Here is a 121,896-nt window from a genome sequence, read left to right on the forward strand (position 1 = left end):
GATTGGATTCTGGAACAGTAGATGAACATTAATGGGGAAACTGGTGAAGTGCAAATAAATTCTGTAGTAGTGCTATGGTACCAATGTTTTAGATTTGATCATTGTATATCATCAAGCAAAATGCTGACAGAGGAAGCTGGGTGAAAATGATATGAAGACCCTCTGTACTGCTCTTAGAACTTTCCTAAAGTCCAAAATTATTTCACAAAGTGATGGAAAAGAGATCAGGAAAAAAAAAAAAAAAAGCGTATCCCATTGCATCAAATTCAAATCAACTATATAGGCTTAGAGGAAAGAGAGAGAGAGAGTGAGAAAGAGAGACAGATAGAGGGGCGGGGAGCGTTGGAGAGAATATGAACGCATACCTAGCAGGTACATGAGATGAGAAGTGAATTTACAAGACAAACCATCAGCTCCCCCAAATGCACATATAGTATGAACATCCCACTGTGCTAAATGTGGTTTGACTCTTGAGAGAATGTGATGCCTAATTGCAAGTCAGTTACTTTATCTGGCACTCAACTGAAGAAACAGTGGTCTGTTCCAGCACTACAGGAAAAAAATGATTGTGCTAATTTATTGGATGTGGCAGAGAAGCCCTCACAATTTCCATCTGCCCTTTCTTCTTTAGCAATAGAAACCCTAGTTTTCAGATTAGAACATTGTCACCCTGCAAAAAGAAATTTCAATATTTCTCTATGTGTCTGGAAAAGAGTATAATGTAATAATAAAATGCAGAACTTTGGTGTCCATCATTTAGAACAGAATCAAATCTAGCTGTGTGATTTCAAGAAGCTAAGTCTTGAGACTTAGTCACCTTGTCTGTAAAACAGAGGTAATGACAAACTTGCTTTATAAAGTTGCTTTGAAGATTAAACTTTTTAACCTACGCTTTACATTTATCACAGTAATCTGGCACAGGACACATGGCCTTTATATATTAGTTATTATTATCTAAAGATGTAAACAAAAAGTCTAACGTTTGTAGCAGTGGAATGCTAAGAGTAAGACATTCAAGTACAGCTGTTGGCTTCTAGTTCTTCGGATACGGAGTTGATGTGTGTTCCAGTAATCCAGTAATCAATAGTTTTGAAATTGTGAGCTGGCACTCAGCTTTCTTTTTTCATTGTAGACTTTACTTCTTTGCTCACTCTTACATTCTATCCACCAAATCATCTAATCACTCTAGTTTCCTAAAATGAAGAATCTGTCCTTCTGATCTAGTGCCCAGAGAAGGGAAACTATGAAGGAAAGATGAATATCTTTGTCTGAGTGCCAATGCCAGCCCTCTCCCAGTCTAGAGACATCTTTACCTGATGGACTTTTCATCTTTCATTTTCTCTCTCTTTTCTTCCTTCTGCCTATATATAATTGATATCCCTATCAAATAGTTTAATTACTAAAATTAGGTAGATATATGTGTGTGGGGGGTGGGCAGGCTGTCACTCTGTCACCCAGGCTGGAGTGCAGTGGTATGATCTCAGCTCTCTGCAACCTCCAGCTACCAGGTTCAAGCGATTCTCCTGCCTCAGCCTCCCTAGTAGCTGGGATTACAGATGAGCACCGCCACGCCTGGCTAATTTTTGAATTTTTAGTAGAGATGGGATTTCACCAAGTTGGCCAAACTGGTCTTGAACTCCCGACCTCAAGTGATCTACTCACCTCAGCCTCCCAAAGTGCTGGGATTACAGGCGTGAACCACTGCACTCGACCTAGACAGACACACTTTTTTTTTTTTTTTTTTTTGAGACAAGAGTCTTGCTCTGTCACAGGCTGGAGTGCAGTAGCACGATCTCAGCACACTGCAACCTCCTCCTCCTGGGTTCAAGTGTCTTTTCTTCGAAAACATTATCTGGATTTTTGCTTTAATCTCTTCCCTTTGCTATTATTGTCTAGCCTAAACCTTTATCATGCCATTTCAGGATTCTTTAAACAATTTTCTCATCTGGTCTTCCTGATGACAGTTCATCTCCTGGCTCTTGTCTAATGAATCATTCTATAATACTACTTTCATCATAGGACTCTAGTGCTTTAGAATCTAAAAAACAATCTCCATTGCTTAGTGATTTATCCAAACTTTTGGTCTGACCTGTAAAGTTCCTAATAGTTTTATACCACCTGAATTATTGAATATGATTTCTCCTGCTTCTTCACATGGTTTATAATCAGACAGGTCTTTGCTTACCTTTCCTCCTTGCTCATATTGTTATTCTTCCACTACACCAAAGATGGTTGTATTTTGCTGTCCAGAATCAGTTTTACCTTTTGGTAATATTACTCAGAATTTTGGGGGGAACCATCAGACCCTTACTTAGAGTCCATAAATTTGGAAATGGCTGACTCCGCAGCCAGCTCTAGGGTACCATGTGACCCAAACCCGGCCAATCATAGCACCTCAGCCCTTGGTTATAGCACTTGAGTCAGTGAAGGGCATAAGATCCAACTTGGTCCAATCTGGCCCTACCTAGAGCTTCTGTTAGAATTTTTAGAAAAGAATAGTGTTTGGGAAAGCCAAGAAATAGCAAGGGACAAGTTCCTGATGATGATATAATTTGAGCCTCTAGATCTACCTATGCCTGATCTTTTTAGTTACAAACAATAAATCCTTTTGCCTTTTGGCTTAAACCAACTTGAATTGGTTTGCAAGGAGTACTCCTACCTCTTTGCTTCTTTGAGTTAAGTTCACTCTTCAAGATCTAGCTGTCACACCACTTTCAAACTGTTCTTTCCTTTCTTTAATTCCCATTACATCCTGCTTAACCCATACTGTTTTAACACTAAATTGTCTCAACTGTTTAACATTTTCCAGTTTTGCTTTCCCAATGGGCCATAAGTTTACTGAGGGCTTGGACCATGAATTACATTTCTCTTAGTTCTCAACACTTAAGAATGTTTCATACTTGAGATGCAGATTGATAAATTCTTAAGATAAGTTATTTTCTTTAAGAAATTAGCAGTAAGAATCTCAAAAACAAATGAAAACTGGGCAAATTATTGCTAATCAGGACCTAGATAATTAGGTAATTCTGTTCCATCTTCCTGATTTCAAAAGACACATCGGGAGTGAAGGGAAAAATGATACCTGTTGGGCCTTTGGTGGGGCCCAGTAACAACGGCTTGTTTTAAAATGTAGATGCTATTATTTAGGTATGGTGAGGCCAGCAGACAATGAGATGACTGCCACTGAAGAGATGGCTTGTGACTCACAGTTCCCAAGAGGGAGGGGGCACAACATGCCACACAGGGCCACACGGGGAAGCACCAGTGTTGGTCAGGAGGCAGAAGCAGCAAGAGGAAACCATGGGCATGAGCCTTTATCATCATTTCTACATGACAGAGAAGGGGAGGGGAGGGCAAGGGAGGAGAGGGAAGGGGAGGGGAGGGCAAGGGAGGAGAGGGAAGGGAAGGGGAAGGGAGGGAAGAGGAAGGGAAGGGAGGGAAGAGGAGGGAAAGGGAGGGGAAGGGAGGGGAGGAGAGGGGAGGAGAGGGGAGGGGAGGGGCAAGGCAAGGAAGGAGCAAGGCAAGAAAAAAGGCAAGGCAGATGTAGGATTGGTTAGTTTTAATAATTTCAGCTGTCTCTGGGGTGCAGGGACTATCCAGAGTTGTGTGGTACCTGGCCCTAGGTTGATTAGGGCAGGGGAAAGTTGGCTTGTATATAAGAGTTCAATAAAGGAGGTGGTTGGGAGATATGAGTTCTGCACTGTTCAGTTTGCAAATGAAAGGCACAGAGGAGTTTTGACTATCTCTAGGAACTAGCTAGTCCTGGGAGAGTCAATCTCTCCCTGGGCAGTGAGGCTGCAGATGCCAGGATATCAAGAATACCGAATATAAGAAGGTATCTTTATACACTCCCCTCTTTCCCACTGGGCTCAGAAGAGATTAAACAATAAGAACAAACTGATGGTGGCCAAAATGTCTGCTTAATCATAGACAATAAAGCTAAGCTGGAAGAAATATGTTAATGTGAGAGTAAAAGGAGCCTCCTAACTCTATCCAGAAATAGTCAGACTTACATCATAATAGGCAGCACTAAATGAGGACAAGTAGGAAGAATTTTATGGAATGAGTAACAGAGAAGAAATTGCGCTTGATGTAAGCAAATGTAATCCTAGGAGGAAAAAATAAGGTCAGGGGCTGAGCCAAGCAAGCCCAGTTTATTCTTTCCAGATGTACCAATCAGACGACTTGCTCTACGTTTCCCAAACAGGATGAGTAAAGAATAGAAGACAAGGACAGTTGCTTGATTGAACTCCCTTTCTGTGGATAGAAACCTCAAACATGAGAAAGAAATATCACTCCCCCCAACACACACACACCACGAAAGATTGACTTTTCTAGAGATTCTAGGAAGATAAAATTCTGACACATTCCTAGTTATGATTCCAGCTTCAATGTTTTACATTTTAAATCCAGACTTTTAGCTAATTGATGTTCAGAAGAAGAGAAATGATTCAACCCACATAGGGGTCCATAGGTGGGTTCCTACACTATAAAATTTAGGGTGAACTTTCAGACTCTCTAGTATGTGGGGAATATCCTGCTATGGCTGTTGGTTTTATACTTTCCCTATTTAGACTTTTTTTTAAAGAGCCAGGGGAAGGGCCAATAGACCCAGACACTGGGGAAGTATCATCTGGCAGATATGTTAGTAATGAATGACCCAGACAGGATGCTTGAGGCCTAGAAAGGCCTCCAGGTGATATGGGAAAACAGGAGAAAGTCATTTACAGTAGCATTCATGTTTACTGTCAACATTTATTCATCTGTGTTAGGGTCAGCAAATTATGTCCTATTGGTCAAATCTGTTTTGTTTTGTTTTTTAAGTTCTATTGGCTGGGCACTATGGCTCATGCCTGTAATTCCAGCACTTTGGGAGGCAAAGGCGAGCAGATCACTGAGTCCAGGAGTTCAAGACCAGCTTTGGCAACCTGGCAAAACCCCGTCTTTATAAAAAATACGCAAAATTAGCTGGGCATGGTGGTGTATGCCTGTGGTCCCTGCTACTCAGGAGGCTGAGTGGGAGGATTGCCTGGGCCTGGGAGATTGAGGCTGCAGTAAGCCTGTATCACGCCATTGTACTCCAGCCTGGGTGACACAGTGAGACCCTATCAAAAAAAAAAAAAAAAAAAGTTTTGTTGAAACGCAGTCACATCACTCCTTTTTGTGTTCTCTGTGATTGTCTGCATGCTATAACAGCAGAGTTGAGTATTTGTAAGAGGTCTCATGGCCTGCAAAATTGAAAATGTTTATGCACTGATTCTCTGTAGAACAGTGGTCACCAAGTTTTTGGCATCAGGGACTCGTTTCATGAAAGACAATTTTTCCCACAGACCCCGGGTTGCAGGGGGATGGTTTTGGGATGATTCAAGTGCATTACATTTATTGTGCACTTTATTTCTATTATTATTACATTGTAATATATAATGAAATAATTATACAGCTCACCATAATGCAGAATCAATGGGACCGCTGAGCTTGTTTTCCTGCAACTAGACAGCCCCATCTGGGGGTGATGGGAGACAGTGGCAGATCATCAGGCATTAGATTCTCATAAGGAGCACACAACCTAGATCCCTCGCATGCGCAGTACATAATAGGGTCCGTTCTTCTATGAGAATGTAATGCCAAAGCTGATCTGAGAGGAGGTGGAGCTCAGGAGGCAATGTGAACGATGAGAAGTGGCTGTAAATTCAGATGAAGCTTCACTTGCTTGCCTGCCACTCACCTCCTGTGTGGCCTGTTTCCTAACAGGTCACCGAATGATATTGGTCCGTGGCCTGGGGTTTGGGGACCCCTGCTATAGAAGTTTGTCAATGCCTGCTCCATATATGTTCATTGTATGTTTACAGATTGCCCTCACTGTGCAAGGCACAGTGCTATGAACAAGGACAACCTATGCCTTAAATGAGTTCACATTCTACTGGGGAACCAGATATTTTAGCAGTGTGAGAAACTTAGTAACTGAGGAGTGACTCTTTGGGGGATGATAAGGTAAGGGGTTGAGAGGGAAGTCATGGGATTGACTGGAAAGATGGCCCGTGGCCCACATGGGAAGGACATTATATGTTATGTCAGGAAACTTAAGGCTCTGCCCAATAAACAGTGGAACACCATGGAGGGATTTGAATCAGAAGAGTAACATAATCAATTCACATTGGACAAAAAAGTTATTTATTGAAAAAAGAATAATCTGGAGTCACTCTATATCTAGTGGCACTGGAGGAAAATCGGGAGGCTGGCAGATTAGTTAATAAGTGTTGGCCCAATGACTGGACTATACCAAGCCCTGACCCAAATAATTTTTATGTAATGTATTGATTAGCAAGTAAAGCACACACCATCATTTCATTGGGCATAGAGCATAGAACACAAAAAAGTAAACCAGGCCGGGCGCTGTGGCTCAAACCTGTAATCCCAGCACTTTGGGAGGCCGAGATTGGCAGATCACAAGGTCAAGAGATCGAGACCATCCTGGCTAACAAGGTGAAACCCCGTCTCTACTAAAAAAAATACAAAAAAACTAGCCGGGCGAGGTGGCGGGCGCCTGTAGTCCCAGCTAATCGGGAGGCTGAGGCAGGAGAATGGCGTAAACCCGGGAGGTGGAGCTTGCAGTGAGCTGAGATCGCGTCACTGCACTGCAGCCTGGGTGACAGAGCGAGACTCCGTCTCAAAAAAAAAAAAAAAAAAGTAAACCAAAGCCAAACATTAATTAAATATACATATTTAGTTAATTATGCTTATAGTGTGGGTATATATTAAATCAGAGAGAATTCATTCCTTGAAGATTTAGTTGAGTTTTTTTTCTGTTTAAACACGAAGATAAAGTTATTTTCACTTGTCTTCTTAGAAGCAAACTCTCCCATCTCTACCCCACTGTTCACCTTTCTTCTTTCATGTTTTAATTTTTTATTAAAGACAGGGTCTCTCTCTGTTGCCCAGGTTGGAGTGCAGTGGTACAATCATAGCTCACTGCACCCTTGAACTCTTGGGCTCAGGTAATCCTCCTGCCTCAAGCCTCCCGAGTAGTTAGGGCTAATTTTTCAATTTCTTGCATGTTGCCCAGGCTGGTCTCAAACTGTTGACCCCAAGCAATCCTCCCACCTCAGACTTCCAAAGTGCTAGGATTACAGGTGTGAGACACTGTGTCCAACCCACCCTTCTTCTTGATAAGAGATGAGAGAGATTTGATTGGATTAGGTATCAAGTATTATGTGTTTCAGATCCATGGAGATGATATTTAGTCTAAGCCAGATAAGGTAATTCTATATTTTTTGTTTATTATTTAGAATGTGATACACTTCTGGGAAATCTGCTGGGGGCCTTCCAAGAAAAGTATCCCTACAGAAGAAGAGACATATGGAGGAGGAAACACACCTTTTTCTTTGCTGGATTTGCTGTATCTGGGTGTGATGCCTGGAACTGTGGCAACCATGTTTTGATCATGGGGGACTAAACTAATATGCTAAAAATACCAGAGCAAAAGCCTGAGAAAAACTGGGTCCTTGATGGTACTGATGACCCAGCCTAGGGTTATTAGAGCTTGAAACTTCATTTTATTTTACATAGTAAATGTCTATATTGTTTAAGCTGGTTTTAGTTGGGTGTTCCGTTCATATTGTTTAGAGCATCCTGACATAGGTTCTCAGCGAAAACAATACATATGAGGGTTCTTTTTTGTTTGTTTGTTTTTGACAAAGTCTCACTCTATTGGCCAAGTTGTAGTGCAGTGGTGCAATCTTGGCTCACTGCAACCTCCACCTCCAGGGTTCAAGCGATTCTCCTGCCTCAGCCTCCCAAGTGGCTGGGATTACAGGCCAGCGCCACCATGCCTGGCTAATTTTTGTATTTTTAGTAGAGACAATGTTTCACTATGTTGGCCAGGCTGGTCTTGAACTTCTGACCTCAGGTGATCTGCCTGCCTTGGCCTCCCAAAATGCTGGGATTACAGGCATGAGCCACCATGCCTGGCCATATATGAGGTTTTAATCTATCAGTAAAAGGACTGAGATGTATATGTTCTGCTGGAGCAGTGCTTTTCAAAACTTTAACGTGCCTGTGAATCACCTCGGGATTTTGTTTAAATGCCGAGTCAGATTCAGTAGGGGAGGTCTGAGATACTGTATTGCTAAGAGTATCCCAGGAGATATAAATGAGCTGGTGCAGGGTTCATACTTTGAAGTAGCAAAGGTGGACTGCAGGTATCACTCATTAAGCGTTGGGTAGAGGGGAACCTTCCAGAGACTGAAAGGATTTTAAATAGAGAGATAGGAGTCATGATAGGGTGTTAGAGTGATTCTGCTAATTCAAATAGGATAGCCCACTCTTACCTTTTATTAATAATTTCAGAAAAGGTCAGGTCCAGATGATAAAACCAGGCCAAGATCTTGGAGACTGGCTTTGCAGTGAAGAAGGAAGTAGAAAGTGCCTTTCTTACTTGTATGAGGGCCTCAGACAAAACACAAATCTGTGCTTCTGGCAGAGCTTTCAGATGAATTTTATAGGGCTTTTGCCCTGGACATCCTGTGGTACATCTTTGCCACTAAAAGTAATTTTAAAAAACAAAAATAATCTGTAAGCTAAATATAAGGAAGTCCAACCAAATTCTGATATTTTCCCCCATGATTATTATTTTGATGCTTCTTGGGGAAGTAAATACATAATTCAGCCGAGCACAGTGGCTCACACCTTTAATCTCAGCATTTTAGGAGGCTAAGGTAGGAGGTTCGCTTGAGTCCGGGAATTGGAGACCAGCCTGGGCAACATAGTGAGACCTTGCCTCTACAAAAAATTAACAAAATTAGCAGGGCATCGTGTTGCATGCCTGTGGTCCCAGCTACTTGAGAGGCTGAGGATGGAGGATGGCTTGAACAAAGGAGGTCAAGGGTGCAGTGAGCCATATTCATGCCACTGCACTCCAGGCTGGGCAACAGAGCAAGACCTGGTCTCAAATACATGCATACATACATACATACCTGCTCAAAATGTTTTATTTGGGTGCAGTTGCTTGGCTAATACCCTAAGCATGCACGGGAAAGCATTGAATAATGTCAGTTCAGAGTATTCTTTTAACTTGAAATGTTCCCCAACAACAAAAAGATGTAAAGGTTATGGGATGTAAAGATATCTTTGTAGGGACCACTGTAGGACCCCTAGAGAGACTTATTCCTGGCAGTACATACCCTATGAGGTTTCTCTGTGAACTAACTTAGCACTAATCAGTTACATAAGATCCATATCACTTCACTTTTTAACCATCCCCTCGAAAATTAACAACAATAATAGAATTTTCATTCCAAGTTTGAGAATAACCACTGAGCGCATTAAAACTACGTGCATACAAAAACTGCAACTGGATTCTGGTTCCTGTGATTAAGAAAGAATATAAAAATTCACTAAAGGTGTTCTATGAGTCACCAAGAGTAATAAGACAAAAAACAACTTAATTATTGTATAAAATATTTAAATGGAAAAACTCACTAAAGGCACAAGGTGACTATTTACAGGAGCTCCATAGTGGAGAGCATTCTTATTATTTTAAGAGCAAATTATAATATCCTTCGTGTGGATCCAGGGACAAGAACAAAGAATACAAAGGCAAAACTAGCTAGTTCTCAAAGATAGTTTTGCATAAAGAACAGAATTAATAGAGGAATCCCAGGAGTAAAAATAATAAATCCTAGAATGATGATGAGAATTGTAAGGGAGCCCTTGTATTAAGTGAAAAAAGCCCCTACTTGCCTTTGCCTTTTTCCTTGAGGTTCTAGATCAACAGCAGTATGAGTTATTGTTGATATATAAACTAGATTTTTAACATAAAGCGTAAGAAATTGTTTATTTTCTCTATAAACAGATTCCGTGGGCAATCTAGTCTTTCAGTTTTGGTCAGCAAAATATGCATTTTCTTACCCGACTAAAATGCTAAATCACTACAAACAACAATTATTTACAAATTAATAAGATTTCCAGAAGTAAAACAACTTAATGAAACTTATTTAAAGATAGACAGGACCAACTTTAGCAGAGGCAGTAGATCCAGTAATCATTTCTTGGGCTTGCTTTCAAATTGAGGCTTTGCTTATTAATAGCCATATGACTTTGAGCAAGGTACTTAATTATAGTGTGCTCACTGGTTTTTTAAAAAGTGTGTGTCGGGGGCTCCCAGCTATTCCAACCCAGGCAACACAACAAGTCCCGGTTTAAAAACAAACAAACAAACAAAAAAACCAAAAAAGATGATACCATTGTATTAAGTTATATGCAATGATACATTACAGGGTTTAGTGCAGCGTCTGGCACTTGTAAATTCATTTATTCATTTCAAAAAGTGGTTATAGAAAAATCTCACTTTACTAGATTCTGGAGATACAAGCACGAACAAAACAGATGTGCCTCCTGCCCTCAGACATACAGTCTACAAGGCAAGGCAGTTAAAAGGTCAGCTAAAACCAACATAATACATATTACAAACTTTCAATGAGGCATTTAACTGGGAAATGTGAGGCTAATAAAAATACATTTAGTAGCTGCTAAACGTTGACGTTTAAAAATATGTATATATACTTAAGATTAATAGATGAGTAGACTTGCACATTTCAAAACCCTTACTTACAAACATTTATTGATTATGAACCATCCTTGAAAATAACGATGGAGTACCTTCATTGGTATGACTGGGAAAACAAGTTGAGTCTTCCTGGTTCAGACAATAGAGCATGGAGTTTAGTGAGTTAACATTGATATAATTAGTGGACCTTATTTGAATTCACCAGATGGATGAATTTGTGTGTGGTGTTCATTTGTGTGTGAGTTGGTGTGTATATTAATTTTAAAATTTTATTTTATATTTTGTGGGGCGGTCTCCTGAGCCAAAGTGGGCTGAGAGAAACGCCTTCATTTTTATGCAATTGTATCTTGTGTATAGATTTCTGTGACCACTGCTGTAGCCAAGATACAGGACAGTTCTACTACAAGTTTCCTTTGAGCTACCATTTCATAAACACAGACACTGCCCTTACTCCCCACCACCCCCAACCCCCAGTGACTAATCATGTTTTTCATCTCTATAATTTTGTCATTTTGAAAATGCTATATAAATGTAATCATATTACTTGAAGCCAGGAGTTCAAAACAAGCCTGGGCAACCAAGCAAGGCTCCATCTCACAAAAGAAAAAAAAATCAGCCAGGTGTGGTGGCACACATCCGTAGTCCCAGCTAGTCACAGAGGCTGAGGCAGGAATATCGCTTGAGCCATGAGCTCAAGACTGCACTGGGCCACTGTCACACCACTGCATTCCAGCCTGGGTGAAAGAGTGAGACCCTATATCTAAAAAAACAAAAATAAAATAAAATAAATGCAATCATACAGTATGTAACCTTTTGAGACTGCTTTTTTTTTTTTCCCATTCAGCATCATCCCTTTGAGATTCTTCCAAGTTATTACATATATCAAGAGTTCATTACTTTTTATTGCTGAGTAGTATTCCATGGTACGGATATGCTACAGTTTGTTTAACCATTCATCTGCTGAAGGACACTTGGGTTGTTTACAATTTCTGGCTTTTACAAATAAAGCCGCTATGAACTTTTATGTACAGGTTTTTGTGGGTACATGTCTTCATTTCTCTGAGATAAATCTCTAAGAGTGCAATTGCTGGGTTGTATAGTAAGTGTATGTTCAGTTTTGCAAAAAAAATCACTATACTCTTTGCATGACAGTTCCCAGCGGACTTGGACTGATCGAATTCTCCCCAGTTTCTCACTTGTATTAATAGTTCTCAAGAATAACCGTAGAATGTGCTAGGAATGCAATATCCTGAGGTGAGGGACTGGTTAAAACATCCCAGGCTCTGTTCCAGTCCCTCCTAGAAACAGGATGTCCTTCATCATTTTAGTCCAGCATGTCATGTTGCCTCCAGAATGTAAAATCCAAGATGGTCTGCTTTCCAGGGTCACTCAGCTGTGGTGCAAATGGGGTACATACTAATGAGAGTCCATCCTCCTGGGGCAGCTTTCATGAGTCTTGGGAGATTGGCCCACAATGAATCCTATGCTTCTGTTGTCCCTTGTTGCCTAGCTGTAAATAATAAATTCACTTCGTGTAACTTGTACACATGGGTGTTCTGTCTCACCAGACTCAGCTGGTAACCAATGCACAGCAAACCTGCTTCGCACTCTTTTCCAGAGTGGCTGCACCATGTTACGTTCCTAGCAGCAGCGTACAAATGCATGTAAGCAGTTTAAGTGCTTAGCCAACAGTTCTTCAGAATAACTAACAAAAGTATAATGATGCTTTTTACTTATTAATTCCTGCAGATTAATTAGTCTCCTCCTGATAAAAAACATTCCAAATCTTGCAGCTCAAATCACTCTTCAGTTTGGGAAGATATTAATGGAAGAAACTCACTGCAAAGAACTTAGGTCAAGGAAGTCCTAAGAAAAGTGTTTTAAAACAAGGCTAAAACTTTATTCTAAAGACAACTGAGAGCAGGGAAGGTAACTAACATTTATTGAGCCTATACCAGGCATTTTTCGGTCTTTATCTCATTTATTCCTCCCAATGACCCTGTAAAAAGGGTAATATGTCTATTTTATAAATTTTACAATTGGTAGGCTTGGTGGCCCATACCTGTAATCCTAGTACTTTGGAGGCCAAGGCAGAAATATTGCTTGAGCTCAGGAGTTCAAGACCAGCCTGGGCAAAATAATGAAACCTCATCTCTATTAACAATTTAAAAAAACATTAGCCAGGAGTGGTTACGCATGCCTGTTGTCCCAGATACTCAACAGGCTGAGGTGGGGGGATCACCTGAGGCCAGGAGATCGAGGCTTCAGTAAGCCATGATCACATCACTGCCCTCCAGCCTGGGTGACAGAGCCAGACTCTGTCCTCCCCCCTCCCCCCCCAAACAAATAAACACAAAAAAGAAAGAAAAGAAAAAGAAATATAAGAAACATTGCAATTGAGGCTTTACATAATGTTTCATACAGGTCATGGAGTTACGAGGTGGCGAAGTGAGAATGAGAGGCCCATACTTCTATCTTCTGCTGCCTTCAGCTCTGGGCAAAGAAACACAGAGGGCAATCAATACATTTGTCGAAGAAAAGAAAAAAGAATAAATGAATGAGTGAGTTAACTTCAGCTCTGCTATTTATGTGTCCCTGGGCAGGAAAATTAATTTCTTTGAGTCGATTTCTTCATTTCTTATAGCAAGATAATAATGACATCTAGTTCACAGAGCTAAGGGACAAATAAGGTGATAAACTGGGAAAACAATTTGAAAAACATTAGATAAACGAATGTTAGCTAGCATAATATTTAAAAAGTACAATCACAGTCCTAAACAAATACTGATAAAATATAGGTATGAGACATGGGTGGTGTATGAAGATCACTTAATATCTCTGATTCCCTGGTTTCGTCACCTGTAAGATCACAATTGAGTTTAAAGTTGAGCACCTTCATGACACAGACTGTAAGACTTAACAAGTTAGGAAACAGAGTCAAGCAAGTCTCTGCACATGACATTAATTTGAAAATGTTTATTGTACCTCCGAGGATATTGCAAAGTATGGAGCTGAGTATCTTTATCCATGACATTCCGGCCTTCATCAATTAGGTCATTGAGACCTATATCAATACATGTAACGCATTACATGTATAACTTGTGTGCATGTGTCTATGAGAACAGTATTAGAAACAGTTACTACTATGAGAGTTTATACATAACTTCCAAACAATTAGTGTTTGGAAAAACAGACATTAGATAGAAAATCTGGAAGAATTGACAAAGAATTGGTATATTGTGTCTGGAGAGGAACATAGTTGGCTAGGGACGAGGTAAAGCAATTATTCACATTTGGCCGAGTGTGGTGGCTCATGCCTGTAATCCCAGCACTTTGGGAAGCCCAGGTAGGTGGATTGCCTGAGTTCAGGGAGAGCAGCCTGGGCAACATGGTGAAACCCCATCTCTACTTTAGTATTTTTTTTTTTTTTTTTTTTTTTTTTTTTGAGACAGAGTCTAACTGTGTCGCCCAGGCTGGAGTGCAGTGACGCGATCTCGGCTCACTGCAAGCTCCGCCTCCCGGGTTCAGGCCATTCTCCTGCCTCAGTCTCTCGAGTAGCTGGGACTACAGGCGCCCGCCACGACACCCGGCTAATTTTTTGTATTTTTTAGTAGAGACAGGGGTTTCACTGTGTTAGCCAGGATGGTCTCGATCTCCTGCCCTCGTGATCTGCCCGCCTCGGCCTCCCAAAGTGCTGGGATTACAGGCGTGAGCCACCGCGCCCGGCCAGTACAAAAATTAGCCAGGTGTGGTGGCGCATTCCTGTAATACCAGCTACTCGGGATGCTGAGGCAGGAGAATCGCTTGAGACTGGAAGTCAGGGAGGTTGCAGTGAGCTGAGATGGTGCCACTGCACTCCAGCCTGGGCGACAGAGCGAGATTGTCTCCAATTCATATTTGTAATCCTTTGCACTTTCTTTTTGAATTTTGAAACATGTATTACTGCATTACTATTAATAGACTCACATTTTAGAAAACTTTTATATAAAAATGTTAATATAAGTCATTTTGAGGGTTACTTTTATTTCAACTATTAATTTAAATTATGAAAATATGAAGCCACTTCACTTTCAATATGACTGTAACTTTTTAACAAACTTTGTGGTCACTGGGCATATTTAACCTTTTGAATAAAGCGATCTTTCCCTTTTATCATTATTTTGTAAGACTCATTTGCCAGGTGGTGGATTAACTTGAATAGAATAAGTTATTTCTTAAGAATAACTTAGTTATTTCCCAAGAGCCACCCTTAGATGCTGGTAGGTGTCACGGTCTTCCCAAGACCAGCTGCTGGATAGAAAGTCCTCGCATTTTCCTCATCTGCTGCCATCCTCAGTAAGGGAGGAATTAGGACTGCCGCAAGCCCCTAAAGACAGGAAAGATGGGACGGGCGCGATGGCTCACGTCTGTAATCCTAGCGATTTGGGAGGCCAAGTGGGGTGGATCACCTGAGGCCAGGAGTTCCAGACCAGCCTGGCCAACATGGTGAAACCCCATCTCTACTAAAATTACAAAAATTAGCCGGGCGTGTTGGCGCGCGCCTGTAATCCCAACCACTCGGGAGGCTGAGGCAGGAGAATCGCTTGAACCCAGGAAGCAGAGAGGTTGCAGGGAGCCGAGACGGCACCACTCACTGCACTCTAGCCTGGGCGGCAGAGTGGGGGAAAAAAAAAAAAAAGAAAAAAGAGTGAAAAGATGGCGCTCACTCCCCACCCCCTTAATTAAAAATAGGAATTTATTTAGGAAGCGAATTAAAACTTAAATTAGGATGGATACAAGACGTTCCTTCTAGACTTTCTGAAATAAAAATTCCTAATAAATTCATCAAAGCCAAACTTTTCCTTTTTGCCTTGCCCTTCTTTGCTATTGCCTGGGCCTGCGTTCAGCTTCCCGCTCCGCAATCCGGCACTCGCAGGCTCTTAAGTCCCACCCACGCGGCCGCGCACAGGTAACTGCGGCGCTAGCCCCACCCCACCTACGAGCTCCTCCTCCGTCCACCTCCCTAGGGCCTCGGCCCCGCCCTTGGAAGCGTGATCATGACGTCAGCACGCTGTCTCCGAAGCCCGGCAGCAAATGAGCGCAGACCGCACGGGCCCTCCGCGTACCGCGGCACACGCATGCGCGTTGGTTCTGGGAGCCCTGAAGACCTGGCGGAGCCCAGCGCGGATGGAGGCCTGAGGGTGGCGGGGGCGGAGCGCGCCGCGAGCTGGGGGCATGTCCGCGGCGGGCGCCGTCTAGAGGAAGGCCAAGCAGCCGCCACCACGCTGTCGGTCGCGGCGAGACGCAAGCGAGCCAGGCCGAGGGCCGCGGCGGCGATGCAGCGACGGCGGCGCCCTCCGCCACCCACCTCCCGGCTGCCCGAGGGCTGCGGGGGAGGCGGCGGTGGGAGCGAGGAGGTGGAAGTGCAGTTTTCCGCTGGGCGTTGGGGCTCGGCCGCGGCGGTTTCGGCGGCGGCGGCGGCGGCCACGCGCAGCACCGAGGAGGAGGAGGAGAGGCTTGAGCGTGAGCACTTCTGGAAGATCATTAATGCCTTCCGCTACTACGGGTAAGGAGCCCGTGGCGGACCCCGGCCCAGACCGTCGGGGCGCCCACTGGTGGCGGCAGACCCGCCGAAACGGGGGCGCTCGCCGTCCCGCCGCCACGCCTCCGAGGCGTCGGGACCCGGCTGCTGCAGCTGACCTCCGGGCCCCGAGTCACCTCGCACCACCCCAGCCCCTCCCGGCCCTGCACACCCGCGTGTCCGCCGCGCCGTCTGCTGCACAGCCTCGTGTCTTCTGACCTCAGGATCAGATTAGCTCTCCTGCCTCCGTCCTCTTAAAGGTTTGGCTTTGAGGCCGGTGGGGGTGACCGGAGAAGCGCTGTAACAATTTCAGATAGAAGACGATGGTGGTAGAATCGTCCACTGCTGGGCTGATTGGTGTGTGTGGTCGATGTCCTTCAAACTGAACACATGGAGAGCCCAAGTTCACCTACGCGTGGGATGCTGTAGGACGTATTTTCCCAAACTGTTACCAGTGCTTGTAAGAGCAGTTTAAGATTTCCACCCACCCCTTCTTTGGCGCTATGAACGCACTTGCACACTTGTGTGAGCGATTGAATGATGCTGCTCAGTATCTTTAACTGGTGGGTGATTAAGGGCGGAAGTGGTCCTGATATTCTAAAATTTGCTAATTATTAGGAGAGAAATGAGAGAAGTCACAATAAGAGCTGCCTTTACGTTCTTTTTTCCTGCAAAAATGTGTCTAATTTTCCCTGCTGTGCTAGGCACTGTGGTAGGACCTTTTTAAGTACACTCCTCATTCATAAAACCAGCTCCCTAACTTCCACGTTTCTTCTAGATAGATGTAAAAGTAGTTTAATCACAGAATTATAATTCCAAGAGCTGAAAGGGACTTAACTGGATTTTCAGGTGAAGATAACACTTTTATTCACGTAAGAGATATGAGTCCACCGGTGACTATGTTCTGAGTCTGCAATTGGAATCAGACAGACATGACCTCCTACGCAGGTAAACCTGTTCCCGTAAGTGGGTTCCTGCTGTGATTTATGCAAACTTTTTAAATATTGTTCATCTCATGTATTATATTTGTTTATATAAATCTCTTGCTTTGCTGTGACCTCCTCAAGGGCAGGGGCTGAGTCTTACTTATTTTTATGTCACTAGTGCTTGGCATATGTTGTTTAAGCTCTATTTTTAACAAAACAAATGGTAGCAAAGAAATACATTTCTCATTCCCAAATAGTCTGTCAAGTTTTTGACGGATAGTTAAATTGGTTTACTAGTCTGAATTTAGAAGCTTGCTTAATGAAAGCTTAAAGTTATTTGGAATCTGATTGTACATGTGATAGGAACTTTTGAACTTCGAAGATCTTGATGAAATAATTTACTGATTAAACCCAGAAATAGGGACCAGGGACAGCATTACTTTACAGAGCCCAAAAGAGGAGTTTGGATATTTTATTTCTCCGGATTTAGTAGTAACAGAGGGAGCAAGGCAGACCATCAGAGAATTGAATTTGATGCAGGAATTGTGACTGAAATAACCATGCAGTTAGGGAAGGCAGCTAACATCAGATAGCTAAGAGTGGGAGATACAGAAAAGTCTGGTACATTTTGCTCTTGAAAAATCTAGAAAGAATATTGGGAAATGTTTTGGGAATATAGTGGACCCATTTAGTTAAGTGTGTAGTTGTACTTACTTTTAATATATTAGGACCAATTTAAAATTGATGTTTGTGGGTAAGAATGGGATGGGACTTTATTGGGGTAGGGGTTGATCAGGAACAGAAGTGTGGCAATATAGAGAAGAGTTCTTGTGTGAATATTCTAGTGTTTGTGATACTATTTCCTATACTCAATTCTTTACTGGTGTAATGTTGGATTCAGGACATCTCATTTTTTAAAAAAATCGTTTTTATTTGTATATACTCTCTTGAAGCACTTCATATACTTGGACTGAAAATAGTATAACATCAAAAATATGCTTTTTAAAATCTCACTTAAAGGCTAGGGGTACAGAAAACTTACGTAGCAGAAAACAGTGGATTGTTACATTCTAATATTTTGTGATCTTCTAGACTTAAACTGCATGTAGCCACTAATCATATCTGGATAAATTTAAGCTAAAATTAATCAGTATTTAATAAACTTTAAAATTTAGTTGCTCAGTTTTACTACCCACATTTCAGGTGCTCAATAGCTACATGTGGCTAGAGTCTGTTGTATTGGACAGTGCAAATAAAAGCTTTTCCATTATCGAAGTAGATTGTGATGGACAATCCGGTTCTACACATTTAGCAAGTACAGTTGACCCTTAAACAATATGGATCTGACTGCACGGGTCCATTTATACACAAATTTTTTCAAATAAACATTGGAAAATTGTTTTGAGATTTGCAAGAATTTGAAAAACTTAGCAAACTTGCATAACCTAGAAATATTGAAAAAATTAAGAAAAAGTTATGCCATGAATGCATATGTGTAGATATTAGTTTATCATTTACTACCATAAAATATACACAAATCTATTATAAAAAGTTAAAATTTATCAAACCGTACACAAACACAGATCTTACATGGAGCCATTTGCAACTGAGATAAATGTAAACAAGCAAAGATGTAGCATTAAATCGTAGTTGCATAAAATTATCTGTAGTAGATATGGTACTACTGTAATAATTTTGTAGCCACTTGCTGTTGCTTTTGCAGTGAGCTCAAATGTTCCCATTATCTGCTTGAAAAAATCACTCTGCTTTTGTCTGTCCAGTAAATTGCCTATAGCAGTAAACAGATTTCATCAAACTTAATGCAATACCATAAACCTTTAATAACACCATGGGTCCCATATGAAGTGCCACTGGTGATGCTGGAAGTGCTCCCAAGAAGCAGAGAAAAGTCAAGACATTACAAAAAAAAGTTGATTTGTTCCATATGTACTGTAGATAGAGGTCTGCAGCAGAGGTTGCCCGCCAACCCCATTTCAGACAGAGGATTTATCTTGTAGTCAAATAATGTAAATTTACAGTATTGATAAATGCAGTGCAGTAGTGTAAATGTATTTTTCCTTTCTTATGACTTTAATATTTTCTTTAGCTTTATTGTAAGAATATAGTACGTAATAACATACAAAATATCTGTCAGTTGTTTATGTTATTGGTAAGGCTTTTGGTCAGTAGTAGGCTATTAGTAGTTAAGTTTTTGGTGAATTAAAGTTGCTTGTGGGTTTTCGACTGCACAGGGGGTTGGTGCCCCAACCCAAGTATTGTTCAGGGGTCAACTGTACGTCCAGATTTTGCAGGGATCAATTTTACTGGTATATATCTTTTAGTTAATACATAGGAGATTTAGATAAAAGCTCATAAAGCAAGGAATGTCTTTTGATTAATACTTTCTAATGGGTTCCAATTTTGTGATTCCTACAGATTTTGCTTAGATGACATTCTGATTAAGGTAAAAATGGGTATAGCTCATTTGTATTGAATAGCAAAAGTTAGTTTTATAACCCAGTGTTGTTATGAATGAAGCACCTTAGCACATAGACAATACTAGAGTTGAAAAGCTGAAAGTCTTTTCAGAAACTTCTTACTTTTAGAAATAACAGGATGAGATTTTTAAATATCGAGATTTGGAGCCGATTTTTGCAGGTGAGGATGTGGATAGACACAAAGCAGTAAGCAACTTGCTCAGGGTTACACAATCCAGTTGTGGTAGAATCTGACCTAAAATCCAAAACTGTTACCTAAAATTTTATGGTGCATTAATGCAGAATTATACTAGTAAGACACATTTAATGTTAGGTATTTAATAAAGATTTAAAATGAATCAAGACAGGCTTTATTTCTGACAAGTTATGTTTTTTTCTATTTGGATTTCCCAGAGTAGTTCAACTAAGTGCAGAGGAATGGGCCTATGACCATGGCATTTAGCTCAGACCTGGTGTGGGCTCACCCTGATGACAGGTGACTAAATCAGAGTTGAGGTCACTGCTGACACCAGCTTTCTAGAGAGAGTTGGAGGCAGAGATACCACCATTGAGGAAAAATGGCTATTAAGTTTACTTTCTCCTCTTATCAGCAAGAGGATGTCGCCTCCTGATGCTGACTTAGTTCGGAACCAAGGAGAGTCTGATTTTTGTAAAATACTCCTTCAAAGCAGGTTTGACAGAGTTTCATAAAAGGGCCAGGCAGTAAATATTTTAAGCTCTGAAGGCCAAGTGGTCTCTTGTTACAACTCATCAACTCTGCCCTTGAATGGAAGGAGCCTTAGGCTTTGTGTAATCAAATAGTGTGACTGTGTACCAATAAGACTACAAAAAAACCAAGTAGCCAGTGGGCCCCTGCCTTAAAGCAATACCGATAGGGTAAGCATGTGCAGGATAGTGAAGTTAGCCCCAGTTATAAGGGTATAGTAAGGATTGGACTATATTCTCAACTTTAGTAAGATCCCACCTATTTTAAGAGTCACTGGTGGATGTATGTTATGGCAGCTTTGCACACCAGTAAGTAACCAGGGGTTTAAGAATCTCATCCTGCTCTGTGTAGTTACTTCTGTATCAAGAATTGACAGCTCTTCTAACCAGTCTATAACTCATCTCAACTCACCCTTGCAATCTTGATACTACTTGGTAATAAGTAATCTCTGTGGAAAACCAAAAGTGGCACCTGTGGGAATGTAACTGAACGTTTATTGCTTTTTACATATGCTGAAGTACAGAGATACTGAATAATGACCAGGATGACACTTGTGTTTTAGAAGAATTCATCTGATTAGAGGTGGGGCGGGAAGGGCAGGGGAGGAGTTAGGAAGTAGAATTGGAAAGTATCCTGGGCTTATTGATTGATTATGGGACTAGGAGAAGAGACATTTAGGATGACTCCTTAATTGCTTTTTTTTTTTTTTTGAAATGGAGTCTCGCTCTGTTGCCCAGGCTGGAGTGCAGTGGCACGATCTCAACTCACTGCAACATCTGCCTCCCAGATTCAAGCGATTCTTCTGCCTCAGCTTCCCAAGTAGCTGGGATTACAGGTGCATGCCACCATGCCTGGCTAATTTTTTGTATTTTTAGTAGAGACAGGGTTAGCCAGGATGGTCTCGATCTCAAACTCCTGACCTGAGGTGAACTGCCCACCTTGGCCTCTCAAAGTGCTGGGATTACAGGCGTGAGCCACCATGCCCAGCTGATGACTCTTTAATTTCTAACTTGGGTGCATTTGTTAATATTAGCCATGAAGGAAGGAGTGCAGGTTTTTGTGGGGCATGTGCTAAGTTCACTTTGGGTATGAGTTTTGAGGTGTGGTGAGAGGGAAGTTGTGGGGCATCCAGTGCCCAAGAGTAAACACTAGGAAGAAAGGCTGTTCAGTCTGTTGACGGTGAATTGTAAATTGTCAAAGCTCTGCTGTTTGCCTAACTTGTTGTGGCCATTTAGTTCCTTTAATGTCATACTCTGTTGTTAGGAATGTAAATTGATGGAGTCTTTCTACACATCATTTTATATCAAGAACCTTAAAAATACTTACTTCTGGCCAGGTTTGGGGGCTCATGCCTGTAATCCTAATACTTTGGGAGACCGAGGTTGGCCGATCACTTCAGGTCAGGAGTTCGAGATCAGCCTGACCAACATGGTGAAACCCCATCTCTACTAAAAATATAAAAATTAGCCGGGCATGGTGGTGTGCACCTGTAGTCCCATCTACTTACGAGGCTGAACCAGAAGAATCGCTTGAAGCTGGGAGGCAGAGCTTGCAGTGAGTTGAGACTATGCCACTGTACTCCAGCCTAGGTGACAGAGTGAGACTCCATCTCAAAAATAAAGTTTTCCTGCTCACCTGGTAATTCTGTTTTCGAGAATTTATGCTAATTTTCCCCCTAAATTATAGACAGATTTTGAATACAAAATGTTCATCATAAAAACAGGTGAGTGTCTAAATGACCAGTAGTTGGGAAATAGCTAAGTAACTGTTGGTTACGTAAGATGGAATGAAGAACATCCACTTTGTACCCCACAAATATATACAATTTTAATTTGTCAATATTCAGCTTAAAAAAAGTAAGATGCTAGATTACTTTTTTTTTTCTTCTCTATTTTGGAGACAGGGTTTTGCTCTGTTACCCAGCCTGTAGTGCAGTGACACAATCATGGCTCACTGCACCCTTGACTTTCTAGACTCTAGCAGTTCTCCTGCCTCAGCCTCCTGAGTAGGTGAGACTACGGGCATGCACCACCACACCTGGCTAATTCTGTTTTTTCATTTTTTTTGTAGAGATGAGGGTCTTGCTGTATTGCCCAGGCTGGTTTTGAACACCTGGCCTCAAACAGGCTTCCCACTTTGGCCTCCCAAAATACTGGGATTACTGGCATGAGCCACTGCAACTTTGTATTAAGCAAAACAGAAATGTGCCAAAAGGTTAGAAGTGGTTCCCTCTAGAAGAGGAATTATTAGGCCTTCTTTCCCTGAGTACTTTTAATTTCTACATTTTTCATACTTTGAACATTTTAGTAATATAAATGAAATATACCTACTGTTTTTTTGAATAGGTGTATATATACTATATACTACATATACTATTTATACTATATATATACTATATATACTATATAGTATATATTTATACTATATATACTATGTATATAATGTGTATATATAGTATATTGAACAGTAGGTATATGTGTAATATATATATTTTGAGTGCTTGCTGTGTTTTCAAGCTATTGGGCTAAATCTTTTGAGTACGTTATTTCCAATGAAACGCTGTCTGGTAAGCAGAGGAACATAATGCTACCTATCTAATTATGGAGACGTTTCAGAATAATCAGTATTAACTGACTTGGTTTAGTCCTTGGCATTTATTAAATCTCAATAAATGGTAGCTTCCATGGTCACCTCGTTGTTCATTCTTTATCTTGCTTCTCTACATGAGAGAGTTGCACAAAGGAAGGAAGTAGTTTTCCTGGTGTTGTGGCAAATAGGTGTTATAACCCGGATTTCATCCCTGATCTTTCTGACTTCAAAGCTCATTATTATACTCTCCCCAGAGGGGGATGTCAGTGGAGCTTCTGCCAACTTGATCTCTTCACCTTATCCCTAAGGGCCCCCACACCAAGCCACCACACACAAGCTTGTAAAAACGCGACCAGCGAGGTTTTTGCTTGTTCGTCAGGATCTTCTTCTGAAGTTCATTACTGTTTGGCAGTTGGAATAATTTGGCAGAGGGTAAAAATAAGAAAATTGTTTGGATGAATAAAGATTTAAGAAACCAAACAACAAAGGTTTTGAAATTGAAAATGAAAATGAAGGCCGGGCACAGTGGCTCAGGCCTATAATGCCAGCACTTTGGGAGGCAGAGGTGGGTGGATCACGAGGTAAAGACATCGAGACCATCCTGGACAGTATGGTGAAACCTCGTCTCTACTAAAAATACAAAAATTAGCCGAGTGTGGTGGCACACGCCTGTAGTCCCAGCTACTTGGGAGACTGAGGCAGGAGAGTCGCTTGAACCTGGGAGGGGGAGGTTGCAGTGAGCTGAGATCGTGCCACTGCACTCCAGCCTGGGCAAGACAAGACTCCGTCTCAAAAAAAAAAAAAAAGAAAATAGAAAATGAAAAATACTTCCATTTTTATTTAATACTGAATTAATACCAAAGAACATTTAAACATACACACATATATATAGATATAAAATGTAAGGAATGATACAGTGAACACTCATCAATCACCTAGTTTTTAAAAAAATTATCCTGTCTCTTTCACCCTCAGAATCATTAACCTGAATTTTTACTTCTTTACTTTGTAGTTTTTCCAGATATGCTTAGTCCCTGAATAATAATATTTAGTTTTCTATGAAATGCAATCATACATTATGTCTTTTCCTGCAATTTTTTTCAACAAATGTATATGTTCTTGAGTTTTATCCAGATGGTGATGGGAGTAGCCAGTTTCTGCCCAAATATATTTAGAGGTTTGTTCTGGGCCAATATGATAGTGACCCCAGCCTGTGGTTACACGATCTCAAAGGACCCTGACAAAGTGTGCTCCAGGTGGTCAGGTTACAGCTTGGTTTTATACATTTTAGAGATACAGGATTACATGGAAGGTATATATTGATCTCACACAAAAGGCAGGACGTCTTAAAGAGGGGGTTACAAGTCATAGGTGGGTTTTAAGGATTCTTCAGTTGGTACTTGGTTGATAGAGGTAAGCTATGGTAAGTAGAAAGGAATGCCTGAGTTAAGGGACTTGTGGAGGCCAAGGTTCTTGTTAAGTTAAATGAAGCCTTCTAGGTAGCAGCCTTCAGAGGGAAGAGATACTAAATGTCACTTTTTAGACTTTAATGTTGTCAGGCTCTCAGTTAATCTCTCCTGGATCCAGGAAAGGCCTAGAAAGGGAAGGCCTGGTTGCATTCATGGAGATTCTCCACAGATGCACGTTTCCCCTAGGAAACATGGCTTTGCGGGGCCATTGAAATCTGTTGGCCCTGTGGCAGCCATTTCAAAATGTCAAAGAAATATATTTTAGGGTAAAATATTCTGATTTCCTTCTGAGCCTGCTATTTGTCATAAGATGCCATACCAGAATCAGGTTGGAAAGTAAGCCACATTATATAGGGTTAATAAAAAACCTGTCTAACAAGATTTTATAATTTGTAAGGCATGATGCCCCAGGCCTCTTAGTGAGGAACCTGGAGAAGAGAGAAAAAAAAAAGATCAGTGTTTAGTCCTTACATATTATTGTATGAACTGTAATTTACTCATTTTGCTGCATTCCACTGTATATACTGTAATTTCTTCATTCTACAGTAACTATATGATAATTTCTGATAATAGACCTTTGGGTTGTTTCCAGATATTTTGTTACTTTTTTTTTTTTTTTTTTTTTTGAGATGGAGTCTTCCTCTGTCGCCCAGGCTGGAATGCAGTGGTGCAATCTCGGCTCACTGCGACCTCTGCCTCCTGGGTTCAAGCGATTCTCCTGCCTCAGCCTTCCAAGTAGCTGGGATTACTGGTGGGCGCCACCATGCCCAGCTAATTTTTGTATTTTAGTAGAGATGGGCTTTCACCATGTTGGCTAGCTAGACTGGTCTTGAACTTCTGACCTCAAGTGATCCGCCCACCTTGGCCTCCCAAAGTGCCAAGGGATTACAGGGATGAGCCACTGTGCCTGGCCTGTTTGTTATTTCTGACAGTACTGTGAGAAAAATTGTTCATATTTCATGGGGCCCATTTCCAAGAGTTTCTAGGAGTATAATTACTAGGTCATAAGGCAAGTACTATGCTAAATTGTACTAGGTAATACTCTAAATTTAATTTGCCAAAGTGGTTGCACTAATGTATGCACTTACCATTAGTGTATAAATGTTCTAATTATACCATATTTTCACCAAAATTTGATATAGTCAGGCTTTTAAATTTTGGCCATCTTGTCAATGTAAAAATAATATACTATGAGTATATATTTAACTTTAAAAAATGATGTTCTTATGGCCAGGCGTGGTGGCTCATGTCTATAATCGCAGCACTCTGGGCAGCCAGGGCAGGCAGATTGCATGAGCCCAGGAGTTTGAGACCAACCTGGGCAACATGGTGAAACCCATCTCTACAAAAAAATACAAAAATATTAGCTGAATGTGGTGGCGCATGTCTGTAGTCCCAGCTACTTGGGAGGCTGAGGTGGGAGGATGACTTGAACCTGGGAGGCAGAGGTTGCAGTGAGCCGAGTCTGTGCCACTGCATTCCAGCCTGGGTGACAAGAGCGAAACTCCCTCTCAAAAATAATAATAGTAAGTAAATATAAGTAAAAATGATGTTCTGTTTTCTGGTTTTATGAATAAGTAGTCCCCAAAGTGACCTTTGGGGTCATTTTTGGAATGCAAATTGTGGATATTGTTAAGTAAAACACTATAGAATTTCAATTTTTGTTTGCTTGGTAATTTGTAGTATATAAGATCTTCTGTGATATTTTTAAAAATTCGACTTGGTTTGCTTTTAGTTAATTTCAGGACATTTTGTATGTATTATAATTTCACAGCAGTATTTATTTTGCTACTTAAAGATGGAAAAATCTAAAGCATTAAGCTGGTTTTGCTGAAAATTTAAAGTTTAGTACACAAAAATAAATTAATTGTACATCAGTCTTCTTTTCCCCCTTCTAATTGGTGCATATGTTTACTTTTACTAGTGATAAACCATTTGTATTTTGATGCTTAGAGAAGGATTTGTAATAAAGTAAAAACATATACAACTTTCTAAGTTAATGCCTTTTTAAAAGCCAAGAGATTGTAAATGATAGGACAGTATCCAGCGTAAGAAGGAAATAATTGTACAGAAAGACAACCTTAAAATAAGATTGGCCTCTGGTGAGAATTCTTTTGCGAATTTAAAAAACACCTTTTATGTTTTAGCACCAGTATGCATGAGCGAGTGAACCGAACAGAAAGACAATTTCGATCACTTCCAGCTAACCAACAGAAACTACTTCCTCAGTTTCTTCTTCACTTGGACAAGATCCGGAAATGCATTGATCATAATCAAGAAATACTACTGACCATTGTGAATGATTGCATACATATGTTTGAAAATAAAGAATATGGAGAAGATGTATGTGAAAGTTTGTTCTATTTGTGTTTATTTTAGGGTCAGCCTCTGTATTTTGAGGTCTTTTAATCTTTCTGGATTTCATTTTTAGATCTGGCACAGGCTATTTGCTTTACTCAGAAAGTTATAACTTAAATGTTCAGTCATTTGATTAGGCTTAGTAGAACAGTATGCCAGAGACTGGATCTGTTCGCTGGTTTTCCTTTTTTAAGTACTAATATAATTGTTGGGATTTTGATGCATTTTGACATAATGTTCGGTTTTGGGATATAAAGTTAGTGACTTAAATTTTTAAAAGCAACTTTACTAGCTAGAAATTAACTTCCCTTGCTTAACTCATATTTTTTCAGTGTCTTGTATCTATTGCTGTTCATCTTTTATTGTAAGAAATTATTTTCACTTATAAATCTCAAGGGACTGGCAGTACATAGAAACTGAAGTCCTCTTTTTGTATCCACAGGATGGATACAGTTGGGCCACTCCAGTGTGAGCCTCTCCATGCTGCCCCATCAATGACCTGGAGGGACTTTCTTCCCTCTCTTAGAGAGGATGTTCAGTCTCCATAGCAGCTCAGTGTGGTCCTCTCCTGAGTAAAGACTGCTTAATTATATGGTGGTTTTATGATTAATGGACCTTAATCTTTTGAGGGTAGCAGTGAGACCACCAAACTCTTTTCATTTAGGATCTCAAGCTGCACTTGAACCCCGGTTGAGGTGAGAGGCTAGTGATTTATCCACTAAACCACCTATATAGCCCCTTAGTAGCATGTCTATTTAACCATAATAAAAGTGGATTACTCTCTCAGAAGCTAATTGATGTCTGTTTTTTAAACAGGGGAATGGAAAGATTATGCCAGCATCTACATTTGACATGGATAAGTTAAAATCCACATTGAAACAGTTTGTGAGAGACTGGAGTGAAACTGGGAAAGCAGAAAGGGATGCCTGTTACCAGCCAATCATTAAAGAAATTTTAAAAAATTTTCCAAAAGAGAGATGGTAAATAGTACCTTGTTTTTAACCAAGTTTTTAAAGTGTATAAACACTTTTGTTTCTTGATAAAATGTTTCACAGTCTTGCTTCATTGTTAGAGTTGCTGTGTGCCTGTATGTTTCACATGTGTAAGTGTTACATTTGTTATTGGATACTCTGTGTGAGGTTACAGTTATTATTTTGAATAATTTTTGTGCTGGTGCTTAGGGGACATTACTTAGAAATTAAATAATAAGGTTAGATGGAAAATTATCAATGATGTGTATCTTTTTATAATTTGCTTTATGTCGAAGCAAAAAAGTAAACTTTTAATTCCCCTCATTGTGACATAGTTGTAAACAAGTGAGGGACCTGTACCTCTGAGCAAGCAGAGATTCTTAACTTTTTTGTGCCCTGGAACCATTGGTCAGTCTGACGCCCATGGTCTGCTTTTCAGAATAATTTTTTTTTTTTTTTTTTTTTTTTTTGAGACAGTCTCACTCTCTTGCCCTGGCTGGAGTGCAGTGGTGTGGTCTTAGTTCATTGCAACCTCTTGCCTCCTGGGTTCAAGTGATTCTCATGCCTCAGACCCCCAAGTAGCTGGGACTGCAGGCTTGCACCACCACGCCTGGCTAATTTTTGTGTTTTTGGTAGAGACAGGGTCTCACCATGTTGGCCAGGCTGGTTTCGAACTCCTGACCTCAAATGATCCGCCTGCATCTTCCTCCCAAAGTGCTGGGATTACAGGTGTGAGCTACCACATCTGGCTGGCCCAGAATAACAATTTTAAGTGAATAAATTTAAGTGCATAGGATTACAAAGTAAACAGTGATTTTGAAATAGTTATCAAAATATTTAAAAAGTAAATTTGTGACACATTTTTTTAAAATCATATATCACTTTAAATACAATTTAACTGCAAGTGTAATTACTGTATTATGAAAATGCTGAAAGGGATATACACTGTTTTGAGAACCTCAGCTAATGTGAAGTGAAAATATATGTGACTTCTCTTCCTGATAAAGTCAGAGGTATTGCTAAAACTGTTGTTTGTTGCCTGCATCTGTAATTAAGGAAAAAAAAATCAGTTTCTGAAATTAAAATGTAATTTTTTCCCATTCTCTTCAAAGACTCAGTGAATTCTATCCACAGACCTCTTGATGGATAGACTTTAATCCACCTAACCTCAGTCCCAGATTAGGAACCCCTGATTTAGGAGTATATATTTAACGAAAGCTACTGGATGGAATTCAGTCTTATTTAAAGATATTTTAGAGCGGCTCCTTTTCCTCCTCTCCTTCGCCTCCTTATTGATTGACAACTTTACATTTGAGTATATGCTTTCAGAAATTTCAATACATATGTGTCTCTTCTCTCTTTTTTGTTGGGACATTTTATTTTATTATTATTTATTTATTTATTATTTTTATTTTTCACTCTTATTCCCCAGGCTGGGGTGCAGTGGCACTGCGCACTGCAACCTCCGCTTCCTGGGCTCAAGTGATTCTTGTGCCTTAGCTTCCCGAGTAGCTGGGATTGCAGACACCTACCACTATGCCTGGCTATTTTAACTATTTCAAAATAACTTTAAAATTACAGATAAGTTACATGAATTATATGGAGACTTCCTGAATTCACTTATACTTTTTACCTGAATTCACCAGTTTTTAACATTTTGCCACATTTGCCTTTATTGTTTCCTCTTCCTTCTTCTCTCCCTTCCTCTTTCCCTTGCATTATGTATATGTCTGAAACCATTGAGGAAATTTAACCCTGAATACTGTTATGTAATTTACAGTCTACATTCAAGTTTCATAATTTACTGTGGTTCATACTGATAACTCTTAATTCCAATCTCAACTCTATAGGATTCTCCTTGGTTTTCCCTCTTCTCACTTTGCTTCCAACAACATCAGTACATTTACTTATTCGCCCAGTTGTCTACAATACGCACAGAATGGTTTCAGAATTGCTTCATTCATACCTCTGTGAAAAAGAAACCTACTAAAAGGAGTTCGGGATTTGTTAATAGTTATTTTTCCCTTAGACAAGGTGGTATAGTGAATTTATTCATTGCAATTTACCCAAATTAGCTCTCCCTTCAATCCCCAGGCCCCTAGTGTTTTATCCCTTCCCTTTATTCTATACCCCATTTGGATAATCAGTATCATTGGCATCTTGTTTATTCATCCTTTTATTCTTTTTTTTTTTTTTAAAGAAAGTAAGTAGATGTGTTTTTTTTCCTCTCTCTGTCTCTCTCTTTTTTTTTTTTTGACACAAAGTGTTGCTCTGTCATCCAGGCTGTAGTACAGTGTTGTTATCATAGCTCACTCTAGCCTTAAACTCCTGGGCTCAAGTACTTCTCCCACCTCAGCCTCCCAGCTAATTTTTTAATATTTTTTGTAGAGACAGGGGTCTTGCTATGTTGAACAGGCTGGTCTTGAACTCCTGGCCTCAAGTGATCCTCCTGCCTCTGCCTCCCAAAATGTTGGGATTACGGGCATAAACTACCATGCCTGACTTTTTTGTTTTTCTTTATAATTACCCCCTTTGGTCATCCACAAAAGATAGTGTACCATACATTTATTCTGTACCTTGCTTTTTTCACTTAGTGTCTTCTGGAAATAGCTATACTATCAGTTCATAAAGCTCTTCAGTCATTTTTTTTTTCCCCAGTTGAAGATTACTCTGTTATTTGGATGTATCATAGTTTATTCAACCAACTTTCTCCTACGTTAGGCTATTTAGGTAGTTGGCAGTATCCAGCAATTATACATAATGTTAAAATTAATAACTTTATGCATATGTATTTTTATATTATTGGAGGTATAACTTTAATTATTTAAAAATAACTTTATTTGATAATCTTTTAAAAAATCCATAATATAATTTCAGAACTAATTTATTCTGATTTCCCCTTACCAAATTTTAGAATATAAATAATGCCGAAGGATCTGTTTATTTTTCTTTGCAGCAGTTCCTGACCAGTCCATGGTGAGAAATACCAGTTGGCACTTAATTGCATCATAATAAATTATACCCAGTAAGGATGATTTTTCAGGTCTCAGTGCGTGGGTTATGGAAATTTTCCATCATGCATTTTTTTTCTGCTACAATTATAGGGCCTATATGTACTTATGAGAATTGGAGCTAATATCAAAGACAAAAAATGGTGGGGCCCTTTCCCCAACAGTCCACCAAGTTTTGAGGAAAAGAAGTATCAGTTGAAATAGCTCTGAAGAATTTATCTTCCTGGTTCTGATAAGTAGATCTCATGGTCTCTGATTTAACAATACATATAGATAAGATTTTTAAAAAACACAGTAACAACTTGAACTTTCCCGTGCAAACTCTGTAACCCACTGTCAACATGGTTCTGTATTTGGGCATGGATCATTCTGAAGCAAAATGCAGCTCTAATTTTTAAAAAACTCTTAAAACTTGAAGACCTGGCCAGGCGTGGTGGCTCACACCTATAATACCAGCACTTAGACTGAGCCAGATGGATCACTTGAGGTCAAGAGTTCAAGACCAGCCTGGCTAACATGGAGAAACCCCGTCTCTACTAAAAATACAAAAATTAGCTGGGCATGGTGGTGCACACCTGTCATCCTAGCTACTCGGGAATCTGAGGCAGGAGAATTGTTTGAACCCAGGTGGCAGAGGTTGCAGTGAGCCAAGATCGTGCCACTGAACTCCAGCCTGGTCAATAGAGCAAGGGCTGTCTCAAAGGAAAAAAAAAAAAACAAACAAACTTGAAGACCTTTGGTGCCTGGGCGCTTTTGACCCAGCATATTAATGTACCCTCAGAGCTCAGATATAAGTGATATTCAGTCATATCTCAAATGGTCAAGGATATATAGTATTTGGCATCAAGACCTTGAAGCTCACATTTGCTAGCAGAAAAATCCTTAGATAGTTCCTTTCATCGGGTATGTGTGCCGGAGAGTGTATCTTTAATTTAAATTCCTGGAAGTGGGATTGCTGCATAACACATTGATTTCAGTTTCTGTAGGTCAGGAGTCTAGGCTTGGCTTAACTGGTTCTTCTGGGTAGGAGCTTACAAGGCAGTGATGCAGATGTCTGCTGGGCTGTGTTTTCACCTGGAGACTTGACTGGGGAAGAATCTGTCACTCATGTTTCATTTTGTTTAACTGCAGTTGTAGTACTGAGGCAGAATTGTTTTCATTGTGACTGTAGGACTGAGGGTCTTAGCTGCTCTCTGTTTGTCAGTTGGAAGTCTGCCTCATCTCCTAGAGGCAACCCACAGTTCCTTGTCTTTCCCAAAAGGACCACTTCATCAAGCCAGCAAGGAGGGTGTCTATATCAAGCAAGCTGTCAACCGTCTTACAGTGTTGAACAGTCATAGAGCTGGGTGTCAAGGCTCATGTCTATAATCCCAGTACTTTGAGAGACCAAGATGGGAGAATCACTTGAGGCCAGGAATTCAAGACCAACTTGGGCAACGTAGTGAGACGTCATCTCTACTAAAAATTTAAAAATTAGCCAGGTGAGGTGGCATGCACCTGTATAGTCCTAGCTACTCTGGACTAGAGGGGATCATTTGAGCCCAGGAGTTCAAAGTTGCAGTGATAACATTACTGCATTCCATTCTGGGCAACAGAGCAAGAGCCTGTCTCAATAATAATAATAATGACAATCATAGGAGGGACATCTCATCACCTTTGCTATATTCTGTTGGTTAGAAGCAAGACATGGGGACCAGGAGGTAGGGAGCGTGGGAGTACCACTACAGGGCCTGCCTGCCATAGTCATTACTATATTCTTCTATAAGGGTTGTACCGTTTTTTCTGTTTACTGGCAATGTGTGAAAATGCCTGTTTATGCACAGCCCTAACAAATACTGTAGTTTTAAGCTTTTGACCTTTTGCCAGCCTGATGGCTGGGAAATTGTATATTTTCATAGTCTTAATTTGCATTTCTCTTATGAGTGAAACTGTCTTCATATGTTAAAGGGTCATGTTAAACTTTTTTTTTTATTTTGAGAATTATGCATTTCTCTTATGAGTGAAACTGTCTTCATATGTTAAAGGGTCATGTTAAACTTTTTTTTTTATTTTGAGAATTATATATTTATGTCTTTTCCCCTCAGTTTTTTATTGAGGCGAATTGCATGTAACAAAAGTAATCATTTAAAATAAATCAGTGGCATTCAGTACTTTCACAGTATTGTGCATCTACCACCACTGTGTAGGTCCAAAACATTTCATCAAACTGGAATAAAACCTCATACCCACTAAGCAGTTACTCCCCATTCTCCCCATTCTGCCTCCACCTTTTTTATTTAGCAGTTTGACTGTGAGGTGTCTTAAATGTGGTTTCCTTTGTATTTATCTTGCTTGGGGTTTGCTAATGTCTTGGGGTTTGGGTAGATCTATATCATCAATTCAGAAATGCTTTGCTATTATCTCTTCACATTATTTCTCTATCATTTTCTCTAATTATTTCTCTTCTGGTACTCCAGTTACATGTATATTAAGTATTAAACCATTTCATGTCATCTCTTAGGTTTCACATGACTCTTTCCATACACTCTTTCTCCTCCCAGCCCTTTATAGTATAATTTGGATAATTTCTGTTAAGCTAACTTCAACTTCACTGATTATTTATTATGCTAATCTGCTAAGTCCTTTGAAAGAGTTCTTGGCCTGGGGTGGTAACTCACACCTATAATCCCAGCACTTTGGGAGGCTGAGGTGAGTGGATCACTTGAGGTCAGGAGTTCAAGACCAGCCTGGCCAACATGATGAAACCCTGCCTCTACTAAAAATAGAAAAATTAGCTGGGTGTGGTGGTGTGCCCCTATAATCCCAGGTACTTGGGAGGCTGAGGCAGGAGAATCCCTTGAACCCAAGAGGCAGAGGTTGCAGTGAGCTGAGATCATGCCATTGCATTCTAGCCTGGGCAGCAAGAGCAAAACTCCATCTCAAAAAAAAAAAAGAATTTCTTCTTTCTTTCTTTCTTTTTTTAAATAAGAGAGTAAAAAAAAGAGTTTTTTTACTCTCTTATACTCATTTTTTGATTTTTTTTTTTTTAAATTTCTGGCACTTACATATATATCCACAGCCATACACATATACTCTCTGCTCTCTCTACCGAAATTCCTGTTTTGTATATGTGATCTACATTTTGCACTAGATGCTTTAACATACTTTTCATGGATATTTTAAAATCCCTACCTGATGATTCTTACATTCTGTTTGTGTGACTGTTTTCTTGAAGCCTTCCTTACAACAATGAGTTCCACATTATCTTGCTTCTTTGCATGTTTCTTAATTTTTTTTAATTGAATGCCAGACATTGTATGTAAAGGAATAGTAGACATTAAAGTAATATTAATGACCAGAAAAAAATCATTTCTCCTTAGTCTTATTAGGCCACTAGTGGGCTGGGGGGTGGGGGGAAGGGGTGGTGCTGACTGAATCATTAAGTGATTTTAATTTCTAGTATATTTGCATGTATTAGCTGCTTCTGATAATCACTTATTTGTCTATAAGTCTTGCATCTAGAAATATGGCAATGCAGGAATATTATTGCTTTCTGAGGTTTCATATGCATCTCACCTTTTATGTTTGATGATTTTAACATTTTTCCTGCATCAGAGTAGTAGGAATATCTTTGCAACGTTAAGAAATACTTGGTATGGGTTACTTACACCGAAAAAAAAAAAAGAAGTACTTGGGCTGGGCATGGTGGCAAACACCAGTAGTCCCAGCTACTCAGGAGGCTGAGGCAGGAGGATTGCTTGAGCCCAGGAGTTCAGGGGTGTAGTGTGCTGTGTGCTCTGATTGCACCTCTAATAGCCACTGCACCCCAGCCTGGGCAACATTGCAAAGACTTCTCTCTAAAGTTGAAAAGAATTTAAAAAATAAACTAAAGTTTTTATAGTTTTAATTCCCAAGTTTAGGTCTTTGATCCATTTTGATTTAATTTTTATATGTGATTAAGGTAGTAATCCAACTTCATTCTTTTGCATATGGATATCCAGTTTTTCCAGTACATTTGTTTAAAAAACAAAAACAAAAAGAAAGACTGTCCTTTCCCGATTGAATGGTCTCGGTAGACTTGTTGAAAATTAGTGGACCATATATGTGGGTTTTTTCTGTACTCTGTATTCTGTTTCATTGGTCTGTATGTTTATCCTTATGCCATAACATACTATTTTAATTGCCGTAGATTTATAAATTTCAAAGTCAGGAAGTGTGAGTCCTCCTTTGTTGTTTTTCAAGATTATTTTGGGGCCCTCTTGTAATTCTTGTGAATTTCAGGTTTTTTCATTTCTGCAGAAAAGGTTGTTGGAATTTTGATTAAGGATTGTGCTGAATATATAGATTGCTTTGGGTAGTACTGAGGTCTTGACAATGTTTTTTTTTTTTTTTTGAGACGGAGTCTTGCTCTGTCGCCCAGGCTGGAGTGCAGTGGCCGGATCTCAGCTCACTGCAAGCTCCGCCTCCCGGGTTTACGCCATTCTCCTGCCTCAGCCTCCCGAGTAGCGGGGACTACAGGCGCCCGCCACCTCGCCCGGCTAGTTTTTTGTGTTTTTAGTAGAGACGGGGTTTCACTGTGTTAGCCAGGATGGTCTCGATCTCCTGACCTTGTGATCCGCCCGTCTCGGCCTCCCAAAGTGCTGGGATTACAGGCTTGAGCCACCGCGCCCGGCCGACAATGTTAAATCTTACACATTATCACAGTATGTCTTTCCATCTATTTAGAGCTTAATTTCTCTCAGGAGTGTTTTGTAGTTTTCAGTGTATAGGTCTTTCACTTTGGTTAGATTTATTTGTATGTGGCCGGGCATGGTGGCTTATGCCTGTAATCCCAGCACTTTGGGAGGCCGAGGCAGGTGGATCACAGGGTCAGGAGTTCAAGACCAGCCTGGCCAACATGGTGAAACCCCATCTCTACTAAAATACAAAAAGTAGCTGGGCATGGTGGCATGCGCCTGTAATTGCAGGTACTTGGAAGGCTGAGGCAGAAGAATCGCTTGAACTCAGGAGGTGGAGGTTGCAGTGAGCCGAGATCGTGCCATTGCACTCCAGCCTAGGCAATAGAGTGAGATGCTGTCTCAAGAAAAAAAAAAAAAAGATTTATGTGTATGTATATAATTCCTTTAAATCAAACTTACCCAACCCATGGCCAGTGGGCTGCATGCGGCCCAGGACAGCTTTGAATGTGGCCCAGCACAAATTTGTAAACTTCCTTAAAACATTGTGAGGGTTTTTTTTATTTTTTATTTTTTTAAGTTCATTAGCTGCTGTTATTGTTATTTTATGTGTGGCCCAAGACAGTTCTTCCAGTGTGGCCCAGGGAAGCCAAAAGATTCGACATCCCTGTGTTAGATGCTATTATAAATGGAATTGCTTTCTTAATTTACTTTTCAGAATTTTTGTTGCTGGTGTAGTAGAAACACAACTGATTTTTGTGTGTTGTTCTTGTACCCTGTAATCTTGCTTTTTAGCTCTATTAACTTTCTTAGGGATACTTTGTGGATCACATTATGCAAAAAGAGATAGTTTTTACCTTTTCCTTTCCAATTTGAATGCCTTTTGTTTCCTTGTTTCTGTTCTTAGGGAGAAAGCTTTCAGTCTTTCATCATTGAGTAGCTGTGGGACTTTCATAAATACCCTTTATCATGTTGAAGAATTTTCTTAGTTTTTTTTTTTCTAAAGGCAGGATCTCACTCTGTCACCCAGGCTGGAGTGTAGTGGCATGATCTTGGCTCACTGCAACCTCTACCTCCTGGGTTCAAGCGATTCTCCTGCCTCAGCCTCCCGAGTAGCTGGGATTACAGGCGCCCACCACCACACCTGGCTAATTTTTGTATTTTCAGTAGAGACGGGGTTTCACCATATTGGTCAGGCTGATCTCAAACTCTTGACCTCAAGTGATCCGCCCACCTTGGCCTCCCAAAGTGCTGGGATTACAGGTGTGAGCCACCACACCCAGCCAAATTTTCTTAAGTTTTCTAAAGGTTTTTCTGATAGAGTGCTGAATTTTGTCAAATATCTTTTTTGCATCAGTTGAGATGATATATATATGTTTTTTCTTCCATTAATGTGATATATTTCATCAATTGATTTTCTTATGTTGAACCACCCTTGCATTCCTGGGATAAATTCCACTTGGTCGTGGTAAATAATCTTTTAAATAAATATTGTTGTTTCCAAAAAGATGTTATATTCTTAAAGTTTCTAGTTGGTATTCTCTCTCAATAGATATATTCAGTGCCCTGCTTTATAAAGTAATAGATACTAGTTTAATACTTTCTATAAAGTCCAGGTATACCTCAAAATTCAAAATATCTGTTGTTGAAATATATGTAGGTTTTAATTGATAAGGCTTTTAATAGAAATGTACCAAAGTTTGAGTGAATGTTGGAGGCTGAATGTGAAATGTTTATATCAACATCATTTCGGGCACTTAAAACATGACTTTGTTTAGACTCAGTGATTATAGAATCATGTATGAGACCATTAATTAGTATAATAGTATCAGCAATACTAAAAGGGCATGCCATTGTTAAAGATGATTAGTAAAGTAGCACACACTGTTACTTTCCATTGTTACTGTTACTTGATAAAATGTACACTGGTGAGGAAAGGATGAGTTAACTCTAAATGGTAACAATAGGTTATTTTTTAAATAAAAATAATTTAAAACCATTCTAAATAAGTGAAACATTTTACAGGATTTAAAACTTAAAAGGTTTCAAGGGATATATACTCTCCTTCCCATAACTGTTCTTCATAACTGTTCCTCAGTTACCCAGTTTCCTTTCCTGAAAGTAATTGTTATAAAAGTGGATAGGTATATATAAACTTTAAATGAAGTACCCTGAAATGTAATATCTATTGCACTGTTTTTGGGTTATATTTCTTTGTATGTTACTTGTTTTACTTACTTGATTTAGATTGATTTCCTTATAGTAGATAAGGTAAGCTATCAAAAAAACCTAAACAGGAAACCTAATAAAACACAGTAAAGGCTGCATCCATATTGAAATCATAGCTATGCCAGAATAAGTAAAGCCTAGAGCCTGGAAAAGGGGTATTAGGCCGGGTGTGGTGGCTCATGCCTGTAATCCCGGCACTTTGGGAGGCCAAGATGGGTGGAACACTTGGGGTCAGGAGTTCAAGACCACCCTGTCCAACACGGTGAGACCCCGCCTCTACTAAAAATACAAAAATTAACTGGGTGTGGTGGTGCACACTTGTAATCCCAGTTACCTGGGAGGCCAAGGCAGGAGAATCGCTTGAACCTGGGAGGTGGAGGTTGCAGTGAGCCGAGATCGAGCTACTGCACTCCAACCTGAGCAACAGAGTGAGACTCCATCTCAAAAAAAAAGAAAAAAAAAAAAGAAAGAAAAGGGTCATTAATTGTAGCCCTTCAGAATCCAGGTTGATGCTAGATAAATTCTGGTCAACTTTATGTCTTTCAGATAAATTTCTAGGACTCTGTTTATGCCACAGTAAGTACCTGGGGAATTTAATGTCTTTATACTCAGGCTGGAGTTAACACAAATTTATGTCAGCTAGCCTTTTATTGTGTGTGTGTGTGTGTGTGTGTGTGTGTGTGTGTGTGTGTTTAAATTTCAATTTCACTGAAGGCCTTTTCTGATTGAACTGCCTATAGAAGAACATATACTTAATGAAATATGTGTAGAATTAACTATATTTGTGGTCATTAAAATATTTTTCCTAAGGAAACACATACATCAGTTTCTCCAATTTGTCTATGTTTAGAGTTTTTAATATGCCTGAGTTTGCAAGCACAAGCAGCTTTGAAGCCACAGATTGACTTGCTTTTGTGTAGAGTCTGTTTGTTAATTAGGGAAATGCTGTTTTCGTTGTGCTGAATGCCAAATACTTCAGTAGTTATTATCCTCTGGTTTGTTTTTGTTTTAAATAGGATTTGAACACTAGTGAGCAGTTGCTTATTGAAATTTACAATATATATGTTTTTAATTTAAAGAATGAGCTTAGGATTTAAACCTTTTTCTCACATGTGAGCATAAACATAATGTAATAACTCTTCTTAATTGATGGTCAGACCAGTATGTATTGAGATTTTTTAAAAAAATTTTCCAAGTGAATGTCTAATCATTTAAATATAAGAATTCAGTGTTGTAAAGCTTATAGTAGGTAAGGAAATATAGATTCTTAAGTTTGCATCCTGTCTGGAAGGAAGGCTAACATGTCAAATCACATTTTTTGAGTCTAAAAGTTGCTGGACTATATTTTTTAGATCTTGATTTCATTAGCCCCTTCAATTTTAGAAGACTTTGAAGTGATTTGTGGGGGGAAATCTGTTATTTCTTTTCATTTTAATATATATACACAAACACACCAAAAAGATACTGATGCACTACTGACTGGTTGAATTCATTTTTTCTTTTATATAGTTGAGCATTAGGAAAAAAATACTCTGAGCTCTAAAGAAGCATTTTTTTCCCACTTAAGATAAAATAAATAATGTAAATTATAGTTCATGAAAAGATTATTTTAGCTAGGAGAACTCATTTTAAAAAATAAAATGGAGGAAATTGGAGGAAATGTAGACTGCCAAATAGTGCAGGTGGTAGTTTGGAGACTAAAGATAGATTTCTCCCTCATCCCGAAAGCCCTCCTAGACCAAAGACAAGTATGTGTTTCATATTTCTTTCATGTCAAGATTTCAAGTGCTTACATATCTAGAGGAATAACACAGTAGAAAACCACCCAGCATTCATAACCCAGTAGACAAATGCTGTAAATAAATCACAGAAAAAGGTATACAGGACACTCAATCTCATAAGGAAATGCAAATGTAAAAACCACCTTAAGATGCCATTTTTTACTTACTGTAAAGGTTTAAAAGTTAGATAACTATTAGTGAAGGTGTGAGGAAGCATAAATACGTTGCTGGTGGAAGAATAAATTAGCAAAAAATTACGTAGAACAATTTGGCTTATTTGTCAAAATTCAAATGCAAATCTTGGCCAGGTGCTATGGCTCACGCCTGTAATCCCAGCACTTTGGAAGGCTGGAGTAGGTGGATCACCTGAGGTCAGGAGTTCAAGACCAGCCTCGCTAACATGCGAAACCTGTCTCTACTAATAATATAAAAAATTAGCTGGGTGTGGTGGCATGGGCCTGTAGTCCCAGCTATTCAGGAGGCTGAGGCAGGAGAATCACTTTAACCCTGGAGGCGGAGGTTGCAGTGAGTCAAGATCGTGCCACTGCACTCTAGCCTGGGCGACAGAGCGAGACTTTGTCTCATAACAAAACAAAACAAAAAACAAATGCATATCTTGATTCTTGAAGTTCAATTTAAGGGAAGTTGTTCTACACATATATTTCTGCCTCTGAAAGTTATTCATGCCACTACATTAGTGTAGTGTGGGAAGTACAATTTTTCAAAATAAAAAGGAGTTATTCATTCTAAGGGTATTAGTTTTAACATTATGATAATGAAAGATTGGAAACAATGTAAATGTCCTTAATTAGGAGATTTTGATAAATTATGTTACAGTCATGCAGTGAGTTAAGGAAGCTCTGTGTACTGCTATGAAAGAGATTTGGGGTACTGTATTAGATCAGGGGTTGGCAGATGTTTTCTTGAAGTGCCAGACAGTAAATGTTTTAGGCTTTGCCGGCAATGTGTTCTATTGAGACTGCTTAGCGCCTTGTAGGAATGTAGCAATAAACAATTCTTAGATGAGTGAGTATGGCTGTGTTTCAGTAAAACTTCATTTACAGTGACAGGTGACTCGCCTGCAAGCCATAGTTGTGGTACGTGTTAAGTGAATGATGCACAGTGAAGAACCTTGGTATGTAAACTATAATAGAAGTATGAATGAATTGTTGAAAGCATAGAGAAGAGAGTTCAGGGAACTTTGCCTGGGATATTTAGGAAATATAGATGAAGTGATAATTTATAATGATAAGGTAATAATTTGAGTTTCTGTGGGTAAAAGCTCTAAAGATTAACATGAGAAAGTCTTTTCGGGGATCAGTGAGAAGTTATCTGGCTGAAATAAAGAGTTCTTTGTTGGGAGTTGATGAAGAGGTAAGTTAGGAGGTGTTAAACACTCTTATTTATAGTCCATTTTCTATGATGAATAAAAAAAATTTTGGCTGGGTGTGGTGGCTCATGCCTGTAATCCCAGCACTTTGGGAGGCCATGGTGGGTAGGTTGCTTGAGCCCCTCAGGAGTTCAAGACCAGCCTGGGCAACACGGCGAAACCCCATCTCTTAAAAAATATAAAAATTAGCTGAGCATGGTGGCACACACCTGTAGTCCCAGCCACTTGGGAGGCTGAGGCAGGAGGATCGTCTGAGCCTGGGAGGCAGAGGTTGTAGTGACCCGAGATGGCACTATTGCACTCCAGCCTGGGCAACAGAGCAAGACTATCTCAAATTTAAAAAAAAAAAAAAAAAGAACTTCAATACTAGCTCTGTTAAACCTTGACATTTTGCCATATTTGCTTTAGATATTTTTTTCATATTTAAAAAAATGTTTTTTGACTGCTTTGGCAGAGCAGGGCTACGCCACAGGCAGTGTGCTCAGGGCAGCCATATTTTTTAAAAGAAGCAATTTTGTTTTTATTTTAAAAATTTTGATGTAATAGATTATTAATGAGATATTTTTCATTACTTTTTATACTGTCTTTAAATTTGGTGTTTATTTTACACTTACAGCACATCTCAATTTGCACTAACCACATTTTAAGTGTTCAGTAGCCACATGTAGTTAGTGGCTTTTACTGTACTGTACTGTTTGACAGTATTCTACTGTGATTCAAAGAGAACCACTGTAGGTACTTAAAAGTTGTATTTACTTCTACCACTAGGGGTCAGCCAAGTGTCATAATATTGACCCAACAAGACAGCATTTTGTGTTGGAGTTTTAAAATTTACAACTGCAGTGCAAAGATCGTTCTGTGTGCAACAAAGGAAACCTCTATCAAGAGCAATATTTACTGCTGGTGAAAAAGCTGGAGCAGAGAGGGTGATGGAAATGTGATCTGTGGCCTCTTTAGACACATGGGCTCCATGTCCTTACAGATGTATCCTTTCTTCTCCATTCCCGTTTGTCTTAAATAAACTGTTGAAACTTTTCCTCCTGTTATTAGGGAGATCACATTTGTAGTAAATGTACTGCTTCTCTGTATTTGTACCTTATTAACTAGGTAAACTTGTTGGCTTATTTTCGCTAAGAATCTCAAGTAGGCACCATTTGATTACTGAGCCACATACTGTATGCCTCTCTATTCCTGCTTAAAAAACAGTTCAGCCTGGTTTAAGGTTGTCTCACCATTAAGGTCTGTATTAGATTTATATTTCTTGTTCTCCACAGAAATGACCTCATAGAAATGCCCTAGACTTTATGCGGATTCATAGCAGAAATTCCCACTTAGAGTGCCTTAGTTTCATACACATCATAGTTAGAGGAACTTTTTATTATGCTGTTAATATCCCTTGTGTGAAGACCAAATGAAGAAAATCTAGCTAAGAACAAAGACTTAGGGAAAAATTTTCTCCATCTTACCCATTCATTGCATAGTTCTTGATCATTTTTTCAGTTCTAGAGGGTTTGTTTTAATGCATTTCTTACATGTCCACTTCCTCTTTGTCATAATGCCAGTAATTTAGATCTATATTAGTGTCTGTTAACTCTTAAGATAGGACTTTGATGTATTCTGCATTCTGTGACTTGATGATAGCCTTTCAATAGCAGTTTTAATACAAGGTACTGTTAATATATTTTCTGCCATTAGGTTGAGGTAGAGAGTTCTGTGGTTTTGTTTAGTTAAGGATAATTTGGTAAAATCAGTCATTAAGTTAACTTTCCATAAGTTAGCAAAATAATTGTTGTTAACATTATTGGCACAGCTTTCCCTTCAGGGTAGCATAATTTCTAACTTCTGTGTGGTAATATTTTACTGGGGTCATCAGCCATTTGGAAATTGATTGCTGGTTATTTTTATATAAATATTTAAATACTATATGAATTTACTTCCAAATCCTTTTGCTTTCTGTTGCATGACTTTGATCAGATAATTAAAAAAAAAAAAAATTCTAAGCTGAGAACAGCCACTTGCTGGGGTAGGGCTGGAAATGCATGTTATGATTGGGCAGATGGGAACTGAGAAAAGAAAGGTAATTCTGCAGAGTAGGGGTTTTGGTGGGCCTGGTAGGGAGTGAGAAGTGAGAGAGCATTAGGTCTGAGTAGCAGGCCATCATGGCAGGTCCCTTATATAAGGAATAGCACCAGAGTCCTAGAGCTATGAGTTTTCAAAAGCCCCATAGTGTTCTTTTTTATTTTGAAGTGTGACATGCAAAGGTTATATGGGCTGCTAGTAAAGTGCCCTGTTGCTGCTTGGAGCATGCCAAACTTAAAGGCCATGTAGTTAAAGATAAAAAATAATTAGTAGGAGTAGATTTGGAAATTGGATTTGATTTGTGAACCAAATTTAGGAAATACAGTAGTGAAGTTTCTTTTTACTTGACGTGATATTAGCTGATTGTATACATTTTCCTTTGGCTTCTTATAAGACTACAATTTTAGTTTCCTCGGGATTATACTGATTTGCCAAAATTCCTAAGAAAAAGCCTTGTTTTGGTAAAGCTTTTAGTGGTTTGAAAGTGGAATGATGGATCTTATGTGAAGGAAATATGTAATGGCAGTGTGGTGCTAGTAGGTAGAGATCAGTTTGGTTGTGAACCTCTGGTTTGGTGTAATATATTTGTAATCATGTATGTTTAATTAGAGGGCCGTTTCCCAATTCCCCCATGAAAATATCCCCTCCCTCACATTCTTGTCAACTAAAATATATAAGGATTTAGAGATATACCCGACACATTAAACTCTACATCTGTTTAATCTAACATAAACAATTGGGTTACATATGCAATTCAGAAATAAAGTTATGTTGTATTTATTGTCCCGTATGATGAAGTACTTTTGTTCAGACTCTTCATGTGTAATTGGGATCCCTTGGAATAATTTGTTTTTCTAAGATGGTTGTTCAGGGTGTCAGCTTATTAGGAATATGAGTGACTTTATAAGTCTTCAGATGTAAGGGGACTCCTTTTTTCTGAAAAATAATTTTTGAGGGCTAAAACCCTCATTTGATACCAGAACATACATAATAATTCCTTATACCTCTTATTTTTGATATTTAGAAGTATTTCTTGATTGTGAGAAGTCAGAGTTTTAGTGAGCTTATTCTTATTGAGTAAATGAGTAAGTTTTTAGTTGTTAATATGGATTTTGTCTTTTTCTTTTTTTCTTTGAGGGGTTGGACATAATTGCCTTATTTCATTTCAGGGATCCTTCTAAAGTAAATATTCTGGTACCTGGTGCTGGACTAGGAAGACTGGCCTGGGAAATAGCTATGCTAGGTTATGCTTGTCAAGGAAATGAATGGAGTTTTTTTATGCTCTTTTCTTCCAACTTTGTACTCAACAGGTATTTAATTTATTTTTTGCTGGAAATAGTAATTTCTCAGAATCAGATTGACTTACCTATTTTCTTGAACAATTTTGAATTTGAAGATAAGTACATAGCATTTGATTATTGTATCTATCACAAATGTTTCTTATGTTAAAATCAAAGTACTTGTACAAATTATCACTTGAACCAATTGCCTAGTTATTGGAATGTTGAAACAGGATGGGTAAGTGACTTTATAGAAGGTGACTGGGCATTCCATGAAATGATTTCTGTACAAAATCTTCAGGACTAAGTATGAACCAGGAAGGAGTATTTTTAAATTTATTCCTTAAGCTTCTTTACCTCCTTGTTTCTTTAGTTAAATAAGAGTTTAGTTTAGCAATTATAACTTTTTCTCCTTAATCAAGTTCTTATAAAATGGCCAAGTATGCTCTCATGACTGAGTTGGAAAGATCTCTCAGAACTTGTGTGGCCTCTTTTGGAAGGCAGTGGAAAAGAATTGTTATTTTTAAAGCCAGAAGATGTACATTGAGTAGCTGCCTTGTTTAAATAATATGTTGTCTCGGATGGCAGTATGAGTTTTAGGGGGTTGGTGAAAAAGGGAAAAAGAAGAGGGTTATACAAAAAATAGATCGCAAACTGTTTTAGTTGAAACCAGTACCATTTTAAAAAACCTTGTTGGACTGTTTTAGTTGGTTTTGAAGTTTAGAAATACATTTTTAAAAATTTGAATGAACAGCAAATTTATATCTTTGAATTTACTTTTTTTCTGTCTTTAATCCATAATTGGTTGCTCATCTACATGTATATGTACATTTTCAGATAATTAGGGAAGCTGTAATAGTGACTCTTTAAATATTAATTTTATGTGCAAATCTTCAGTTAAACAGTATATTTTAGCATTTAAAGTGGATTTTCTTGGTAAAATATTTAGTTAACACCTGATTTTATACTCATATTTTGCAGATGTTCTGAAATTAATAAATACAAACTTTATCCTTGGATCCATCAGTTTAGCAATAACCGGAGATCAGCTGATCAGATTCGACCTATCTTTTTCCCTGATGTTGACCCCCACAGTCTTCCTCCTGGTTCTAACTTTTCTATGACAGCAGGAGATTTTCAAGAGATTTATTCAGAATGCAGTAAGTCAAAATCAAGCATTTAAAAAGTCTTGTTCTTTATTCTAAATTTAATGAGCCAATTTTATCCTAAGCCAAGGTTTAGATCATTTATTTTGACGGTAGAACATAAGGCATACGTCAGTGTCAATTTAGAATGTTTTTCAAGGTCATGTACAAGACAGTGATAGGAAATAAGAAGTGTAAGATATCTACAGTCAAGAAATTTAGATATGGGCCCTATTGGGCCCATTAATACTAAGAGATACCATGTAAACAAAGTTTAAATGAGTAATGAATACCAAAAAAATGAAAGGTTATTAGTGTAAGAAGGAAGCTGTTCACAGTGAGGCTATGACTTGAAGGTTGAGAGAAATAGCATTTGAGGCAGACAGAAGTACCAAGATATGAATAAGGTGATTGGGGATGGCAGCACAGCTGTACTGTCAGGGAAAGGAAATATTTAATGGGAGATTTAATGGGATTTAATGGGAGCTATTGCTAGAAAAGTAAATTTGTTCCAGATCATGGAGGACTTTTATAGTCAGGCTGCGCAGTTGACTTCAACCTGGCAAACTGTTGAAGAAATCTGAGCTAGGCATGAGAGAAAGGGAGATGATAATTGGGAAAGAGGAGAGGGAGATTGGCAGTAAAAGGAAAACAAAATAGAATAGTGAGGGTTCAGCAAGATCATTGAGTCAATAGGTATTTGTTGAGCACCTACTAAGTACCAGGTATGTTCTAGGTGTCAAAAGAGAACAGTGAACAAAACAAAGTCCCTGTCCACAGAGAACGTCTATTCTAATAGAGAAAGTGAGGCAATAACAAATCTAATATTGTAAGGAAGAAAAAATAAGGCAGGGAAGAGGGGTTACAGAGTGACTGGGGAGAGGCTGCTGCTTTATATAGAGTTGTCAGGGAAAGCCTTTTAGAGTAGAAACTAAAAAAGAAAAAATGTGTGGCAGAGTACCTTGAAAGAGTACAGAGGCAAACCACTGAGATATTTGAAGGGAAAATGTTGCAGATGGGGAATGGCAAGGGAAGAGGAATACGGAGTATAGAGAGTACTTGCTCTGCTCAAGGAGAAGCTAGGCTGTAGTAAGCAGTGGGTACAGTGGTGAGAGGTCAGCCTTGAGAAGATTTGATGAGGCAAACTTGTTGGCAGGCAGGCCATAGCAAGGACTTGGAATTGTACTCAGAGAAACAGGATGCCATTGGAGGGCTTGAAGCAGGGGCAACAACAACACATTGTTTTTATTTATTTATTTATTTTACAACATAGAAAGTTTTTGTTTATTTTTCTCTGAACTCTGAGAATGGGACAACTTGTACTCTGAAGGAAGAAAGGGAGAGATGGAAGATGTTAGGTGTTGTGAATAAGGAATGAAATATTGGAAAACATCACTTAGGCAAGTAAAAGTCCCCTTTTTCTGGGGCAAGGTTTGAGAGAACAGATGATGAAGGTAATCCTCCATGGGATCAAGTGACTTTATTGCACCAGCATTTGTGTAGACACCATACCTCCTAGCGGCAAATGGTGTTCTCTGGTGGGTTCCCACCCACTGCTTCTGCCTGCCCCTGGCTCCCCTTTTTCCCTGGTAATTATTCGAAGTTGTGGTAGATGTTGAGGTATTTGAATGTCATTCATTTCTCAATTGGCAAGTGGTGCCTGCAGTCTTCTGAAACCTGACAGAATTGGTGGTTAACACTAGTTTAAATTTGAATGACTATTATTTTAAGTGATTTTAAATGAAGGCTAGAAGTTGAATAGAGGATAAACAAAGCTCTTACAAATATAATTTGGTAATAATATGTAGAGATTAGATTATAATATCAGTGTTATTGGGGATGATTTCCAAATTGATTACTTAATTAGATTATTGATATCAGTATTTCTCATAAGTGATTGTTTGGTTACTGTGACTATAGTGTTGATCAGAAGTTTAGCTTCTGTATCTCTGTCAAACATTAATACTCTGTAAAAGGTAACTGGAAAATTTAAATAATTAATTAAAAGAAAAAAGCAAAATAACAGATGCAGTAATTTGATTTTTCTTCATTAGATACCTGGGACTGTATTGCTACCTGTTTCTTCATAGACACAGCTCACAATGTAATTGATTATATTGACACAATATGGAAAATACTCAAGCCAGGTGGAATTTGGATAAATCTAGGTAAGTTTTTTAGTATTTACTAAAATTTTATATATTAATCTGAGTACTTACAGCTGTATTACATTTAACTTCACAATCTCAAATGTTCATGTCCATCAGAATTATGTTGTAAATGTTTTAAAACCGCTACAGTTTCCTTTAGACTGCATCCTGGTGGTGATCCCTCCAAAGGCAGTGGAAGCTTAAAAGTTGTATATTCATACTTAGGTCAGTCTCACAGTCATTGTAATTTCAGTGTATACTAATTGTTGATCTGATGGTAGGTAATCATTCCCTCATTATCTCCATCCCACATGCTGAGACAGTGGTCCGTTCTGTTAGGAAGAGAGTGTTCTGTTTTTCTTTCTATAATGAAGCATAGGGGAGAGATTTTACCTCTCCCATGGAATCTTCCTCCCTAGTACATGCATATACTGGGAAGAGTGTAGGTGTGATAACTTCTGTGATTACCTTGAGTTAAAGAATAGAAACATAATTTTTTTTTAATGCAAAAATATTTTTTTACTGCATTCTACTTACTACTTGATGCTAGAAATTAAATGATGAGTATAACATGGTCCCTACAGTCCAGAATCTAAAGGAAATTGCTGCTTTTCTCCTTTTTAAAATAAAGGGGGTATAATGATAATATCCAGGTAGATATACATGTGTTCTTTAATGAGATATATAATCTGTGTTCAGAAAGACATCCAGACTAGAACATAAAGGTTTTCAAGATAAGGATTATTATACTACATAAAAGGACATAACGTACATGGTTTTGAGACCTTGGCCTTCCAGATGGGTCTAGTTTTGTGACTCATTTCTGTTACCTACTCTCTTTTTAATGATTTTAATTTACTAGAAATTTTGCCATTTGGGACTAAGCCCTGGAGGTCGTAATAAGTCTTTTGCAAACTTCTCTTAAGAATTCCTTAGGACCAGATGAAAGCAGCTGTACGGTGCAATCATAATAAAATAAATATCCCAAACCTTAAGTCTTCTTTAAAAGTAGTTACCTTGGGAAATTTTTCCCAAAGAAAAATGAAAAGATATTACCTACTGGGTATTTGCTTACTGTGGGTTAGGTACTGTGTTGGTCCCTTATGGAGTCTCAAAGCAGCCCTGTATTGAAATGGCACTGTTATAGTTGAAGAAACTGAGTCTTGGTTTAAATAACTAGCAGAACAGTCCTGTAGCTTACATGTGGCAAAGACAGGCTCGAAGCCCAGAGCCAATTTCTTGATTACCCTGGGTTAATTTGTAAGTTAGCATTAAGATGACCCTGTGTTTACATAATTAAATTTTTTGACCCCCATTACTGAGTTATGATAAGGTTTTATGTATTTCCGGAGCATGCGACTTTCATAGAAACAGCTTTTTTGTTTTAACATTTGTTTTATTGGTTTATGAATATTTTACTAAGTTATATGATACAATAATTGTAACTACCTGAAGCACATACAGTTGGCTCCTGATAAATATACTGTTTGATAAGAGTAGATGTACTATAGTGTGACTTACGATCTGTCATGGGCATCAGAAGTAATGGAGCACGTTGGTTAACAGGAAGTCAGTTAGGAGAGCTAATTCCACTATGGAGTTTCAAAACAATTTTGAAAATTGTAATAATGGAGAAACACAGTCCTTAAAAATAGTTATTTGGAAGGTTAATAATTTATAAAGTATTAACTTATACATCTTTTGCATGTATAAGTTAAAGAATGTAAAAAGTCTCAGAATCAGTTTTCTTTTAAATGTTCTGGGCATCTAATCTGTGTTTTTCATTTTTTATGCTATGTACTCAATTTTTGACTCCATATTCCTCCTACCTAATCTCATGGCTTTTCCTGCTCTTTCGATTCCCAATCTGTATCTCTGGTCCAAACATCTCTCTTGTGCTCCAAGCCAGTATGTCCAACTTGGATGTACCACAGATACTTCAAAATCTTTGTCTCAAGATCAGCCTGGGCAACATGCCCCAAGACCCCATCTCAAAAAAAAAAAAAACAAAACAAAACAGAAAACGATTCCATGCCTCCCAATATCTTTTCTATTCTTCATCTACTCAGATTCCCCAAACAAAAATACTGGGAGCCTTTTGTTACCCCTTTTATTAGGTCACTCAGGCTACCATAACAATTCCACAGATTGGGTGGCTTAAATAACAAGTTTATTTTCCCACAGTTCTGATGACTGGAATTCCAAGTGCTCACCAGGTTGGTGTCTAGTGAGGGCTCTTCCTTTGATTTGCAGGGGTTACCCTCTTGCTGTGTATTCACCTAGCCTTTCTTTGGTTGTGCATAGAGGGAGAAGGAGTGAATGAGTGCATGAGTGAGCTCTTTGGTGTCTCTTATAAGGACACTAATCCTATTGAATGAGGACCCCACCCTTACAACCTCATTTACCTTAATTACTTCCTTAGAAGTCCTACCTTCAAATACAGCCACACTAGGGATTAGGGCTTCAACATATGAATTTGGAGGCAGGGGGACACAAAACAGTCAATAGGACCCCTCTTTTTCCTCACTGTTTGTCTCTAGTCAGTCTAAAAGTTGTATCTCCTAAAGCTACTTAATCGCTCTTGAATATCCTTCTATTCCAGGGTTTCTTGATTGTGATATTGACATTTGGGCTGGCTCATTCTTCAGTGGGAGTGATGAGGGAAGTGGGGGTCTGGCTTGTATATTGTAGGATGGTTAACAGCCTTCCTGGCCTCTAAGACCCCAGTAGTACCTCCCAGTTTTGACAACCAAAATGTCTTTAGATATTGAAAAATGTTGCCCTCTGGGGCTGGAGGGTGTTGGCAAAGGCATCCCCAGTTGAGAACCATTGCTCTAATTTCTTGGTTTCTTGCCTGGATTAGCATTAGGATTACTGTAGTCGTTTCCTTAAGGATGCCCCTGCCTTCAAGTTGTCTTCAGCCTTTGTCATTTCTCCACATAATCACCAGTTACCTTCCTAACATGCAAATCTGTTCCTGTAAGACTCCTTGCATGAAACTCTAGCTTTCTGGAAAACCTAAACTCTTCAGGATTATGTACAATGCCCTTATGATATTTATTTTGTCTCGTGTCTCAGCTTCTTCTTTTTTGTTTTTTATCACCCCTTCTCTGACCTTAAGTGCCAGTCCTTTGATTTAACCCTTTCTTTCTCTTCTGTTTTCCCTTGGCTAGTCCCTGTGTGTTCTTAAACACTTAGCTCAGGTGATCCTTTTGGGTTGGGTTAAGTATTCTGTATTTCTTATGTTCTAAGAGACTCTGCTGTAGCATATATTTCAGTTTGGTGTTAGCACTCATATGCTTTTGTTTTCACTGCTAGTCTCTAAGCTCCATAAGGGCAAAGATCTAATGCTTCCTAGTCACCTGGTACAAAGCCTGGCAAACAGTGGATATTAATGACTGTTACATGTATGTGTGAATGTATTGTTTCAAAATTTGAAAAAGGGAACATACTCAGATGTCCCGAAGACATGATGAAGTGCCATCTATATTGGTAAATTCATAACATTCTTATGGTTTTGGCTTTAATTGTATAGACCTGGAGGCTTAAGTTACTCTGTAAACTGAGAGATCAACCTCTTGGGGATGGTTTTACCCTAACCATGCTTATGTAGATTAGAACGTCAGTATATTCATATATAATGGGAAATGTAATGGCCAGCCATTCTGGAACAAATGACATTAGAGGTAAAATTATATATGAAAATGTTGCCCAAATTGCATGAAATCAGATTGGGGGGGATCATTAATTTACAAAATGCTTTAATTAAGGAGGATGTGATGGACTCTTTAACACTATCCAGTTTAAGGAAAGCTAGTAAGCCTTCGAAGGAGACTGTTACGCGTATGTCCTTTGGGTAAGGCTATGATTTAGGCAAAGAACAGAAGAATGCCTGTGAATTCCCTTTTTCAGTTTTTCATCCTGACCAGCACTCCTTAAACACATTTATTTATAATTTCTTCTAAAAAGAGAGTGTGTGTGTATGTATGCATTGATAAATTTGGGAGTCAGGTAGTGGAGGGCAGGCATTTAGCTACATCTGGAAGAATTTAATAAAATGAATCTGACTATATCTGAAGAATTAAAATGTAACTACATCTGGTAAAAGTACCAAAGGATATCTTCGTAAAGTGTATTGAAAGACAGGTCTTATCAGATTTTAGAGCATTATGAAGCTACAGAATTTTTTTTTTTTTTTGAAACGGAATCTCACTCTGTCGCCCAGGCTGGAGTGCAGTGGTACCATCTCAGCTCACTGCAACCTCTGTCTCCTGAATTCAAGCGATTCTCATGCCTCAGCCTCTCAAGTAGCTAGGGTTACAGGTGTGCGCCACTACACCTGGCTATTTTTTGTATTCTAAGTGGAGATGGGGTTTCACCACATTGGCCAGGCTGGTCTTGAACTCCCGACCTCAGGTGATCCACCCGCCTCAGCCTCCCAAAGTGCTGGGATTACAAGCGTGAGCCACTGTGCCCGGCCTAGAATTTTTTACAACATGAGATTCCCTTTAAAAGGTAGATGACTTAACACATACAGCCTTTCCTCATTATAGGAGTAGTAAAATTATAAAAATGTATAAAACACATGGACAAAGAATGGCAGGCATGTTATTGGGGGACAAAACAATGTACCAATTTTTAGAAGTTGGGGTAGATAGGTAAGTTTTGCGAAGAAAAACATGTGAGAGCCACCTTACCTGAATAACTCTGGAAAATGAGGTGCTGTATGGAAAAACCTAAGTTGAAAATCTGTATATAGAGAACAGTTGACTCCTCTATAATCAAGATGCCTACCTTATATGCCCATTTCCACTCCATGCTCAGGTGGGAGACCAGAAGTTTAATTCCCTAGAAAAAGTAAATAGGAAAGGAGCAAGATTTAGGAGAGCATGTCCTCGTGTAGAATGGAGGCAAAATGTAGGGCAGAAAAGAAGGGGATTAATGGAAAACTTTGGAAAATGCTCAAGCAGTGACCATCAGTCCAAGCTATCTCCAACCCCTACCCTGCTTATAAAACTTACCGAGGTTTGGCCGGGAGTGGTGGCTCACACCTGTAATCCCAGCACTTTGGGAGGCTGAGGCAGGCGGATCACGAGGTCAAGAGATTGAGACCATCCTGGCCAACACGGTGAAACCCAGTCTCTACTAAAAATACAAAAATTAGCTGGGTGTGGTGGTGCATACCTGTAGTCCCAGCTACTTGGGAGGCTGAGGCAGGAGAATTGCTTGAACTCAGGAGGTGGAGGTTGCAGTGAGCTGAGATTGGGCCACTGCACTCCAGACTGGCGACAGAGTGAAACTCCATCTGAAAAAAAAAAAAAAAAAAACTTAGGTTTAAATTCCAGATGTTTTGCACAGATGCAAGTCATGTTTCTTGGAGTGGACGTGTCAATATTGCTATATGAGCTTATTTTAAAATTAATAGTTGTTTCTTGTATCTTTTTCTGTCTCTTAAAATCTTTATGCCTAACTTTTTAGATTTTTCAGACTTTTTGTGGCAATCTTTATGTTTTAGGTGTGTCTCTTACAAACAGCATACAGTACATTTTTATTATCCAGTCAAACAATCTTTATCTCTTAACCAGAACTTTTAGAGCCTTACAGGTTTGTAAATGGTTTAAATCCACTTGTCACAGATTTGGCAAGTGGTTTGGCCACCTTTAAGCTAGTTCTTGTTCTTTCATAAACCCTGTCACTGTTTTGTACCTCTTTTGTGAAACAACCAGATATTCCAGGCCCATCTTGTACTTTCTCTGACCAGCCATTGTTTCTAAGGATTCCTGGTTCCTTTTAATGGGGAATGGTTTGTAGAAGTGGAAAATCTAATTTCTGCCACTGGAGTGGTATTGTATCTAGGCCTTTTTGGCAAACAGCGTAGGAAATATATGGATATGTCTGTCTGTAAAAATCATATGTATATATGTGTTTGTAAAAATCATCAAAGGAGGGCCTTAAGAAAAACTAAACACACACACACATACATACATACACACAGACAGACAAAATCGTAAGTTCATACTGATAACCTTAGTTCCAATTCAACACTCAGTATAAAATACTAAGGTGGCAGGTAGCTTTCAACACTTAGAATATATCACACCCAGTCACCTCTAGCTTCTATCTTTGCTGTTGAGAATTCAGCTTTTTAAAATGTTGCTCCCCTGAAGGTATTCTGTTTTTTTAAGATTTTTTACTTTGTAGTTTTTAGCAGGTATAATATTACATCTAGGTGTGGAGTTTTCTTTTTAATACTGTGCACAGTTTATTAGGCTTCTTCAGTCTGTGAATTGACCTTATCAGTTGTGAAAAATTCTCAGCTTTGCGGGGGGAGTCCCCTCTTACCAATCGTACATTTAGCCTTAAAATATGTAACAATAGCCATTATTTCTTCACATACTGCCTCATTCTTTTTCTCTGTTTCTTCTGGAAATGTAATCAAATATATTTTAGAACTTCTCATGGTAGCGTTCCTGTATCTTAACCACTTCTCTTGCTATCTTTCTCACCATGCTGCACTCTGGATAGTTTCTTCTGACCAATAGTCTTTTATTTGAAAATACTGAGCATATTATTTCTGATAATTCTAACATCTCAAGTCTTTGCGGGTAATTTTCTGCTTTCTCTTGCTTTTCTTGGTTCTTGTTCATGATTCCTTGTTTCTCTGTGCTGTTGACTTTGAGTGGTTTATTGGGGATTGTTCTTGAGAAATCACACTTTGGATTTCTTAAGGCCTGGGTTGAAGTGTTTTTCCCCAAAGGAATTTGCATTTGCTTCTACCAGGAGATGAGAGCATTGTCAGACCAGAACTGTTTTAAACTAAATTAGAACTTGAGGTTTATTGGACCACCCATGTTATATTAAATTAGGCTATAAATCTACCCTAGGATTAAACCATGATGTACAACCACCTTGTCCCTTTAGTAAGCACTAGATCAACTTTCATGCAGTCTCATGGGGTTAAAGGATAGAAGTAAGTTTATTATTTCTTACTCTCACTTTAAAGATAGACCAATAGAAAAAAAAAAAAAAAGGAAAAAAATCAAATGAGGGCACAAGAATTAATAGGGGGAAAAAGATAAAGAGAGCCCCTACTGTTCCTGTCATAATGTCAAGTGATCTTTCAGACTCTCTACCTGGAGCAGGCCCAGGACTTTGTCTTATGTCCCCTTGGTCCAAAGAGTTTATCAAATTGCAGATCAGTTTCTTCTTGGTAGTGAAATATTCTCAGGGTAAAAATGGCATCTAGGTGTACCTCTAGGTTCCTGGTAATTTCTTACTAACTTCCCAACCTAACTTAAGTTTTTAAAATAAGTTTAATGCACCAACTTTCATTGTTTGCAATAGGAATGTCGGTCTGAATAACCTAACCTACCTGCCTTTACAGGAAGCAAAAGTTCTTTATATATTTTCATTTCTTTAACAGTTGTGTTAATTTGTTTCCACACTGCTATAAAGATACTACCTGAGACTGGGTAATTTACAAATAAAAGAGATTTAATTGACTCACAAGTCCATATTGCTGGGGAGGTCTCAGGAAACTTACAATCATGGCAGAAGGGGAAGCAGGCACCTTCTTCACAAGGTGGCAGGGGAAAGAGGGTATGGGAGGAACTGCCACTTTTAAAGCATCAGATCTTGTGAGAACTCAGTATCATGAGAACAGCTTGGGGGGAACTGCCCCCATGATCCAGTCCCCTCCCACCAAGTCCCTCCTTCCACGTGGGATTACAATTGGAGATGAGATTTGGGTGGAGGCACAAAGCCAAACCATATCAACAGTAAACTATATTTTTAGATTAAAAAAATTCTTTAGAGGGGGAAAACAGAGAAAACTACCCAGCAATGAAATAGGCGTACAACATAAATATGGAAGTTATTAAAAAAAGAAAACAAACAAACTGGATGACATAGCTCATGCCTGTAATCCTGACAGCTCCTGAGGTCAAGCCAGGCAGACCGATTGAGGCCAGGATTTCTAGACCAGGCTGGGCAACACAGCAAGACCCCTCATCTCTAAAAAAATGTTTAAAACTTAGCCAGGTGTAGTGGCATGTGCCTGTAGTCCCAGCTACTTGGGAGCTGAGGTGGGAGGATCACTGGAGCCCAGAAATTCAAGGCTGTAGTGAACTATGCTTATGCCATTGCACTTCAACCTGGGTGACACAGCAAGACTTCAACACTCAGTAAAAAAAAAAAAGAATAAATGTAAACAGCCTATATACAGAAAAAAAATGTTCATTCTCACTGTTAGTCAAATAAATCAATATAAATGTGCTACCATTTTTCACCTATCATATTCACTAAGTTTTAAAATTTGCTTACTTAAAGCTTAGGTAAGTACAGTGAGATGGGATATGCTCTTGTTCTGCTACTGGGGATGTAAAATGGTATGACTTTCTTCTGGAAAAACAGTAACATCTTATAAAATAATGTATGGGAAAACCTTAAATATTCGTACATTTAGTCAGGGGTTGGCAAACTATAGCCCATAGACCAAATGTGGCCTGCAGCCTATTTTTGTATGACCCTACCACTACAAGTATCTTTTACATTCTTAAAGGGTAATGGGGAAGAACACAAATAAGAATATATGCTAGACACTGTAAGTGGGACACAAAGCCTCCATTATTTGCCATCTGTCCTGTTACATAATTGTTATCTTTTGAAAGTAGCACTAACATATACATTATATTCATGGTCATTTTTTCTAGTCAGTTATGTAGGATAGAGAAAGGAGAGAGAAAGAAAAACTTTTTTACCCTAACTGTGATCCACAGAATCGTAAGCCTCTTGGTAGCAGAAACTTTGTCTTGTTATTAAATACTTTTATCTTCCATGATTAGCACATTGTATGAGGAGTAGGAATAGAGAGCTGGTTGCAGGATTTTTAATTAACCCAATGAAAAGTAAAGAGAAGATTGTCTAGATTAGCCTGAGGTATATATAACTGTGTGTTATGGTTCCTGGATGAGGCTGATATATTGGGCAAAATGATAGATTGAAAGATTTGAAAATCATGCTTTTAAATCGTATGTTCGTTTCTTGAATGTATGGAATGGAATGAGCAAATAGTAAAGGGAGGATGTCATAGAAATAGTATAATACCTGTCATTTACTTACTGCCTTGTTTATGACAGGTGTAATACATATTATCTCACCTTAAAGTCATATTACAGGGCACACACGGTGGCTCACGCCTGTAATTGCAACACTTTGGGAGGCCAAGGCTGGTGGATCACTTGAAGTCAGGAGTTCAAGCAGCCCGGCCAACATGGTGAAACCCTGTCTTTACTAAAAATATAAAAATCAGCCTGGCGTGAAGACAGGTCCCTGTAATTCCAGCTATTCAGGAGGCGGAGGCAGGAAAATCGCTTGAACCTGGGAGGTGGAGGTTGCAGTAAGCCCAGATCGTGCCACTGTACCCCACCCAGCCTGGGCAACAGAGTGAGATTCTATCTAAAGATAAATAAATAAATAAAATAAAAATAAAAAGTATATTATAGATGAAGCAGAGTTAGTGAATTGCCCACAGGCACACAATTACTAGATGTTAGAGGTGTGATATGAACAGTGCACTTTAAAAAAAAAAGCCAGCTCTAGTGTTACTTCCTTCTTTGAGCAAACCTTCTCTATAACTTCTGTCCACCTTTTACTACCTGGGTTAACTTGAGGCTCCTTCTTTGTTTTCATATGATACACAGTTGGTAACTGCAGTTTGGCATTTACTTATGGAATTATAATTGCAGAATACATTTGGAATTTGAGGACTTAGCATTATCTGATTCATCTACTCCTTCAGTAACTTGAAAGTTAAAGGTGAAGGCCTGTGGTGTGAATCACAGTGCAAGGCAGGTAGACCAGAGGGACTCACTCCTCATGAGTGTAGGCCCATCTCTTGATGGTGTCAGATACTAGGCCAAATTTTCAAATGCCCAGACTTTTTATGTTTGTCTTATCCAGTACCTAACTTATTCAACTTGAAATTCAGTGTAACACAGCTATGAGTGTGTGTTTATATTCAAGTAATTCACAGTATCTTTAAACCATAGGTCCTCTGCTGTACCACTTTGAAAATCTGGCAAATGAACTTTCCATAGAATTGAGCTATGAGGATATAAAAAACGTTGTTCTGCAGTATGGATTCAAGGTAGAGGTAAGAATGGAATAAAATATTGCCAAAGTTTAACTCCCAAAGCACCTTGACAGAAGTGTTGATATCATGGCTGTTAGTGACTATTTGAATTCTGTTTTCTTATCTATAAAGGGAAGATAATACAGGTTGCATACCCCTTACTCAAAATGCTTGGGACCAGAAATGTGTTGGATTTTGGATTTTTTTCCAATTTTGCAATATATGCATATACATAATGACATATCTTGGGAGGGGACTGAAGTCTAAATATGAAATTCATTTATGTTTTATATATGCCTTATAAGCATAGCCCAAAGGTAATTTTATACAATATTTTAAAATTTTGACCACCTGCACATGAAGTCAGATGTGGAATTTGTCACTTGTGGCATTATGTAGGTGCTCAGAACATTTTGGGTTTTGGAGCGTTTCAGATTTTCAGATTAAGGATGCTTGACCTGTGTTACTTAGCTTCCAGAATTATAAGGATTTGGGATAACGTGTACATAAAGGGAAAACTATAATTTCTGGTGAAATAGCCTTTCAGTAAATGGTAGCTGATCATTATAATACTGTTCTTACAGACTCTCACTTATAGATAGAAAGTAGAGTAGGCTCTGGGGAAAACAAAAAGGGGTGGGAGGGCAAGTATAAGAGGGATATTCACAATATATCCTTGTCCTTGTGTACTGCTTCATCTTTAATTATGTGCATTACTATAAAGTTTTGTGATATTTTGGCTATTGTGTTTCAGTTCATTTATTTAGAAGCCTTCCATTTTAGAAACAATACATTTGTTTTTAAGAATGATGAGAAGCAATATATTATAGTAGTTCAAAGTTCAAGACTGCCTGAGTTTGAATCTCAGTTCCGTCACTTATTAGTGTGACTGTTCTTTGTAAAGTGAGACTACTAATATTAATAGTACCTCTCTTATGGGGGTAGTTGTATGTAATAAATGAATATGCTTAAAATAGTGCCTGCCACTGATACGTATGTGCTCAGAATTTGTTAGTGGTGTGGTCATCATGACTGTCATAGTCAGTATTATGATTATTGTTTGCATTGCAGGTGGAAAAAGAATCTGTATTGTCAACATATACTGTGAATGATCTCTCTATGATGAAATACTACTATGAATGTGTCTTGTTTGTGGTCCGTAAGCCACAATAATGGTCTCAAGTGATAACACCTGGAAAAAAGTTTAGTAAGAACAAATGCTGAAATAAACGACTCAAAATCAACTATCAGTGATGACAGGACACAACCTCAAATCAGTGGTGCCTTCTTATTCCTAACAAAATTTAGAAATAGTGTCTATTTTCTTAATATGTCTATTGCTTTTTCAGAAATATACTATGCCATGCAGATTTGTACTACACAAGTAAAAATGGAGGAAATGTCTTGAAGTATACTTTTTCCTTGAAGCCCAGATTGTGTTTCAGTAGGAAAAAAACCTAATCTCCAGTGTCTTCATGATGCTGTCCATTGCAAGTCTGCCGTATTAATGACTAATAGTATTGAAATCCATAATAATCTTCCTTTTTTTGTTGTTTTGTATGCATTGCACATGTAACTTTTAGAAGAGTCTAAGGATCCTCAGTCATATTCAACATCTGGAGTTGGGACTTTGTTCACTTTCAATCTAAGAAAACTATGCGTAAAATGTGTCTTTTTTTTTTTTTCTTCAGAGACAAGATCCTGCTCTGTCTCCCAGGCTGGAGTGCAGTGGCACGATCATAGCTCACTGTAACCTCAAACTCCTGGACTCAAGCGATCTTCCTGCCTTAGCCTCCCGAGTAGCTAGGACTATAGGCATGTACCACCGCGCCTGGCCTGTGTCTATTCTTCTATCATTCAGATTAATTTTAATTTTGTATTTTCTAGCTCAGATGAACTTAAAGAAGCATCAAACATTTCTTTTTTATGAAATGTTAAATTTAATAGCATCACAGGCCGGTAAAATATATTCAAGTAACTGAGAAATTATCAAAGTCTTTTGGCCACAATAAACTGAACACTTTATGAAAGCATACTCATCATGGATCTCAACATTCAAAGTGAGAAATAAAAAGCCTTTATTAAAAGTAGTGCTAGGAAACAGAGAAAATAAGAATAAAATTTACCCATTTGAAATATATGATTTTCAGACTCTAAATGAATACAGAGTTTGACAGTGTGATGTTTACAATAATGTCTTTTCTTTAGATTATCTGGATTATGAAAGCAAGCACTTTTTTCATTAAAACAATTATATACTAGGAAAAACTGTCATAATAGTATTAATGTGGGGAATTTTGATTATGAAATTCAGGGATAAATTACTGCCCATGGTCTGTGTCTTCAATATTGTAAGCAGCAGCCATCATGTAATTTCAGATTAATGCCAATTTTGTTCCCTGATAGATGGAGCTTAAACAATATATGCTGCTTTAAATTTCTACCTCTAGCAGATCTTTATTGGAGGGAGTTTTCCTTTGTATTTTTTAATGTATGTTATTCTGTTTCCAGTAGCTTGGAAAGTAGAGATGACTAATGTTTTAGCCTTTTCTTGGAGAAAAGGAAGAACTCTTCTTGAATATTTTCACAGATGATTGTGATTGCTTTAAATGACCTCTGTGGCAATTTAAATTAGATGGATTTAATCTCAGTAATGTGCTGGTCGCATAAAAGTCATGTTTTAATAGGAAAACTTACTTGTAAATGTTTAGACCTTTGTTGTCACTTAGGCTAGGGAGTCACTACCCTATTTGGCATCTTACTAGTTGGGGGGACCTTTTCCGTGTACAGTGATGGGACTTTTGTGACCTTTACTCTCACTATGCAATAGAGGGTTTCATGTAGTTGATTTAACATGTCAAAATTGGGAAAACTGTTACTTTTTTTTTTTAAAGATATCTCTTTTTTGTGTCCCTCAGTACTCAGCAGATGTTCATTTGGTGGATATTCTTATTACTTACATGAATGTTTGAATTTAGTGGCAAGGAAGAAAAAAACTCAAACTATTGTTTTTAAAGAAGAAAACTTGCGAAGTACATAAGTATTTTTTAAAAATCAATTGAACAGAAAGGAATGCATGCTGTTTTTGAATGACTTAGACATGCTTTTTATTCACTGACTAGTATTCACTTTTTTACAACTTGTATCAAAACAAATGATCTTTGTTTTTGTCCCAGGCAAAAACAGGTTGACACTGGTAGGTTGGCTTTATTAATTTTTTTCCTATTAGGTTTTCTTTAATAATGTTACATTTCTAAATTATAGCATATGTTTTAGTTAATTCTGAAATCAGTTACTTCATTTGTTAATTTATCCCTTGTATCATGAATATTGTTTTTTAAATGTTCTATACAAATTTGCATCACTTTTTTTCTTACAGCTTTTGCAGTTAATATATTCTAAACTTGAAAATGTGGTATCAATCAGTAATAGAAGTATCACTGGAGGATTTATTTAACTTTGTATTTCTTAATTTTAGTCCTAGCTACTAAAGTATGTAAGCCTTAAAGTTTAAAATGTTTTTCTTAAATTAGCTGTATACACATACATTTTCATTTACTTTGTGAAATGCGAGGAGATAGTCCATTGTGCTTGTGTTTTTTCCTTTAATTTCCATATTCTGAAGCAGTGCAGATATAGGGTATGCTAATCAAGTGAGCAAGGTGGAATATGTACAATATAAGGAGAAGCTGTATAAATCACAGTATAAAATTATGAAGTTTGGTAACTGTAAAATGTACTGTATTTATATGTAACTCTCATTCTAAAAGTTGCCACAAAAGCTGAATTGGAAGCTTCATGTCTGCATGAAATTTCCTATATTTTTAATGTGTATGATGAAATTAATTTTTCTTGAATATTAAAGTCTGCCAATTGCTACGAAACGATAGTTGCTTGGTTGTTTTTATCTAAGTTAGTGTAACCATAGATGTGGGGATTTTAATGAGTTGAGCATATATACTTTTGAACTCTTGGATTAGCCTGTTTTTATATGCTTCTAGAAAGTCAGTCATATGAATACTTGGTCTTATAATATACCAGGCCTTATACTAATTATTTTCACTTTGTTTCATTCAGGTTCACCGTAGTAAAGTTAGAATCCACTGAGGAAAAGGAATAATCTTGATTTTCAGTTTTGTTAAATAATAGAAAAAGAATTCTATAAAAGGAACTGGTAGAAGACAGTTACAGGACCAGTCATTAGTGGGATGAGCACTTAGATCTTCTGGGTTCATTTTCCTGAATGATTGTGATCTCAGGCAAGCCACTCTTGGCTTGTTTCCTCATCTGTAAGAAAGGATTGATACCATCTATTTCAGATAGTTTATTAGGTCATATGAGCTTTTATATATATTTTTGTGTGTATGAAAGCACATGATAGACATTTACCATAAATGTAATTTCAGTCTGTGTTGACTGCTATCTAGTGATGGAAAAAATGAGGATTGTTAACAGGACATTAGTTTTAATTATCTTATGGTGACCCTTTGAAAAAAGTTTCCGTGGAATCCTGGGGAAAACAGTAAAAAATGGTAGGTACAGATACAGATTCCAAAAGTTTGTTGGGAATTATAATGAAATATATAGTAGGTAATGGGAGAGGGTATAATTAAAATTTAATGGCCTGTTACTCCCACTTTTATTAACCTGCTAGCACATCCCTCTTATATATGTTTGATTCTTTCTCTTTGATACCTATTTAGATGTGGGATCTTTCAGTCAGTGTATATGTGCATTTTCAGTTAAAAGTTGCCTTTCAGAAGGGACTGCACCAATTTACATACCAGGAACAGTGTTTAAAAGTAACTTACATCCATTCCCTGGCCAGTACTGGGTATTGCTGAGCTTTTCATTTTTGTCAGTACAGACATACCTCATTTTATTCTACTTTGCTTTATTGCATCTTGCAGATACTTTTTTTTTTTTTTTTTTTTTTTTTTAACAAATTGAAAGTTGGTGGCAACCCTGCATCAAACAAGTCTATATTGGTGTCATTTTCCAACAGCATGTGTTCACGTCATGTCTCTGTGTCAGCATTTTTTAGCAATCAAGTATTTTAAAATTAAGTATGTACACTGTTCTTTTAGACAAAATGCTATTGCACATTTAATATGCTACAGTATAGTGTAAACATACTTTTATATGCACTGGGAAACCCCAAAATTTGTGTGACTGTCTTTATCATGATGGTCTGGAACTGAGTCTGTAGTATCTCCAAGGTATGTCTGTATAAGAAGTGTTATCTAATTTGAATATTCATTTACTTAATTGTTGGGAAAGTTAAGCAATTTTTCTGAGTTTGATGGCCAAAGAAAAGTGTTTTTAATCTGCCAGTCTATATGATTTAATGTGGCAGACCTGACAGGTCATTGGCAACAGCTCCAAACCTAATTAAAACATAGTGAGGTTCATCAGGGAGAGTACTGGCCAGAGCCATGAGGACTGTCTTGAGTTCTAGTAATTGAGAGGAGCAGCCACATCTGCTTTTGGTTTTACATAGCTGGCACTGAAGCTGAACAGCAGGAGCAGCTCATTGGACTCCATTATGTTTCACTGTAGCCAAACAATTCATGAAGTAGGCCCAGAAATTTAGGGGAAACTAAGTCAAGGGCCCCACTGAACCAATGGGATTGCTTTGTGCAGTGGAGTTGGCCGTACAGTTTACCTCCAAAAGGATCGCTGCCGTTTTTTCATGTAGGAACAAAAAGCTGCTACGGTCAGGCCAGCTATGCTATTTCTCTTTGACTAGTGAGGCTTGTTAGCTTCTTTTCACCTTGTTAGTCATTAAGTCCAAGGTGACTCACCACGAAATGGGGATGTCAAGCCAAAGAGTCACAAGAGCTATGTTAAATCACATTAAGTTTCAACAAAAGCTTAGCAGGTTAATAGCTGCCTTCTATTGTTAACATATAAAGATGTACGTGGTGGCTGGGTCAGGCAGCTGTTGCGATTGTTGGTATTGAGCTGTTGCCTCTCTGAGTACTCAGGCAGCCATTAAGTCTTTGAAACTTCTCCTGGAGGCCTATATTACTTATACTGGACCATCCGGGGAGGGGGGTCAGTCTGTGTCGTATTTCTTGAGAGTGAGATGGAATAAGATATAGACCAAGAAGTGCAGGCATAAAATCCATGAATTCTATTATACATATATTGAATCTGTCCAAAGAGCCCTGGTGACATTATTTTTGAGGGGTCCAGCTCCTTGTCAAAAACTTGGGGGCTGGGATAGGACAGAAGGGAGTTGGCGCTTTCTCTAGTTTAACCTCTTGCTATTTCAGTAAGTGATTAAAGCTTTGACTGTTCAAACTGCCAGCTCAACTCTCCCTGGCCCCTAACAATTTCAGGTTTCCTTCCCCACTCCAAGCCTTGTCCAAACCCTATCAGTTGAATTAAGGTGACTTTTTTCCTGTAGGAACACAGACCAAGAAGTTTAACATGCATCAGGTGCCACAGCACAGATGCCGAAAGATCAGGTTATCCCCCAGCTGGGAGTTCCAGGTGGCAGAGGAAGCTAGTCTACAATGACAGAAGGAGCAGTGGTGGTGGGGAATAGAGTTCATCTGCTCATAATTGTTATATCCACGCAATTGTCATTAGTATACCTGAGTGTTTACGCTTACAAAAAAATAGTATTGTCTATTTCATTGTGTGAAGTGGCCTACAAAGTGTTCTCTTGTGTTTTTATGTTTCCCAGTGGTGGTGGGGAAGAAATTTGATTGTCAGCGTTTTTTTCCATTGACCACTGTCTCCAGGTTCAGTGCCTGAGCACTGCTGCTACTTCTTCCCCCATCTATCTCCAGCATCCAATGAGTGTCCAGCTTCTAAGACCCCTTACTTCGGTGCTGATCATAATCTCAAAATACATAATCCTGAATGTCAAAATCCTGAAATAACAAAATCTTTACGGTCTAAAGTCCCTAACATCTAAAATTTCAATAGATTAAAATCTTTGAAATTCTGTGAGACAAATTCTGGGGAAGGGATTAATGTGTTTTCAGTTGTATGCAGTGTACTTGCATCATGACAGGCAGAACTATTACCTTGTTACTGTCTTTACTAGGAAATTACGGTTTAAGGAGATTCATATGGGTGCCACGTTGACAAGAAGTGGACTTGGGGACATAATTTTAGGTGGCAACTTGTCTGGATTAAGGAATACTAGAAACCTAGTAAGACATTATTTTCAGTGTATCTGTGAGAGTCTTTCTAGGGGAGACGTGTATGTGAGTCTCAGTGGACTAAGTGGGAAAGATCTGTCCTCATGTTGGCAGGGGCCATCCACTCAGCCAGGGGCCTATAGAGAACCGAGAAGGCAAATTAGTCCCTCTCAGAGCTGGGACAAATTTTCTGCTGCTGCCTCGGACATCAGAAATTTGGCACCACAAAGTACATTATCACAGCATTAACTGTGTGTAAGCATTGTGCATGTATGTAAAAATGTAGAAACTTCCTCAATAAAGGAAGCGGTGTACTCTTTGTTTGTCTGCATTTGTCAAAGATAAAATTTCTGAGAATCTTGGCTCTTTGGGCTACTGTGTATGTGGTGGTGACCCATTGAAGGGTTTTTTTGGTGTGTGTGTGTGTGTGTTTGTTTTGTTTTGTTTTTAAGACAGAGTCTTGCTCTGTCGCTCAGGCTGGAGTGCAGTGGCACCATCTCGGCTCACTGCAACTTCTGCCTCCTGGGTTCAAGCGATTCTCCTGCCTCAGCCTCTCAAGTAGCTGGGACTACAGGCACCCACCACCACACCTGTCTAATTTTGTATTTTTGTAGAGACAGGGTTTCACCATGTTGGCCAGGCTGGTCTTGAACTCCTGACCTCAGGTGATCCACCCATGTTGGCCTCCCAAAGTGCTGGTATTGCAGACCTGAGCCACCATGCCCAGCCAAGTTTTGTTTTTTGTTTTTTTGTTGTTTTCTTTTGAGATGGAGTCTTGCTCTGTTGCGCCAGCTGGAGTGCGGTTTTCGTGATCTCAGCTCACTGTAATCTCCACCTACTGGATTCAAGCAATTCTCCTGCCTCAGCCTCCTGAGTAGCTGGGATCATAGGTGCCTACCATCATGCCCAGCTATTTTTTGTATTTTTGGTAGAGACGGGGTTTCACCATGTTGGTCAGGCTGGTCTCAAACTCCTGACCTGAAATGATCTGCCCGCCTCGGCCTCCCAAAGTGCTGGGATTACAGGGTGAGCCACTGTGCCCGGCGCCCCATTGAAGTTTTTGATTGATCTCGTCAGAAGACTTATGTTGTCTATCACAGTATTTCAGATGACTGCAGTTATAAAGCTGGGTGTATGCTTTTATATATTTAGCTTTTTCACCCATTTCTTTGTGAATACAGTTCATCTGCTCATAATTGTTATATCCACGCAGTTGTCATTAGTATGCCTGAGTGTTTATGCTTGCAAAAAATGTTATTGCCTATTTCATTGTGTGAAGTGGCCTACACAGTGATCTCTTGTGTTATGTTTCTCAAATAAATCCCATTTTAAAAATGTTTTTGAGATAATTTTTAAGATTTTTTTCCCTACGTTATATTTTCGAGATTTTGAAATTTTGGGATTGCAATTTTCTGGATTTTTAGACTTCAGGGATTTTGATCTTTCAGTATTTCAATATTTGAAATTATGGCATTCAGAATTGTTTTTCAGGATTATGGTCCCAACTTCTTTTCTGTCCATGCTCACGCCACTGTGTTCTGCCCTGCAGTCTTCCAGCTTTGACCGCCCCAGCACCCAGAGCCCTGTCCTCATTATAAGCCAGGTTGGACTGTTGACAGGAACCAGGTGTTTGGCTTTATACTATTAGGCAAGGCATTTCCTTCACTCACTTTTAAGTGGCCACCCATGCTCAATTCAAACAAATTAACTTCTGTCTTCAGGTCACTCAAAGCTCTATATTAAATAGCAAATCCTTCATTCCTGACAACATTAATTTATCTTTGAGGACTCTCCACCTCAGCAGTCACAGCCATACCGCCTTTTAGCTGGTACCATGGGACTTGCTGCTCTGTCGTCATAACATTTCTTCTTTCTGCCTCGAAGAGAGTGAGCAACAATGAAGTTATTATTTGGGTAACTTATTTCAGTCCTGCTTCTAGCAGCTCAACATATAAACAGGAAGAAGTAGGGTCTCCTGCCAACTGGGCAGTAGTATTCATTACTGGATCTTGGGAGTCTTATTTTCTTGAACTGGCCTGCAGATCCTTGTCCTTCCTAATCCAGAAATCCATGTCTGTCAGCATCCTTTCTTTCTCAACAAAATTGCTAAGTCTGCTATTTGAGTTCACCCTATTTACAATCTAATGTGTTAGTCTGTTACAGTTTCCTAGATGCTGGTAAAGACATGAAAAATTACACAAATAATACAGAGAGTTCTGTTCTCATCCAGCTTCCCCCAAAGATAGCATTTTAAGTAACCATATTATTAAAACCTTGAAGTTGACATTGGTACAATACTATTACTAAACTGCTGATAGACCTTGTTTGGAGTTTACCAGTACTTGCATGCACTGTTTTTTTTTCCCTTATTTTTTCACTTTTAACCTACCTTAATATTTAAAATGGGTTTCTCATTAATAGCACATACCTTGGTCTTGCTTTTTAAATTTTAATTAATGCATAGTATTTGTACATATTTATATAGGGCACATGTGATATTGTTACATGCATAGAATGTGATGATCAATTTAGGGCATTTGGGTATCCATCACCTTGAATATTCCTATATATTAGGAACATTCCAAGTCCTCTCTTCTAGTTATTTTGAAATATATAATACATTGTTGTTAACTATTAACTATAGTCACCCAACTTTGTATCAAACATTAGAACTTTATCTAACTGTATGTTTGTACCCATTAACCAATCTCTCTTCATAGCCACTCCCACCCATATGCCCTTCCCATCCTCTGATAGCTATCATTCTACTCACTACCTCCATGAGGTCAACTTTCTTAGCTCCCACATATGAGTGAGAACATGCAGTATTTGTCTCTCTCTGCCTGGCTTATTTAATGTCCTCCAGATCCATCCATGTTGCCGTAAATGACATGATTTCATTCTTTTTTATGACTGAATAGTATTCCATTGTGTACGTAGACCACATTTCCTTTGTCTGTTCATCTGTTGATGGTCACTTAGATTGATTCCTTATCTTTGCTGTCAGTAGAGCTGTCAGAAACATGGGAGTGCATGTATCCTTCTGGTATACTGATTTCCTTTGGATAAATGCCCAGTAGAAGAATTGCTAGGTGGTATGGTAGTTCTATTTTTAGTTTTTTTCTCTATTGTTTTCCATAGTGGCTGAACTAATTTACCTTTTCACCAACAGTTTGAGTTCCCTTTTCTGTACATCCTCACCAGCATCTGTAATTTTTTGCTTTTTAACAATACTTATGCTAATGTAAAGTGAGACTGCATTATGATTTATTATTATTATTGCATCAGTCAACCTTTAATGTTCAAAAAAGGCATGGATGCAGAGCATAGGAGATGTGGCAGGGTCTCAGGCCTTGGTCCAGAAATGAGGGAGAGATGAACACAAACCAGACACTTTCAACTGGCCACACAGTCTGGGAGGGCAGGGAGAAACACAGATTTGGACAGTCATAAAAAAAAAAAAAAACCCTAAAATCAAGCACTCCATTTTGTGCCCATTGAAGAGTTTGATATAGGAAACTCAGTCACCACCCTGGAGACTGGAGGGGAGATCCCCCCTCCCCTGCCAACATCAAAAAGCAAGCTTGGCACACACAGGGCTTAGGGAGGGGCATTCTGCCTCCCCACCAGCCCCAAGAAGGGACTTGAAAATAAAAGAATAAGCTGGATCCCCTACCCCTACACTGTCAACCCTACACATGAGTTTTGAAGGCCAGCCAACTAACGACAGGGGCTGCTCTAAGAGAACACCAGAGGAATGAGAAAATGGAGGGCTAAGCAGGGAGCAGACAGGAGAAAAATGTAATGGAAAAAAAAAAAAAAAATTCAAGCTAATCCTACCCCCAACATCCTCCTATCATGATCTCAGGCAGGAAGAACAAAAGAAGGTAATCCAGAAAGACACAGCCCTTACTTAGAATTTCTGACAGACAGCAAGACAAGTCTGCTCCCCACTCCCACACACCACACACAGACACATTTCAGGGCGCCCTAAAGAACGCATCCCCACCCCACCCTCTGCCCCAAGCCATAGAATCACAGTTCAGTGGAATATTCTCCTGGTGTTAGATCAATCCCTCCACCTTCCTTCCTATCCTTTCCTATCCCAGCACAGTCCCCCTGCAGCCTCCTGGCCCTCCCAGCATCCACCTGGGCCAGGAAGAGGCAGCTGCACAGTTTTAGTTCCACCTCCAGAGACCTATTTCTTTTCCTCAGCCCTCCTAGTCTTTTGGCCTCGTAGTCTGTTGAGAGCTTTTTCTTTTGTATAGGGAAAAAAAGAGAAAAGGGAGAGGTGGGAGAGATTTTCCTAGTGCAATACAACCAAAAAATATTTTTAAAGTCTTGAAAAACAAACACAAAGCAGCCTTCTTCCCCAGGCAACTGAACAGAAAGGTTTGGTTGTCTTGACTGCCACATACACATGAAAACGAATATACAGTCCATGCAGTAGCACAGCCATTGGAGAAGACATCCTGATGTCCTCCTGTTTTGCCACAGTGCAAAACAGCCCTAGCAACGCCCCCTGCTTGCCATCGCTGCCACCGCCGCTGACATCTTCACTGTGGCCACCTAGCCTGACTTGAAGAGGAGGATTGCAACTTGACTCAAGTAAAAATAGATGAGGTGCTTTGTCTTGTGTGTGACGTAGCTGCCAAATTTCGGCCCACGATACAGTGCCAGGTAGGGCTATATTTCTTGTCAAATTCCTTCTTGATATAGGCAGCAGTGTCCTTTTCTATGTTGTACTTCTCCATGGCCTGCGTGGCGCAGTCAATGGCATCCTGCTGCATATCCTCAGACGTGTCTGCGGTCTTGATCACTGCCTTCCAGTCAGACATCCTGACACTTCACCGAGGCGAGTCCGCACGGGCCCATGGGGAGCAGCGATGGCCTAAGGCAGAGCGCAGGCAGCGGCGGTGACTCCTGGGCTCCTCCTGCAGCCACTGCCACTAAGGTCTCCCGCTCCCGCAGCCCCGGTCCAGTCGCTCCCCGCCACCGTCCGCCCTTGGAGTTGCCCGCGCGGCCTGCCAGCCTGCCCGGTCCACGCTGGCGCCGCACAGCTCCGCTCTGCTCTGCTGCTCTCTTTTTATTTTGTTTTTAGATGGAGTCTGGCTCTGTCACACAGGCCGGAGTGCAGTGGCGCGATCTCAGCTCACTGCAACTTCCGCCTCCCGGGTTCAAGCGATTCTCCTGCCTCAGCCTCCCAAGGAACTGGGACTACAGGTGCACGCCACCACGCCTTATATATATCATATATATTATATACTATATATCATATAGCATATATTTATATATAATATATAATAATGCTATATGATATATAGTATATAATCTGTATTACATATAATCTAGATTATATATATTTATTATATATTATAATTATATATAGTAATTATATATAATCATATATATAATTATATATATAATCATATATAATTATAATAGTTATATATAGATTATATTATATATTTTATAATTCTAACTATATATGATATAGATTATAATATGGCTTACATATAACTATATTATATATTTCTATATAATACAGATTATATTATATAGCTTATATAAATATATTACATATTATATAAAATGTATAGTTTTTATATATATGTATATTTTTTTTGAGACAAGACTCTCACTCTGTCACCCAGGCTGGAGTGCAGTGGTGCAACCTCAGCCCACTGCAGCCTCTGCCTCCTGGGTTCAAGCGATTCTCCTGCCTGCCTCAGCCTACTAAGTAGCTGGGATTACAGGCACCGCGCCACCACGCCCAGCTAATTATTTGTGTATTTTTAGTAGAGACGGGGTTTCACCATGTTGGTCAGGCTGGTCTCACCATGTTGGTCAGGAGACCTCGTGACCTGCCCGCCTCGGCCTCCCAAAGTGCTGGGGTTACAGGAGTGAGCCACTGCGCCCTGCCTTGTATTTTTAATAGAGACAGGGTTTCGCCATGTTGGCCAGGCTGGTCTTGAACTCCTGGCCTCAGGTGATCCACCCACCTCAGCCTCCCAAAGTTCTGAGATTACAGGCGTGAGCCACCGCGCCCAGCGCCTCATTATGATTATGATTTTTCTCTGATGAAGAGTGATGTTGAACATTTCCTGTGGACCATTTGTATGTCTTCTTTTGAGAAATGTGTATTCATAGACATCTGCAGAACTCTCCACCCCAAATAAACAGAATATACATTCTTCTTAGCACATCACACTTATTCAAAATTGACCATATAATTGGAAGTAAAGCACTCCTCAGCAAATGTAAAAGAACAGAAATCACAACAAACTGTCTCTCAGACCACAGTGCAATCAAAGTAGAACTCAGGATTAAGAAACTCATTCAAAACCACACAACTACATGGAAACTGAACAACTTACTCCTGAATGACTACTGGGTAAATAACAAAATGAAGGCAGAAATAAAGATGTTCTTTGAAACCAATGAGAACAAAGACACAATGTACCAGAATCTCTGGGACACATTTAAAGCAGTGTGTAGAGGGAAATTTATAGCACTAAATGCCCACAAGAGAAAAAGATCTAAAATCTTCTTAGGAAAGATCTAAAATCGACACCCTAACATCACAATTAAAAGAACTAGAGAAGCAAGAGCAAACAAATTCAAAAGCTAGCAGAAGGCAAGAAACTAAGAGCAGAATTGAAAGAGATAGAGACACAAAAAACCTTTCAAAAAAAAAAAAAAAATGAATCTAGGGGCTGGTTTTTTGAAAAGATCAACAAAATTGACAGACCGCTAACAACACTGATAAAGAAGAAAAGAGAGAAGAATCAAATAGATGCAATAAAAAAATGATAAACAGGATATCACCACCGATCCCACAGAAATACAAACTACCATCAGAATACTATAAACACCTCTACGCAAATAAACTAGAAAATCTAGAAGAAATGGATAAATTCCTGGACACATACACCCTCCCAAAACTAAACCAGGAAGAAGTTGAATCTCTGAATAAACCAATAACAGCCTCTGAAATTGAGGCAAATTAATAGCCTACTAACCAAAAAAAGTCCAGGACCAGACGGATTCACAGCCGAATTCTACCAGTGGTACAAATAGGAGCTAGTACCATTCCTTCTGAAACTATTCCAATCAATAGAAAAAGAGGGAATCCTCCCTAACTCATTTTATGAGGCCAACTTCATCCTGATACCAAGCCCTGGCAGAGACACAACAAAAAAAGAGAGTTTTAGACCAATATCCCTGATGAACATCGACGTGAAAATCCTCAATAATATACTGGCAAACCGAATCCAGCAGCACATCAAAAAGCTTATATGCCACGATCAAGTGGGCTTCATCCCTGGGATGCAAAGGCTGGTTCAACATATGCAAATCAATAAACGTAATCCATCACAAAAGAGAACCAATGACAAAAACCACATGAATATCTCAATGGATGCAGAAAAGGCCTTCAACAAAATTCAACAGCCCTTCATGCTAAAAACTCTCAATAAACTAGGTATTCATGGAACATATCTCAACATAATAAGGGCTATTTATGACAAAGCCACAGCCAATATCATACTGAATGGGCAAAAACCGGAAGCATTCCCTTTGAGAACCGGCACAAGACAAGGATGCCCTCTCTCACCACTCCTATTAAACATAATGTTGGAAGTTCTGGCCAGGGCAATCAGGCAAGAGAAAGACATAAAGGGTGTTCAATTAGGAAATGAGGAAGTCAAATTGTCCCTGTTTGCAGATGACATGATTGTATATTCAGAAAACCCCATTGTCTCAGTCCAAAATCTCCTTAAGCTGATAAGCAACTTCAGCAATGTCTCAGGATACAAAATCAATGTGCAAAAATCACAAGCATTCCTATACACCATTAACAGACAGCCAAATCATGAGTGAACTCCTATTCACAATTGCTACAAACAATAAAATACCTAGGAATCCAACTTACAAGGGATGTGAAGGACCTCTTCAAGAACTACAAACCACTGCTCAATGAAATAAAAGAGGACACAAACAAATGGAAGAATATTCTATGCTCATGGATAGGAAGAATCAATATCGTGAAAATGGCCATACTGCTCAAAGTAATTTATAGATTCAATTCCATCTCCATCAAGCATCCCCATCAAGCTACCAACGACTGTCTTCACAGAATTGGAAAAAACTACTTTAAAGTTCACATGGAACCAAAAAAGAGCCTGTATTGCCAAGATAAACCTAAGCAAAAAGAACAAAGCTGGAGGCATCATGCTACCTGACTTCAAACTATACTACAAGTCTACAGTAACCAAAACAGCATGGTACTGGTACTAAAACAAAGATATAGACAATGGAAAAGAACAGAGGCCTCAGAAGTAATGCCACACATCTACAACCACCTGATCTTTGACAGACCTGTACAAGAAATGGGGGAAGGATTCCCTATTTAATAAATGGTGCTGGGAAAACTGGCTAGCCATGTGTAGAAAGCTGAAACTGGATCTCTCCCTTACACCTTACACAAAAATTAATTCAAGAGGGATTAAAGACTTAAATGTTAGACCTAAAACCATAAAATCCCTAGAAGAAAACCTAGGCAATACCATTCAGGACATAGGCATGGGCAAGGACTTCATGGCTAAAACACCAAAAGCAATGGCAACAAAAGCCAAAATAGATAAATGGGATCTAATTAAACTAAAGAGCTTCTGCACGGCAAAAGAAACTACCATCAGAGGGAACAGACAACCTACAGAATGGGAGAAAATTTTTGCAATCTACCCATCTGACAAAGGGCTAATATCCAGAATCTACAAAGAACTCAAACAAATTTGAAAATTTGAACAAGAAAAAACCCCATCAAAAAGTGGGCAAAGGATATGAACAGACACTTCTCAAAAGAAGACATTTATGTAGCCAACAGACACATGAAAAAATGCTCATCATCACTGGCTATTAGAGAAATGCAAATCAAAACCACAATGAGATACCATCTCATGCCAGTTAGAATGGCAATAATTAAAAAGTCAAGAAACAACAGATGCTGGAGAGGATGTGGAGAAACAGGAAAGCTTTTACACTGTTGATGGGAGTGTAAATTAGTTCCACCATTGTGGAAGACAGTGTAGCGATTCCTCAAGGATCTAGAACTAGAATTACCATTTGACTCAGCAATCCCATTACTGGGTATCTACCCAAAGGATTATAAATCATACTACTATAAAGACACATACATATGTATGTTTATTGTAGCACTATTCACAATAGCAAAGACTTGAAACCAACCCAAATGTCCATCAATGATAGACTGGATTAAGAAAATGTGGCACATATACACCATGGAATACTATGCAGCCATAAAAAAGGATGAGTTCATGTCCTTTGCAGGGACATGGATGAAGCTGGAAACCATCATTCTGAGCAAACTATCACAAGGACAGAAAACCAAACACCACATGTTCTCACTCATAGGTGGGAACTGAACAATGAGATCACTTGGACACAGGGTGGGGAACATCACACACCAGGGCCTGTCGGGGGTTGGGGGACTCAGGGAGGGACAGCATTAGGAGAAATACCTAATGTAAATGATGAGTTAATGGGTGCAGCAAACAAACATGGCACATGTATACCTATGTATCAAACCTGAATGTTGTGCACATGTACCCTAGAACTTAAAGTATAATAATAATAAAAGAAATATTTACATACATATGAAGACACAGAAAAAGGAAAGGGAGTCGCACAGAAAAGAGGCCAGTAACTGCACACACTTTCTTCCAAACTCAGTACCTTGGCTATATTAATTTACCTTCTATATTATTAAACAATTATTATGTAATATGTGTCCTATCTACTATGTTCATATTTTAAATAAAATCAGAAATGTAAAAAAAAAAGAAATGTCTGTTCATGTTCTTTGCCCACTTTTTAATGAGATTGTTGTTGTTGTACTCTTCTTGGACTTCCTATATATTCTGGATATTAGTCCCTTGTCAGAGAAATAGTTTGCAGATATTTTCTCCCATTCAACAGGCTATCTCTTCAGTCTGTTTATTGTTTCCTTTGCTATGCAGAAGCTTTTTAGTTTAGTATGGTCCCACTCATCTAATTTTGTTTTTGTTGCCCGTGCTTTTGATGTCCTAGCCATAAAACCTTTGCCTAGATCAATGTCCTGGTGTTTCTCATATGTTCTCTTCTAGTAGTCTTATGCTTTCAGGACTTATGTGTAAGTATTTACTCCATCTTGAACTGGTTTTTGGTTGTGGTGAGAGGTAGGGGGTCCTCTTTCATTCTTCTGCATATGTATATCCAGTTTTTCTAGCACAATTTATTGAAGAGGGTGTTCTTTACCCAATATTCTTCACACCTTTGTTGAAAATCAGTCAGCTATAAATACACGGATTTCTTTCTGTGTTCTTTGTTTTGCTCCACTGGTCTCTGTTTCTGTTTTTAAACTAATACCATGCTGTCTTGGTTACTATAGGCTTGTAATATATTTTGAAGTCAAGTAGTATGATGCCTCAAGCTCTTTTTGGTCTGGATTCCTTTGGCTATTTGGGCTCTTTTTGGTCCCATATGAATTTTAGGATTGTTTTTTCCTATTTATGTGAAAAATTGCATTGGCATTTTGATACAGATTGTATTCAGTCTGTAGAATGCTTTGGGCAGTATGGTCATTTTAATAATATTAATTCTTATGATCCACATGCTTGGGATGTCTTTCCATTTGTTTGTGTCCTTTTCAGTTTCTTTTATCAATGTTTGGGAGTTTTCCTTGTACAGGTCTTTCACCTCCTTGGTTAAATTTATTCCTAGGTATTTAAATTTTTTTTTAACTATTTTAAGTGGGATTGCCTTCTTGATTTCTTTCTCAGCTAGTTTATTATTGGTGTGTAGAAACACTACTGATTTCTGAGGCCAGGCACTGTGGCTCATGCCTGTAATCCCAGCACTTTGGGAGGCCAAGATGGGGAGATCACTTGAGCCCAGGAGTCCAAGACCAGCCTAAGCAACATAGCGACACCCCATCTCTAGTTTAAAAAACCAAAAACACTACTGATTTTTGTATGCTGATTTTGTATCTTACAACTTTACCAAATTTATTCATCAGATCTGAGCATTTTTTTGGTGGAGTCTTTAGGTTGTTCTTCTAGATACAAGATTATGTCATCTGCAAAGAGGTACAATTTGACCTCCCCTTTGTTAATGTGGATTGCTTTTATTTATTTATTTAAAGTTTTAAAAAAGTTTAATGGAGCCAATAAGGCATATAAATTGTGTTCTGGCTGGATGCGTTTTCTTTCTTTCATTCGCCTGATTGCTCTGGCTGGGATTTCCAGTACTGTGTTGACTAGGAGTGCTGAAAGTAGGCATCCCTGTCTTGTTCCAATTCTTAGCGGAAGAGCATTCAGCTGTTCCTCATTCTGTATGATGTTAACTGTGTGTCATATATGACCTTCATTATGTTGATGTACATTTCTTCTATGTCTAGTTTGTTGAGAATTTTTATCATGAGGGGATGTTGAATTTTATTAAATTCTTTGTCTGTACCTATTGAGATGATCATACAGTATTTGTCCTTCATTCTGTTGATGTGATGTAGCACGTTTATTGATTTGCATATGTTGAATCATCCTTGAATCCCTGGGATAAATCTTAGTTGATCATGGTGTATTATCTTCTTGATATGTTGTTGGATTGAGTTTGCTAGTATTTGTTGAGGTTTTTTTTTTTTTTTTTTTTTTTGAGATGGAATCTCTCTTTCACCTAGGATGGAGTGGTGCAGTGGTGCAATCTTGGCTCACTGCAACCTCCACCTCCCAGCTTCAAGCGATTCTCCTGCCTCAGCCTCCTGAGTAGCTGGGACTACAGGTGCTAATTTTTGTATTTTTAGTAGAGACAAGGTTTCATCATGTTGACCAGGATGGTCTCGATCTCCTGCCCTTGTGAACCACCCACCTCGGCCTCCCAAAGTGCTGAGATTACAGGTGTAAGCCACCCGCCCAGCCTTGTTGAGGAGTTTTGTGTGCATGTTCTTCAGAGATATTGGCCTGTACTTTTTTGTTGAGTCTCTGTCTGGTTTTAATATCAGGGTCATGCTGGCCTTGTAAAATGAGTTATGGAGAATTCCCTCTTTAATTTTTTGGAATAGTTTGAGGAGAATTGGTGTTCTTAGAAAGTTTGGTAGAATTTGGCAATGAAGCCATCCAGTCTTGCACATTTCTTTGTTGGGAGATTTTTTAAATTACCATTTCAACTTCATTACTTGTTATTGGTCTGTTCAGGTTTTCTATGTCTTTTTTATTCAATCTTGGTAGGTTGTATATGTTCAGGAATTTATTCATTTCCACTAGGTTTTTCAGTTTATTAGTGTTTACTTGTTAATAATATCTGATAATCTTTTATATTTCTGTGGTATCAGTTGTAATGTCTCCTTTTTCATATCTTATTCTATTTCTTAAGGGTTTTCTAGGTATACAATCTCTTTTTTTCTTGGTTAGTCTAGCTAACAGTATCCATTTTGTTTATCCTCTTTTAAAAGCCAACTTTTCTTTATTTCAATAGTTTTTGGAGTACAGGTGGTTTTTTGGTTACATGGAAAAGTAACCAAAAGTATCCATGGTTACATGGATAAGTTCTTCAGTGGTGATTTCTGAGATTTTGGCACACCCATCACTCAAGCAATGTACACTGCTTTTATCCCAATATGTAGTCTTTTATCCCGCACTGCCCTCTCCGAATCCCCAAAGTCCATTATATCATTCTTCTACCTTTGCATCTTGATAGCTTAGCTCCCACTTATAAGTGAGAACATGCCATATTTGGTTTTCCATTCCTGATTACCTCACTTAGAATAATGGCCTCCAGCTCCATTCAACTTGCTGCAGAAGACATTATTGTATTCCTTTCTGTGGCTGAGTAGTATTCCATGGGGTATATATACCACATTTTCTTTATCCACTTGTTGGTTGGTGGGTTACTTAGGTTGGGTTCATTATGTTTGCAGTTGTGAACTGTGCTACTATAAACATGCATGTGCATGTGTCTTTTTCATATAATAACTTCTTTTCCTTTGAGTAGATACCCAGTAGTGGGATTGCTGGATCAGATGGTAATTCTACCTTTAGGAATCTCCATACTGTTTTCCATAGTGGTTGTACTAGTTTACATTCCCACCAGCAGTGTAAAAATATGCCCTTTTCACCAAATCCACACCAATATCTACTGTTTTTTGACTTTTTAATTATGACCATTCTTGCAGGAGTAAGGTGGTATCATTGTGGTTTTAATTTGCATTCCTCTGATAATTAAGGATGTTAAGCATTTTTCATATGTTTGTTGGCTGTTTGTATATCTTCTTTTGAAAATTGTCTATTTGTGTCTTTTACTCACTTTTTGATGAGATTTTTTTTTTCTTGCTGATTTGTTCAAATTCATTTCTGGATATTAGTCCTTTTTCAGATGCATAGTTTGCAAATATTTTCTCCCACTGTGTGTTCTCTCTGCTATTTCTTTTGCTGTGCAGAAGCTTTTTAGTTTAATTAGGTCCCATTTATTTATATTTATTTTTGTTGCATTTGCTTTTGGGGCCTTAGTCATGAGTGTTTGCCTAAGCTAATGTCCAGAACAGTTTTTCTGATGTTCTAGAATTTTTATGGTTTCAGGTTTTAGATTTAAGTCTTTGATCCATCTTAAGTTGATTTTTGTATAAGGTGAGAGATGAGGATCCAGTTTCATTCTTCTACATGTGGCTTGCCAATTTTTCCAGTACCAGTTATTGAATAGGGTATCCCTTCCGCAATTTATGTTTTTGTGTGCTTCATCAATGATCAGTTAGGTGTAAGTATTTGGTTTTATTTCTGTGCTCTCTATTCTGTTGCATTGATCTATGTGCCTGTTTTTATACTGGTTCCATGCTGTTTTGGTAGCTTTAGCCTTACAGTACAGAGTACAGTCGAAGTTGGGTAATGTGATGCCTACAGATTTGTTCTTTTTGCTTAGTATTGCTTTGGCTGTGCAGACTTATTTCGCGTTCCAGATAAATTTTAGTTTTTTCTAGTTCTGTGAGGAATGATGATGATATTTTAATGGGAATTGCATTGAATCTGTAGAAAGCTTTAGGCAGTGTAGTCATTTTCACAATATTGATTCTACCCATCCATGATCATGGAATGTGCTTCCATTTGTGTTATCTATTATTTCTTTCAGCAGTGTCTTGTAGTCTTCCTTATAAACATCTTTCACCTCCTTGTTTAAGTATATTCCTAGGTATTTTATTTTATTTTATTTTTTGCAGCTATTGTAAAAGGGATTGAGTTCTTGATTTGATTATCAGCTTGATTGTTGTTGGCATATAGCAGTGCTACTGGTTTATGTACACTGATTTTGTATCCTGAGACTTTACTGAGTTTGTTTATCAGATCTAGGAGCTTTTTGGATGAGTCTTTAGGATTTTCTAGGTATACAATCATATCATCAGTGAACGTCTATGGTTTGACTTTCTCTTTTCCAATTTCAATGCCCTTTACTTCTTTCTCTTGTTTGATTACTCTGGCCAGGTTTGTTTGTTTTGTTTTGTTTTTTTAAGATGGGGGCTCGCTATGTTACCCCGGCTGGTCTCAAACTCATGGGCAAAAACAATTCTCCCTCCTCAGCCTCCAGATTAGCTAGTATACAGCCTTGCACTACTGTGCCTTACTCTTTTATCTGTTTATTTAATTCTCCTCTGATCTTTATTATTTCTTAACTTCTACTAATTTGGGGTTTGGTTTGTTGCCTTCCTATTTCCTTGAAGTACATCATTAGATTGTTTGAAATTTTTCTACTTTTTTGATGTAGGTGTTTATTGCTATAAACTCCCTTCTTAGCACTGTTTTTGCTGTATCTCATAGGCTTTTTTATGTTGCTGTTTTAGAGACAGGGTCTTGCTCTGTCACTCTGGCTGTAGTGCAGTCATGTGATTGTAGCTCACTTTAACCTTGAACTCCTGGGCTCAAGTGACCCTCCTGCCTCAGCCTCCCAAGTAGCTAGGACTACAGGTGCACACCACCATGCCCAGCTAATTTTTAAAATGTTGTTTGTAGAGATGGAGTCTTGCTGTGTTGCATAGGCTGATCTTAAACTACTGACCTCAAATGATCCTCTGCCTCAGCCTCCCAAAGAACTGGGATTACAGGCGTGAGCCACTATGTCCAGCCAATATGTTGTGTTTTAATTTTTATTTGTTTCAAGAGATTTTTTGGCTATGTGTGGTGGCTCACGCCTATAGTCCTAGCACTTTGGGAAGCTGAGGCAAGATGATGACTTGAGCCCAGGAGTCGAGACCAGGCTGAGCAACATGGCAAGACTCCATCGCTACAAAAAATTAAAAATTAGCTGGGCATAGTGACACACAGCTGTGGTCCCAGCTACTAAGGAGGTTGACGCTGGAGGACCACTTGAGCCTGGGAGGTTGAGAGGCTGTGGTGAGCTATGTTCGTTCCACTGCCCTGCAGCCTAGGCAACAGAGTGAGATCCTGTCTCAGAAAAAGTTTTCATTTTAATTTCCTTATTAATTCCTTCCTTGACCCAGTGGTCATTCAGGAACATATTATTTATGTTCATACAAATCTATGTATTTGTACAGTTTCCAACGTTCCTCATGCTACTTCTTTTTTTTTTTTTTCTTTTTTCTGAGACAGAGTCTCACTCTGTCACCCATGCTGGAGTGCAGTGGCACCATCTCAGCTCACTGCAACCTCTGCCTCCTGGGTTCAAGCAATTCTCCTGCCTGAGCCTCCCAAGTGGCTGGGATTACAGGTGTGTGCCACCATGCCCGGCTAATTTTTTGTATTTTTAGTAGAGACGGGGTTTCACCATGCCGAGCAGGCTGGTCTCGAACTCCTGACCTCATGATCCGCCTGCCTTGGCCTCCCAAAGTGCCGGGATTACAGGCATGAGCCACCGCGCCCAGCCCATGCTACTTATTTATTATTTTATCCCATTGTGGTCTGAGAAGATAATTGATATGATTACTATTTTAAAAATTTGTTGACACTTGTTTTGTGGCTTAACATATGGTCTGTGCTGGAAAATGCTTCATGTGCTGATGAGGAGAAAGTGTATTCTACAGCTGTAGGATGAAACGTTCTGTTTAGGTCCATTAGTTCTAAAGTGCAGTGTAAATGTCTCTTAATTTTCCATGTAGTTGGTCTAATTCTGAAAGTGGTATGTTGAAGTCCCAAACTCTATGTTACAGTCCATCTCTCCCTTTAGATCTACTATTTGCTTTATATATCTGGGTGCTCTAATGTTGGGTACATATATAATTGTTTTATCCTCTTGCTGTGTTGATCCACTTATCATTACATAGTGACCTTCTTCGTCTAACAGTTTTTGACTTAAAGTCTGTTTTATCTAACATTGGTATAGCTACCCCTGCTTTCTTTTCATTACCATTTGATTGGAATCTCTTTTTCCATGTCTTTACTTTGTCTGTATATGTTCTTACAAGTGAGACGAGTTTCTTTTAGGCAGCTTATAGGTGGGCCATGTTTTCTTTAATCCATTAGGCCACCCTGTAACTTTCAAGTGGAAAGTTTAATCTGTTTACGTTCAAGGTTGTTATTGATATGTGAGAGCTAATTCCTGTAATTTTATTACTTGATAGCTACTTATCTATCCCTTGTTCCTCTCTTTCTCTCTTATTGTTGTGATTTGGTGGTTTTCTGTAGTGGTAATGTTTGAGTCCTTTCTCCTCATTTGTGTCTTTGCTCTACCGGTGGGTTTTGTAATTTTTGTGTTTTTATGGTGGTGTGCATCATTGTTTTCCTTCCAGGACTCTCTTAAACTTATTTCTTGTAGGGCTCACCTAGTGTGATGAATTCCCTCAACTGTTGCTTATCTGGGAAAGACTACTTCTCCTTCATTTATGAAGGATAACTTTGCTGGGTGTAGCATCCTTGGCTGGCAGGTTTTTTTCTCAGCTCATTGTCTATACCATCCCATTCTTTCCTGGCTTGTAAGGTTTCCACTGAGAATTCTGCTTAGTCAGTTGGGAGATTCCTTGTAAGTGACTAGACACTATTCTCTTGATGTTTTTGCAATTCTCTGTCTTTGACATTTGACGACCATATGCTGTGAAGATCTCTTTGAATTGCATCTGTTTGGGGACCTCTGAACTTCCTGTATTGGATCTTTAAATCTCTTACTTGGGAAGTTTTCAGCTACTGTTTCATTAAATGGATTTTCTATCCCTTTTCTCTTTGCCTTCTAGAACACCAAAAATTTGAATATTGGTCATTTTATGGTGTCCCATATGTCATGTGGGCTTTGTTCATTCTTTTTTCTTTATTTTTATCTGACTGAGTTATTTCAAAAGACCTGTCTGCAAGTTCTGTAATTCTTTGTTCTACTTGATCTACTCTATTTTTGAAGGTTTTAAATGTGTATTGTATTTCATTCAGTGAATTCATCAGTTCCAAAATTTGGTGGTTTTTCTTCATGATTGTTATGTCTTTGGTAAATTTCTCATTATTTGTTTTATTTGTTGTGTGCTCTTCTATCTCACTGAGCTTCTTTAATATCATTACTTTGAATTCTTTTTCTGGGACTTCATACATTTCTTTTTCATTGAAATCTGTTGCTGGAGAATTATTGTGTGCCTTTGAAGGTGTCATATTTCCCTGCTTTTTCGTGTTTGTTGTGTCCTTACATTTTTCTCCGCACATCTGGTCTAACAGTCACTTCTTCCGATTTTTTTGGGTTTGCTTTCATAGTGGAGGACTTTTTCCTGAAGATGTATATGTGGTGTTACTTGGGCAGGGCACTGTGCCAGTCTAGGCAAACCTGTCCCCAGGCTGCCTGGTGGCGCATGGAGGTGCTGGCTCTCAAAATGGTACCTTGCTGTAGCTGCTTAGAACTCAGGGTGTGCAAGACTCAGCCTTAACTCCCTTTCTGGAGCAATACAATCACATGGTCTTCAAGCAGCTCCCTATGTTAGTCTCAGGGTCCACAAGGATTGAGGGGGCTTTCCTGTGGTTAGGATTGTAGGAGTCTGCAATAAAAATGTGGACTGCGGCCGGGCGCGGTGGCTCACGACTGTAATCCCAGCTCTTTGGAAGGCCGAAACGGGCGGATCACGAGGTCAGAAGATCGAGACCATCCTGGCTAAAGCGGTGAAACCCCATCTCTATTAAAAATACAAAAAATTATCCGGGCGTGGTATCGGGCACCTGTAGTCCCAGCTACTTGGGAGGCTGAGGCAGGAGAATGGTGTGAATCCGGGAAGCACAGCTTGCAGTGAGCCGAGATCACGCCACTGCACTCCAGCCTGGGCGATGAGCGAGACTCCATCTCAAAAAAAGAAAAAAAAAAAATGTGGACTACTGGGGGGGTCTATCCCTTACCCTTTCCCTTCATTGGGAAGTCTCTACAGGCACCCAGCCAATCCCAGCTGAGCAGGCTGCCTCACTTCCCTCTCCTTCCTTGTTTTAGGTGTTTCCTGTTCTCTTCTCTGTTGAATTTTAGTGTTCTCTCCTAGATAACCTATTCCAACTGTGATTATCTATTCACTATTTTGGTTCTTTATGGAGAAGGTGAGTACTAGATGCCTCTAGTCAGCCATCTTGAAGACTGATGGGTCTTGTTTTTTTATTCAATCTGATGTCTTTTAATTGGAAATTAGTTTACATTTTAATGTAATTATGGATATGGTTGAATGTAATCTCACCATTTTGCTATTTTCTACTTGTCCCATTTTCTTTTTTCTCACTTTCTTTTGGATTGAGTATTCTCTTGATTTTATCACCATTACTGGCTTGTTATAGCTCTTTATTTAAAAAAAGGTTTCAGTGGCTTCTCCAGGTTTTAAAATATGCATGTTCAACTTACACAAACTTCAAATGGTATACCACTTCATGTATAGTTAGAAGAACTTTGCAACAATATACTTCCAATTTCTCTTGCATCATTTATGCTATTGTCATACATCTTAATATGTGTAATAAACCCCAGAATACAGAGGTAATATTTTTGCTTTAGACTAAATTCTTTAACAAAAAATCTTTTATATTTATCGTCATTTTTGAATAATTTTCTGGTGTGGGTTGCTTTAAAAATATGTCCACAAATTCTTCAATACTCCTACCTTGGGAACAGCCTAATTCCCATTCCCTTGAGTGTGCGCTGCAGTAATTTACTAAATGAATAGAATGTGCTGGAAATGTGTGATTCTAAGGCTAGGTCGTAAAAGACATTGCACCTTCCATTTTCTCTCCGATCTCTGGCACTGGGGGAAGCCAGATAACATGTCATGAAGATACTGAAATACCCTTATGGAGAATCCCACTTGGTGAAGAAGTTAGGCCTCCTCCAAAGAGTCGTATGAACTGAATGAGTTTGGAAGTGGATCCTTCACCCCAGGCAAGCCTTCCTATAATTACACACCCAGCCAACCACATAATCATAACCACATGAGCGACACTGAAACACCCAGCCAAACTGATGGTGAATTTCTAACCCACAGACTTGAGAAAATGTTGTTTTAAGTCACTTAAGTTTGGGGATAACTTGTTATAAAGCACTAGTCATTTCTTCGTTATGTATCCAAGTTTGGCCTGCCATCACACTTCTACCATAGGTCTGCTGACAGTGAATTCTTTCAGCTTTTGTCTAAAAAGCCTTTATTTCATCTTTTATTTTTCAAAGATTTATTCACAGAATACAAAATTGGGGGTTGATTTATTTCTTTAAATATGTCATATGTCACTCTGTTATTTTGATGAGTACTCTGCTATAATTCTTCTTTGTCCTTCTGAGTGTGTTTTTTTCCTCTGGCTGCTTTAATTGGTTTTGGTATTTATCCTGCTTGGTGTTCTCTAAACTGGTTAGATCTGTGGTTTGATGTTTTGTTATTATTTCTGAAAAATTCCTTGCCATCATCTCCTAAAATATTATTTCCTGTTTTCTCTTCTCCTTCTGAGACTTTTATTACATGTATGTTAGACTGCTTGTTATTATTCCATAGCTCCTGGGCACTGTTGTTATTGTTTTTGTTTTGGAGGCGGAGTTTCACTCTTGTGCCCAGGCTGGAGCGCACTGGCAGGATCTCAGCTTACTGCAACCTCCGCCTCCTGGGTTCAAGCAATTCTCCTGCCTCGGCCTCCCGAGTAGCTGGGATTCCAGACACCTGCCACCATGCCTGGCTAATTTTTGTATTTTTAGTAGAGATGGGGTTTTGCCATGTTGGCCAGGCTGGTCTCAAACTCCTGACCTTAAGTGATCTGCCCATCTTGGTCTCCCAAAGTGCTGGGATTACAGGTGTGAGCCACCACACCCGGCTTTTTTTGTTGTTGTTGTTGTAATTTTTTTCTTAGTGTTTCAGAATGACTTAAGTGTATCTTCCAATACATTGAATCTTTCCTCAGCTATCTCCATTCTACTAATGAACCTGTTGAAGGGATTTTCATCTCTGATATCATGCTTTTTATTTCTAGCATTTCCATTTATATTTTTATAGTTTTCATCTCTGCTAAAATACCTGGCATCAATGTGTTGTCCTCCTATTCCACTATATCCTTCAATACAGTATATTAATGTTAGTCCTTAACTGATAATTCAAATTTTATGAGTCAACTCCAAGTCTTGTTCTATTAATTGCTTTATCTCTTGACAAGGTGTTTTTTTTTTTCTTTTTTTTTCCTTGAGTCTGATAATATTGAATTTAATTTATTGTGTGTAGAAAAAAACAGAAACTGAGGTAAACAGTATTTATGTCTGGTTATAAATGCATGCCTGTTAGGCTGGAATGGGAAGTTGTCAGTATTGTAAGAAGTTGAGTTTATGTTTTCTTACTGTTATCTGCAGCACATCACAGATTTCAAATTCCTCTAGCAGTGAGCTGTTCCTGTGCGCTTAAGGGACAGGATGCCAGAGGGTATTTTTCTCAATGTTCCAGCTCCCTCTCCACCTTCCAGCTGTCTCTGTATGCCTTTGCTCCCAAGATGTTCTCTCTCCATGCTCTTGCCCCTCCCTCAGAGGTAGACTGCATTTTCTTGTTAGTCTGTGTTAGGCTCATGGTAGAGACAATAAGGAATCTTTGTTGTCTTAGCTCAGCCTGTCTTACACAGGCTTCACGCACCTGGCCTCAGAATTGTGTCTTTCTTAGCATTCCTATCCCTGCTCCTCATGTATTTATGCCTGGTCTTCAGCAGGAATTTCCTACTCCTCTCCCAGTAGTAGTATCAGTGGAGGATGCTAGGCACCCAACTATTTTCTGACTCTCTCCTCTAAATTAAGATTTGTGCTTCTACTTTTTCTCCTTAAATGAAAGATCTTTGCCTTTGTCCTTCCTTCTGAGGCAGAGGAGTTTTGCCTCTGTTCCTCCCACAAAAGCATTTTCTGCCCTGAGAAAATGTTAACCCTCCATCAGTGGCTTAAGGCTTTCGTTTATAGCAGAAAATGAACCAGGGAAACAGGTGGGTTTTTGTGCCTATCCCCAACTCAGGGGCAGCTATACTACATATCTTTGCTTTCCAGGGGGGATCGCAGAAGCCTCCTGCTATGTATGCCCCCACACTCTCTTGAGCACCCAATGGAATGCCATGAGAAAAGCTTATGAGTGAAGATGTGATGACTGCTACAATCTTATGGTAAAACTTGAAAGGTGAAGAGTTGCTTCTTATAGTTAGGCAAAAAAATTCTTGATGGAATCTATTCCTGATAAAGATGCTGTGAACACTATTGACATAACAAATAATTTAGAATAATACTTAAATGTAGTCAATAAAGCAGTGGTAGGGTTTGAGGACTGACTCCTGTTTTGAAAAAGTTCTTCTATGGATAGAATGCTATCAAACAGCATCAGATACTTTTGTGAAAGGATGAATCAATTGATGCAGCAAACTTTATTGTTGTCTTAAGAAATTGCACAGCCACTTCAGTCTTCAGCAGCCACCACCCTGATCAGTCAACAGCTATCATCACTGAGGCAACATCTTCCATGAGCAAAAAGATTATGGCTCACTGCAGGTTCAGATAACTGTTAGCATCTTGTAGCAATAAATTACTTGTAAGTAACAGTATGTACTTTTTTTTTATATGCTATTGTATGCTTAATAGACTATAGTATAGTGTAAGCATCACTTTTTATTTTTTGAGACAGAGTTTTGCTCTAGTGCCCAGGCTGGAGTGCAGTGGCACCATCTTGGCTCACTGCAGTCTCTACCTCCTGGGTTCAAGCGATTCTCCTGCCTCAGCCTCCTGAGTAGCTAAAACTACAGGTGTGCACCACCATGCCCAGCTAATTTTTTGTTTGTTTGTTTTTGTTTTTTTTGGGGGGGGATGGAGTCTCACTCTGTCACCTAGGCTGGAGTGCAATGGCACGATCTCGGCTCACTGCAACCTCCACCTCCCGGGCTCAAGGAATTCTCCTGTCTCAGCCTCCTGAGTAGTGGGGATTACAGGCACACACTGCCAAGCCTGGCAAATTTTTTTTTTTTTGTATTTTAGTTGACACAGGATTTCACTGTGTTGCCCAGGCTGGTCTCAAACTCCTGAGTTCAACTGATCCACCCACCTCAGCCTCCCAAAGTGCTGGGATTACAGGCATAAGCTACTGCACCTGGCCAGCATAACTTTTATTTGCACTGGGAAACCAAAAAATTTGTGAGACTCACTTTATTATGATAATTGCTTTATTGTGTTGGTCTGGAACTGAACATGCAGTATCTCTGAGAAATGCCTATATATTTGTGACCAATAGAGTCTATTGTGCACCTTTTTTGTTATATTTTGACAATTATTCTATATCCATAAATACAAATCTACTTCATTTAAAAAGCACAGGCTGGGCACAATGGCTCACACCTGTAATCCCAACAATTTAGGAGGCCGAGGCAGGCAGATCACCTGAGGTCAGGAGAGAGACCAGCCTGGCCAACATGGTGAAACACATCTCTACTAAAAATACAAAAATTAATCAGGCCTGGAGGTGCATGCCTATAATCCCAGCTATTTGGGAAGCTGAGGCAGGAGAACTGCTTGAACCCAGGAGGCAGAGGTTGCAGTGAACCGAGATTGTACCACTGCACTCCAGCCTGGGCGACAGAGCAAGACTCTGACTCAAAAAAAAAAAAAGGCACAGCATTCCATTATACATAAAATATGCATTATATTGATTATACTAAAATTATTAATATAATACACAATATATGCCATACTTTACTAATAACTTTCAGTTGTTTTCAATCTTCTGCTATGCAGCATTATACCACAATGTAATAATCCTGTACACAGTTGTTTATGTCTATTGTCAGTAGATACCTGGAGTATAAGTTCCTAGAGTTAGAGTTTCTGAATGTGTGTGTGCATTTTTTAATTTTCACAGATATTGTCAGATTGCTCTTTGTTTTGAGACAGAATTTCGCTCTTATTGCTGCCCAGGCTGTAGCGCAATGGTGCGATCTTGGCTTACCGCAACCTCCACCTCCCTGGTTCAAGCAATTCTCCTGCCTCAGTCTCCCAAGTAGCTGGGATTACAGGCCTGTGCCCCCACGCCTGGCTAATTTTGTATTATTTAGTAGAGATGGGGTTTCACCATGTTGGTCAGACTGGTCTCGAACTCCTGACCTCAAGTGATCCACCCTGCTCGGCCTCCCAAAGTGCTGGGATTACAGGCGTGAGCCACTGTACCCTGCCCAGATTGCTCTCTTAAAAGGTTATACCAACTTACACTTTAAAACAAAGACAGCACCTGTTTCTGCATGGCCTTACCAACACAATCACATATTAAAATTTTAATAACCAATATGATACAAACATTGGTAGCTGCATATAGAACACTGGAGATATGAGGACAGTCCCCCTTGAGTAATCTTCAGAGTACTACTGATCAGCGCATGTGTGAGAAAGCGAACCATGGCCAGATAAAAAAAAGCACCTGAAGTATTAGAACAGTAGCCAGGGCCCATACAGCGCCAGAAGAGTGTTTGTTACCACACCCAGACTATAAAACCTCAAAAGGTGTAGGGTGCTAGGTGTGGTACAGAGAAGTCTTGCCTTGGTAATGTGGAATCATTAGCCCTAGACTAAAAATGCTCAGGTCCCACTTGACAAATCTTGTAAGCAAGATCCAAATGGGTCAAACTATGTCTATGTACTTAACAGCATCCTAGAATAAATTTCAACAATACTTACTGAAATACAAAAATACTTAGCACCCAACAAAGTAAAACAATATCTGGTGTCTGATCAGAAACTACCAGGTATGCTGACAAACAGGAAAATACGACCCACAGAGAGGAGAAAGATCAGATGAACCCAAACTAGAACTGACACAGATGTTAGAATTAGCAGAGAGCATTAAAACAGAGTAACTGTATTCCATATGTTCAAAAAGTTACCTAGACTTGGAAGATAGAAAAAAAGACCCAAATTGAACTAGAGATGAAAAGTACATCATGTAGGATGAAAAAATAGTGTGTAGGGTTAACAGCAGATAAGGTACAAGAGAACGAACTAGTGAACTTGAAGAAACAGACACTACCCAAAACAAAACACTGAGAAAAAGGCAGCACTGGCTTTTTTTTTTTTTCTTTCTGTCCTTTGCTCATGCTTTTGCTATTTTGCACTTTTGGACATTCATACTTGCTATTACATCTGACTAGGATCACATGATTTGCCCCTCACTTTCCTCAGGTCTTGGCCCAAAAGTCTTGTCAGAGATGCCCATCTTGACCTCTTATCCCTCTTATCCTGCTTTATTTTTATTTCTCCTCAGCACCACCTGATAGATGTACTTATTTATTGTCTGTCTCCCCCAAGATTCCTTGGACAGTCATGGGGTACGGATTTTTGTTTTACTGTTGTAATCCCAGTGCCTAGAAATTCTGTCTGGTCTGTAGCAGATGCTTAAAATATGTATTCAAAGAATAAACTGAGTGAATGTGATTATTAAAGGATACAATTATATTTCTGGTATGGGTACCTGTATAGATGACTGATGACACTGGAGGATGGAATATGAGATGCCTACGGAACACCCAGGTGGAAATAATGGACACTCATTCAGTCAACAAATATTTACTGAGCACCTAACATGCTAGTCACTTTGAGTATATAAGTGGGGACAAAACCCAAAAAACAAACCAGAACCCTACCTTCAAGGAGCTTACTTTCTAGAAAGGGAGACAATAAGAGTAATAAGTAAGTGAAATATATAATAGATTAGAAGGTAATCATGCTATGGGGGAAAAGAGGGGAATCAAGAGTCAGGAGAAAGGTAGAGTGAGTTGCGATTTTAAATAAGGTGGTTAAGGTAGACTCATGAGAAGTCACATGGATCTGATGCTCAGAGGAGAGGTTTATCTGTTAAGCTGGCAATAATTTGCCCCAAAATTTTTTGGATCAAATGAGACATGTAAAAGGTCTGGCAATTAAAAAAATTTAAACTACTTCCTCACCCTACGCTGCTGTGAGGCTTCAGTTAGTCTGAAACACACAAGTGTAAAGATAAGCAGAATAAGTTTGAGTGTATTCCTTTTTCAGTAAGAAGAAAAAAAGTTTCCCTTCTTTGTTGCTTTGTTGTAACTAGTGATTTCTGAGTTATTATCCACAAAATTATGGGATATGTAGAACAGGTAGAAGATCCTATTAGGTCAATAAAAAATGCATTTGAATAGGGCAGGGGGAGGGGTGCAAGGTGTTTATGTTTTACATAAAGTGCTACAATGTTAGCTCGAAGTAGACTGTGAAAAACTAAAGATGTATATGAACAGTCCTTACGGCAACTACATTATTAATTCAAAGAGGTATAGGTAAGTAAATACCAATAGGTTAACTTAAAAGGAAATTCATAATGATGGGAGGAGGTAGAGTAACAAGAAAAGAAATTTTGAAAGTATTTCAAACTGAAAGATAATAAAAATACAACATACCAAAATTTGTAGGATGTAGCCAAAGCAGTGCTACAGGGAAAGTTACAGCTTTAAATGTTTATTTTAGAAACTAACAAAGATGGCTGGACGCGGTGGCTCACGCCTGTAATCCCAGCACTTTGGGAGGCCGAGGTGGGTGGATCACCTGAAGTCAGGAGTTTGAGACCAACCTGGCTAGCATGGTAAAACCCCGTCTCTACTAAAAATACAAAAATTGGCCGGGTGCGGTGGCATGCACCTGTAGTCCCAGCTACGCAGGAGGCTGAGGCAGGAGAATCGCTTGAACCTGGGAGGCAGAGGCGGCAGTGAGCCAAGATCGTGCTACTTCACTCCAGTCAGAGCGACTGTCTCCAAAAAGAAATTAACAAAGACTAAAATCAGTGACCTTAGGTGCTATCAGAAGAAGCTAGAGAAAGAAGAGCAAAGTAAATCCAAATGTAGTAGAAGCCAATGAAATGGGAAAAAGAGAAACTAAGAAAATATTCCAACAAATTTGATGAATGAAATGGACAAATTCCTTGAACAAGTGGATCTGGTACTATTTACAACTTAGGGTAAACTAATTTCAAATTCTACTTCTGCGGCCTTTAAAAAAGAACCCAGAGCAGCAACAAAAACTCAGAAAATGTTATTTAAAAATATTGTCTACAAAAATTATAAAGTGCCTAGGGATAAACTTAACAAAGATATAAGCTCTTTATGGTGAGAAACATAAAACTTTGTTGACAGATATTTTTAAAACTTAAATAGTTATATTCTTGAACAGGAAGTGAGCTTGGTATTGTAAAGATAACAATTCTTCCCAAATTGATCTATAATTTCAATGCAGTTATAACCAAAACTTCAAAAGGGTAACAGAATGTTACAGAGGATGCTATTATGGAAGAACAAAGGGCCAAGTATAGTTGTCACACTCCTGAAGAACAAGATGTCAAAGACTGCTCTCAAAACTGTGATCATCTTGATTGTGCTTATGGTTTCACAGGTGTATGAATGTCAAATTGTACACTTTATATGCAAATTATCGTATGTCATTTAGACCTAGGTAAAGCTGTTTTACAAAAACAAAACAAAAACAAAAATGAAAAAAAACCTGGCAAAACAAGCCTGGGCAACATAGTGAGACCTAAAAATAAAAAATTAGCTGGGTGTGGTGGCACAAGCCATGGGCCAAGCTACTTGGGAGGCTGCGGCAGGAGGATTGCTTGAGCCAGGAATTTGAAGCTGCAGTAAGCAGTGATCACGCCACTACATTCCAGCCTGAGCAACACAGCAAGACCCCGTCTCAAAAAATGTATTAAGCCGGGCGTGGTGGCTCATGCCTGTAATCCCAACACTTTGTTTGGGAAGCCAGGGCAGGTGGATTGCTTGAGTTCAGGACTTTGAGACTAGTCTGGGCAACATGGCAAAACCCTGGCTCTACAAAAAAATTTTAAAAATTAGCTGGGTGTGGTGATGTACACCTGTAGTCTCAGCTACTCAGGTGGCTGAGGTGGGAGGATTGCTTGCCCCTGGGAGGTCAGGGCTGCAGTGAGCTGTAATCATATCACTGCTCTCCAGCTGGGGCAACAGAGCAAGCCCCGTATCAAAAAAAAAAAAAAAAAAAAAAAAAAGTTATTTAACAATATACATACAGATGGAGAAGTTAAAAAGCAAAGGAATGATTAACTCAGCATTCAAAACAATAATTACTGGGAGTGAGGAAACGGAAGGGTATGTGCCAGTGGGGAAGGGGTGCATAGGCAGCTTGTCATGTTCTAGTATAGGTAGTATTCTATTTCTGAAACAGAATGCTGTGTGTCTATCACTCTTTTAACTACATGTGTATTTTATACAGCCTTTTGCATATATGATAAATTTCACAATTTTGAAAAAATGAGCGTCTGTAAAGAGGAACACAAAAGAATCAACCATTAGCTAAACTATACTCATTATTTTGGGGCCCTCAAAACCTTTCAAACAGCACCTGATGGCTACAATTAAGATCTTTCCTGCTCATTTAAAAATGGCAAAACTCTTCCTTTGTTTGAGAAAGACGGGTTTTCAATTTATTTTTTTCTGGAGACAGGGTCTCACACTGTCACCCAGGCTGGATTGCAGTGGTGCAATCTTGGCCTCTGCCTCCAGGGTTCAAGCGATCCTCCCACCTCAACCTCACCGGGACTACAGGTGCAAGGCACCACCTCTGGCTAATTTTTGTATTTTTTGTAGAGATGGGGTTTCACCATGTTGGCCAGGCAGGAACTCCTGGGCTCAGGTGATCTGCACACCTCGTCTTCCCAAAAGTGCTGGGATTACAGGCGTGAGCCACTGCACCCAACTGGTTATCAATTTCAAACAAGAAAAGTAAAAACCAAACAGAAAAGCTATTGCTTACTACCCTAAGTTGGTACATTTCTGTGCTTAATTACTAAATAATTAACTTGTCCTCTCACAACCACTTTGAGGTGCAGAGGTACAGGGTAATGAGTACCGAGATAGTACCTAGCACTAAAATAGAATTATCTTCCTTGCACACTTTTTCTACAGAGGATGATAGTTTTTCCCTTCAAAGCACTGGTAACAGTCTTATTTTCTTCCTTCCATTTTTGCTTACTTGGTTACTGTCTTTATCAAACTATTAAAATAGTAAATACTACCAGATGCGGTGGCTCACACCTGTAAACCCAGCACTTTGGGAGGCCCAGACAGGAGGATCGCTTGAACTCAGTGGGGCCTGGCTGCAGTGAGCCATGATGGCACCACTGCACTTCCACCTAGGCGGCTGAGAGAGACCCTGTACCAAAAAAAAATAAAAACAATAGTAAATATACTGCAGTTGTCTCCACCTCACTTCACCTGACAACACTGTTTTGCTGTAATGGCCTTGGAATCTTGATCTGACCACCACCCAGAGTAAACAGGGAACTCAGGTTTCCAACATAATTTAAGAGCCCAACAATTTTAGGTTTCACTTGGAAAGGACAGCTGTGCTTCAGGCTTGGTTCTTGCCAACTACTCAGCTATTTTGGATGAGCTGCACATCTTGTCTGCAACTTCCTCCCTAAGTTTTTAATCAAGAGATTTTCCAGGAATGTGGTGCCTGCTTCACAAACATACACTTTGATTTGTGTGTTTTGTATACTAGCTTTAACTACTTCCCTCGGCCCGGACTCCCCTTCAGTCGTTTGTTTTGAATAACAACCTATTGTGAAGCCTCTTAAACACTAGTTTACTTAAAGTTTGTATTATCCTTTCTTTCCTTTTCTTTTTTATTTTTGATACAGAGTCTCACTCTGTTGCCCAGGCTGGAGTGTAGTGGTGCCATCTCTGGCTCACTACAGCCTCCACCTCCTAGGCTCAAGTGAATCTTCCTCCTCGGCCTCCCGAGTAGCTGGGACCACAGGGAGGGGCAGGCCAACAAACCTGGCCTATTTTTGTATTTTTTGTAGAGACTAGGTCTTGCTATGTTGCCCAGGATAGTCTGGAACTCTATTATATCTTTGTCTTAATCTCATGGAGACGCCCCCGTGGTCACTGACTGGAGGAAGTAAAGACACATTTTAAAGGCCTTAAATTTCCTATAGAAGGGTCTAGAACGTACCGCGCTATACCGAACTTAGTAGTGAGACCACCGCCACACCGCTGAGGAAACAAGGTCACGCCCCTCTGGGGGCCGCTCGATCTGGTCTTTAATTAATCCCGCCGCCGCCTTCCCGCCTACCCCCGGGCGCGCACTTCCGGTCGCGAGGGCGCTCGGGAGCGCGCCCCGCGAGCCTCCACCAACCAGCGGCTCCGCCTGGCCAGACAGAGTGCGCGCGCGCACGTTGTGCGCAGGTTCGAATCTCCGCCGCTTCGCGGTTGCTTCTCAACGTCCGGGCCGCATCTTGGCGGCGGCGAGGGCTGAGCTCTGGAGCTGCCTCCGAGCCGGAGCCCCAGCCCTAGCTCGTGCGCGAGCCGCCCCGCCCCTCCCCCTCCAGCGTCCTGCCGCCTCCTCGCCCGACTTCGGCCTATCCCTTTCTCACGCGCTTAGTCTTCGCTCTTCGCCCCCGCAGCTATCAGCACTCGGTCTCCCGCGCCTGGCGGGCTCCGCCCGAGCCTCTGGGCCCATGGCCAAGCGGCGTGCGGCCGAGCCGGTGACGTTCCACGTGCCTTGGAAGCGGCTCCTGCTCTGCGACTTCGCTGAGCAGCCGCCGCCACCGCCTCTCTGGATCCGGCCGCCCGGGGTCGCGCATGCTGGGCAGCCCCTCGGCGTCCCCGGACAGCACCGAAAGCGCAAAATCGACGCAGGGACCATGGCAGAGCCCTCGGCTTCGCCCAGCAAGCGCCGTGACAGCGGGGACAACAGCGCCCCGAGCGGCCAGGAGCGTGAGGACCACAGCCTGGAGACAGGCGATCCGCCGCTGCTGCCGCCGCCGCCCGTGGGGCCAGGGGAGGAGCTCCCGGGCGCCCGGCCCCCGGGGGGCGGTGGCGACGACGGGGCGGGGCGCGCAGGACTCCTGCGGGGAGACTGGGGGGTCGCATCGCGCCAGGTAGGGGCTGGGGGCGGGCGGGCTGAGGGGCGAAGGGGCTTGCCTTTTCCCCTCACACACAAAGCGTCCCGGTTCCCACTCATGACTTGTGTAGGTTAAGACGCCTGACGCGGGGGAAAGAAGGGGTCACCGCTCCGGGAGAGGACGCCGACTGCCAGAAGACACCCCGAGAGTCCGATGGGCAGAAAGCACCGGGCTGGGCGAGGGGGAAACAGACCGTGGTCTGGAGCGGTAGAAGTGGCCTTACGGCGTCAGCGCCGCGCTCGTAAAAGGAAAATGGGACCGTGGGTTGTGGCAGGCAGTGAGCACTGTGAGGACGCTGACCGTGAAGGGATAGGTTCAGCCCAACGACAAACGACAGACAGAGGTGTAGAGGGCCTTCCTGGGTTTAACGATGATTAGTCTAGAATTCGGGATAGAATTCTTTTTCTAGAGGAAGACCGGTGTGGTAGCCGTCGATTAACTGGACGTCCTGGAAGCTGGTACAGCTTCTGGAGAAAAGGATGGACCACCATACTTTGGGCAAAGCTTTGTTTTAACTCATAATGTTAAATCTGATCCTAGGCAAATGTATCGTTGAAAATTAATTTGGGGGTGTGGCGGGTGGATCACCTGAGGTCGGGAGTTTGAGACCAGCCTGGCCAATAGGGTGAAACTTTGTCTCTATTAAAATACAAAAATTAGATGGGTGTGATGGTGCACACCAGTAATCGCAGCTACTCGGGAGGCTGAGGCACAAGAATCATTTTAACCTGGGAGATGGAGGTTATAGTGAGCTGAGATTGGGCCACTGCACTCCAGCCTGGGCAAGAGAGTGAGACTCTGTCTCAAAAACAAAAAAGAAGAAAATTAATTTGGGCTTAAGGCGTATATGAGAATCATTGGGGTTCCTATTCAAGATATGAGCCTGCCTCATCTCTGCACCTAAGAATCCTGAGAAGATCTAGGCATGCCTCGATTTGCCTAGATCTCTGCTGCCCAGCCGCTAGCCAGTAAGAACACTTGAAACGTGACTAGTCCAAATGGAAATGTGCTCTAAGTTTAAAATATGCACGAAGTTTCGTGGATTTAATAAGAAAGATAAAATAGCTCAAAATTTTATATTGATTACACATGAAATAACTTGGCTATACCGAAGAAAATATATTTAATACCAGAAGTTTCTTTTACTTTTTAAATACCGCTACTAGAAAATTTTAAATTATGTTTTTAGAGGTTTTATTGGACAGCTTTGGTCTAGACTTAGGAATTCATACTGCTTTTTCACAGTCCTGCAATGACTTACCAGAGGACTTGGAAGATGAAGAACCAAATACAGGTTTCTCAGAATTCACCACATTCTCTTCAGCTAGCTAATAGCATCCACCCAACGTTTTTGTGTTTTCTTAAGTATCTTATGTCAGGGTTTTTAAATGCTTTTCCAAAAAAAAAAAAAAAAAAAGTGAAATTTCTTAGGCAAGACTTGTTCATGTGAAAAATTCAGTAAAATAACGAGAGTTTTATAGTTGGGAAAGACCTTTTTTGTTTGTTTGTTTTGCCTATGATTGAAACATGACCCTAATTTAAACTTTTTTTTCAAATTGCTCTCAGATATTCAAAATCAACTGAAAACAGATGGATAATCTTCTAAACCTAATGGATATGGAGATTAGGGACTGTGTAGTTTGAAAACTTTTTGAAAGCTCTTCACACCATTTTAGTACTCCACTCATGCATAGGCTTGTCACCTACCAGAATGTACTGTCGATGGTATGCCACACAGTTGATAAGAGGGAAATATGGAAATGACAGTAGGCAAAGAGAGTACTCTAGTAGCCTGAAACGTGATGCTTACTTAGAGTCTTAGACTCAACTGTCTTTTCCCCCACAGCAGTGACTAGATCTGGCACCTCTGTACTTCTATAGTCGCTGCAAGCACATGACAGGGAAAAAGGTTGGCTCCAGGGGTTCTTTCTTCACCAAGACTAGTCCCCTTGTTCTCTTTGTTGTTTTTAAAAAAAGTGTCTTGGGGTCTCGCTCCCATGCCCAGGCTGGAGTGCAGTGGCACCATCCCGGCTCACTGCAACCTTAGCCTCCTGAGTAGTTGGGACTACAATGCACGATACCACGCTGGACTAATTTTTTGTTTTTTTTTTTTTTTGTAGAGATGGGGTTTCGCCATGTTACCCAGGCTGGGCTCAAGTGATCCTCCCGCCTCTGCCTACCACATTGTTGGAATTACAGGTGCAAGGCACCGTCAGGCCCTCTTTTGAGGAAAGCTCAGTAACACTTCTAGTTTCGTCTTTTTGTTAGATTTGTTCCGGAGCCACTTCTCTTTTGCAAACATGCTCTCTTCAGCTTCTGTTTTTCCTTCCTGCCTCCAAAGACACAGGCTTTTTGTTTTAAGGATTTTATACCTGATTACCAAGGGAAAAATATAACAAAAACAGAGACGTAAAACAGTTAAATACAGTAAATGCCTGGTTTCTTTTGTGCTCAGAATAGGGCTTAGCCCTCACCCTTGGGACCTCATTTAGGAAATACTACCTCAAATACTTTTTTTCTACATTAAGAATGCAATCTAGGCAGGATAATGTTACGTCATTTCTGTCCTGGAACTTCAGGGTATTTCCTGTTTCAGATGTTTTTTGACTAGAGAAATAAAATCAGGTATTTATTAAATATTCATGTATTTTTTTCATGTTGGTGTCACTATGTAGACTCACTGCCCTGTCAGTGTTGACTCAACTGTTAGTTTTTTGTTTGTTTGTTTTTAATAAATTGAGATGGAGTCTTGTTATGTTGCCAGGGCTGGTCTCAAACTCTGGGGCTCAAGCGATGCTTCTGCCTCCCAAAGTGCTGGGATTACAGGTGTAATCATGCCCAGCCAACTGTTAGATATTCTTAACAGAAAGTAAGCGGAACTGCTTTAAGGAGACAGTGATTAATGATTCATTGGCTTATTGGGATATTATACCTAGCAATATTGAGTAATTACTATGCCAAGCCTGAATTTTTACCACAGTCCTCCATTTTATCAATAAAGTCAAGATCAGATTTAGTGAGCGGTGGAGTTATCTTGCAAACCCAGGTCTGTCTGGTGGCAAAGTTTGTGTGCCCTTAGTCACTAGGTTTTACTAACATAATTAAAAGACTTTTTTGATCCGTGTTTATAAGTAGATAATTTGTAAAGTCGATTTCCCAAAAGGCAGAGAACTAGAACCTTGTTTTTAACCCCATTTTCTTATTAAAGTGAAATTTTTCTTGATATCTTTTGATTATTATGTGTTTATCCCAATATTAAGAAATTCCCCCAAAACTTAATTCTTTAAGGCTCAGCGTAGAAGACAATGAACTTCCTAATGAGACTTTCTTACAGACCTGTGCTGTCCAGCACAGTAGCCACTAGGTCATGTGGCTATCGAGCACTTGATTTTTTTATCTTTAACAAAATGATCAGTTTAACATTTTCTTGCTATTCATCAAGTTTATAACCTAATACTTTTTGGAATTCAAAATATTGGATTTCAAAATATTTTGGGCTATGTAAAGTAAATTTCTTAAAATACCAAACCTTAAGAACAAGACTAAAAGTAAGTTATAAGGAGTGTGTGTGTATTTTTAAAATAAATTCTTATTTTCCTTATTGAAAGATAAAACATTTTAAGACTGTTTTTAGATAATTTTCTTTAGGTGAAAAATGGGAGAAAAACTGTGGAAAGAGATGCTCTTGGAGGAAATTCCTTTAAATTTAACGAATACTTTCACAAATTGTAAATATTAAAATGCACAGATTTGATTGAGTACATGAAGTACTTAGATGAGACAAAATTTAAAATGTATATTTGTTAAAAATACAAAATAGAAGACTACAAAATCTTGTATGAGTTTGCCTTTAAAACACATTTGTTTTGTGAAAAAACCTAAATTTTTTTCTAAGCTACTGATGCACTTTCATCTCTCTCTTTTTTTTCTCTAAAGCACAATGACGAATTTTGGCAGTATAATACTTTCCAGTACTGGAGGAATCCTTTGCCGCCTATTGATCTGGCAGACATTGAAGATTTAAATGAAGATACCCTGACAGAAGCAACATTTCAGGGCAGGAATGAAGGGGCCGAGGTTGACATGGAGTCCTGACGTAAGGAGCTGAAGCAGTGGGATTGGCTGATTTCAGGAGATGTCTCTAAATGAATTCTCGTATTCTTAAGGGAAAAGTTATTTTCCATACTTGAAGTTATATTTCCAAACTTGAGAAATGAAGAAAGATTGTTCTGATATTAAATACCTACAGTTACTACTGAACCTCTTATTAAGGATTTGTCAAGGATAGAGTACAGTTGTTGAGGAAGTATTTTATGTATGCATTCTTAGAGCAAAAAGTTTTGTTTAAATTCTAGAATTGAAGGTACTGATCTTATAAAAAGAAATTCTAGCAGTTTTAGAAATACGTGGGAAAAACTCAAATATTCGATCTGCACCAAAAAGTTTATTTGTAGTACATAAAATGAATATGTATAAAATGTTTTATAATAACTTGTTAATAAAGTACTTTCTAATACATTCTATTGACTCTGTTAGTTGAACAAATAGCTGACTTGAACATCTATGCAAACTTAAGATGGGCGGGATTGTTGTCAATGCTATTGTTTTAAAAGAGCTTTCTAAATGTAAAGTAGTGAGAATTTCAATTTGGGTAGCATGTTTGCATAAGTTCCAATATTTGATGTTTGTTAAGCTCTACTATGGGCAACTGAAGATGGATAAAGAACAATGAAAACTGAGCTGGTGCCTGCTTCCCCCTCTTTTCCCAGGATTAGAGGAAAAAATTTATTATATGATCAACTTCTTGGTTTTCAATTGCTTCGAGGCATGGTGTTATTCCTTATTACTTTAGACCTGTAGTTCTCAACACTGACAGCACTTGAAAAATCTTTGCCTGGGCCTCACTCTTTAGAGATTCTTGTTTAATAGTTCTAAGGTGGGTCTTGGATATAACTATTTTTTTAAGCACCAGTCCTATTTCCCTCCATTTCTCTCATGTGCAGACAGGGTTGAGAACCACTAGACTAATGGTCGTTTTTCCTGTTTAAAGGAGATAACTAATTTGAGCTGAAGCAATGCTTCTTAATTAGCTTTGTTTTTGTTTTGCTCTGTTGGTGGCTTTGTTACAACTGAATTATTGTGTTATTACTATTTCATTGTTAAAGAAATAAAGCAATTTGTGATGTGAGTATCAGTGATTAAGTTAACTAACTTTTGTACTGCATCCAGAATGTTGGTTTTGTAATTGAATAACTGGTTCTTCCTTGTGTTTTTTGTTGCTGATGACATTAGATCCAAAATTCAAGAAAAGTGGTAAATGCCATTGAGAGGGAAAGAGAAAAACTTGATGTTTTTTTGTGTACTGAAGGATTTAAGAATGGGTTGACATTAATAAGAATGTTTTAGAACAGAAGACAAACTGTATAGCATTGTGGTCAGACATGGTTCAAAGTCTTGTACTGCCACTTCCTACCTATGTAACTTTAAGCCAGTTATTTTTCATCTCCAAGCCTTGAATTTCTCACCTGTAAAATGAGAAATAATAAATAGTATCTACCTCAGAGAGACTGTTTATTGTCAAGCAATGTTATAAGTACTTTACTTGCATCATCTTGTTTAGTTCTGATAATAACCTTATGTTAAGGTAGGTTAAAAAAAATCATTAGAATAAATATGCTCCCTATAGTTAAAGTTTTTAACTGCCTCTAGAAGTTTCAGGATAGAAATTGGAATTGAAATTTTCAGCTTATGATATTTTCAACTTATGATGGGTTTATCAGGACATAACCCCATGGTTAGTCAAACATACTGAATTTATATCACTTTCACACTGTGGTAAAGCTGAAAAATCCTGTCAAACCATCAAGTCAGGGGCAATCTATGTATTGAAAAGAGAAAGAGTTAAAATAATTCCTTTAAAAAAGTTGTTTACTAAGTAAACTTAAGGTAGCAGCAAAATTTCATTGTGGATAAATTGAGGTAAAATGTAGGTTTTTAAATGTTTTATAACTTTTCACCCCAATTCCCTAATGTAACATCTTAAATTACCACAGTGCAATTATGAAAATCAGGAAATTAACATTGATAAAATTATCTTGTATGATTATGAGGACATGGAAAGAATGACTTCAGATAACTCTTAAAGGATATATGTCAAAAACCTTAAAAAGTTATAAAATTTATAGACTATTCAACTTTCACCATTGTCCTATTCTTTTTCTAGCCCAGCATCCAATTCAGGCTCACATGCTATATTTAGTTACAGTATCTCCTTAGTGGTCTTTAATCTAAAAAAACTCAGAATTTCTTTGCTTTTCATGACCTGGGTACCTTTTGAAGAGCACTGTTCAGGTGTTTCATAGGATGGCCCTCGATTTTGGTTTGTCTGATGTTTCTTAAAAATATGCCTTGGTAAGAACTCTGTGGAAGTGATGTTGATATATCCGTGCATCATGTCAACAGGCACAAGAATCTCAGCTTGTCTCATCAGTAATCATAATGTTGATTACTTGGTTAAGATGGTGTCTGCCAGGTTTCTGTTTTGTAAAGTTACTGTTTTCCTTTTTGTAATTAATTATTACCTTCTGGGAAAATACTTTGAGACAGTAAATACTCCATTCCTTATACTCTGCCCACAAATTTTAGGATTGATGAGTCTTGCCTTACTGCCGTACTGCTCTGGTATATGTCAAATAGTAATTTTCTTTCTTTTTTTTTCTTATTTAGAAAAATAGCTTACTTAAAAATTATTTAACTACCTGACAGATCTCTATAATGCTTTCTCTCCTTACCTCTTTTGGCTGATTACTCTCTAATTATCTTTTCATAGGATGATAATTGTGTAACATCCTTGTTTATAGGAGTATAGAAAGATACTCTATTCTGGCCTGGCATGGTGGCTCACGCCTGTAATCCCAGCCCTTTGGGAGGCCGAGGTGGGTAGATCACCTGAGGTCAGGAGTTTGAGATAAGCCTGACCAATATGGTGAAACCCTGTCTCCACTAAAAACTCAAAAATTAGCCAAATGTGGTGGTGTGTGCCTGTAGTCCCAGTTACTTGGGAGGCTGAGGCAGGAGAATTGCTTGAACCTGGGAAGTGGAGGTTTCAGTGAGCTGAGATCGCGCCACTGCACCCCAAGCTGGGCAACAGCGACAGTCCATCTCAAAAAAAAAAAAAAAAATGAAAAAAAAAAGAAAGATACTCTATTTCTTCTTGCATGCTGTTAAAAAAATTTTTTTTAACTTAATATCGGGTACATGTGCAGGATGTGCAGGTTTGTTACATACGTAAACACATGTCATAGGGGTTTGTTGTACAGAATTACTTCATTTCACCCAGGTATTAAGCCTAGTATCCAGGAGCTGGAGGCCACTATCCTTAGCAAACTAACACAGGAACAGAAAACCAAATACCACATGTTCTTACTTATAAGTGGGAGCTAAATGATGAGAATACATGGACACAGAGGGGAACGATGCACAGAGGTGTATCAGAAGGTGGAGGGTGTGAGGAGGGAGAGAATCAGGGAAAATTTTCTATTTTTATCATGCCTTCTATATTAATTGGAATTCTGTAAAGCAGTGGTCCACAACCTTTCTGGCACCAGAGACTAGCTTCATGGAAGACTTTCCACAGACCTGGGGGTGGGGGATGGTTTTGGGATGATTCAAGTGCATTATATTTATTTTGTACTTTATTATTATTACATTGTAATATATAATAAAATGATTATACAACTCACTATAATGTAGAATCAGTGGGAGCCCTGAGCTTGTTTTCCTGCAACTACATGGTCCCATCTAGGGGTGATGGGAGACAGTGACAGATAATCAGGCATTAAATACTCCTAAGGAGCCTGCAACCTAGAGGATGCTTTGCATGCACAGTCACGATAGGATTGGCAATCCTGTGAGAATGTAATGCTGCTGCTAATTTGACAGGAAGCAGAGCTCAGGCTGTAATGCAAGTGATGGAGAGTGGCTATAAATACGGATGAAGTTTGCTCACTTCCCTACCACTCACCTCCTGCTGTGCAACCCAGGTCCTAACAGGCCATGGACTTGTAGTGGCCTGTGGCTTAGGGGTTGGGGACCCCTGCTGTAAAGGAAGAGCTTTCCTTTTGCCCCATTTCTTTCTTTAGGTATTTATTGACATCAATATAGACTAATGGGCAATAATTTATTCTGAGTTACCATTGCTATCATTTTGTGGCACAGATCCCAGATTTAGCCGTTGGAGGCCCTTCGAGTTGACTCTTGTTCCTCCTTGCTCCACTCTTCAATATATTTTATTATTTATTGTGTGAATACTGGTTAACATTGACAGTGGACTTTAATGTTTACATGTTTCATGCCTGGAAATCAGTGTTGGCTGTGCAACACTGTCATTTACTAAACAATTTGAACCTTGGAATTCTCAGAAAATGAGGACACTGCCGGGCGCGGTGGCTCACGCCTGTAATCCCAGCACTTTGGGAGGCTGACGCAGGCGGATCACGAGGTCAGAAGATCGAGACCATCCTGGCTAACACAGTGAAACCCCGTCTCTACTAAAAATACAAAAAATTGGCCGGGTGCTGTGGCGGGCGCTTGTAGTCCCAGCTACACGGGAGGCTGAGGCAGGAGAATGGCGTGAACCCGGGAGGCGGAGCTTGCAGTGAACCGAGATCGCACCACTGCACTCCAGCCTGGGCGACAGAGCGAGACTCCACCTCAAAAAAAAAAAAAAAGAAAAGAAAAGAAAATGAGGACACTGATATCCATCTTAGGAGCAGAATGGGGATAGAATGACATGATGGCTGTAGGGAACTCATAGTGGACACTAAATAACATTTCAGGCCCTCTTCCTTCTCTGTAGTACTTGAAATGTGTGTATTTGCTATGTCTCTGATAGACAGATGATTGACAGATAACTTTTAGTGATATCTGGCAATACCTGACGTGAACCGAGGCAAACATTCTGATTAAGGTCACTTTTAAAGAAGTTTAGCTATTGGAGTCTCTTGAGTCCACAGACCTAAACAATAATACTCTAGCAATTTACATGTATTGATTGTTGTATCTTGTCTCTTTCTGATGTGACCCTGTAGTGGCAGAATCCTAAGATGGTCCCTAAGGGATGATTCTCATTTCCTGGTGTAACATCCACTTATTTAATCAAATGCTAGTTGAGGCATTACTGTGAAGAATTTTGCAGATGTAATTAAAGACCCTGATACTGTTTGGATCTGTGTCCCCACCCAAATCTCATGTTGAAATATAATACCCAATGCTGGAGGTGGGGCCTGGTGGGAGGTAATTAAATCATGGAGGTGGTTTCATGGTTTAGCACCATCCCCCTTGAAGCTGTCTGATAGTGAGTTCTCATGAGATCTGATTGTTTAAAAGTGTGTGGCACCTCTGGCCCCCTTCCTCCTGCTCCTGCCATGTGAAGTGACTCACTCCCCCTTTGCCTTCCGCCATGACTATAAGCTTCCTGAGGCCTCCCCGGTAGCAGAAGCCACTGTGCTTCCTGTACAGCCATGGAACTGTGAGCCAATTTAACCTCTTTTCCTTATAAATTACCCAGTCTCAGGTGTTCCTTTATAGCAGTGCAAGAATGGACTAATTACTGTCCCAAACCAGTTAACCTTCAGATAGGGAGATTATCCAGGTGGGTCTAATCTAATCATATGAGTCCTTTCAATAAGGATGGATTGGTCAGAGACAGGAAGACAGAGAGAGGCACAGTGTGCAAGGGATTTGATGTGAAAGTAATTCCCCTGCTGGCTTTAAAGATGGAAGGAGCCAGGGGACAAACACTTGAGAGTGGTTTCTAGGAGCTGAGAGATTCCTGGCAGCTGGTCAGCCAATAAACTCAATGAACTTGAAAGTATATTCTTTTTAAGATACTCCAGAAAAGAACACAAACTAGCTGGTGCTTTAATTTCAGCTTTGTGACTTTTTTTTTTTCCTTAAGAGACAGAGTCTGGCCAACTCAAGGGAAACCAAAAACAAAAACAGTCTCACTCTGTTACCTAGGTTGAGTGCAGTAGTCCCATCATAACTCACTGCAGCCTGGAACTCCGGGGCTCAAGCTGTCTCCTGCCTCAGCCTCCTGAGTAGCCATAGGACCACAGGTATGCACCACCATGCCCAGCTATTTTTTTTTTTCTGTAGATAGGCCCAGGTTGGTCTCAAACTCCTGACCTCAAGTAATCCTCCTGCCTCCGCCTCCCCAAACACTGAGATTACAGGCATAAACCACTGAACCCAGCCCATCTTTGTGATCTTTGAACTAGTAATTCTGTATCTAAAAATACATGTTAAATAATCAGAAAACGAGATGCAAATTTATGTCACAGTGTTATATGTAATAGTGATATATTAGAAGTAAACAAAAAATAGCTTTTGGGCTGGGCATGGTGGCTCCCTCCTGTAATCCCGGCACTTTGGGAGGCCAGCATGGGACAATTGCTTGAACCCAGGAGTTTGAGACCAGCCTGAGCAACAAAGGGAAACCCTGTTTCTACAAAATAACAATAAAAAAAATAATAAATTAGCTGGGCATGGCGGCACATGCCTGTGATCCCAGAGGATCTAACATTTGTGTCATCTTGGTTACTCCCCTACTGGGGAGGCTGAGGTGGGAGGATCACTTGGGCCTAGAAGGTCAGGGATGCAGTGCGTTGTGATTGTGCCATAGCACTCCAGCCTGGATGACAGTGTGAGACTGTGTCTAAAACAACAACAACAACAAAAACGGTTTTAAGAGAATGGATGCATAATTAAAATACATATAATGGAATATAATGAAATGATAAGATGGCATTTTAAAAAATTTTAATGGCATAGAAAAATGCTTAAAAGTAAGTGTGAAAAAAGGACTTTCAGAGTTGATCAAGTGTGAAAAAAGGACTTTCAGAGTTGATCAAGTAAGTTACTATACCCCATGTGTCTCTCTACTTACAAGTAAAAGTGGCCGGACACAGTGGCTCAAACCTGTAATCCCAGCACTTTGGGAGGCCAAGGTAGGTGGATCACTTGAGGTCAGGAGTTCGAGACCAGCCTGGCTAACATAGTGAAACTCTGTCTCTACTAAACTTACAAAAATTAGCTAGATGTGGTAGCGCTGTTTGTAATCCCAGCTACTTGGGAGGCTGAGGCATGAGAATCACTTGAACCCAGGAGGCAGTGGCTGCAGTGAGCCAAGACTGCACCATTGCACTCCAGCCAGGGCAACAGAGCAAGACTCAGTCTCAATACAAACAAACAACAACAACAGCAGCAACAACAAAAAACAAGTAAAAGCTCTGGCTAGAGTACACTTGTAGTCTCTGAAAAGTAAATGAAAGCATTATTGGATTGGGAATGGAAGTCGAACTGGGCAAAGAAACTCATGTAGAGTTCAGTTTTCTGGTTTCATTTTTTTCCTGTCTCTCCCAGCTCTTAAGCAAGAGTGAACACCTAGCAGAACTGCAGTGGGCAGTATGAACAGCAGAAATTGATAAAAAACTATCTTCTTCGGCCAGGAGACTAAGAAAGGGGGGACTACTTTGAGCAGGAGAGATAAGGAGGAATTCCGGAGCAGAGAGGACTGGATTACGGGTCCCATGATTCTGTGTATAAACTGGCAATGGTCCCAGCCTCATCCCTGAGGTACAGATACAGGAGATAGATTGAAAGCCACCTAGCGAAGCCTTTGAAAACTCTACTGCAATACAAACTTCTGCCCAAGCTCCATACTAACGCCAGAGTGTGATACATGCATGGGACATTCTCAAGGCAGCATAGCCAAGGCTTTGAAAACTTAAGTAACGTTAGAACCTTGTTCACAGAAGAACAGACAGAACTTAAAGCCTGAACCCAACTGGGTTGATTACTCATTTAAAAATCGATACTCTCTAGAGGATTTTAAAAAGACCCAGATTCTCACAACATAATATTCAAAATGTCCAGGACACAATCCAAAATACTTGACACACAAAGAATTAGGAGAATGTGACTAGTTTTCAAGGGAAAAGACAATCAACAGATGCCAAACCCAAGATGACACAAATGTTAGAATTATCAAAGATTTTAAAGCTATTATAATTATAATCCATAAAGAAAATACACTTAATGAAAAGATATTATTTTTCAGAAAAATCAACTATAAGAAAAAATCAAATGGAAATTTGAGAAGAAACAATTACAATATATAAAAGATTCAGTACATGCAGTACATGTGCTAAGTAGCAAAATTGGGAAGACAGGAAAAATCAGTGAACTTGAAGATAGGCCAATAGAAATTATTTGAAAACCATTTGAAAACGGGAAGAAAAAAGATTTTCAAATGAACAGACCCTCATCAACCTTTAAGACAATATCAAAATGTACAACATTCATGTCATTGGTGTCCCAGATATTACAAACAACTTTATTCCTATAAATTTGAGCGGACAAATTTCTTTAAAGGTGTAAACTGCCAAGACTTATTAAAGAAACAGATAACTTGAACAGTCCTATGTTTATTTTAAAAACTGAATTCATAGCTTAAAACCTTCTAACAATAAAACTCCAGACTCATATAATTTCACTGGAAAATTCTACCAAACATTTGAGGAAGAAATAATGTACTATTTCTCAGAAAAATAGTAGAAAATAGTTTCTAGTTCACTTTGGGGAACCAGCATTACTTTGATACCAAATCCAGACAAACATATTACGGAAGAAGAAAGCCGAGCCCAGTGGCTCACTCCTGTAATCCCAGCACTTTGGGAGGCCGAGGCGGGCGGATCGTGAGGTCAGGAGTTTGAGACCAGTCTGACCAAAATGGTGAAACCCCGTCTCTAACTAAAAATACAAAAATTAGCTGGGCATGGTGGCATGTGCCTGTAATCCCAGCTACTCAGGAGACTGAGGCAGGAGAATCGCTTGAACCCGGGAGGCGGAGGTTGCAGTGAGTCAAAATTGTGCCATTGCACTCTAGCTTGGGTGACAGAGCGAGACTCTGTCTCAAAAAAGAAGGAGAAGGAGAAGAAGAAGACTACTATAGATCAATACAATATCCCTCATGAACATAAACACAAAAATCCTCTACAAAATATTGACAAATCTAACAATATATTAAAAGAACAGTATATAAAAATACATGTATTCCTCTCTGGACTACTAGAATAAGTGTAATACATATAAACATTATTATTTCGTCCTTATAATAAGCTAATTCTGTTTTCTGTTTGCCTGCTCATTTTGTTTTTCAGTCCAAGATTTTATTATTCCTGGACATTTTATTAGAATATTTCTAAGGCTTAATGAGTCTTTTGAACACTTAGAATTTTAAAAATAGTATTACTTTTAATATTTAGAATTTTAAAAATAGTATTTGAGTACTTAGATCAAGTGGACAAATTTCTTTAAAGGTGTAAACTGCCAAGACTTATTAAAGAAACAAATGATAACCTGAACAGTCCTATGTTTATTTTAAAAATTGAATTCATAGCTTATTCCATATAATAGTTCATATTTTTAATCAACTCATTAAAATATGTTGGCTTGCTCTTTAGATGAAAGATGGTAACTATCAGAATTATAGAGAGCATTAACACATAATACATAATTCTGTAATGCTTATTAAAAGTTGAAGACAATATTTTAATTTTTAATTTTTTTTACGTTACCGGTATTATGCTTTATCTTGTAAGTTTTCTTAACTATAACCTATGATAAGAAATCATTATACACAGTACATATACACATATATGCTCACATACCAATAATTGCCACAAAAGCTTCACAAACCAGTATTTATCTTTATCATGAGCAGTGTATTCTGTTTTTTTCTATTCTATTTCATTTTTCAAAAAAATGGTTAACAATTCACTAGTGATTTTGTAACACCCTGTGCTATTAGCCTGAAAACTCTCTCCCTAGCGTCAGGCTCCATGCTACTCAGACCTGCTTTTCCCATCCTCTGCTGTTCTCTTCAAAGACTAGACATTAACAAGAAGCGCTGCTATTATTGTTTTTTCATTTGTTTGTTTAGTGACAGGGTCTCATTCTGTTGCCCAGGCTGGATGGAGTTAGGTACAGTTATGGCTCACTGCAGCCTGGAACCCCTGGGCTCAAGCGATCCTCCCACCTCAGCCTCTTGAGTAGCTAGGACTACAGGTGCGCACCACCACACTCGGCTAATTTTTTTTTTTTAAGTCTTTTAGAAATGGGAGTCTTGCTATGTTGCCAGGCTGGTCTTCAACTCCTGGCCTCAAGCAGTCCTTCTGCGTCAGCCTCCCAAAGCACTGAAATTATAGGCATGAGCCACTGCACGCAATATTGCTTTTAGGAATTGTAAGCCAATGGGATGTGGGTTGAATATCTCAGTTTATGATCTCTGAAAATGAGACCAGATAAAGATTTAATTTTGACAGAGAGGGTCACTGAAACCTCATTCAGCCAACTCCAGATGCATGGTGTTCTGCAGAGCTAAAAAGATGAACTTGGTGCAAACATGGGAACAAAACAAAGTCCACATGCTTTCTGACACAAAGGAGAGTCTTTTCCTTGTCTCAGTCAAGAGTTGTATAAAGGGTTTACCAGCACTATAGTGGCTGTATGAAAACGGGGTGGTCCTCAATTTGGCCCTAGCCATGCCAAGACTGCTTTCTCTATGAAAAGTAAAATCTTCAAGAAATGATGTTCCAAAAATTTCTCTTCTCCTTCTTCTTCTTTCCTTCTCCTCCTCCTCCTCCTCCTCCTTCTTCTTCTTCCTCCTCCTCCTCTTCTTCTTTTCTTCTTCTTCTCCTTCTTCCTCCTCCTCCTCCTCCTCCCCCCCCCCTCCTCCTCCTCCTCCTCTTCTTCTTCTTCTTCCTCTTCTTTTTGAGACAGAGTCTTGCTCTGTCACCCAGGCTGGAGTGCAGTGGCATGATCTCGGCTCACTGCAACCTCCGCCTCCTGGGTTCAAGAGATTCTCCTGCCTCAGCCTCCTGAAAAGCTGGGATTACAGGCACACACCACTACCATGCCTGGCTAATTTTTGTATTTTTGTAGAGATGGGGTTTCACCATGTTGGTCAGGCTGGTCTCAAACTCCTGACCTCAAGTAATCCGCCTGCCTCGGCCTCCCAAACTGTTGGGATTACAGGTGTGAGCCACCACCCAGTCAGAAACATATGATTTTCTATTATTTTTCTGTGCTTTCAGAAAGACAGCATAGGCTTCTTTTTGCCAAACTCCAGCTAAAGTCATTGTCTATTGTGTTCTATAGTGTCTTCTATAATAGGACCCATGAAATAACTGACTCCTTAATTTCAGTCATGGAAAAAGTTATTTCTCTTAAGATATTTTTATGTTTTTATTTTGTCCTCCCCCACAACAATAAACAGCAAACAATAAATCCCAGGAGGATTTCCTCTTTTAAATACTGGGCTTCTCAAAGCAAAACGTTCAACTAGATTATTCATTTCAGGTAATTTATAACAGTTATTTCTCTGTTCGTGTCAACTATTTGCTTTGACTAATATGTGAAAGTATTTATCTCATTTGAAACTATATTGAACGTTGAAAATTACTTCAAATCCTTTCCTGGAAGGAAGTAGAAAAAAACTCCTAAAGCAAAATAAGAAACGGTATTTAGGAAAATTGCTTCCAAGTCTAAGGAATGGCCCAAAGGAACGGCCCAAAGGAACAGAGCCTAGGGACATCTCTGGCCGTATCAGCTCCCTCCTAAGAAACTTGATGCACTGTGCTGCTAGATGTAACAAAAGAAGAAAATGAGTTGAGCTTTCTCGTTTTTGGATCTGCCATGAATTCAGGTTTTTACGTTTAATGTCATCTCGGACACTTAAATACTGAATTTCCCAGGTTATCCCAAAGCTCCAGCAAAAGGAAAGGGTGAGTAGTACCTGCACAATGCTTCCATCCTTCACATCCTGGGTTCAGAGAAACCACACAAGAATTGAAACCATTCCAGAATCCAACACAAAAACGTATTCACTAATTCCTAGCTTCAGGATCTGAGGATGAGTAAAGGTACGTATACCTTTCTAAGGGATGTCAGCCACACTGTAATAAAAACACAGCCAAAATTAAATAGGCTCAGGGGTTACTTTTCAGAATCAAGACTTAAAGACAGACATTCTAACCTGTTTTCTGATAAATTCAGAAGTCTTCATCAAGTTTAAAATATCTTTAATGTTGATGACTATCCTCTTGCCTCTTTTCAATCCTTTCCAATTTAATCAACATTTAAGCACAAGGCACCAAGGCACCGTTCTAGGTATTATGCAAGATACAAAGGTTACCAAGGGCTTGATTTTGACCCTTAAATTGTTATTAAAGGAGAAATGCAAATTGTAGCAGAAAAATTCCCATAAACCTCTTAAGGATGAATAAAAATACCCCCTTAAACCTGAAGAGGATAAAAAAGCACGGCCCTCTTCCCCTGCTGCTTTTGGAGTCTACCCTAGTGTGTCACTTCACCGCTCCATGCACAGTTGCCACAGGCTAATAAAGGCTTATCTGTCTGAAGAGTTACAATATTTTTTAATTTGATGAAGAATTTCTAGTCTGTTTTTTTTCTAGTGGGTTTTGTTTTTTTGTTTTTTTTTACAGTTCCATTCTTAGACTGGACTTAGTACTAGTCCTCTTTTTCAGTTTCCTTAGACCAATAACTAAATCTTTTATAAACTATATTTTCATGTTTTATTGCCTGGATTTTGTTTTTATATGTATCATTAATTCTTAAAAATTAAGATTTTGAATACCTTTGAATATTTTTTTAGGCTTCAAAGATCTTGATGAAGAAGTCTGAGTTGACTGCCATTTCTCTTATGTTGGTGGTAAGGCTGGCGTGCAACGCACGCTGGTTTAGCGTGAGCAATGATCACCAAACACAAGAGCCATGGCCACCCCCACTTCACCTCGTTCACAGACAGAACTGGAAAGTTGGTCCTGGATGGCTGCCTGGTCCTGGATGCTTTTAGTGGTCTCTTGATCTGTGGAAAGTCTTGTTTTGGAACAAATGTTTCCATTGATATAGATGAGAAATGCCTCTTTCACATTTTTATAAACAATTTAGAACCCAATAGATTTGGTGTGTGGGTCGCTCCTGTGAGTACCAAAGGATTTCATGGTTGGAAGGTGTGCTTTTTCATCTTGGCAATGAGCAGCATTTAATGGAGACAGCATGCTAGTATTTGAATTTTTTTTTTTTTTTTTTTTTGGTTCATTTCCAGGATCTCAGATGTATTCAAACCACCAGCTGTTTTATCAGGAAGGAACAAATCCAAGTTTTGACGTATTGTCAGCGTGCTGCATGTTGTATTTTCAAATTTCCTTAAGCGGTTTTAACATTAGATGACCAATTCTTTGGCACTGATGTGCTTTTGATAATATTCAGTGAGATCTGGCCATGCATGGCTCTGAGAACTGTAGGTTGCATTAACCACATCTCAAGCTTTCCACCCGAACAGAAGAAGGAAGCACCCGTGAGGCACACTTCCTCATCAGGACTGCAGGGAAAGAGCCGCAGCACCAGCCTCTCACTATGGCAGCCACTCCCTCTCCTGGAAGGGCGCTCCCTCCAATATTTTTGTTTCTATTAACATGATAGGTTTTCTAATTTGAGCTTGTAAAACTGCAGGTGCAAAAGTGTGGGTGTATTCAATAGTGTCTAAAAGCATTCCCACCCTAAGCTTTCCGGGCATTCTTTGATTACTGTGTTCCATTGTTAAACAAGCAGTTGTAAAGTCTAGCAGGCAAAGTTGTTAACCTAGTACATAACTCTCCATCTGTACTTAACTAATCCATTGATTAATTTTTTATATAATGAATATTGGTTTTATGATTATTTAAATGATATGTGCCCATTGTGGAAATTTACAAAGGCACAAAAAGATATAGAAAAAACCAAAATCTCGGCCGGGCGCGGTGGCTCACGCCTGTAATCCCAGCACTTTGGGGGGCCGAGGCGGGAGGATCACTAGGTCAGAAGATCGAGACCATCCTGGCTACAAAGGTGAAACCCCGTCTCTACTGAAAATATAAAAAATTAGCCAGGTGTAGTGGCGGATGCCTGTAGTCCCAGCTACTCAGGAGGCTGAGGCGGGAGAATGGCATGAACCCAGGAGGCGGAGCTTGCAGTGAGCCGACACCGCGCCACTGCACTCCAGCCTGGGCCACAGAGCGAGACTCCGTCTCAAAAAAAAAAAAAAAAAAAAAAAAAAAAAGAAAAAATCAAAATCTCATTTCTCGGAGACAACCACAATTAATATTTTGGCTTATTGCTTCTTACCTATAGTTACACTTATATATTTGAATTCATCATTATTTTTTGTTAAATCAAAGTAATATATGAACATGGCTAACCCTATATTTATTTTTTTCCAAATTCACATGATTTTTAGGACATTCCTTTTTTTTCTTTTAACTTTTTTTTAGATTCAAGGGCTACATGTGCAGGTTACCTGGGTATATTGCATGATGCTGAGGTTTGGGGTGCAAATGAGTCCATCATCTGGGTACTGAGCATAGAACCCAACAGTTATTCAACTCTTGCCCCTTGCCCCTTGCCCACCCTCGCCCCAAGAAGTCCTCAGTTTCTATTGCACCATCTTTATATCCGTAAGTACTCAGTCTTTAGCTCCCACTTATAAATGAAAACGTGGTATTTGGTTTTCTGTTTCTGCATTAATTCCTCCAGCTGCATCCATGTTGCTGCAAAGGATATGATTTCATTCTTTTTTATGGCTGCATGGTATTCCATGGTATATATGTATCACATTTTCTTTATCCAGTTCACTATTGATGGGCACCTAGATTGATTCTGTGTCTTTGCTACTGGTAATAGTCCTGCAAAGAACCTGCAAGTGCATGTGTCTGTTTGGTAGACAGATTTGTTTTCTTTTGGATATATACCCTAATGGGATTTCTCAGCTGATTGGTAGTTCCGAGTTCTTTGAGAAATCTCCAAACTGCTTTCTACACTGGCTGAACTAATTTACATTCCCACCAGCAATATATATATGTTCCCTTTTCTCTGCAGCCTTGTTAAGCATCTGTTGTTTTTTGACTTTTTTTTTTTTTTTTTGGTGTGTGTGTGTGTGGAGACAGAGTCTCACTCTGTCGCCTAGGCTGGAGTGCAGTGGCATAATCTTAGCTCACTGTAACCTCCCAGGTTCAAGTAGTCCTTGTGCCTCAGCCTCCCGAGTAGCTGGGACTACAGGCATGTGCCACTATGCCTGGCTAATTTTTTGTATTTTTAGTAGAGACAGGGTTTTGCCACGTTGCCCAGGCTGGTCTCAAACTCCTGAGCTCCGGCAATCCACCCACCTCGGCCTCCTGAAGTGCTAGGATTACAGGCATGAGTCACTGCGCCAGGCTGTTTTTTGACTTTTTTTTATTTTCTCACGAGACGGAGTCTCTGTGTCAACAGGCTAGAGTGCAGTGGCGTGATCTTGGCTCACTGCAACCTCCGCCTCCCGGGTTCAAGCGATTCTCCTGCCTAAGCCTCCTGAGTAGCTGGGACTAAAGGTGCTTGCCACCACGCCCGGCTAATTTTTGTATTTTTAGTACAGATGGGGTTTCACCATTTTGGCCAGGATGGCCTCGATCTCTTGACCTCGTGATCCACCCGCCTTGGCCTCCCAAAGTGCTGGGACTACAGGCGTGCGCTACTGCAGTTGACCTTGACTTTTTAATGATATAGCCATACTGACCGGCATGAGATGGTATCTCATTGGGGTTTTGATTTGAATTTCTCTGATGATTAGTGATGTGGAGCATTTTTTCATGTTTGTTGGCCACTTGTGTGTCTTCTTTTGAGAAGCATTTGTTCATGTCTTTTGCACATTTTTAAATGGGATTATTTGGTTTTTGTTTGTTCAATTGTTTACGTTCCTTATAGATTCTGGATATTACACCATTGTTGGCTGCACAGTTTGTGAATATTTTGTCCCATTCTGTAGGTTGTCTGTTTACTCTGTTGATAGTTTCTTTTGCTGTGCAGAAGCTCTTTAGTTTAATCAGGTCCCACTTGTCAATTTTTGGTTTTGTTGCAATTGCTTTTGAAGACTTAGTCATCATAAATTCTTTCCCAAAGCTGATGTCTAGAATGGTGTTTCCTATACTTTTTTCTAGGATTCTTATAGTTTGAGGTCTTACATTTAAATCTTAATCTATCTTGAGTTAATTTTTGTATATGGTAAAAGGTAGGGGTCCAGTTTCATTCTGCATGTAGCTAGCCCGCTATCCCAGCACCATTTACTAAATAGGAAGTCTTTTCCCCATTGCTTATTTTGGTCAGCTTTATTGAAGATCTGATGGTTGTGGCTTTATTTCTAGGTTTCCTATGCTATTCAATTGGTCTATGTGTCTGTTTTTGTACCAGTACCATGCTGTTTTCTTTACCTAATCCTTAGAGTGTAGTTTGAAGATGGGCAATGTGATGTCTCCCGCTTTGTTCTTTTTGCTTAGGATTGCTATGGTTATTTGGGGCCTGTTTTGGTTCCTTGTGAATTTTAGAATAGTTTTTTCTGTTCTGCAAAAAGATGTTGGTAGTTTGATAGGAATAGTGTTGAATTTGTAGATTGCTTTGGGCACTACAGCTATTTTAATGATACTGATTCTTCCAATTCATTAGAAATGAAGTGTTTTTCCATTTGTTTATGTCACGTTTTACATCTTTCAGCAGTGTTTTATAGTTCTCCTTGTAGAGATCTTTCACCTCCTTGGTTAGATGTGTCCCTAGCTATTTCATTTTGTGTGTGTGGCTATTTTAAATGGGACTGTATTCTTCATCTGGCTCTCAGCTTGAACGTGACTGATATATACATATATATATATATCAGTATATATATATATATTTATATATATATATTTATTTATATATATATATTTATTTATATATATATATATATATATATATATATTTATTTTGTACATTGATTTTGTATCCTGAAGCTTTACTGAAGTTGTTTATCAGTTCCAGGAGCCTTTTGGCAGAATCTTCAGGGTTTTCTAGCTATAGGATCACATTTTCCGTAAAGAGAAATGGTTCGACTTCTTTTCCTATTTGAATGCCTTTTATCTTTCTCTTGCCTTATTGCTCTGGCTAGAACTTCTAGTACTACTTGAAATAGGAGTGATGAGAGTGGGCATTCTTGTCTTGTTCCAGTTCTCGAGTGGAATGCTTCCAGTTTTTGCCTGTTCAGTATGACGTTGTTTAGTACACTCTTGTATTGTTTTAACATACTCTTATGACTTTTTGTGAACTTTGACTTTACTGAAAAGAAATATACTTGTAAAAATTTAAGCAACACAGATAAATACAAAAAAGAATTTTATTATGTCACTGTAATTTAGAAGTAATGTTTAGTAACACTAGATGAGCATCACATCTAGAACTTCTTGATGGACAGAGGGATCGGTGAATTGAAATATTTAGATGCATAGAGGAAAGGTAGATAGAAAGAATTTTATAAAATGCTTATTGGCTTATCATCCAATAAGCCACTTAAAATAAAAGGTATTACATGCAATTTTACTTGAATTTAATAGAAGGTAAGAAATTAAAGTAAAATAGAAGAAACTGCTAAACCTCAGATGTTTCTCTTTCAAATTAGTATTTATTTCTTATTTTCTAATGCCCTCTAGTGTTCCTATGATGTTCCTTTTTTAAACACTTTTTTTTTTTTTTTTGAGACAGAGTCTTACTCTGTCGCCCAGGCTGGAGTGCAGTGGCGTGATCTCGGCTCACTGCAACCTCCTCCTCCTGGGTTCAAATCATTCTCCTGTCTCAGCCTCCCAAGTAGCTGGGACTACAGGACCATGCCACCATACGTGGCTAATTTTTTGTATTTTTAGTAGAGATGGGGTTTCACCATGTTGGCCAGGCTGGTCTTGAAGTCCTACACAAAATTGAGAGGAAGGTACAGACATTTCCTATGGACTCCCTAACCCCACACATGCATTGTATCCCCCAATATTAACATCTCCACCAGAAAAAAGTGGTTCTTTTTTTCACCACTACATATTTTAATTAATAAAAGATTATTCGAAAGTTAAAAAGGAATGATCATGAGGGATACTCTGTGACCTAGGTGTTTCCATTTTAGACCATATTGACTAATTTCCTTCAGTAAAGGACAAGGACATTAACACTCTTATACTTTTTTCTATTTCCCTTCTCCAATTTTTTGTTACTTATTTTTACTCTGTCAATTTAAAAACATTTATATTCCCACTGTAATTATAATTCTCATATTTAAATAGATTAAATGCCTGTTAACATATTTTTGCCATATCCCATTTATTCTAGGCAATTTTATTTTATTTTATTTTATTTTATTTTATTTTATTTATTTATTGAGAAGGAATTTCGCTCTTGTTGTCTAGGCTGGAGTGCAATGGCACGATCTCAGTTCACTGCAACCTCCGTCTCCCAGGTTCAAATGATTCTCCTGTCTCAGCCTCCTGATTAGCTGGGATTACAGGCATGCACCATCACGCCCGGCTAATTTTGTATTTTTAGTAAAGACACGTTTTCTCCATGTTGGTTAGGCTGGTCTCGAACTCCTGACTTCAGATGATCCACCTGCCTCAGCCTCCCAAAGTGCTGGGGTTACAGACATGAGCCACCATGCCTGGCCCACAATTTTAAAAAAATTCATCTCCTGGCTGGCTGATTTCATTGCTATATAGTTTTTTGTTTGTTTGTTTTTGTTTTTTTTTGAGACGGAGTCTCACTCTGTCGCCAGGCTGGGGTGCAGTGGTGCAATCTTGGCTCACTGCAACCTCCGCCTCCCAGGTTCAAGTGAGTCTCCTGCCTCAGCCTCCTGAGTAGCTGGGACTAAAGGTGCTTGCCACCACGCCTGGCTAATTTTGTATTTTTAGTACAGATGGGGTTTCACCATTTTGGCCAGGATTGTCTCGATCTCTTGACCTCGTGGTCCACCCGCCTCGGCCTCCCAAAGTGCTGGGATTACAGACTTGAGCCACCGTGCCCAGTCCATAGATATGTAGCTTTTTGAAGTTCATTTTTATATGTGTTGCTTGGCTTCTTCAAGGTTCAATTCCTTCAGCTGATTATTTTATTTTATGGCTCTATATCCCCCAATAACATGTTTTTATTGTTATTTCTTGGTTAGCTTTAGGTATTATGTTTTGATAACTCACCATGGAAGCTGAGAATTTAGCTCATTTTGCCATCCCCACTACACATATGCACACATACATTTCTCCACACAGATATATTGTAACCTTGGCTAGTTCCATATTCAGGATTTTCAGTATTATGAAAATGCTACTCACAGGAGAATACATGGTATACTATGATTCCTTATCTGCATAGAAAAGGAAAATGTAATATACTATGTGTATTAGTCCGTTCTCACGCTGTTACAGACATACCTGAGGCTGGGTAATTTATAAAAGAAAGAGGTTTAATTGACTCACAGTTCCACTGACAGGTTTAAAGAGGTTTAATTGACTCAGTTCCTGAGAGCTGGGGAGGTCTCAGGAAACTTATAATCATGGTGGAAGGGGAAGCAAACATGTCCTTCTTTACATGGTGGCAGCAAGAAGTGCCAAGCAAAAGTGGGAAAAAAAAAACCCTTATAAAACCATCAGATCTTGTGAGAACCCACTCACTTTCACAAGAACACCATGGAGGTAACCACCCCCATGATTCAGTTATCTCCCACTGCGTCCCTCCCATGATATGTGTGGATTATGGGAACTACAATCAATTCAAGATGAGATTTGGGTGGGGACACAGCCAACCCATATCACCATGATTATTCCTTTCCTGGAATTAGTTTAGTTTTTGTTTTTCACTTGCTTAGTTGTCTGTGTATTTTCTAGTATTTCAAGCCCCATCTCCCCCCTCCCCCCGATTAGTAAATTATTTTCAATACGCTCCAGGTATTTTATCATTTGCAACTTATTGAAGAAAATCTCCCCACATTCTCCATGCCTGCTCAATTCTGTCTAGCTGCTCCTTAGGCCTACTGCACAGCCCTTGTTTTGGGGCCTCCTCTCCCTCTCACTCTGTGGATTCCTTTTACTTTTTTCTCATATTGGCTCCTCTGTTCCCTGAATACCATACCTTCCATTTTCAGTTTATTCTATTGTTTTTGTGGAGTCAATCCTCTAGTAGCTCTTAAGAGACGAGCATGTTAGGAAAATTTCAGGTTCTGAACACCTGAAAATATTTTTATTTACTTTTGCATTTTATTGTCCAGCTGAATGTGTTACTCTACATTGGAAATAATTTTCCCTCAAACTTTTGATGCCATTGGACCATTGTCTTCTAGTTTCCAGTATTGCTGTTGAGTTATCCAATGCTTTTCTGATTCTTCAGCTTTGTATGACATTTTTATCACAAAAGCATATAGGGGCTTTTATTTTTTGCCACTGTTGTAGAATTTCACAATAATTTGAATTCCTTTTCATCCACTGTGATGGATGCTCAGTTTAGAATTTAGACTTATATGCTGGGAAATTTTCTTGAGTCAATCTCTTGATAATATTCTTGACTCTGTTTTTTCCCTTCTCTCTATCTTAGGACCCTTGGGTTGGTCTACAAGTTTTCATAGCTTTTCCATCTATTTTTCAAATTATTGTCCTTTGCCCTACTTTCTGGAAGATATTTATGGAAGATTAATTAATTAATTGATTTTTTTTTAAGACAGGGTCATGCCATCACCCAGGCTACAGTGCAATGGCACAATCATAGCTCACTGCAACCTTGAACTCCTGGACTCAAGCAGTTCTCCTACCTCAGCCTGCTGAGTAGCTAGCACTGCAGGTGCGAGCCACCATGTCTGGCTAATTTTTTCATTATCTGTGGAGACAGGAGTCTCGCTATGTTGCCCAGGCTAGTCTCGAATTCCTGGCCTCAAGTGAGCCTCCCACCTTGGCCTCCCAAAGCACTGGGAATACAGGAGAAATACAGCTCACAGAACTCAAAACACTGCAATCACTTTGGCACCAGCCTAATATGTATATATGTTTTCATCCACAGTTCCTGGCTCATAACTCCCATAGCCCTTGTTACAGTCTTTTGTTAAGACTCAGAAGCAGGCCTCAAGTGACAGAATCTCTCCCTTTGACCTTCTCCTGCCCTCTTTTCATTAGAGTCCCAAGGCAGCACTGGAATCCGATTGTGGGTCCTAAGACCCTCATTCCAGATACGGTCCTGCTCCATACTCTGGAGGAAGGAATGCTGCACAGAGAGCAAGAAGAATCTGAACTGAACAGACAGAGCTTGCTGGGTTTAAGTCATACCCTTTTTGTCCGATCACATATCTTTTTTTTTTTTTTTTTTTGAGACGGAGTCTTGCTCTGTCACCCAGGCTGGAGTGCAGTGGCCGGATCTCAGCTCAGTGCAAGCTCCGCCTCCCGAGTTTACGCCATTCTCCTGCCTCAGCCTCCCGAGTAGCTGGGACTACAGGCGCCCGCCACCTCGCCTGGCTAGTTTTTTTTTTGTATTTTTTAGTAGAGATGGGGTTTCACCGGGTTAGCCAGGATGGTCTCGATCTTCTGACCTCGTGATCCGCCCGTCTCGGCCCCCCAAAGTGCTGGGATTACAGGCTTGAGCCACCGCGCCCGGCCCTTTTTTTTTTTTTTTTTTTTTTTTTTTTTTTTTTGTTAGACGAAGTCTTGCTTTGTTGCCAGGCTGGAGTGCAGTGGCGCGATCTCAGCTCACTACAACCTCTGCCTCCCGGGTTCAAGTGATTCTCCTGCCTCAGCCTCCTGAGTAGCTGGGATTACAGGCGCCCGCCACTATGCCCAGCTAATTTTTGTATTTTTAGTAGAGACAGGGTTTCACCATGTTAGGCCGGTTTCAAACTACTCACCTCAAGCAATCCACCCGCCTTGGCCTCCCAAAGTGCTGGGATTACAGGCCGGAGCCGCGGCGCCCGGCCATCCAATCACATTTCGACACGATTGTTTGTGCTTCACCCATGAACAACCAATGAAATCTCCGTAATAGGCCCAAAGGCGGGAGTTCAGAGAACTTCCGGGGAGCTGAACACTTGGAGGCCAACAGGAAGGTGAACAAGAACTCATTCATATGCTGGGAGGGTGGCACACCCCAACTCCACAGGGACAGGAGCTCTTGCACTCAGGACCCTTTCAGACCTGGCCCTGTGTATCTCCTCATCTGGCTGTTTATATGTATCTTTTAAAATCTTCTTTGTAATAAACTGGCGAAGGTAAGTGTTTCCCTGAGTTCTGTGAGTAGCTCTAGCAAATTAGGTCAAAGAGGGACTCATAGGAACTCCCAACTTGAAGCTAGTCAGTCAGAAGTTCCGAAGGCCCGGACTTGTAACTGGAGGGAAGGAGGGGACAGTCGTGCGGAGAGAGCCCTCAACCTGTGGGATCTGACGCTATCTCCAGGAAGACTGTGTCGGAACTCAATTGTAGGACACCCAGCTGGTGTCTGCTGCTGAAATGCTTGCTTGCTTGCTTGCAGGTAGGGAGAAATCTCTACATATTTGGGGGTCACAGAACTCGTCTGTGTTGATCGTTGTTGGAGGAGAGCAAAGGAAAAACAGATTCGAAATTTTTTCAAAACAATCGACCTCACCCTATTTCCACTCTACCTCCTCTGCCCCTGGGAACCACCGTTCTACTCTGTGTTTCTATGTATTCAGCTCTTTCAAAGATTCCACATAGGCTGAACATGTGACTCACGCCTCTAGTCCTAGCACTTTGGGAGGTAGAAGTGAGAGGATCCCTTGAGGACAGGAGTTCGAAACAAGCCTGGGCAACATAGTGAGACCAAGTCTCTACAAAATTACTTAAAAATAAGTGGGGTCCGGTGGGGCATTCTTGTAGTTCCAGCTACTTGAGAGGTTAGAGGGTCGCTTG

At 39.5% G+C, this 121,896-nt stretch overlaps 2 protein-coding genes and 2 pseudogenes across 5 annotated transcripts; 2 read left to right on the plus strand and 2 right to left on the minus strand.

Moving 5' to 3' along the window:
- The first annotated feature begins 15,654 nt into the window (after positions 1-15,654).
- Positions 15,655-61,377, plus strand: CARNMT1 (carnosine N-methyltransferase 1). 4 transcript variants are annotated; one of them, XM_007969523.3, is made up of 8 exons: positions 15,655-16,109; positions 26,460-26,655; positions 27,487-27,650; positions 43,956-44,096; positions 45,048-45,226; positions 47,266-47,379; positions 57,411-57,514; positions 58,565-61,377. In XM_007969523.3, the coding sequence occupies exons 1-8, from the start codon at positions 15,682-15,684 to the stop codon at positions 58,664-58,666; spliced, it is 1,428 nt and encodes a 475-aa protein (XP_007967714.2). In that variant the 5' UTR covers positions 15,655-15,681; the 3' UTR covers positions 58,667-61,377. The 4 variants fall into 4 exon arrangements, with proteins under 4 accessions (XP_007967714.2, XP_037854425.1, XP_037854423.1 ...); XM_037998497.2 differs by lacking the exon at positions 15,655-16,109 and adding an exon at positions 16,144-16,584; XM_037998495.2 differs by lacking the exon at positions 15,655-16,109 and adding an exon at positions 16,606-16,687.
- An 891-nt stretch (positions 61,378-62,268) lies between these two features.
- Positions 62,269-69,874, minus strand: LOC140712918 (dynein light chain 2, cytoplasmic pseudogene; annotated as a pseudogene).
- A 24,394-nt stretch (positions 69,875-94,268) lies between these two features.
- C12H9orf40 (chromosome 12 C9orf40 homolog) lies at positions 94,269-100,626 on the plus strand. Its single transcript, XM_007969524.3, has 2 exons — positions 94,269-95,041; positions 99,002-100,626. Exons 1-2 carry the CDS (start codon positions 94,619-94,621, stop codon positions 99,158-99,160), a joined length of 582 nt encoding a protein of 193 aa, XP_007967715.1. The 5' UTR covers positions 94,269-94,618; the 3' UTR covers positions 99,161-100,626.
- Positions 100,627-111,806: 11,180 nt separating this feature from the next.
- On the minus strand, positions 111,807-112,434 carry LOC119624239 (required for meiotic nuclear division protein 1 homolog pseudogene; annotated as a pseudogene).
- Between the last annotated feature and the right edge of the window lie 9,462 nt (positions 112,435-121,896).

The sequence above is a fragment of the Chlorocebus sabaeus genome, chromosome 12 (genome assembly GCF_047675955.1).
Source record: "Chlorocebus sabaeus isolate Y175 chromosome 12, mChlSab1.0.hap1, whole genome shotgun sequence".
Taxonomy (NCBI): Eukaryota; Metazoa; Chordata; class Mammalia; order Primates; family Cercopithecidae; genus Chlorocebus; species Chlorocebus sabaeus.

What these genes read in the sequence shown, in the direction of transcription:
- CARNMT1 (XM_007969523.3), top strand. Translation starts at nt 15,682, where the DNA reads ATGCGCGTTGGTTCTGGGAGCCCTGAAGACCTGGCGGAGCCCAGCGCG. An exon ending in ATAAAGAATATGGAGAAGAT is followed by an intron (nt 26,656 to 27,486) that starts GTATGTGAAAGT and finishes TTTTTTAAACAG; the next exon opens with GGGAATGGAAAGATTATGCC. An exon ending in TGGAATTTGGATAAATCTAG is followed by an intron (nt 47,380 to 57,410) that starts GTAAGTTTTTTA and finishes TTTAAACCATAG; the next exon opens with GTCCTCTGCTGTACCACTTT.
- C12H9orf40 (XM_007969524.3), top strand. Translation starts at nt 94,619, where the DNA reads ATGGCCAAGCGGCGTGCGGCCGAGCCGGTGACGTTCCACGTGCCTTGG. An exon ending in GGGGGGTCGCATCGCGCCAG is followed by an intron (nt 95,042 to 99,001) that starts GTAGGGGCTGGG and finishes TTTTCTCTAAAG; the next exon opens with CACAATGACGAATTTTGGCA.